This window comes from Symphalangus syndactylus, chromosome 3, assembly GCF_028878055.3.
Source record: "Symphalangus syndactylus isolate Jambi chromosome 3, NHGRI_mSymSyn1-v2.1_pri, whole genome shotgun sequence".
NCBI classification, from domain to species: domain Eukaryota; kingdom Metazoa; phylum Chordata; class Mammalia; order Primates; family Hylobatidae; genus Symphalangus; species Symphalangus syndactylus.
Genome location: NC_072425.2, coordinates 89,522,918 through 89,667,096, shown reverse-complemented (window position 1 = coordinate 89,667,096; position 144,179 = coordinate 89,522,918). Strand labels below are relative to the sequence as shown.

At 37.8% G+C, this 144,179-nt stretch overlaps 1 protein-coding gene across 1 annotated transcript; it reads right to left on the bottom strand.

Annotated features, from left to right (window-relative positions):
* Positions 1–45,973: 45,973 nt before the first annotated feature.
* MACC1 (MET transcriptional regulator MACC1) lies at positions 45,974–136,567 on the bottom strand. Its single transcript, XM_055272489.2, has 5 exons — positions 136,398–136,567; positions 72,417–72,539; positions 68,030–70,071; positions 64,013–64,201; positions 45,974–51,072 (listed from the first exon to the last, which is right to left on the bottom strand). The coding sequence occupies exons 2-5, from the start codon at positions 72,529–72,531 to the stop codon at positions 50,860–50,862; spliced, it is 2,559 nt and encodes an 852-aa protein (XP_055128464.1). The 5' UTR covers positions 72,532–72,539; positions 136,398–136,567; the 3' UTR covers positions 45,974–50,859.
* Between the last annotated feature and the right edge of the window lie 7,612 nt (positions 136,568–144,179).

Genomic DNA, 144,179 nt, shown 5'->3' with positions numbered 1-144,179 from the left:
TGTAAAGCTGATTCAACATATGCAAATTAATACATGTAATGTATTACATAAATGGAACTAAAGACAAAAGCCACATTATTATCTCAATAGAGAAAAGGCCTTTGATAAAATTCAGCAGCATCCCTTCATGTTAAAAACTCAATAAACTAGATAACAAAGGAACATGCCTCAATATAATAAGAGCCATTTATGAAAAACCCATAGCCAATATCATACTGACTGGGCAAAAGCTGGAAGCATTCCCTTTTAAAACTGGCACAAGACAAGCATGCCTTCTCTTGCCACTCTTATTCAACATAGTTATTATAAATCACGCTGCTATAAAGACACATGAACACTTATGTTTACTGTGGCACTATTCACAATAGCAAAGACTTGGAACCAACCCAAATGTCCATCAATGATAGACTGGATTAAGAAAATGTGGCACATATACACCATGGAATACTATGCAGCCATAAAAAAGGATGAGTTCATGTCCTTTCTAGGGACATGGATGAAGCTGGAAACCATTATTCTGAGAAACCATCACAAGGACAGAAAACCAAACACTGCATGCTCTCACTCGCAGGTGGGAATTGAACAGTGAGAACACTTGGACACAGGAAGGGGAACACTACACACCGGGCCTGTCATGGGGTGGGGGGAGGGGTGAGGGATAGCATTAGGAGATATACCTAAAGTAAATGACAAGTTAATGGGTGCAGCACACCAACATGGCACATATATACATATGTAACAAACCTGCACTTTGTGCACATGTACCCTAGAACTTAAAGTATAATGATAATTTTTAAAAAAAGAAAAAAGAAAGTTCTGGCCAGGACAATCAGGCAAGAGAAAGAAATAAAGAGTATGCGAATAGGAAGAGAGGAAGTCAAATTGTCTTTGTTTGCAGATGACGTGATCCTGTATCTAGACAACCCCACTGACTCAGCCGAAAAACTTTTTAAGCTGATAAGCAACTTCAGCAAAGTCTCAGGATACAAAATCAATGTGCAGAAATCACAAGCATTCCTATACACCAACAACAGACAAGCAGAGAGCCAAATCATGAATGAGCTCCCATTCACAATTGCCACAAAGAGAATAAAATACCTAGGAATACAGCTAACAAGAGAAGTGAAAGACGTCTTCAAAGAGATCTACAAACCACTGCTCAAAGAAATCAGAGAGGACACAAACAAATGGAAAAACATTCCATGCTGAAGATATGAAGAATCAATATTGTGAAAATGCCCATAATGCCCAAAGCAATTTATAGAGTCAATGATATTCTCATTAAACTATCACTGACATTCTTCACAGAATTATAAAAAACCTATTTTAAAATTCACATGGAACTAAAAATGAGCTCATATAGCCAACACAATCCTAAGCAAAAAGAACAAAGCTGGAGGCATCATTCTACCAGACTTCAAACTATACTACAAGGCTACAGCAACCAAAATAGCATGGTCTGGTACAAAAACAGGCTCATAACCAATGTAACAAAATAGGGAACTCAGAAATAAAACCACACATCTACAACCATCTGATCTTCAACAAACCTGACAAAAATAAGCAATGGGTAAATTATTCCCTATTTAACAAATGGTGCTGGGAGAACTGGCTAGCCATATGCAGGAAATTAAAACTGGTCCCCTTTCTTAAACCTTATACAAAAATTAACTCAAGATGAATTAAAGACTTAAATATAAAACCCAAACTATAAAAACCTTAGAAGAAAATCTAGGCAATACTATTCAGGACATAGGCATGGGCAAAGATTTTATGATGAAATCACAAAAAGCAAGTGCAACAAAAGCAAAAATTGACAAATGAGATCTAATTAAACTAAAGAGCTTCTGCACAGCAAAAGAAACTAGCATCAGAGCAAACAGACAACCTACAGAATGGGAGAAAATTTTTGCAATCTATCCATCTGACAAAGGTCTAATATCCAGAATCTACAAGGAACTTAAGCAAGTTTACAAGAATAAAACAACCCCATTAAAAAGTGGGCAAATTATATGAACAGATACTTCTCAGAAAAAGTCATACATGTGGCCCATTAAACATATGACAAAAAGCTCAACATCACTAATCATTAGAGAAATGCAAATTAAAACCACAATGAAATACCATCTCACTCCAGTCATAATGGTGATTATTAAAAAGTCAAGAAATAACAGATGCTGATGAGGTTGCAGAGAAACAGGAATGCTTTTATGCTGTTGGTGAAAATGTAAATTAGTTCAACCATTGTGGAAGACAGTGTGATGATTTCTCAAAGATTCAGAATGGGAAATACCATTTGACCCAGCAATTCCATCACTGGGTGTATTAGTCCGTTTCACACTACCAATAAAGACATACCTGAGACTGGGAAGAAAAAGAGGTTTAATTGGGCTTACATTTCCACATGGCTGGAAGGCCTCAGAATCGTGGCAGGAGGTGAAAGTCATTTCTTACATGGCAGCAGCAAGAGAAAATGAGGAAGATGCAAAAGCAGAAACCCCCCCAAAAAAACATTTTATCTCATGAAACTTATTCACTACCATGAGAACAGTATGGGGAAAACCACCTCCATGATTCAAATTATTGCCCTCAGGGTTCCTCTCTCAACATGTGGGAATTATGGGAGTACAATTCAAGAGGAGATTTGGGTGGGGACACAGAGCCAAACCATATCACTGGGTATATAAGGAATATAAATAATTCCATTATAAAGTTACATGCATGCCTATGTTCATTGCAGTACTATTCATGATAGCAAAGACATAGAATCAACCCAAATGCCCATCAATGATAGACTGTTTAAAAAAAATATGGTACATATATACCATGGAATAGTATGCAGCCAAAAAAAGGAAAGGTGGTGGTGGGGAGGATTAAGGAAAACAGCTAATGCATATGGGGCTTAATACCTAGTTGATGGGCTAATAGGCCAGCAAACCACCATGGCACACATTTACCTATGTAACAAACCTGCACATCCTGCACAAGGACCCTGGAACTTAAGATGAAAATAAAAATCAGACTTAGAAAAATAAATAAAAATTTTAAAAAATAAGATCACACATAGAAACCTTAACTTTGTCAGGAGTAAAATGAATAAACAAAAAGTCTCAAAAGGAAATGCTCCCATTACCTATGTTCTGAGTGAGTTTCTCCCTTTGGAAGCCTCCTCTGAGGAGAGATTTTTAAATATTTAAAAAATAGCTTCTACAGTGTTTTTCCTATTTCTAAGTTGAGACTTAATTTATGTTTCTGATTTTGCTCTTTGGGATGGGAGAAGGGGAAAGAGAAATGATGATTAATTGCAAAAAACCACTTCCACGAAGCCACAGCACTGGGAGGGAAAAGCAGATGCCTTCTGATTCACTTTGATGAGAAGATTTGCTCATCTTCCTTCTTTGGCTTGTGTTTTTGGCTTGTGTCATTTGGTCCCCACCCAAGATGTTTTTACATTCATTTTGTGTTTAGAAAAGACATATCAAACCAAAACGTTTAAGCTGCTCTTCTGCTCTTAACATTAATAAAGCTGATGAAGATAAAAAAGGAATAGAAAAAAAAAATCCACCAGAAGACATGCCTATCCACGACCCCAGAGACAAGCTTGATGATGTGTCTTGACTATAGACTTGAAACAACCAGGTGTCTCAGTTACAGCCCATCTCTACCACAGACTTGAGCAATACAACTATCCTAAAGACCCAAAGAGTGATCCAACAGCAGTCCTCCTAGAGACCTAGAGGAAGCCACACTCATCAGCACATGGTACATAAACGTAACCCGGTAACAGGCCTGCTGAGTGTGAACTCAGAGGCAGTCCTTCATCTCAGCACCAGCCCCACAGACTGAGTTCCTGGGCACAATCCAGTTTGCCTAGGAACCAGAAAGAACCCACAGCCACTAGAGCCACTGGAAATAGGCCCACCAACTGTGGTCTCCACTATGAACCTACTATCAGGCAAGTGACCCTGATCTACCTCCATTCAACTGTGATCTCAGAGGCAATCCCATCAGCCCAGAGACCTAACCGGAAAATATTTTAAATTGTCAAAACCAGTGTATAAGACTGAAAGAGGGGTTTTCACCTTCAAATGCACAGACACCAATGCAAGACTACACAGATAACAAAGAATGAGGCAAACATGACAACACCAAGGGAAACTCATAAAGTTCCAATAACCAACAATAAAGAAATGGAGATAGACAAATTGCCTGAAAAAGAATTCAAAATAATCATCTTAATGTAGCTTAATAAGATGTAAGAAATTACAGACAGAAACGAAATGGAATTAGAAAAACAATGCATAAACAAAATGAGGAGTTTCATGGAGAATTAAAAGCCTTAAATAATCAAATAAAAATCTTAAAGCTTAAGAATACAATGAGAGAACTGAAATTTTCAAGAGAGTTTTAACAGCACACTCAATTATGCAGAAGAAAGGATTAGTGAACTCAAAGACAGTTCATTCAAAATTAGCCAATGAGAGGAAGAAAAAAAAAACAATGGTTGAAAAAGAGCAAAGGAGGCATGAGGAATCTAGGGGACAGCATGAAATGTGCAAATACACAAATGATGTGAGTATCTAGAGGAGGAAAGAGAGAAAAAGAATACTATAAGAAAAAAGATTTATAGGCCAATATTACTGATGAACATAAATGCAAAAATGCTAATAAACTGAATTCAACAGCACATTAAAAACATCGTTTTCACTATGATTAAGTGGGACCTGAAACTATGAAACTACCAAAAGAAAACATAAGAGAAATTCTCCATGACATTGGTCTGGGCAAATACTTCTTAGATATTACCCCAAAATCAGAGTAATTAATAGCAAAAATAAACATATTGTATCATATCAAATTAAAAATCTCTGCATAGCAAAGGAAAACAATTAATATAGTAAAAAGACATCCCATGGATTAAGAGAAAATATTTGCAAACCATAATCTAATAAGAGGCTAATATCCAAAATATATGAAAAACTAAGACAACTCAGTAACAAGAAAACAAACAATACAATCAAAAATGGGCAAAAAATATAAATACGTAATTCTCAAAAAAAGATATATAAACGCCAACAGGTATATGAAAACATCCCCATCATCACTGATCATTAGGGAAATGCAAATTAAAACCACATAGAGATATCACTGGCAAGGGTACGGAGAAAAGAGAACCCTTGTGTACTGTTTGTGGGAATGTAAATTAATACAGCCACTTGGAAATAGTATGGAGATTCCTCAGAAAACTAAAATTAGAATTACCATATGATCCAGTAAAATGACTTCTGAATATGTATATCCAAAATAATTGAAATCAGTATAACAAAGAAATATCTACACTCCCATGTTCATTGCAGTATTATTCACAGTAGCTAAGATATGGAAGCAACCTAGGTGTCTATCATGAGATGAATGGATAAAGAAAATGTGATATATATACAAAAGAGAGTACTATTCAACCAGTTTAAAAGAGAAGGGGTGGGGGCCGGGTGCGGTGGCTCACGCCCGTAATCCCAGCACTTTGGGAGGCCAAGGCGGGCAGATCACAAGGTCAGGAGATCAAGACCATCCTGGCTAACACGGTGAAACCCCGTCTCTACTAATAATACAAAAAAATTAGCCGGGCACGGTAGCGGGTGCCTGTAGTCCCAGCTACTCGGGAGGCTGAGGCAGGAGAATGGTGTGAACCCGGGAGGCGGAGCTTGCAGTGAGCCAAGATAGTGTCACTGCAGTCTGGCCTGGGTGACAGAGCAAGACTCCCATCTCAAAAAAAAAAAAAAAAGCAGGGGTGGGAATCTTGTTATTTGCAACAGCATGGATGAACCTGGAGGACACTGTGCTAAGTAAAATAAGCCAGACGCAGAAAGACAAATGTAGCATGATCTCACTTATACGTGGAATCTAAAGAAGTTGAACATATAGAAGAGGAGAGTAGAATGATGATTACAACTGGCTGGGGAAGAAGGGTGGATGAAGAAAGAGGAGAGGTTGACCAGGAGTACAAGGTTTCATTTAGACAAGAGAAATTAAATTTAGTAATCTATTGTATAGAATAATGACTATAGTAAATAATAATGCGTTGTATATTTCATAATCGCAAAAAGATTTTAAATGTTTCACCACAAAAATGGCAAGTATATGAGGCAATGAATTTGTTAGCCTGATTTAATCATTCCACATTATAAACATATATCAAGAAATTACATTATATCACATAAATATATACAATTACTTGTCATTTAAAGATATAATTTTTAAAAGTTTTGAGAGAATAAAGTAATCTGAGAGAAATCTAATATTTTGCTTGAGAAAAAAGATGAATAAGAGAAAATGGCAGGGTGTATTGTCATTTTTCAAGATTGCATTTAATGTTGAAAATAAAAATCAGCTTCATCAAAAAATAAAATAAAATGCAAATCCTTAGACTTCACACAAACTTAATAAATCAGAATTCTTGAGGGAATTTATTTGAATAGTCATTTTTACCAAATTGTTGAGATAATTTTTTTTGTTTTTGAGACGGAGTCTCACTCTGTCACCAGGCTGGAGTGCAGTGGCACAATCTCAGCTCACTATAACCTCCACCTCCTGGGTTCAAACAATTCTCCTGCCTCAGCCTCCTGAGTAGCTGGGACTACAGGTGTGCGCCACCAAGCCTGGCTAATTTTTGTATTTTTAGTAGAATTAGGGTTTCACCATGTTGTCCAGGATGGTCTCGATCTCTTGACCTCATGATCTGCCCACCTCAGCCTCCCAAAGTGCTGGGATTAGAGGCGTGAACCACTGCACCCAGCTGAGATAATTTTATACATACCAAATTTTTTTGAGAAGCACAAAAGAAAATGTGGTTGAATATCCTGTAAGGAGACAGACCAGGAGCATACAATGTATTTTTTAATTATAAGTGAACAGCTTCTACTCTGATTTAACTTTTCCTCAAGGCCAGATGATCCAGATTTCCCTTTAGTACTTGACAATGAAATTGTATAGAAATGTGAGGAACTGCCACTCAGTAGTTAACCTGGAAAGTCTGACTTTTATAATAAAGAACTACAATGAAAGAAAAACAACGGCAAAAGAACTGAAATGTGAGTAGAGAGCTTAAAAATGCAAAGATGGCAGAGGCTAGCTAGATACATAGCGAGCACAGCTGAGAGTGGAGAGGTGCAGAGTCCATATGTGGATCATTGAACTAAAAGTTAGAAATAAAGAGAACCCACTGGGTATAAAATAGGTGGTAGAATTGGTTGGTTATCTCTAAATTCTCCTTCCCTTTGTTATTTGATAAATGTGGTTATCCTGCTTATAATTTTCATGCAAAAACCTGTTGCGATATATTATGAAAACCATTTGAAAACACCGTAGTTTTGTCTCAAGCTGAAAAGAAAAACACGACAGCAAGAACTGAAGGTGGGGAATGGGAAATGGGAAGTTGTCCTCCTATACTCTCTTTGCAATTCTCACCCCAGCTACCAATTCACAAGTACTAAATTCTCTGTCCAAACACACCATGAATATTTATGGCATGGGAAATTGTCCACAATGGGCCCTCTCTCCTGCATTTGGTGAAATTCTTCATCCTCTCAAAGATTACTTTGAATGTCACCCAATCTGTGAAGTCATTTTCCAATCCCCTTCCACAAATCATAACTAATGCTCCTTTCTGCCTTATCTCTTTCTTATATCCTACTCATTTTTCTACTATTCTTAGTTGAATATATGAGCACTTAGAGAGTAGAAAACAGGCATTCTTCATGATTGAATCTCAAATTCCTAACAGAGGGCCTGGCACATAAGATGCTCTGCTCAATAAATTATGGCATCAGTTTAATTCATAGTCACTTCAATTTAAGGCAGGTCAGTTGTTCCTGCAGTGCCACTTGACACCATGCTCTCTCTCTCTCATACCTCATTTACTAATTCTTATTTTAAGAAGGAAGAGAAAGAAAAGAAGAATCAACAGAAGAGAAGACAGCAAGTGTGCTCTGAAGGTTTTTATAGATAGTCTTGCCTGCCTAATGCTCACTCATGTATTAGGCAGCATAGGCTATGTCATACCTCAGTAACAATTTAACTTCAGCAAGATCAGAACCTTCACTAAATCAACTGGTCTTTCTGACTCATGCTGTATATCCAGCCTGGATAGGAGGAGCATTGCATTCTACACATTAGTCAAGAATCCAGAAATGACAGAAGCTCTGCCATCTTTCCATGCAATCATCTTAACATAAAGTTTCAGTATTTTCTAAAAAATTGAAAAATAATGTGGATAATTTACATCTAATCTTAACTGCCTTTACCCTGAAGTTATAGATGTTACTTCCTCTCACAACCCACTGTTAAAATTAATGGAAAGGCCCCAGCTTAATTGCATGAGGTACTGGATAGTTTTTCCATGTATGCAGGAAGAAAACAATTGGACATAATTAGCTCTAGTGATCTCTATCGCACAAATATTTATTATGCACTATGTATTAAATACTGGGTCAGTAAACAGGAAAATAACCATCAGACAAAACAGAGCTTTCATAAAGCTCATGAGACAATGAAGAAGAAATAGAGCTATTCCACCTCCATAACAACAAAAGCCTGAGTTTTCAGACTCAGATGAAATGCAAATATTACCCAGCATCAAGCTTTACAGGTCGTTAGCAAAGGTAACAAGAAAGGAACATCAGTGGTATATACCACAGCCCTATCTGGCATACCTGAACCCATCAAATGCAACCTCCTGTTTGCAGCACTGTGATGTGATTTGGTTCTGGAGTGGGTGGTGCTCACTCTGCATGGCTAGAGTGAGCATAGAGGATCCTCTGAGTGATGTGGTCTTTCTGTTTATGCATCACCATCACACAGTGTAGCTCTGGCCAGGTGATTGACTTGCATTCATCAGCACAGCTGTAGTTTATAAATCTATAAATTACAGATATACTTACAGCAATCAGGCCAGAAAGATCAAGTACATTCTGCTAAAAGCATTCCTGGATTAAAGACTTAAATGTTAGACCTAAAACCATAAAAACCCTAGAAGAAAACCTAGGCAATACCATTCACGACATAGGCATGGGCAAGGACTTTATGTCTAAAACACCAAAAGCAATGGCAACAAAAGCCAAAACTGACAAATGGGATCTAATTAAACTAAAGAGCTTCTGCACAGCAAAAGAAACTACCATCAGGGTGAACAGGCAACCTACAGAACGGGAGAAAACTTTTGCAATCTACTCATCTGACAAAGGGCTGATATCCAGAATCTACAATTAACTCAAACAAATCTACAAGAAAAAAACAAACAGCCCCATCAAAAAGTGGGCAAAGGATATGAACAGACACTTCTCAAAAGAAGACACTTATGCATCCAAAAGACATGAAAAAATGCTCATCATCACTGGCCATCAGAGAAATGCAAATCAAAACCACAATTAGATACCATCTCACACCAGTTAGAATGGCCATCATTAAAAAGTCAGGAAACAACAGGTGCTGGAGAGGATGTGGAGAAATAGGAACACTTTTACACTGTTGGTGGGACTGTAAACTAGTTCAACCATTGTGGAAGTCAGTGTGGCGATTCCTCAGGGATCTTGAACTAGAAATACCATTTGACCCAGCAATCCCATTACTAGGTATATACCCAAAGGATTATAAATCACGCTGCTATAAAGACACATGCACAGGTATGTTTATTGCAGCACTATTCACAATAGCAAAGACTTGGAACCAAGCCAAATGTCCAACAATGATAGACTGGATTAAGAAAATGTGGCACATATACACCATGGAATACTATGCAGCCATAAAAAAGGATGAGTTCATGTCCTTTGTAGGGACATGGATGAAGCTGGAAACCATCATTCACAGCAAACTATCGCAAAGACAAAAAAACCCAACACCACATGTTCTCACTCATAGGTGGGAATTGAACAATGAGAACACATGGACACAGGAAGGGGAACATCACACACAGGGGCCTGTTGTGGGGTGGGGGTAGGGTGGAGGAATAGCCTTAGGAGATATACCTAATGTTAAATGACGAGTTGATGGGTGCAGCACACCAACATGGCACATGTATACATATGTAACTAACCTGCACGTTGTGCACACGTACGCTAAAACTTAAAGTATAAAAAAAAAAAGCATTCCTAGGTCAGTCATTGGGAGCTAATACATTTCAATGCTCAATATTTACAAGGAGGTCTGTTTGGAGTTAAAAGAAAAACACTTCAGGTATTCTCAAATACGAAAGAATGAGTTACAGACCCACTGTCGACTGCCTCCTTTTAGCACCTGGCCCAACCGTTTGCCAAACAAAAGTACACCTGCCAGTGATGAGTGCCCAAAGTACATGGGGCACTCACTACTGTGGGAGGTTTACTTTTAAAAGTATCAGTCCGCACCCCCACCCACCAAAGTGCATGCTACTATGGGGAGTGGGGGCAGGGACTGACATCTCAGAGAAGTCAGAGAAGATTTATATGAAAAAGTGGTGTTTGAACTGAGATCAGAAGAAAAAGCCAGAGTTAGTTGGGAGGCAAAAGAAATAGCATATGGATAGGAAAGGAGCAGGCCTGTTTGAGTAACTCAAAGAAACCAGCGAGACTGGACTGTGAGGAGCAAAACAGAAGGTTGGGGAGGGGAAGTGATTTCACACAGGCCTGACTGGCCCAAACCATGGGTGGGACAAGATAAATTAGGGATCTTTATCTCAGAAGCAAAGAGAAATATTGAAATAGTTTTATTGAGGGAGCACAGAGAATGACGTGATCATTGGAGGCAGTGAGAGCGTGGAAATAATGAAATGGGTTAGATAACCACTGTGGACATCTTAGCAGAGAAGATGATAAGGGTGCTGTTGTGTTGATAAAGAAAGGTGGCCTGATTCAAGAGATATTTAGGAGGAAAAAGTGACTGGAATTGGTAATGGCTTGGATATGAAGAGAGAGTACAGAGAGTTATTAACCATATATCTGTGACTTGTGTAACTGGATGATACCATCCACCATAGAAAACAATAGAAGCAAAACAGGTTCAGGTCACTGTTGGAGAACAGTGAGAACCCAAAGAGCAAATCCTTGGCTTTTGCACTCAAGCAAGCATGGCCTTGTTATAGGCTGGCATTATCCAGAAGGCTCCTATGAGCAACAAATTATGAACTGCATGGTAAACAAAGAATATGTGAAAAGGAATTGAAGGGTAATTTTGAGAACAGCATCCAAGTGCTCATACATGAGTGACAGAAATTCAGTGGCAGAAGGGAAATGGAAGTGCCATTGTCACATTTTTTATACCATATCTTTTAAAGCAGTTGGGAGCTACTGGAGAGAAAAAATGGAAGTGGGATGCTAGAAGGAGAGGGGAAGGCAGAGATAGAGGGAAAGAACAGAATTGTTTGCTAAAGTTCATGTTATGTTACGAGATATTCATCATTATAGAGCACAGTTAAGGCCGGGCATAGTGGGTCACACCTGAAATCCCAGTACTTTGGAAGCCCAAGGAAGGAGAATCACTTGAGGTCAGGAGTTCAAGACCAGCCTGGACAACATAGCAAGACCCCATCTCCACAAAATAAAAAATAAAAAACCTAGCCGGATGCGGTGGTGTGCACTTGTAATGCCAGCTACTCAGGAGGGTGAGGCAGGAGGATCACTTCAGCCCAGGAGTTCCAGGTTACAGTGAACTATGATCATGCCACTGCATTACTGCCAGACACTATCTCTAAGAAAAATAAAGGGGGCAGTCACATACATTTCTATTTTCTTGTTTGTTGTTGCTGTTTTGAGATGGGGTTTCACTCTGTCACCCAGCCAGGAGTACAGTGGCACAATCTCAGCTCACTTTAACCTCTGCCTCTTGGGCTCAAGGGATTCTTCCACCTCAGCCTTCCAAGTAGCTGGGATGACAGGTGTGTGCTACCGTGACATTTGTCTTATATAATTATATGGTTCCTTTAAAAATCAAGTGTAAAGAAAGGAATAAAGCATTAAATTAAGGTCTAACATAGAGGATAAAAAAATGGTCTAGTGAAAATCAGTGTGTTATTTGTGGGATAAAAAAAGGAAAGGAATAGATAAAACCATAAGGAAGAGTAGGGAGATTTGCTCAAGCACTTGTCAAAGATTTTGTATACCTCAATTCTAGTTCCTCAGCTGGCATTCAGTAGCTGTGTGACCTTGGACAAGTGTTTATTCAATGCATGCCTCAATTTAATCACCTTTAAAATAAAATTAATAACAGCTGTCCTGCCCAAATTTTAAAAAAAGTATGAAGATTCTTTAAAAATTGTAAAGCTGTTCATATAATTACATATCTATTATATAATTATTGGTATGGTTTGACTGTGTCCTCCAAAATTTACATGTTGAAAATCTAATCCCTAATGCAACAGTGTTGAAAGTGGGGCCTTTGGCTAGATGTGTGTAGGTGGAGCTCTTATGAATGGATTAATGCTGCTACAAAAACAAAACAAAACAAACAAACAAACAAAAACCTTAGGGGGTAGGTTCACTCTCTTCTGCTCTTCTGCCATGTGAGGACACAAGAGTTTGTCCCTTTTTACCCCTCCGCCTTCTGTTATATGAGTATACAGCAAGGAGACTTCACCAAATGCCAGTATCGTCATCTTGAAGTTTCCAGCCCGTGAGAAGTAAATTTCTGTTCCTTATAAATTATCCAGTTTCATATATTCTGTTATAGCAACACAAAAGGCTAAGGCAATTAGATGATTATATTAGTAGTAGTAAATATAACTATTAATTCTCAGAATAAACACCTATGGCCCCGAATAAGCTAGGTGAATAAATAGACAAGCCTCCAGCATAAACAGAGAAGGATAAATTCACAGTGAGAACTCTGTATAAGGACAAGTAAGGTGAAGTCAACACTGACTGTTTATGTTTTGAGAGGTTTTACTGGAAGTGCATGTGCAGCAAAACACAATATTCAAGCAAATGAAAATAATCATGAAATTATCTTGCCAAGAATGAAATCTTAGAGGAGGGGACTTCCAAGCTTTTATTTCTTTCCAAATTTTAGTTGTTGTTGTTTTTTTTTTAAGGTGTAAGATCTGGGACTACATTCTATTTTCCGTAAATTGTGCAGAGCAAGTGTGTGGTGACCGTTTTTTCCCCTCGGATTTTAATCTACTGGATATGCCCATAGGGTTTGCAGGAATAACAGCTGATTCTGGAAGCTGTTGCAGATGTGAGATAAAGGTGAGTGTGTCATAAATGTTTTATGTAAATCTTGAAGAAAAGATGGGAGAAGTGGACTTGTGCATGTTTATTTCCTCATATGCATTATTTTTCCATTTTTAGTATTTTTGCACTTGGAATGCAGCTTATGGCTATGTATACGTGTAATGAAGTATTTCTTACATACACACACCCAAACACACTCATTAATAAATTGGTACATCTGTCATGGAAGGCATATTTAGGTGATGAAAGAAATACAATATATTAACTAAGAGTGATCACAATTTTTTAACAATCTGTCCAGTAAAAAACAAAAATAATTCGTTTGCAAAAATGTTATTTTGAAGGGGATAATCCATTCTTCATTCATTCAAAAAACTTTTATTGAATACCTACTATGTGCTGGTCCTGTCCTAGAGAAACAAATACATGGGCTCGTAGAGGAGGATGTGAGAAAGCCATCCTATGCAGAAAGGCCATTCTTGAAGATACCCCTGGATTTCCTCTGCCATATTCCAAAGAACTTGTGCAGAAGTCACCTCTTTATATTGTCCTTCCTGTTCTCCTGGCCTCTGATTCTTTGATGTAGCTCATTTTCAAACCAAAGATCATCAAGCCTCTTAAAGCATACTCTTTAATCCAGTTTTATGTAGAATGGGATGGAAGTGAATGATTCTGAGCCTCCACCCAGGAATCCTGACCTGTTAAAGTGTTTTCTTCCACAGGAGTCACAGTTTGCTTTCCAGAGGATCCCCAACCAGCTCCCATAGTCATCAGTTCACTCCAGTGAAGTTCAAGATTAAGTGCTAAGAGTAGAATCCCCTGGCTCACTCCCGTAATCCAAGGACTTTGAGATGCCAAGGCGGGTGGATCACTTGAGGTCAAGAGTTTGAGACTAGCCTGGCTTATGTGGCGAAACCCCATCTCTACTAAAAATGCAAAAATTAGCCAGGTATGGTGGTGCGTGCCTGTAATCTCAGCTACTTGGGAGGCTGAGACAGTAGAATCGCTTGAACCCTAGAGGCGGAGGCTGAGACTGTGCCACTGCACTCCAGCCTGGGCAAAAGAGTGAGACTGTCTCAGAAAAACGAACAAACAAAACAAAACAAAACAAAACAAAACAAAACAAAAACAGGGCCGGGCGCGGTGGCTCACGCCTGTAATCCCAGCACTTTGGGAGGCCGAGGCGGGCGGATCACGAGGTCAGGAGTTCAAGGCCAGTCTGGCCAACATAGTGAAACCCTGTCTCTACTAAAAACACACACAAAAAATTAGCTGGGCATGGTGGTGTGTGCCTGTAATCTCAGCTACTCGGGAGGCTGAGGCAGAAGAATTGCGTGAACCCAGGAGGCAGAGGTTGCAGTGAGCCGAGATTGTGCCACTGCACTCCGGTCTGGGTGACAGAACGAGACTCTGTCTCAAAAAAAAAAACAACAAAAAAAAACAGTAGAATCCACAACAGTTATCTTAGACCTAAGGAATAAAATTTCATTTCTTCATCATGACATTTATGGCTTTAAGAACTTAGGATAAAACAATGTTCTCAACTCTTTCTTCCTCTTACCTTCCATATAATTCCATCCATTATAATCAAATTTATCTAATGTCTGCTTATTTGCTTATTCCTGCCTAATGCCTGTAATCATGCTATTCTTCCATTTAAAAGTGAGAAACAAATACAATAAAGTACACAAATAAACTACTCAAATTTTCTTATTTATATATAAACCCATTTACCCAAACCAAGGTCCAGGACATTCTCAGCTCTGCATATAGCACCACCTTTTCTGACTTTCCTGTTATCACCTTCCCCAGAGATAATTACTTTTCTCATGGATATTAATATAGCTAGTTTTTTTATAGAATAGTTTGACTTAATTGTCTAAGAAGAATGAGACAATGAAAGGAAAGGACCATATTGAAAGGAAAGCATAAATTAGTTTTTTCTGACTGGAAACCTTTTTCAGTGGCCACTTCACTATATAACAAGACCCATGAGCTGAGCCTGGATTACCATTTAGCTATCATAATGTCCCAAATTAATAAAAACTGAATTTAAAATTTCACTGCTGCAGTCACCTCTTCATTATTTTCCCAGTAGTATCTGTGAAATAGGCTGACCAACATGTGACCCAAGAATGAGAAGTTCCACACTGACTTTTTAAGAAGCTATCTTATAAAATGATTACCTTTATTTCGTAAAAAGAAATGAAGATATAAAAGTCTGTTTGAAGAGATTATTTAAATTTTTAAATTTTATATTTTAACGGTATATTTTTGTGTGCTTTTTAATGATGATATAAGCCTATAGGATGCTGTTCTGACTTATGTAACTCAGATAGAGAAGTTCCAGAATGGCATTCCTGAATTCTCCCCACAAAAATAGCCCTCCTTTGAGCCACTGATCAAGAGACTAAGAGTCTAACTGTTCAACCAGCTATCAATCTACTTAACCATACTATCACTGAACTTAGGTTTCTCTGATTTTTATTTAAGGTTATCACATGACAGTTTATTAAAATCAAATTATTATGTCCAGGACATCTCTGACTGACCTATGTAGTGATTCACACAAAAAACAGAAAAGAAAAATGAGATCAGTTTGAGAAAACAATACTTTTACCAAATTTCTACCAAACTTACATCATGTCTCCTGACAATCAACATATTCATTGAGGAACAGCTATCTGTAGGGCACCACACTAAGAAATAGAAGACAACTCCATTCTAAAGCCAATTATGATCATTAATAGTGAAGATACAAGTATGAAAATGATTACCACCTGGAGTCATGTCAAGACGAAGACATATTTCTCTATGAAAGATTGTTAAGTAAAGAGAGTAAAATCTTAGGGCAATAGTGCTGATGGCCCTTGCCAAGTAAATATGATGCAAGGACAGAAGTTAGCAGTGTGAGAGGCAAGAGAGAGTCATTTTGGCAAAGATACCAGGAAGCTTCAGTTATCCATAACAACCAAATATTTAGAACTGAAATGTGTCTAGGCTCATAAAGCCTCTTCTACTTCTGCCACCAATTCTATTGTTCCTGAAGCTGAGAGACAGAGAGAGAGAGAGAGAGAAGGTGATAGCCAAACAAATGTTATCAAAGTCCTGTGACGAAATACAAGGAGTTCTAATCCCTAAGGTCACCAGACATGCCAGAAAATAATATTCCCAATGTTACAAGTGGTCTTTGCCCTTTGCCCCTTGACTGGGAAAGTATATTAGAAATTATAGTCATATTTTTCCTTTTGGTTGATAGAAAGAAACTTAGGAGTCATCCAGTTTCAGTTAATATCAAATCAATTCCTATTAGTAGAAAAATCCAACTCAGCATTGCATTTTCCTTGGCTTGAAAAATGATATTCAGAATTATCTGGCTGGAATTAAAGTTCACCTTCTCTGCTTGTCTCTGTGTTGAGCTGCAGTTAGTCTTGAGATGTCAAGCAAAATTGTAATTAAAGCCCTGAATAGGTTAATCCATACCTAGCCTTAATATTTTAAAAGGACATTTAAAATGTACCTTTATATTTATTTGACAAAGAAATCTGCATACACACCTAACTCTTTATATATCTCATTTCATCTAGTCCATAATAGAACACTTTGTATTGTTTAAGCCTTTTGGCTGTACAGATGGTTCTTAATTCGTAATGAAAAAAAAAAAAAGATTTGTCAGTTTTCTTTTCAACCTGTCTTATTTATATATCATGAGGACAAAGAACGTTCCCAAATGGTTCAGAGAGGGAGAATTAGTATTTGCTGCTCTTTTTCCTTCTTAGCTTCTCATTTTATTTTTAATGTTTGATCCAAAGTCATCTCACTCCTACTCGACAGTGCAGAACTTTCTTGCTTCTCTTGCCTCTTGCTTTGACTATTTGAGTCAATCCAAAATACTTCTAGAGGAAATTTATGTTTGACTATAACAACTCTGAGCTTAACTTGGAATGGTGGTGACCATCCTTCTTATGAAAACTAATAGTTCATTACTTCCCAAGTCATTCTATTTGAATTTTGAGTCACTCTTATTTTTAAAAGTTTGCCTTTATCGAGCCAAAACCCAGGCAACAAATCATTGGTCCTATTCTGCAATATGAAACCAAACAGAATCAGTCTAATGATCCTTCTATATACAAATTTATAATCCTTTAAAGAATCTATAGGATGCTAGCTTTTTTTGGTTTTTAGTTAATTTGCTTTGTTTTGAAACAAAAATTTCCAAGCAAAATAGTGAGATTTTTCTAGAGACAGAAAGAAACAGAAGTGCCAGTTTTCTTCTAATTTTTCATCTAATTAAATTTTTGATTCCAATTCTCCATTTGACAAATGAGAACGTCTACTTCCAACTCTAGTCTTCACAAATATATGCAAGACAGGATGGTTACATTTTATAAAGGCAATTTAGCTCATTTTCTCTACCAATAGACTTAGTTCACATGGTAGAATATTGAAGTATTTGATCAGTTAGGAAGAAAATATATGTGATTTTACAGGACTCTTGAGCAATTTTTAAGAAGAAAGGAAAGGGGCATTCTTCCTTAATTATCTAACTTAAATTTCACTTCCTCTGTGAAGTCCTCCTCTTTCCTCAGCTTCCTTTACCCTTCAGTCATCATCTGTTTCCCTTTAATGTTTTGTGCAATGGTCATATCCCAACTTTGGATTATAGTTCAATATGTACAAACTGATCTCTAGTCTAGCCAGTGGGCCACTGGAGGACAAGAAAGTTAACCACTTGTTGTATCTCAGGCACATTGTGAGGAATCAATAGATACTAATTCACTCAAATTAGAAGTTGAATTAACTCTATTTCCCAAAGACAAGCTGAATAGATACTATTGATTTGTTCCAAGGTCATAGACGTTGATGGGTTAGAATGAAGCTGATTCAGCTTTCCTGGTCTCATCTGGACAAGCTGATTCTATACACACCATTTGTTCATTTTGTGAAACTATGTTCCTAAGAAAATATATTAAGCTTTCATCCCCACAATATGTATAACACTTGTATTTTGCAACTTACAATATTGGCCATATTCAATAAGAGCACATTTTCTACAGGAATTGCTCTCAGATGGATATCATGGATGGCCACAAACTTTTCCTTTGTGTCATTTTCAGCAGAATCCTAGACACATCCTATAAATTTATATGATTTTTAGATCACAACTCATACTTTTTAATTACCTTGGTATTTTTGGAAGGCTTTTCCTAGTCAGGCAAAGAGACCATTCTAAACCAAAAGGAAAGCTCCATTTGGGGCGGAAAATGAGCAGACTAAAAAAAAACATCCAAAGGGCAAAAATAGATATCTCTGTGTCTGATTTTTTACACCAGTCTCACAAAATCTATGCCTAGAACATTTTCACAGGACACTGGTACCATGGAGAGATCAAATGATAAACTTATATGGCATTTGATTAGATTAAATTATAACTAGCCAGATTCTGATCAAGTAAAGAAACACACACAGACAGGTGGCACAGAGCTAAGTGCTAGGTGTTTTTACCTAGGACCTTTTCAGCCCTCTGGTGGCAGGGGAGAAATAAGAATTGATTGGTGAAGACTATCCTTGCCCTTCTGAAGAGAAGTGATTTCTTCCTACCTCAGGATGTTCATATATAGCTGCCAAGCAGAGCCAAGGAAGCCGTCAACCTGAGAACAAATTTTGGTGGTATTGAACCACTTCTGTCTTATTCCCCCTTACTGTCCCTATTGATTTGGGGACTGAGCCCCAAAGGCCAGATATTTTAAGGGACATTCAATATATGAGAATTATGTGTGAATTATGAAGTGTATAAAGCAAGATGCTTTGAAACTCTGTGTCCAATTAAGTGGTGTTTCACCTTGTCTGAGCTTGTTTCCTAATTAGTAAAGTTAAATGAAGAAATTGAATGATTTCACTTAACTCCTAAATAGCAGATTGGAATCAAACTTCCTATACTTAGCTCCTCCTACACTTTATTGCTTAGGATATGTCAATAGCAGAAAACACAATTACTAGTGAGGAAAACTAAAAGATCACCACCACTATCACCATCATTGTAATTGTTGTTATTATTGTCATGTTCATCACAGCATGGAAGAATATTTTTCAGAGTTTTTATTCTCTGTTTCTTAGAGAAGGCAATTTAATATACCCAGAGTTACAGTCTTTGACCAGTGTTAAGGGAACAGCTCAATGCTTGTGATCCAATCCTTACATAATCCTTGAGGGGAAGATTTATTTGTATATTTATCTTTGTTGAATACCTACTAAGTTTGCCATCTATCCTTTTTGACACCTCTTTTGTCACTTCAAAGTTGAGATAATGGTAACTGTGTATTGTAATAATAATAATATATTTTTTAAAAATCTGTAATTGTCATTTCCAATATTTACTGCTCAACTTTCTATATATATATATATATATATAACTTTTTGGATTCTTTCTAAATTAGTATGCTTTACATCATAGAGGGCACTCAGGACCTGTCTCCAGGCTTCACTGCTATATGACAGATGCCAAAAATACATATACTAGAGGACTTTGGAACTCTCAAGAGTCCATACAGAGTATTAGTGATTCTTTTCTCTGTGTCATTTGTAGGATATAGTCTATTATTATCACGTTTGAGTTGTAGCTCATTCGGTTTTTTTTTCCTTTTAGATATGAATATCAGAAGATATATTATAAAAAAGGGTTAAATCCAACCCCCTTCCACTATTCCAGCTTCAAATCAAATGCTGTCAGCTAATATAATACATAATATAAATATGATTTTCTTAGTCATTTACAATAACATTTTCACAGTGACATGAAAGTGATATCCCTAAAATAAAAGTCTGATGATAATCCTGCCTTTTCCAAAACATTTCAGTAGCATCCTACACCTCATTGTCGAAGCTAAAACTCCTTAGTATGAAATATAACAGTCTCTGTTATTTTGTTCTTGCTTATTGCTCTATTCCTTGTCCCTTAATGCCACATCCCACATTCATGGGTTTTTACCCTCGGGTGTAACAATTTATGATATTTGTTTTCAAAGACAGTGATAGATGCAGGTCTCCATATATGATAGCAGTTACAGTTTGTTTGAGGTATATTCTAAGGTCTTAGATGAAGCATAAAGCATAGATGCTTTATGATGTGAAAATATCTATAAGTCTATTGAGTCACAGAAACCAGGAAATAGGGACTTTCCAGGTGCTCTGTTAATCCATGTTGTTGTAAAGATGCATGATCATTAACTTCACTGAAAGAAATGGTAGCCCAGTAGAACATTTCATGCATAGTACAACATTCCCATGCAGGATCTGAGGAAAGGGACATTTGTTTTCATTCATTCACATTTCTGTAAATAAATAAATAAATAAATAAATAAATAAATAAATAAATAAAATACACAGGGTGTCTTGTACTGTGTCACAAGAAAAGGAGAAAATGTTCTCAGTGACGAAGGGTCACTTTCTTGTTACCATTAACTAGAGTTTTCCTCATGGAATGAATGATATCACTGCTTGTTCCCTTCTGAGCTCTCTCTAAAAAAGCCCTTTTCACTTCCTTCTGAGCTATACCTAGAAAAGCCCTTTCCTTTACTGAGTATTACCAAGGAAGGGTGAAAAATGAGTTTCCCCTAAGTATTTCTGATTCACACTCTCCTTTTTCATTTCTATATTGTGACTTGCTTACACATAGCGTATTTCTGTGATTTAAGGTTCTTCTAGTAATTCTTTTTTAGCACCAAAACAAAATGTGTTGTCTTTTTATATGCATGATGAAGTATGCACATTGAAAAAGTGAAAATATGTACTCTCTGTTGCACCTTGCTATTTATCTTCCAAAAAGAATGAATCCTTGAAAAAAAAAAACAGCTGGGCATTAAAATAACAAACATATCTAGTACATGCCAGATAAAATTTATAATAAATTTAGAAAATAATCTTTTTTATAATAGGTCCTCAGATAGTAGCCTAGTATCACATATGCCTTTTCTAATAATCCCTACAGCCATCTGAGATTGAGAGAGAGTTAGGAGCCTCACTGCGTGTGCTAAACACTAAAGTAATTGTAGCTGAGGCAAGGCTATTCTAAAGAAAGCCTGTATCTCAGTGGGGAGCTCCCTTTTCAAAACTATCTTGTTCACACAATCCAAATGACATTTGGAAGCAGCAGCAGCTTTGGAAAAATTGCAGCCTTTTGCAAGTACACTCTCCAAATCTGGTTCTGCTGGAGTTACAGTCCAAAGACTCAAGTTAGATTCCAGGGCCTACCATTTAAACTTACAAGCTGTATGACTATAAACTATTTACTTTACTTCTCCGTGTTTCAGTGACCTCATAGATAAAGTGCATATGATTATAGTACCTATACCTCACAGGTAGGTACTATGAATGTTAAGACAGTAGAAATGCCTAGCATACAGTTAGTGTTTAACAAACTTTTATTATTACTATGATTAAGGTAGCTAGATATACAAAAAAGAAAACATTGGTAAAATGAGAATCACTTATGGAATCTCTTCTCATTAGATTTACCTGGTATCAATACATTATCGAGCATACGATTACGTCCTTGCTCTCTTTAGCTGTCTATGGTTGCAACATGGTCATTTCCAGGAGGGGTCTGAATATTCCGTGGTGTTTTAATCCACATAAGGGTAACAGAAGAAAATACTTGAGTTCTAGAAATGCCTCAGCAATGGAAAAGTTGCCAGACATTCAGGGCCACTCTCACAGGAGCTGCTTTCTAATCATCTCTTCTGACAGCAGTGTCACACTAGGAATACACAGAGGACCATGATGTAAAAGCAGCAGCGGCTCCTTTCTGTCAAAACTAGTACTCTGTTCCTGCTTCCTTGTGAAAGACAGCATAAAAGAGGAAATGAAAGCGTTTCAAAGACTTGGTTAGTTTGTGACTGGAGAGTCAGCTCAGGTGAATAAAATGATTAGTATGGGACCAAAAAGGAAAAAAATACCTCAATTTGGGTTCTCAATCAGATTTCTGAGATCACTTAACTCATTAAGAACCATCTCCATTCAAAATCCTTTTACATCAAACAACATGAGAAATGTGCACAACTACAAAATGAAACACAACAAAACCTTAGATGTTAGGAGGTCACGTTCAAGGGTGTCAGCAAAGGCATGTTGGGATCCTCACAGAAACAAAACGTTAATGAACGTGGGTAACAATGTGGACTGGGGAAACAAACACCATTATCTACCTAAACAGCTGGCTTGATATAAAAGAAGACCGTGTGCCATTCTATTCTCTTCATAGTAGTCTTCTCTCTCTTGACCAAATAGACTTTTGAGTTTTATATCTACTGTTTGAGATTATACCGAATTTGAAGAGTCACTATATCTCAATATATTTGAGATTATATTGAATTTTCTTTATATTTTCTAGAGAATAAATATAAAACATTAACATTACTATTTTGAAACACTGTTGTTTACGTTTTGGAAAGAGAAGAAAGGGCAAAAGGATGGGAACTAAGATAGATATACCAAATTATGTGCAACACACACATAAGTAACTTTCATTTTATTGGTTAGTTTGCTAAATATTGTACATGAACATGTTAATCCTTGCAATAACCCAATAAGGTATGTTCATTTTTATTCCAATTTTACAAATAAGAAAATAGTCTCAGGGAAGGTAAGTAATTTGCCACAATAATCTCAGTAGCTTGAAGGAGGAAGAGCCAGCCTAGATCCACCTGCCTGGGAAACTTTGCTTATTGCAGTTCACCACATTGCCCAGTTAGCCAGAGACTCTGGATAAACTCTTCCAGAGCCTGATTTCTAGAAGGATCTAATTTAATGGTTAGCTCTGTAAGAGAAGCTGCCTCTCCTCTAGGGGGAAGGCATTGACAATTCTAGGCAGTGACGTAACCCTCTGCTCAAGGCTGACTTCCTCTTTGTCGGTGACAGCTGAATTCTCCTCCTGGTTCAATCTAAGAAGCACAAAACCAAGTGCATTGCCTCACTGGGCAAGAGAAAAGTGATGACCGTGCAGAGAGATTCCTGGCAAAGAAGATTACAAACAGCTTGTTTGGAAAGAGTATTTGAGTTTTAGAAAGAAATAGAGTTCATGCTTTTAAGTAGAGGCATGCAAATTTTGGCACATAAACTTCCTGCTCAAGAAATAAATTATCAATCCATGCCCCAGGTTGTAAAGAATTAAGTCAGATTCTTCCCATAACCTAGAACTCTCCTTGTTAGTGATAAAAATTACTTAGGAGTTTGTTGTTTCATTCCAATAATTAGCACTGAGAAGAGACTAAGGTAAGAATGGCCACTAAGACTAAGCTAGTTTTCCACGTTATTCATTAAATCCTTTTAGACTCAGTCCAAGCCCCACCACGAGCATGTCTCATCCCTGAGCTCCTCTTCTAGACTGAGGATGAACCTCACCACCTCACTCTTCTTAGAGACTATATGGATTAGTAATTATCTCATATACTATACTTATTATATCTCTTTCAATTCTGGGATGTAACAAAATAGTGGAAATATACAAGTGATAAACCAAAACAATGTATTTGGTATTATGATCTTTCACAAGCCTAGCATGGTTCGGAGTATACTGAATCACAACACTTTAAAGCAGTAATTAAAAAAGCTGAGCCCTTTTATATTTGCCAGGCAGTATTTTAAGGACGTGTTTCTATTATTTTATAAATTTTTCATAAACACCCTGTAAGACAGGGACTGTAAATGCTCTTACATGCCCCAGTCTGACTTCTGAACCTACTTCCTTTACATTCCGCTACTCTACCACCTACTGAGAGGACTCAGAGCTAGCAAGAATATCTTCATTTTACAAATAAAGTGAAGAACCAGAGAAGTTAACCACCTTGCCCATGCTTAAACTACTACTAGCAGAACTGAGCTAGAACCCAGGTTTCTGATCCTACTTTCAAAATCATTTGACTACAACATACCTTCCTGTAAGGGAAGTAATTCATTTATATAACTTTTGTGCAATTTTAATGTTTTAGAGGAAAACTGTACCACTTTCAAGGTTTCTCAGTCCCTTGCATACTATCTTCATGGCATATGTGTTATCTTTTATAAAATAGTAATACATAATAATGTATTGTCTTAAAAATAGCATCCTTACCTCAATGCCAGATGGAAAAATATTTCTCAACTACTAAATGAAAATATTAGCTGTGAGTGATTTGAGATTCTGCTTGATGAGGAAGCTTTTAGCAGAAAAAGTGGGTTTAGGCTTTAATTTTTTTTTTTTTTTTTTTTGAGACGGAGTCTCGCTGTCGCCCAGGCTGGAGTGCAGTGGCGCGAACTCGGCTCACTGCAAGCTCCGCCTCCCAGGTTCACGCCATTCTCCTGCCTCAGCCTCCCGAGTAGCTGGGACTACAGGCGCCCTCCACTGCGCCCAGCTAATTTTTTGTCTTTTTAGTAGAGACGGGGTTTCACCGTGGTCTCGATCTCCTGACCTCGTGATCCACCCTCCTCGGCCTCTCAAAGTGCTGGGATTACAGGCGTGAGCCACCGCGCCCGGCCTTAATTTTTAATTCACTTTTACTTAGATAAAACAAACATGTAGAAAAGTATGGGATATACTACTGTTAATGCAAGTACTCATGTACAAAAATACCTAAACACATATTAATACTTTGCTACATATGGTTTAAAGCCCCTTTAGAGAACAACAACAACAAAAAAAACAAATACATTATAAAAACAGCTAATGCCTCACTACCATCTGCTTCTTCTACTAAATGTGACCACTCTTCTGAAATGGCCATATATCATCCCTACGCATGTCTTACATACTTTTACTACTCACTTATGCATGCGGTCATAGGTAATATACAATAATTTTTTATGTTTAAAATGTATTTGAAGGGGCCAGGCGTGGTGGCTCATGCCTGTAATCCCAGCACTTTGGGAGGCCAAGGCGGGCAGATCACGAGGTCAGGAGATCGAGATCATCCTGGCTAACACGGTGAAACCCAGTCTCTACTAAAAATACAAAAAAATTAGCCAGGTGTGGTGGTGGGCTTCTGTATTCTCAGCTACTCGGGAGGCTGAGGCAGAAGAAAGGTGTGAACCCAGGAGGCAGAGCTTGCAGTGAGCTGAGATCTCTCCACTGTACTCCAGCCTGGGCGACAGAGCAAGACTCTGTTTTTAAAAAAAAAAAAAAATGTATTTGAAGGGTTATCTATTATACAAATCCACATTACTTTACTTTCTTCCCTGACATCATGTTTTGTTCTAGTTTTCAGTAAGATAGTGCTATCTTTAGGTATATAAATGATATCCCTAGACGTTAGGGCATATGACAAATGTGAGTATAAGATATGACTATGAAGGAAAACCACATATTTAAATAACAGATCCCTGTAAGGCAAAGACTATTATGTATCTTGTTATGTATTTTATCATCTTTAATGCAGATAGAATACTTCTTAAATGAAAATGAAAAATTGACATGATAAAAGTGGAGTGGAGATATAAACAAAACCAAGTATTCACACACAGAGAACCAACTGCTAAAACATCATGAAAATCTAGGACAAGGGACGCCCACCAGAGAAGGGAAAAGAATTCCGAATGCTCTTGGATTCTAGTCCTGCTGAGCCACTAGGGCTATTGCCCATCCACTGCTCTGGCCTTTCCAATACTCCTGTCCCCGCCTATCTTACTCTCCTGTGCTTACAAACCCTCTTTATCTTCTCTCAGCCCAGCTCTGAGTTTTAGCTTGAGAAAATGCCAGTGGAACATCCTGTTCCTTTCTCTTGAAATTCTGTCACCCAACAAAGCCCCCTGACAAGTCCCCCATCACTGGAGCTCTTTTGCAAACATCCTCCCATTAACTACAAATTATTTTGCCTTTCTGACTTGTTGCATTATTCGTGCTTTTAGCCTCATAAAATTACTCCCCAAGGCATGTTATTCCTTTTGACACAAATTTTTCATTTTCCGTGCCTATTTTGTGTGACTAAAACATAAGCAACCATAATAACTCAGTGGCTTCCGTAGTGATGTTTCTCCAGAACTCTATTGTCATCCCATATAAAACGTAGAGTATGGATTTTTCAAGTGAAAAGATTAATATCTTATTATTCCTATTAAGATTTGTAAGTCTGAAGTTAGAGATGACAATAAGAGTACTGGTTTATAACTCATTCTAATACTAGAGGAACTCCAGGAGCCCCACGACTGGAGCCAAAATAACTACAAAGTGATAATACACATGTATATGTCACTTAACAGTTTCGTAAATCACGTTTGCTTACATTACTTCATGTGATTTTCACAACAGTAAGAGGTTTAAAAATGAGTGACATGCAGACTACTAGCCTTTTAATTTGCTTCTATTTTCACAAATAGCATCCTTACAGAGTGCTGCAACCAAAAGCTAGAGAGAGTCTTGCCTTTCGCAATGCCATATCAAAAAGGTGAATGCATAGCCCACTCAGAGAAATAAACCTTATGAGACAGTCTTCGCTACAGGGGCCTGCTCATCATCCAATACCGTCCTCTTGGCTGTGGACCTTTTGATGAAACACTGAAATTAGAGTCAACCAACCTAAATATCTGTAACAATATCTGGAAAGGTGTATAATTCAGAATTGCATGAAGACAACAAAAGATTGGTGAACTTAGGCCAGGCACAGTGGCTCACGCTTGTAATCCCAGCACTTTGGGAGGCCGAGGCGGGTGGATCACGAGGTCAAGAGATCGAGACCACGGTGAAACCCCGTCTCTACTAAAAAAAAAAAACAAAAAATTAGCCGGGCGTGGTGGCGGGCGCCTGTAGTCCCAGCTACTCGGAGAGGCTGAGGCAGGAGAATGGCGTGAACCCGGGAGGTGGAGCTTGCAGTGAGCCGAGATTGCGCCACTGCACTCCAGCCTGGGCGACAGAGCGAGACTCCGTCTCAAAAAAAAAAAAAAAAAAAAAAAAGATTGGTGAACTTGCTATAGTTTACACTTAGGACTGGCAATTCTGTGTGTGCTCCTGCAACCGCAGCCACATGTAACTCCATGCCTGGAGAGTGTTCTGGAATCTGGGCATATCTTCTCTGGAGTATTCAACTTGTCTCTTGAATGCCATACATGGTAATTTTGTATGCTGAATTGTGTCCCCTCTCTCTAAATTCATAAGTTGACGTCCAAACCCTCATTACTTCAGAATATAACTACATTTTGGAGATAAGGTTTATAAAGAGATAATTAGGTTAAAATGAGGTCCTAATCCAATCTGACTAGCATCCTTCAGAGAAGAGAAAGAAATGCCAGGGGTGTGAGTGCACAAAGGGTCAACTACGTGAAGAGGCATCAAGAGGGCAGCCATCTGCAAGTCAGAGAGATAAACCTTAGGAGAAACCAGTTTGCCAGTGCCTTGATTTTGGACTCGCTTCTTCAGAAATGTGAGAAAATAAATTTTTTTGATTACGCCACCTAGTCTGTAGTACTTTGTTATGGCAACCCTAGCAAACTATTCCAACAGCAAAGAACATTAGTCCTGGATATTTCAAGTGCACCAAATGGCTAACTCTGCAATCAAGATAAAGCATCACAAGGAGTTCTGAGCTCTCACCTTCCTCATCCAAAAACCCTCAACCTTGGTGCCCAATCACCCTCCACCAACGCCCTCCTTCTTATTTTGTTTGGCTTTGCCTCATGGCTTGTCAGTCATCCTCTATACCATGGATTTTGGTGATGATAGGGGCCCAGTAGCTTTAGATTCTGAGCATTGAAAAGAAACAAGTTCTATATGGGCTGGTCTCCAGGCACACTGTCTAAAGGGTAATCAGACATTTTCCATGAAATGTAACCACCCTCTTGCCATCAGATCTTGTATGTATTGTTGTACAGAATATGTTTTATCATTTCTTCAGTGTGATTTGCCATAAAACAACCCCTTCTTATTATTTGAACTTTGATATACAACATACTCCAAGAGGAGGTTAAGTTTCTTGAACTGCTTGTGAGGAGGGTTAGGAAATTCATCCTACCCTACTCACAGTACTATAGAGGCAAATGTGGCATAAAATAATACCCTTGCAACTGCTTCTACCAGGTTTACGAAATTAGTTTCCAGTTTCTTCTTACTAAGGTGCTAGTGATAACCAGCAATGAAGGTAAGCCTCTGCTTAGTCCTGCCTAAATTCCTTCTCATCTGATTTCTGTTTTCCCATGTTGTTCTTTTCCCTTTGAGGAATGAAAATTTCTCGTGCCTGGATCCTTACTTCTTAATCTCTGTTTATACAGTTCCCCAAAATGTATGCAATAACGTTTAGCAACAAATGTCTATAAGCTCTTTTCATCTTGCAAAAACTTGGCTGCCTACAAATTTATCACCCTGGAAATGACATCTGCCTGTTCTATCAAGTTGGAAATGCTGCTCACCAACCTGAGCACTTGTGCCTTTTTCTCCAGCCTTCTGGGAAGTTGGAGGAGCATGGCTGTCTCCTGGGAAGAGCCATTCCCAAATGGTGCCTGAGCTAAAAGGAGATCTCATGCTGGCAGGGGTGATATCTAAAATATTTAATAACTAGTAAGGTACAAGCACAAAACGAATCAAAACTGATACATATTATGTGGCAATATGAAGCGTTTTCAAATTAATGAGATAAATTTAAAGAAATATTAAAATTTACCAAATAACTTACTGTGAGTCCCTGGCTTTGTTACAGGTATATCATCATGGTACTTATTAGCCACTGGAGAGGCCAGAATTACATCAGAGATACAACCAGCCTGCCACTCATTGGCCTGTACCCTCTGTGATGTTCCTGACACTGCCAGCAAAACCTATCAGAGACTTACAGCTTCCTCCAGCTGCAAGAAACCTTGGTCTTGTTCTTATCTACTAAGCAAATGAATATTATAATCTACAAATAAATGAGCTTGATTGGGTCATCATCCATTTATTCACTCATGTCACAAAAATTAACTGAATTCCAACTATGGACCAAGCACTAAATTCATTTTTTAAAATTTAATGAATAAATAAAATGATATGAGTAGATGCATAAGTGAACACATGACTAAAACTACGGTGATGACTAATTCTCTTTTGTAGAATAAGTATGGATTATTCTCAAAATAGAGGCTCAACAAGGTAAGGAGGAAACTTCTACCAGTTTTAAAGAGACCAAGAGGGCAGAGAAGGGACATTTAGTTCTGAGATATCAATGATAGGACTGTGTTACAGATTCAGAAGCTGTCATTACTTGAGAGCAGAGGGAAGAAGCATAACAAAACGTTATTAACAATGATGGCAACAGGTAAGTCTAGTTGGTTCTACCATATATGTTTGTACAGACTCTGCTATTTTCAAATACTGATTATAATTCTATCAGTTTAGCTTACCTCAACCCTGAAGAGGTTTATATTGCAATCATTCCACTCTACCTATTAAAAACTGATTATTTTGCAACTTGTATTATTTCTTTTAAGTTGCAGATTATTTGCTTATTTCAGTGAATTTTGTTGTGTTTGGGCCTATGCCTGGGGCCACAACTCCTTAAACTAACACAAAAGAAAAAGTTGAGGCATAAGCCCACCAAGATCCATTTCCTTATTGTCAGGCCTCTGAGCCCAAGCTAAGCCATCATATCCCCTGTGACCTGCACATATACATCCAGATGGCCTGAAGTAACTGAAGAATCACAAAAGAAGTAATATTTAAATGGCCTATTCCTGCCTTAACTGATGACATTGCACCACAAAAGAAGTGAAAATGGCCAGTCCTTGCCTTAACTGATGACATTACCTTATGAAGTTCCTTCTCCTGGCTCATCCGGGCTCAAAAAGCTCCCCCACTGAGCACCTTGTGACCCCCATTCCTGCCTGCCAGAGAACAACCCCCACTTTGTAATTTTCCTTTACCTACCCAAATCTTATAAAACGGCCCCACCCCTATCTCCCTTTGCTGACTCTTTTCAGACTCAGCCCGCCTGCACCCAGGTGAAATAAACAGCCTTGTTGCTCACACAAAGCCTGTTTGGTGGTCTCTTCACACGGACATGAGTGAAATTTTGGTGCCATGACTCAGATCCGGGGCCTCCCTTGGGAGATCAATGCCCTGTCCTCCTGCTCTTTGTTTCATGAGAAAGATTCACCTACGACCTCTGGTCCTCAGACCAACCAACCCAAGGAACATCTCACCAATTTTAAATCTGGTAAGTGGCCTCTTTTTACTCTCTTCTCCAACCTCTCTCACTATCCCTCAACCTCTTTCTCCTTTCAATCTTGGTGCCACACTTCAATCTCTCCCTTCTCTTAATTTCAGTTCCTTTCATTTTCTAGTAGAGATGAAGGAGACATATTTTATCCATGGACCCAAAACTCCGGTGCTGGTCATGGACTCAAGAAGACAGTCTTCTCTTGGTGTTTAATCACACAGGGATGGCTGCCTGATTATTCACCCACATTGCAGAGGTGTCTGACCACGCGGGGATGCCTGCCTTGGTCCTTCACCCTTAGTGGCAAGTACTGCTTTTCTGGGGGGCAAGAATCCCCCAACCCCTTCTCTCCATGTCTCTACCCCTTCTCTGCTTTTCTGGAGGGCAAGAACCCCCCGACCCCTTCTCTCCATGTCTCTACCCCTTCTCCGCTTTTCTGAGGGGCAAGAACCCCCCCACCCCTTCTCTCCATGTCTCTACTCTCTCTTTCTCTGGGCTTGCCTCCTTCACTATGGGCAGTCTTCCATCCTCCATTCCTCCTTCTTCTCCCTTAGCCTGTGTTCTCAAGAACTTAAAACCTATTCAACTCACAACTGACCTAAACCTAAATGCCTTATCTTCTTCTACAATGCCGCTTGACCCCAATACAAACTCGACAGTGCTTCCAAATAGCCAGAAAACAGCACTTTCAATTTTTCCATCTTACAAGATCTAGATATTTCTTATCGTAAAATAGGCAAATGGTCTGAGGTGCCTGACATCCAGGCATTCTTTTACACATTGTTCCCACCCTAGTCTCTGTTCCCAGTGTGACTCGTCCCAAATCCTCCTTCTTTCCCTCCCGCCTGTCCTCTCAGTCCCAACCCCAAGCATTGCTGAGTCTTTCTAATCTTCCTTTTCTACAGACGCATCTGACATCCCCCCTCCTCCCCAGGCCAAGCCAGGTCCCAATTCTTCCTCAGCCTCTGCTCCCCCAACCCTATAATCCTTTTATCGCCTCCCCTCCTCACACCCAGTCTGGCTTACAGTTTCATTCCGAGACTAGCCCTCCCCCAACTGCCCAGCAATTTCCTCTTAAAAAGGTGGCTGGAGCTAAAGGCATAGTCAAGGTTAATGCTCCTTTTTCTTTATCCCACCTCTCCCACAATCGGTTAGCGTTTCGGCTCTTTTTCATCAAATATGAAAAACCCAGCCCAGTTCATGACCCGTGTAGCAGCAACCCTGAGACGCTTTACAGCCCTAGACCCTGAAAGGTCAAAAGAACGTCTTATTCTCAACATACATTTTATTTTATTACCCAATCTGCTCCTGACATTAAATAAAGCTCCAAAAATTAAATTCCAGCCCTCAAACCCCACAACAGGACTTAATTAACCTCACCTTCAAGGTGTACAATAATAGAGTCGAGGCAGCCAAGTAGCAACATATTTCTGAGTTGCAATTCCCTGCCTCCACTGTGAGAGAAACCCCAGCCACATCTCCAGCACACAAGAACTTCCAAACACCTAAACTGCAGTGGCCAGGCATTCCTCCAGGCCCGCTTGCCCCAGGAGCTTGCTACAAGTGCCAGAAATCTGGCCACTGGGCCAAGGAATGCCCGCAGTCTGGGATTCCTCCTGAGCCATGTCCCATCTGTGCAGGACCCCCTAGAAATCAGACTGTCCAATTCACCCGGCAGCCACTCCCAGAGCCCCTGGAACTCTGGCCTAAGGCTCTCTGACTCCTTCCCAGATCTTCTCGGCTTAGCAGCTGAAGACCGACGCTGCCTAATCACCTCGGGAAGCTTCCTAGACCATCACAGATGCTTTAAGTAACTTTCACAGTGGAAGGTTAAGTCCGTTCCCTTCTTAATCAATATGGCGGCTACCCACTCCACATTACCTTCTTTTCAAAGTCCTGTTTCCTTTGCCTCCATAACTGTTGTGGGTATTGACAGCCAGGCTTCTAAACCTCTTCAAACTCCCCAACTCTGGTGCCAACTTAGACAATACTCTTTTAAGCACTCCTTTTAGTTATCCCCACCTGCCCAGTTCCCTTATTAGGCCCAGATATTTCAACTAAATTATCTGCTTCCCTGACCATTCCTGGGCTACAGCCACATCTCATTGCCACCTTTTCCCCCAGTTCAAAGCCTCCTTCACATCCTCCCCTTGTATCTCCCCACCTTAAACCACAAGTATAGGATGCCTCTACTCCCTCCTTGGCGATTGATCATCTACCCCTTACCATCTCATTAAAACCTAATCACCCTTACCCCGCTCAATGCCAATATCCCATCCCACAGCAAGTTTTAAAAGGATTAAAGCCTGTTATCACTCGCCTGCTACAGCATGGCCTTTTAAAGCCTATAAACTCTCCTTACAATTCCCCATTTTACCTGTCTTAAAACCAGACAAGCCTTACAAATTAGTTCAGGATCTGCGCCTTATCAACCAAGTTGTTTTGCCTATCCACCCCGTGGTGCCAAACCCATATACTCTCCTATCCTCAATACCTCCCTCTACAACCCATTATTCTGTTCTGGATCTCAAACATGCTTTCTTTACTATCCCTTTGCACCCTCATCGCAGCCTCTCTTCGCTTTCACTTGGACTGACCCTGACACCCATTAGGCTCAGCAAATTACCTGGGCTGTAATGCCACAAGGCTTCACAGACAGCCCCCATTACTTCAGTCAAGCCCAAATTTCATCCTCATCTGTTACCTATCTCGGCATAATTCTCATAAAAACACACATGCTCTCCCTGCCGATCGTGTCCTACTGATCTATCAAACCCCATCACCTTCTACAAAACAACAACTCCTTTCCTTCCTTGAAGGGGTGGGTTGCCCCTCCACACCTGTGGGTGTTTCTCGTTAGGTGGAATGAGAGACTTGGAAAAGAAAAAGACACAAAGCATAGAGAAAGAAATAAGGGGGCCCAGGGGACCAGCGTTCAGCATATGGAGGATCCCGCCAGCCTCTGAGTTCCCTTAGTATTTATTGATCATTCTTGGGTGTTTCTTGGAGAGGAGGATGCTTCAGGGTCATAGGATAATAGTGGAGAGAAGGTCAGCAGATAAACACATGAAGAAAGGTCTCTGTATCATAGACAAGGTAAAGAATTAAGTGCTGTGCTTTAGATATGCATACACGTAAACATCTCAATGCCTTACAGAGCAGTATTGCTGCCCGCGTGTCCCACCTCCAGCCCTAAGGCGGTTTTCCCCTATCTCAGTAGATGGAACATACAATCCGGTTTTATACTGAGACATTCCATTGCCCAGGGACGGGCAGGAGACAGATGGCTTCCTCTTGGTCTCAACTGCAAAGAGGCATTCCTTCCTCTTATACTAATCCTCCTCAGCACTGACCCTTTAAGGGTGTCGGGCTGGGGGACGGTCAGGTCTTTCCCTTCCCATAAGGCCATATTTCAGACTATCACATGGGAAGAAACCTTGGACAATACCTGGCTTTCCTAGGCAGAGGTCCCTGTGGCCTTCCGCAGTGTTTGTGTCCCTGAGTACTTGAGATTAGGGAGTGGTCATGACTCTTAATGAGCATGCTGCCTTCAAGCATCTGTTTAACAAAGCACATACTGCACAGCCCTTAATCCATTTAACCCTGAGTTGACACAGCACGTGTTTCAGAGAGCATGGGGTTGGGGGTAGGGTTACAGATTAACAGCATCCCAAGGCAGAAGAATTTCTCTTAGTGCAGAACAAAATGGAGTCTCCTATGTCTACTTCTTTCTACACAAGACACAGTAACAATCTGATCTCTCTTTCTTTTCCCCACATCCCTAGGCATGGTTGGATACTTTCGACTTTAGATACCTGGTTTTGCAATCCTAAAAAAACCATTATATAAACTCACAAAAGGAAAGCTAGCTGACCCCATAGATCCTAAATCCTTTCCCCACTCCTCTTTCCGTTCCTTAAAGACAGCTTTAGAGACTGCCCCCACCCTAGCTCTCCCTGACTCATCCCAGCCCTTTTCATTACCCACAGCTGAAGTGCAGGGTTGTGGAGTAAGAATTCTTACACAAGAACTGGGACCATGCCCTGTAGCCTTTTTATCCAAACAACTTGACCTTACTGTTTTCCCTAGCTCTGAAGTCTGTGTGTGGTGGCCGCTGCCACCCTAATACTTTTAGAGGCCCTTAAAATCACAAACTATGCTCAACTCTCTAAATTCTCATAACTTCCAAAATCTATGTTCTTCCTCACACCTGACACATATACTTTCTGCTCTCCGTCACTTTCAGCTGTACTCACTCTTTGTTGAGTCTCCCACAATTACCATTGTTCCTGGCCCAGACTTCAATCTGGCCTCCCACATTATTCCTGACACCACACCTGACCCCCATGACTGTATCTCTCTGATCCACCTGACATTCACCCCATTTCCCCATATTTCCTTCTTTCCTGTTTCTCACCCTGATAACACTTGGTTTATTGATGGCAGTTCCACCAGGCCTAATCGCCACTCACCAGCAAAGGCAGCCTATGCTATAGTACAAGCCACTAGCCTGCCTCTTAGAACTTCTCATTTCCTTTCCATCATAGAAATCTATCCTCAAGGAAATAACTTCTCAGTGTTCCATCTGCTATTCTACTACTCCTCAGGGATTATTCAGGCCCCCTCCCTTCCCTACACATCAAGCTTGGGGGTTTGCCCCCGCCCAGTACTGGCAAATTGGCTTTACTCAACATTCCCTGAGTCAGGAAACTAAAATACCTCTTGGTCTGGGTAGACACTTTCACTGGATAGGTAGAGGCCTTTCCCACAGGGTCTGAGAAGGCCACCATGGTCATTTCTTCCCTTCTGTCAGACATAATTCCTCGGTTTGGGCTTCCCACCTCTATACAGTCCTACAACAGATCGGCCTTTATTAGTCAAATAACCCAAGCAGTTTTTCAGGCTCTTAGTATTCAGTGAAAGAATGGTCTTTTAAAAACACAGCTCACCAAGCTCAGCCACCAACTTAAAAAGGCCTGGACAATACTTTTACCACTTGCCCTTCTCAGAATTCAGGCCTGTCCTTGGAATGCTACAGGGTACAGCCCATTTGAGCTCCTTTATAGACGCTCCTTTTTATTAGGCCCCAGTCTCATTCCAGACACCAGACCAACTTGGACTGTGTGCCCCCCCTCAAAAAAAAAAAAAAACTTGTCATCCCTACTATCTTCTGTCTAGTCATACTCCTATTCACCGTTCTCAACTACTCATACATGCCCTGCTCTTGTTTACACTGCCGGTTTGCACTGTTTCTCCAAGCCATCACAGCTGATACCTCCTGATGCTATCTCCAAACTGCCACTCTTAACTCCCTCTTAAAGTAAATAAATAATCTTTGCTGGCAGGGCTATGCTGAACCTCCTTAGGCACTCTCTGGTTAGATGTCCTGGCTCCTCCCAATTCTTAGTCCTTTAATACCTGCTTTTCTCCTTATCTTATTCCATTCTTTTTTCAATTCATACAAACCGTATCCAGGCCATCACCAATAATTCTACATGACAAATGTTTCTTCTAACAACCCCACAATATCACCCCTTACCACAAAATCTTCCTTCAGCTTCATCTCTCCCACTGTAGGTTCCCATGCTGCCCCTAATCCCACTCGAAGCAGCCCTGAGAAACATCACCCATTATCTCTCCATACCACCCCCAAAAATTTTCGCCGCCCCAACACCTGAACACTATTGTTTTATTTTTCTTATTAATATAAGAAGACAGGAATGTCAGGCCTCTGAGCGCAAGCTAAGCCATCATATCCCCTGTGACCTGCACGTATACATCCAGATGGCCTGAAGTAACTGAAGAATAACAAAAGTGATATTTAAATAGCCTGTTCCTGCCTTAACTGATGACATTCCACCACAAAAGAAGTGAAAATGGCCAGTCCTTGCCTTAACTCATGACATTACCTTGTGAAGTTCCTTCTCCTGGCTCATCCGGGTTCAAAAAGCGCCCCCACTGAGCACCTTGTGACCCCCATTCCTGCCCGCCAGAGAACAACCCCCGCTTTGACTGTAATTTTCCTTTACCTACCCAAATCTTATAAAACGGCCCCACCCCTATCTCCCTTTGCTGACTCTTTTCGGCCTCAGCCCGCCTGCACCCAGGTGAAATAAACAGCCTTGTTGCTCACACAAAGCCTGTTTGGTGGTCTCGTCACAGGGACGCAAGTGAAACTTATTTGCAAAGCACAGGCTGAATTAACGGGACTATGTTGCCCACAATTGGAGAAGCAATTGTCTTGTTCAATCATTTTGGGGCTTCCTTTAGAACATAAACTTCTCAATGACAGAAATTATGGGCATATTCGCATTCACCAGACCTGTAACAGATGCAAAAAAAATTTTCCAGATAAATGACTGAATGGGTAAATGTGCTCTGGACAGACCTCACCAAGGCACTGGGTTTAGCACCAGTGGGGCAACTATTGGAAGAGGAAGATAGGCAACCCACTATGAAAGTAACATGCAGGGAAGAATCTGAAAATTCTTTATTTGAAACGAGGGGACTTAGGGTGTGCAGCCTAGTGAAGAAATGTTTTAAAGTTTTGAGGGAATGATTGTTGTCTCCAAATGTCTGAAGGAAGTACATGTAGAAGGGCATTAGTGAAATAGTTTCCTCCCACTGACAGCAAAATCCATGAGAACAGGGAATGTGTTGTATCATTTTATCTTCAGCATTTGTGGTACAGATTGGGCACTCAGCATTTAATAAATGACGAATAAACGAATGAATAAGGTACAAAAGTCAGATTTGGGCTCAAGTACAGGCAGACCTTCATAAAAGGAGAATTGTTCAAAAATGGAATGCCCTTTCTGGGTGGCAAGTTTTACGAAATGTAGTCCATAAAAATAAAATGTGGATAACCATCAGCTGGGTTTAATTCTAAGATTTCCTGATTTATGCATGGGACTTCCAATGAGTTACTAAATATTTTCTGGGCCAATTGGTTCTGAAAGTTATACCTAAGTATGAATGTGATTGATAATCACACAAATTGCTTCACCAGTGAGATTATCCAGTCATCTAGAAAATCATAGTATTAATCCAGAGGCCTCCAGAAAAGAAGCATAAATAGATAAATTCAATCCTTCATTACTGCCAAAAGAAAAACATAGGAATGATAACAAGATTTCAAAGTAGGTATTCTATTAAGCTCTTTCAACAAAGCACTTCTAACAATGAAAAGTATGTTTTATGTGGAAAATACAATTGCTCATGAAAATAGACAAAAACAAAAATCTATCCTATTACAGATTTCTATTGAAAAATTGCTGCAATATGCAGACTGATTGGGCCATTTTATCTAATCCTATACAATATGTAACTTCAGACAATCCTTTCACAGATATGTTTTCATATTCTATAGTTTTATTGGTTAGGATGTTTAAGGGAGCTATATTGGCCCTCCATGCCCCAAGAATTCGTGACAATTACTTTATGTGATACCTAGAAAATACTCATTTTGTATATTCCCAATCAACAAAATGTTTATTTCAGTTTTTCTGAAAATAAGAGCAAGTCAAGTCTTCACAGTTAATCATAATTGGACCTCTCTCAAGGTCTTTTCTTGTGTGAAGTACTCAGTGATAGAATTATTTCTACATGAACACTGTTTAATCAGGGTTGTAGTTTTTCTAAGATTTTTTTAAACACTGGAATGTTTTGGAAATACAATCTCCTTTATTAATGTTAAGAGCCCTGCCCGTAAACTTCAGCTAATTCTGTTGAGTCAGGGCTTACTGATAGATTCCTGAATTTAGCCAGAGCTTTAAATGTTGTGTTCCAAGTGTCCTTTGCCCTCAAGGAATCAAGGAGTGCATTAATGTAGTTGTCACTGTAATATTTAATAAGAAACCTTGCTTAGGATTTTAGAAACTTTCCATTTGAAGGTGTTTTTGCTCCTAAATAATACAGAAACTATCAATATACAAATAAGGCTGAGAAGACAGGAAAGCTTGTTGATTGTGCTTACTCTGCAATCCCAGGACACAGGAAAATGGAACTTAAGAGGCAGGTAGTCCAGAAAGAATAAATTTTCAAGTCTTCTGTTTTTACTATGTGCAATATTTGAAATTAACTGTCAAATCAGGTTTTAATCTAGCTAAGGTAGATACAAAAAAAAAAGCGATTTGCAGTTAACATAAGCATGTCTGTTATTGTGCCACAAAACTACAAAGGAAGCAACAGGACTGAATTGTAACGATGACCACAGATCTCACTACATTTCATGTTTAATATGTTTTGGAAATCCTTTAATACAGAGAGCACTGATTCAAGGCCTCTCTACATGTAAATTCAATAACTGTTGACCAATGATATTTTATGCCATGTGTATAAATATTTGTCTAGCTCCTCCATGTGATTGAAAATGGCCTTAAAAATTGAAAGATTTTCTGCAGTCATGTCTTGTGCCGAGCATAGTGCTTTGCTAAGAATAGATATACAACTAACATTGTTTTCTCAGAAGTTGTAACTTCATCTATTGTTCTAAGAATAATAGGTCTATCCCTCTGATTTATTTTTTTTATTTTTTATTTTTTTTGCCAATGAGAAAGAGGAAAAAGAGAATGAGAAAGAGAAAGGTAAGGGGAAAGAGGAAGAGAAGGAAAATAAAAGCAGAGAAAGAAGAGCCTGCCATTGACTGGATTGCCGTAATTAAAACAATCAATTCTCATTTAATTTATTTGGATCATGCTCACACTTATGGTACCTGGGTTGAACACCAATTAGTGCTCCATAAATGCTAATTGATGGGTTGGTTGATAACTGCAAAATCTGTATCCGTGCGAAGTCACTGTCATGCTCTGGGGAATCTGGAGGAGGATTTCCAGAGACCCTTTGCAAAGATGGAAAAGTTAAACATTTAGCTTTCTCTCTTCCTCTCCCTCTTGCAAGTTAAAGCTATCTCTATGTTTTAAATTTATTGTGCAGATAAACAAGCCTAATACTAGTTTCCATAAATTAAAAGAAACACTTTGTCCTTCCCATAAACTAGCTGTTAGGTTTATGTAAAGTTACAAATTGTTTTCACTGCTGTATTTATTTTTTGATGGAATGAAGTACAATGTTTTGTAGTCAGAGAAACTGGTAATTGGGTAAGGAACTTAAAGATACCCTTGCAGGAATTATCCACATCAGAGTGGCGTGAGCTGCATTAGGTCTGGTCCTCAGCTGTTTGTCCTTAGTATCTCTCCCTGTCAATTTTGGCATCTGGTACTTTCTTTAAGTCTTGCCCATTCTGGGAACTTTCCACGATTCCCTTCATCTATAAAAATATCTTATGTCCCTTCCTTACCATAGGTTTAATATGGTGATTATTTAAGCTGCGGCACAAAGAGCCTGATAATGACAGGGTGTTATCTTTCCCGGTTGCCACTTTTACTTTTAACAGGGACTTCAGTGTTTTATACTTATGGTGGCCAATTGTCTTGGTTTGCCTGAACCTTCCCTGGTTTTAGCACTGAAAATCCCACATCCCAGGAAAGCCCCCAGTCTTGGACAAACCAGGAAAGGCTGTTTACCATAAGTGCACTGGAAGAATTCTGTAAAAAATGGCAATTGAGAAAAACTTTTTAGCTTTCTCTCTCAAATTGCAGTTCTCAGTTAGAGATTTTTTTAGGCTGTTCTCTCAAATCCCTGCTTAGGATAGTCTACCAGGTCTCCTCAGGAGTTCAGCACATTCTGTCTTTTTTCTTACCCACCACACCCTTCAAGACAAATTTCCCAGATGCTTGGCTCAGTGTGCTCTCTGGGTGATCCAAACCTCCCCTTGTTTGTGTTTGTTCTATAAGAGACATTTGCTTCCCAGCCATCCCAGTGTTCATCAACAAGAACAACAACAACAACAACAAAATCAAAGGAGTGACAATCTGTTCTTAGACTGTCTTCACAGTTCCCCACCAGGAAAAAGAGTATTCCTTTTCTGCAGCACTTAAATCCTATACTGGCAACAATGAAAACCCAAGGGAAATTATCTACAAGTGTGAACAGACAGTCCCCAATTTATTTACAAGTGCGACTTAATGATTTTTTTGACTTTACAGTGGTGTGAAAGCAATACTCATTCATTAGAAACCAAACTTTGAGTACCCATACAACCATTCTGTTTTTCACCTTCAGTATAGTATTCAATAAATTATCTGAGCTATTCAACACTTTATTATAAAATAGGCTTTGTGTTAGATGATTTTGCTCAACTGTAGGCTAATGTAAGTGTTTTGAGCACTTTTAAGGTAGGCTAGGCTAAGCTATGATGTTCTGTAGGTTAGGAGTATTAAATAAGTTTATTTTTTATTTATTTGTTTTGTTTGTTATCGTTTCTAGCGATGAAGTCTTGTTATGTTGCCCAGGCTGGATTGGAACTTGTATTACCTACACCAATGTTGTTTACCATTAGTTCCCATAAGCAGAGTTTGACTCTTTATCATGCCTGAGTTAAAAAGAACAATGGCAGTTCCAGCTGTGTAGGTCTATCATCCTTCTGTATTTCAGATCAATCCGTGGCTTTGGAATGCCCCCCATTTCTCAGGCATTGAGGATTTTCTGGTGATAGAGAAATAAGGGGGCAGAAATTTTAAAAGGCTTATTGCAGGATTGTTTAAGATGCATTTGAACAAAGTAGTTGATTTTAGTAACAAAAAAAAACCTGACCAAATAATTTTTGTTATGGGCTGAATTGTACCCTCCCTCAAATTTATGTTCAAGTGCTAACCCCTGGTACCTAAGAATGTAACCATATTTAGAGGTAGTGTCTTTCAAGAGGTAACTTAAATGAGGTCACTAGGTGGCCCTAATCCAGTATGACTGGTGTCCTAAAGAGAAGAGGACATGACACATTGTCACACTCATAAAAGGAAGAGCATGTAAAGATATAGGGAGAAGATGGCCATCTTTAAACTAAAGAGAGAGGCCAGAAATATATTCTTCCCTATGGCCCTCAGAAAAATCCAACCCTGCCAAAACCTTGATTTTATTTCTAGCCTCCAGGATTGTAAGAAAATACATTTCTGTTTTCTAAGCCACTCAGTATCCCCCTTATCTGCAGGGGATACATTCCAAGACCCAAGGTTGATGCCTGAAACCACTGATGGTGCCAAACCCTGTGTAAATTTTTCCTACACATATATTCCTATGACAAAGCTTAATTTATAAATTAGGTTCAGTAAGAAATTAACAATAATAAAATCAAACAAATATAACAATATACCGTAAAAAAAAGTTATGTGAACATGATCTTTCTCTCAAAAAATCTTATTGCATTGTACTCACCCTTCTTGTGACTATGTGAGATGACACAATGCCTACATGATGAGATGAAGTGAGGCGGATGAGGTAGGCATTGTGATGTAAATGGAAAATTCCAGAAATAAACAATTCATAAATTTTAAAATCGCATGGCATCCTGAGTAGTGTGATGAAATCTCACTCTTTCCTTTTCTGTCATCACTTAGTACCTATCTTGGTTATCAGATTGACTGTCATGGTTTCCTTGTGCTTGTGTTCAAGTAACATTTTTTTACTTAATATTGGCCCTAACGTACAAGAGTAGTGATGTAATATTTTCAGAACGGGGATGGTCACAGGTAACTGAACCCACGGAAAGTGAAACCACAGATAATGGGGGACTACAGTAACACAGTTTTTTACTAGATAAACACAGAATATACTAAGTGGTCAAAACAGAGCTCTCATTAAAGATGGATTTAAAACTTCGCTCGAGACAGGAACCCAGGGTGGGTGGATTAATTACATGCAGTGGGTTTGCACCTGTTTCACTGGAACCTGGACTCTTATCCCTAAGCATACAGTAACTTCTCAGCAATCAAAATAGAAAGAAAGATAGAGCTTTTCTAACAGTGTGAAAGGATATTCGATTTTCCTTTTTCTTCCAAACTATCAGTGAAATCTCTTGAAAATAGCTTTAGGAACGTAATTTCAAGTACTTACTTATCTTCCTCTTATAAATAATCTTGATCACTAATCTCTTGTTTCACCACAACCCACACCATTCCATTCAACCTTGAAAAACCTAACAATATCCGATTTCATCCCAAAGAGCATTTCTCCATGCACAGCAAATTATGAATATAGTTGAACAAACATTAAACAGGAACTATATATTGAGGAAAAAATGATTATGGGCTCCTAAAAATAAAAAGACAGGATTAATTCTATGACATGTTGATTATATCTTAATAAAGCTGTTAAGTATTTTAAAAAAGAACTAACACACCACCATTGTTGGTGGTATCCCTTCACATTTTGCCCTATTTTTTGATGATGTCTTGGAATCATGTAATTCACTTTGATTGTTGTTGCTGTTCTACTTCCCTTGGGCAACATTTTGGGGTTATTACTCAGTCAAAAGAAGAGATAAAGATCTCCAGTAAAAAGTCAGATGGCTGAGAAAGGTGAAATATCACTGAGCTCGGACCCTGCTTTCCCAGTTTCATTCGGAAAATGTTTGAAGGAATTTGCCATGGTTGTTTTTCACCAGCGGGTCATGACACTCGATTCTAACCTTACAATTTTCACAATCAAGCATTCTGGGAACTCCTTCTCTGTCCCTCTCTTCCCCTCAGCTTCTTTCTAGCAGTAGGTGAAGTGCATCTAGTACGTTGTAGGTCCTGCTTGAGAGTAATCGAAGTCACAGGAGGTCTGCCTCTGGTCCTCTTAGGTCAGGTGCCCCTGTGGCCTTGATGGGGTTGTAGGTGGTTTTGTCATGTCATCAGCAATTCGTAAAGTGGTAGGTAGAGAGCAGATATTGCCTGTGAAGTTCCATTTACTTATCATTTGATTCATTGCAGAAGTTTATAGAAAAGCAGGCCCATTGCCAGTCTCATACTAAGGACTCAGAAAACTAGCTTCTTGAATTGCACTTGAGGGAGAAAGATTTCCTGATGCAGCAAATAGTGCTGAGGCTTAGTGATCCTCTCGCCTCAGCTTCCTGACTAGCTAGGACCACGGATGTGCACCACCATGCTCAACTATTTTTTTTTAATTGTATTTTTTGTAGAGATGGGGTTTTGCTGTTGCCCAGGCTGGTCCCAAACTTCTGGCCTCAAGCGATCCTCCTACCTTGGCCTCCCAAATGCTAAGAATACAGGCATGAGCCACAGTGTTTGACCTGGTCTTTTTACAAATGGAAAACACAGTATCTTTCCTTCTTTCTCTACCTGATCTATAAAAAGATACAAATTAACTGTTGTTTGCTTATGTCCTGGATGGATTTAATGCTATCTAAGATTGTTTTGTAAAATATCAAAGAAACTTCAGCTAGAGCAAACACAGCAGCCCTACATCAAAATTGTCATTTATCAGTCTTTCGAGAGCTGGTGTCAGAAAACCTATTTTAACCTGGATTAGGCACAAAGAATTTGTCTCTCACAACTAAAAACTCCAGGAGGCAGTTTCAGGCATTCCAGTATCCAAGGCTTGAAGAGTGTGATCAAACTTGTGTTTTGTTCTTGTTTTGTTAGTTCCCCTATCGGCATTTGATTATATTAGTTTCATCCCTGGGCTCCACAAAGCTGCCCGGCAGCTCTGGGCTTTCCCTTTATGGTAACAAAATGGCTGCAGCAGCTCCAGCCTCACCTATTCTCATGTTCCAGTTTCAAGGTGACATGGCCTTGTGATTTCCCCAGGGCTAAACTAAAGAGTGTTTCCCAGGGCTTTCTTCACTGAGTGTCTCTGAGTGTTGCTGATTAGAGCTGACCACAGAGAAATCTATGTAAGATTTAGAAGGTCACAGTGGAGCAGGAGCATTGGTACTCTTGGAAGGTGGATGTAGGTCAGGCAATCGTTGCATCACTGCGCTCCAGCCTGGGTGAGACAAGGAGACCTTGCCTAAAAAAAAAAAAAAAATCCAACACAAAGAAAGGAAGACAAAGTTTCCATTGTCACGAATAGGCAGCCTTCTTTCATTAGACCATAATCGAACTCTTCCCTATCTCCCCTTCACCCCTTTCTTGATTTTTCATCCTGATGTAAAACATCTGAGTGAGCATTGAGGATGTATTTCCTGGGAGTAAACCCATAGAATGGGTTTTTCTACTCTACTAAGAAGGGGTGCAGTAGCTGGTTCTATTAGGTCATTTAACCTAATAAGTGTAAGGTCAACATTACATCAGACTTGCCAATTCCAGATTCTGCTTTAAAGAGTGAGTTTGGTAGAACCAGTTTAGGTAAAAACAGTAACTTAATCATAACTAAAGGTTTGATTTTTCAATGACTCACTATATTTTCATGAGCAAGTTAAATGCCCCAGTCCATTCCATATATTGAGTTTAAGTGAGCATGTAAACATTAGGAACATTTAAAATCTACTTCCAGTCACAAAAGGGCAGAGTCTTGATATCTCTAAGAACAGAAAAAATGAAGCCATAGAGTCTTCCAATCACCCAAAGAAAAACAATTAACAAGGAAATGATGGCAGAGGATAAAATGGGCTACATTAATCTCAAAGTGAGGTGGTTCAGCTTACCACCTCTTCTCAGTCGCCATCTCTTTAAATGTGGAATATGATCCTTGGAAAGACCATCTGATCACCTTATTCACACTTTCTAATTCTACAGTGAAAGCAGGGCATATAGATAGCTGTATTGATCATATTGATTAAAAACATTTTTTTCAATGGGAAAAAACACATTTAACAAGAAATTCAACAAATGACACACTAGGGAAAACAAGGCTTTTTCCAAAGATATTTTACAGAAACAAACGCAATATTACATATATTTTGTAAAATTATCTTAAAATTATACTGAATACATGTCCCAAATTATTGTTAACCTATTTTTATTCAAGTATGTTTATGCTTTAAATGAAACACAGAGATTTTAATTAGTTTTACAATCAAAATTATTTTTGTAGGCCTTTAATAACTCATGAAAAGTTCACTTGCTATAAATAGAGCCTTAATATAAAGTGATTTTTGGTTCTTTAGTACAATTTTTAAAACGATTTCTCCAATAGAATTATGTGAAATCTCATTTATCTTAAAGCAAATTAGAGGACTTATAAAAAATATTTCCGTTTCTATAGAGATGAAGGAAATTTTAATACAGTGGTTGTCAAACTGGGGTCCCTGGACTGGAAACATCTGCATCACCTAGGAACTAATTAGAAATGCAAGTGATAGGCCAGACCCTCTGAATGAGAAATTCTGGTGGTCGAGCCCAGCAGTCTGTTTCACCAAGCACCCCCGGATCGTTTTGCTGCTGCTGAAGTTGAAGAACCACTGCCGTAGTGATTGCCTGGTCTAAGGCCTTGACAATGAGACTGGAGCATGTTTGGCAGCGTGCTTGGAGAAGCTCCTAGTGAAACAAATGCTGACCTCCTAACTCAGTACTCAAGCACCATACTGTAGTTTAAGTAGCTGGAAGTCACCAATTATTCAAAAACAGTGTGTATTACATAATCAATTTCAAAAGATTATGTAAAGAATAAATGAGGATATTGTAAAGTGCTTAGTGTGCTTATGTATGTGTGCTAAATGTGCTGTGCCTTACACATAGAGGAATAATTTTTTTTTTTTTTTTTGAGACGGAGTCTCGCTCTGTCGCCCAGGCTGGAGTGCAGTGGCGCATCTCGGCTCACTGCAAGCTCCGCCTCCCGGGTTCACGCCATTCTCCTGCCTCAGCCTCTCCAAGTAGCTGGGACTACAGGCGCCCGCCACCACACCCGGCTAATTTTTTTGTATTTTTAGTAGAGACGGGGTTTCATCGTGGTCTCGATCTCCTGACCTCGTGATCCGCCCGCCTCGGCCTCCCAAAGTGCTGGGATTACAAGCGTGAGCCACCGCGCCCGGCCGAGGACATAATTTTAATGTGGATAATTGGTATTCAAATTATTACTCTTAAATCACATTCTCTTTTCTCAAAGCAAAATGAATAAAGAAAAACACAATACATTCTAGTCATTGAACATTTATAGACATTTAAACCCAAGGGGAACACTAGAGGTCATTTGGTTCAAGCTCCTTGTTTTACTGGTGAGAAAACTGAAGACCAGAGAGGCCAAGTGACAGGTCCACAGTCTCACAGGGAATAATGGACAAAGATTAGAAACCACAGCTCTCAACTCCTCGACTAGTGTCTTGTAGAGGAAGCCTTTCATGCTGTATTCATTATTACAACAACAGTTTCTATGAAATTTTCTCCTTTGGCCTTACTAATTATTATCCAGTGCTAACCTCTCTGTCTCTACTCCCTCACATATAAACTGACACTATTATTCAAAATTACAAAACTATTAGGCTTAAAACTTTCTAGATGTACATAAATAGAAAATCAATGTAAAATATACATGCAAAAGATACACATTTCTACAATGTTCAGTGAAATCTTGATGCTGAACATCAGATACATTTCAGATGCTGTATGTGTACAAATTCAACTTTCCTATGTATATGTGGTCACTTTATTTTGTGCTGTGGACCAGTAAATACATATGCAAGAAACAAACCTTCGACATGACATTTTATTCTGAAAAAATGTCTTTGGATTATCCCACCAATCATATTGATGTTCTTTAGAACTTCACTCTCACTAAACCATACAGCAGCATGTGGGAGAAAAGTTCATACAGAAGGAGGAGGGACTTACCTATCTATAAGAAGAAAAATGATCTATTTTAATGTAAAAAGCCTCCAGTGACATCATTGTTCATTATTCTCTTTTTCTTTTATATTACCTCAAATATTCCTTAGATATAAACAATTACAGAAAACATAACAGTAGCACAATATAAAAATTCAAGTCCTTCAACTTCCAGTTACAGCATTGTACAAATTTGAGTGTATGTATGTTCTCTTTTGTATGTTCACATTAAACATTCAAGGCTGATTAGTAGCAGCAATGTTTCTCAGCCCAATGCCATCCATTGATTTAGCATTCTATTCCTTCCAGAAACCTAGTCATCCCTAAACTGAAAACTTTATATAGTATGTTCTACATTACAGGCCATGAAAATGTGCTATATCCATTTATTAGTATGAACAGTTAATGACACACTATTGACTACTCCTAGTTAATTGTTTCATATAACGGCTTTAACACAAAGGAAGTAGAGGATCTGTGGCTTATACAGAAAAATTATTATGTTTCAAGCTGGGCACTGAATTAAAATCTTATCCTAAGTCATGCATCATTAGACAAAAAGCCTGAGGAACTGAAAGAACCATATAAGCATTTTCTGCTTTCAAAATACTTAAAGAAGTTTTAGATTAATGGGATTTGATGCTTTTAATGATGTCAAAGATGGGATATAAGTGCCTAATTATTTCATTGACTTACTGCCAAATATTAAAGGCAATTCATGATTATTAATTTAATCTTTTCTGATTATGAAAATCCATTATAGCAAGAAAAAATATAAAGTTCAGAAAAGTAGAAACTATTTATTTAAAAATTAGAATATATTTATACAAACAGAATATTTGGACATGGGCTTAAAATTCCTCTGGAAGGCTGGGAGCAGTGGCTCATGCCTATAATCCTAGCACTCTGGGAGGCCGAGGCAGGTGGATGACCTGAGGTCAGGAGTTCCAGACCAGTCTGGCCAAAATGGTGAAACCTTGTCTCCACTAAAAATACAAAAATTACCCGGACGTGGTGGTGCATGCCTGTAATCCCAGCTACTTGGGAGGCTGAGGCAGGAGGATTGTTTGAACCCAAGAGGTGCAGGTTGCAGTGAGTCAAAATTGAAACACTGCACTCCAGTCTGGGCAACAGAGCCAGACTCTGGCTCAAAAAAAAAAAAAAAAATTTTCCCATGGAAGGATTTGTTACAAGATTATAAAATATATTTGTGTGTATTAATATTTAAACCATTGTTTCATCCTTAAATTACAGAGATCTTGTTTTTCATTTTTTTAAACTCTTATTACTCTCAATTACAATCATAATACATGATGCAATGTGAACCTGAAATTATTTATTTAATCTTACTACACTAATCAGCTAACAAGATCTCTGTCTTCTCAGATCTTGGAGCCTGGAAAAACCCAGTTATTAATCCCCACTATCCCTTCCCAAAATTCTCTGGTTAGCTGACATGTTAATAAGATTCCAAGAATGTTCTAAAGAAAGCAAAATCACCACTAAAAATGACTGTGTTCTGAAAGTAAAAACTTGTTTTTTTTTCCTTCTCTCATAATTTATTTTTAATTAAAATAAATTCTGTCCTTGAATGTGTGTACATAATTCTTTGGTCAGGCTGTGTTCCCTTATCATTAAATATAAATATTGAAAGCCCTAAAGATTATTCCTTTTTTTTTTTTTTTTTTGAGACAGCCTGTCACCCAGGCTGGAGTGCAGTGGCGCGATCTCAGCTCACTGCAAGCTCCGCCTCCCAGGTTCACGCCATTCTCCTACCTCAGCCTCCCAAGTAGCTGGGACTACAGGCGCCCGCCACCACACCTGGCTAATTTTTTTGTATTTTTAATAGAGACGGGGTTTCACCGTGTTAGCCAGGATGGTCTCGATCTCCTGACCTCATGATCCGCCCGCCTCAGCCTCCCAAAGTGCTGGGATTTCAGGCGTGAGCCATCGCGCCCGGCCAAGATTGTTCTTAAACCCCAGTTTGAATTACCATTTCCAGCATACCAAATATCTCAGGGTGGGTATATTTAAAGCTCTAAAAAGATTCTGCTTTTACTTTTTAGCCAAATGGACATCTTTTATTCAGGTTCCCAAAACAAAATCCTTATTTGGCTTACCCACATTTCTTTGAGGCTGTATGTTTTCTTTCTAAATTCTAGCAGCCTTAATGGCCATCCTCATCTCATCCTTGAATCTTTTATCCTTTCACTCCTTCACCCCTGCTATCTGCACCTATTCAGCTCCCACCCATCTAAGAGCTTCAGTGCTTTGTGGGATCACTGCTTACACACCACCAAACCAGGACAATGCCTACTCTTCCTTCAGGTTCATTATTTCTTTCCAAGAACAAATTTCCCTGACCCACCCCCACTTCCAGTTTCATATGATGGCATCTCTATGTTTATATCTCGTAGCACCACAACCTCTCCATTGCAACTGTTATTATGCATGCCATTTTATATTTAACGGTGTCATTTTTTAAAAATTATCTATTACTTAGCACTACTAAAGTCAGAGTTCATGCTGGTTTTTTCCCCATTATTAGCCTCAAGCATCTATATGCCTGCCAAAAAATAGACACATATACTCTACCTATTGACTGAATGACAATAAATGAATGTCTGTCCAAATACACACATAAACACTGGCAGGCAACCAGAGGATTGAACAGATGAGTAAGCACAGAACATCTCTTTGTGAACTTTGCCAGCCATTAGCATTTATACTGACCCAGGGTCCTATATAATTTTTGTCCTATATAATCAGTTAGGCTGTGCTTTATAAAACACTGTGGTACACACACACACACACACACACACACACGTATTTGCGTGAGCATGCCAACATAAAGATATCAGTGTTTTTGGTGGTTAAGACCTCTCTACTCAACAGTGTAACCGAGTTAATCAAGTTTCTGGTGGTGGTGGTTTTTAATAACTCATATTATTAAAAATCTCCAAGAGCTAAAGAATTATTTTACATTATAATCCTGCAGAAAAAGTCCCAAGTCAGGCAGGATTAGAGAGGTCCCAAGATGCTGAAGGAAGCTAATGAAAACACTAGGTCCATGCATGCAGACAACAGATTTCTGATAAGTCATATTCTCCTTCTGTCAGTCTTTCAAGAGATGATGAAAAAGAGTAGCAAGGCTCACTTAAAATGAAACGGCAACTGTTTCCCTGTAAGTCTTAACATGCATTTTGTTTTTACTATTCTGTTATGCAGTATGATTTTTTAAAAAGAAATAGAAACAGGTTTTTCAAGCAGAAAACCTACTTTGTACTGGCTATGTAGCCTCAGACGTTCTCTCCATTCCTGAGTTTCTCTTCATGAAAAATGGGGGTGATGCTGGCAAACCCCACTGATGAACTGAAGAGGTCAGGTGTGGAAAGCAGGCAGCCGTGACTGGCCACAGGGTGTGTGCTTGCTTCCCCTCTTTCTAGCTGCCTCCTGGGAACACTGCCTTGTTCATGTTGATAGTCTCTAGTTTACCCAGATATCTGTGTGATGTAATTATTCAAACAGCTTTAACTTAGTAAATTTAAAATGACACTGAAAGAGAGAGAGGGCACTTTTCTTTTTTCTTTCCTTTCTAAGAACAAAGCAGCCTAATACTTGTATTTGAAACATACACAAAAATACATATTTAAGGATAAAACCCATCTTGGTTATCAGTTAGGCTGCGCCTTCATCAGAAAAAAAAAAATTGGTTTTGAGGATGAAGAAAATTAATATAATGCTTTTCTGAGATTCTTTCTTTCTTACACACACACACAGACACACACACACAGACACACACACACACAGACACACACACACACAGACACACACACAGATACACACACACAGAGACACACACACACATACACCATTACCTCATTTTCCCTCCCATCAAAAACACACCCTTTATTTCTACACTTCCTCAGAAGTGGAGAATGCAGTTACTCTCAAAACCTCCAAAGAATTTACTAGTATTAAAACTCCAGTTAATTCTCTCCAGTGTTTAGTCACAGGGTTTTTCATTCTGTCCAAGGCTGATTGAAGGTCTTGTAACACATCTCTGTAGTTATTTCCATAGTGAGCACTCCAGGTATACAGAAAATCATAGGCAGGTTTCCACATCATCTATAAAGAAAAAAAAATAGATTGGAGTAGTGTGGAAGTAGAAAGGGGAGGAAAATCGTTTAAAAAAAAAAAAGATGTAAAAAGCCTCTTAAGATTTAAAATAAAATGGAATACCAATTATACATTGACTTATTTGATGTCATAGAAAACATGGTTTAATAACTATCAGCCTCCTGTTACATCCCTGTGTTTTTGAAACTAGAGATTTTAAAAATAATAACTACAAATAGGGCCTTTTTTCCCTTGATCCATCATCTATACATTGCTGTTGCCTTAATGTGAATATAAAATTCCTTGCACAATTTTTTGATGGTAACAAATATTATTGAGATAGCCTTTTTACTATTTGAGAGACTTTTAAGGTTAATTATTATTATTATACCTATCTGTGGTGAGTTTTATGATGCCAAATAATGTATCAGGAGAGAAATAGTATATTTAACATTTTAAATCATTTTACTCGAGCAAGTCTATAAACAAGCAAAAATCTAGCTTCTTGATCAAGTCAAGATGAAAGCAAAAATATAGTTCTCTAATTTAAAATATTTATTTCATGATATATTTTATAATTGAAAGAAAAACCAATATTTAGTGCTGCTTCTTTTTGCTTTTCCTAAGCACCCACCCATACCAATGATGTCATTGTTTCCATAGAAATAAATGTACGTCAAAGAGAAACTTCACATACAAGCATGTATGTAATGGTAACCAAGGCAACCAGGCTAGAGAGAGAATAGAGACAAAGGCAGACCAAATAAGACAAATTGTAGAATACATACACAAACATGCGCACACACACACGTCACACACACAGTACCTTAAAATGAATTTTCTCTAGAGAAACAACAAAATGAACCCTGTACTTATAATTGGAATATTTGAAATATAAACTTCATTATTTGCTTATTTTGGGGGGTTCACTGAACTAATTTGGTTGTGATTCTATCACTTGCAAAATGTAGGAACATAGACTCTGAGCTAAATATCATGCAGAACTGCCCTTTTAAAGTAGAACCTCTATCACAGTTCAGTAATATCACATGAATTAAGCCTTGGCATATAATTTTCACCATCCTCCAATATCCTCATATAGTCTAATTTTAAAGTTAAAAGAATTAAAGACCTAAATAGGGAGTTCCATTATGTATTTGATTCAATCCACATAAAAGGCTCTAAGGACAACTTAATGTTATTTGTCCAAATTGGCATTCCTGGGAATCCATGAACAGCCATTTCCTCGTGTCTCTTGACAAAGCTTAATTTTGCAAGGTAGAGAATAAAAGACAATTATCAAAGTTATACCATATTGGTATATGATGCAGCAACAAAAATCATCTCAGATTTTTGTATATAAGTTTTACCCTCACCAACCGGATTAATAATTTTATCTTCTATGTCTGATAGAATGTGAATGAGGTATCTGCTCATCTATATTTCTGAAGATTTACATTGAAATCAAGCTTCTCAAAGTACAATTGCCACTAGTTTCTCAACAATGGAATATCAGTTGAGACATAGTAATGGAACCTTTTTTGTCAGACTCAATCTTGGTTGTCACTGCTCAGTTGCAAAGAATCACTAAACAAATAGATTATTCTGTAGTGGGTATATTCTGTCTGTAAAATCTCTGAGACATGGATACTACCTTGTATTCACTTAAAAGTCCCTAATGCTCAACGAACTGGTTCAAATTGTCATGTATTTTTTAAAATAATGGTGTTTATAGCTAAAGGCTTCTAAGACTGTTCTAAGTCTGCTAGTGATTGAGTCTGATAAATGATGTATTTGGAGATATTTTATGATAAACAGCAACTTAAAACATTTCTGTAAAAAAGGGGATGGCATAGTAGATTAGTGTAAAGCATCGCAGAAAACAGACGTCTCAAGAATTATAAATGGGTAATTTTGGGGTTGTCTACTACACTACAGATTCAAATACTTTCATAGTCAAAAGCAGCCAAAATGGCCCCACCTACTTTCATGGGTAGAAAAGCTCTGTACCTATGGCCTATCTTGCTGCAGGACTGTGAATTGCTATGCGTAGAGGAGCCCTTAGGCACACTCAATCAAGAAGCAGCTTCTCCATGCTGTTGAGGGCAGGAAATAACCACAGGTGATGCAAAAAATAGAAACTACAGATTCAGGAAAGGTCCGATGATACATCTACTCATGCACTTATGCAGAGCACCACATAACGTCCTCACATTTGGCAACTTGTTTGTTGTTGTTGTTGTTGTTGTTGTTTTGCTTTGTTTTGTTTTGGAGACGGAGTCTCGCTCTGTCGCCCAGGCTGGAGTGCAGTGGTGTGATTTCAGCTCACTGCAACCTCCCACTCCCTGGTTCAAGCAATTCTCCTGCCTCAGCCTCCTGAGTAGCTGGAATTACAGGCAGGCGCCACCACGCCCAGCTAATTTTTTTGTATTTTTAGTAGAGATGGGGTTTCACCACCTTGGCCAGGACGGTCTTGATCTCCTGACCTCGTGATCCGCCTGCCTCGGCCTCCCAAAGTGCTGAGATTACAGGCACGAGCCACCGCACCCGGCCCTACATTTGGCAATTTGTACTAACAACAGAGTAGTGTCGACAGCTCTTGCAAATCAGAGAAATTTGGGTACAATACTGAGTCCTAGGTTCCAATTAAGATTTTTGAAGGTGTAAAGACTTCCCAAGAGTCCCCTGAATTTGTCTGAAATGCAAGGGGGAATATTGCCCTAAACCAATTTGAGATTCCCTGGAGTGTAAACCGTAATCTGGCTAGAAATGGGTAAAAGAGCATTGGGCTGAAAACAAAAGGGTGTTGGTAAACTTTATGATTTACACTAAAATATGAGCATACTCTGTATTCCATTTTTCTTCCTCATTACAGCAAATTAAACCTGAACATTCCTTTGGTGCAAAAATTCATCTTCTATATACAAAATCATTGGTAGCTCTCAACAAAGATGATAGAGAAACACTTTTATGGCATAAGTACAATGAAAATATTCAACATTATCATTGTTCATTAACTATTTTGCTTACCAAATCAAAGTTTATTGAGTACCTTCTACTACAATAAATTGTGTTACAGTAAGAAATAAAATGATGAATATTGCATGACTCTTGCTTTTAGAAGCTTATAGCATAGGAAGGAGATAGACGCTTGCACAAACACTGGCAAAAGGGATTAAATAGGATCTGATAATAACAGAAAAACTCAAAAATTACTTGCACATTTTAAATCAGTGTGAGAAAAAATGATTGTTGTATTCACTGATGATATAATGGAAAGAAAGATAGGTTTGGGTGTCAGAGTCCTGTGTCTACATCTGAGTTCTGTTGCCTATTTGATAGGTCAATTTGATAAACTAATCAAGTGATTTCAGCCTGGAATTTTTTTAATCCATAAAATATGGATACTCATTCCCAAATTTTGTGTTCAAAATACCTCATGAAGTATCTGGCATATAGTTTGCATTTATACTTTTTAATAGGATAGAGAAGAAAGTACTTATTTTTTTGGCAAGGGCAAGCTAAGGAACCTATTTTCAGCCCTACTGAATATCAAGCAAAAGGGAGGGTATCTGATAAAAAATTACAATTTGAATGGGGAGATGACCTTGAGAGAACAGACAAGGGTTTAGCATCACTTGTGCTACAGGGATGGCAAAACACATGAGAGTAGAAGAAAACGCCAAGGAAGAGAATAAAGGGATACAAAATTTAATTCTCAACTAAGTCAATTATTAGTGGCTACAAGAGAGAAATAGAAGCAATAAAAGGATGGGGAGAAGCTAGAGTCAAAGGGAAAGAAAGTGAATCACATGCTTCATCTTGCAAAAGCCAAGAAGTATAATAACACCCCAAAAAGGACATGCATTGGCTAGCTGGAGCCAGCTCACACAAGCTCCCTGGATATCCTCCCAACTCCATGTTCAGTGACACCACAATGGTAGGTTAAAATGATGTACAATCGGAATATTTACACTAAGAACATTAATAAAAGCTGTAAGTTTAGGTTTTTTCCCTTTGCAGGGTTGGTTGTTAAACATATGCCAGTGTAACACTGAGGACTTCCCTTTTCTGTTACCTCCAACTGCTACCTGTAACATCAACAATGTGGGAATATAAAGAAAAACTTGGCAAATCCGGGATTTTGGAAATTAGCAGGACTTTGGTAACTTGGAGAAGGCAGTTTCAAGAGAAGAGTCGGGGGCATACAACAGGTGCAAACAGCTATCAAAGAAATGGAAGACACCAAACAAATGGGTCACATCCGAAATTTGAGTGTCAAAGGAAGAGAGACAGAACCAGAACAAGCAGCAGTAGAAAATAGAGGTATTTTAAAAAGAAAAAAATTTTTTTAAAGTAATATTCTATGATGGCAAGGGGATTTGGATTTGAATCTTATCTTTGCCATATGGAGAATTTAAGGTTAATGAGGCTTAAAGAGGTAGCATATATAAAGCATCCAAGAAGAAAGGTTAACTTCCTTTGGCAGAAACATAAATACAAAAGGATGTTAAAATCATTATGGAGTTAGGGCACAAAATTAGAGGGGCAAGTATCATGAGAAATCGAGAAGAAGGAATGAGAACAAAAGCATATGTCAAGAGTTGTGTACTTAATACACTGATAAAAAATATTAAATTGGGGGAACTATGTTTTCCCTTAATAAGTAAATCTCTAGGCTGGGGGTGGTGGCTCACACAAGTAATCCCAGCACTTTGGGAGGCTGAGGTGGGTGGATCATGAGGTCAGGAGTTCGAGACCAGCCTGGCCATTATGGTGAAGCCCTGTATCTATTAAAAATACAAAAATTAGTGAGGCGTGGTGGCATGCGCCTGTAGTCCCAGCTGCTCAGGAGGCTGAGGCAGGAGAATCGCTTGAACCCATGTGGCAGAGGTTGCAGTGAGGCAAGATCACGCCACTGCACTCCAGCCTGGATCCCAAAAAGAAAAAAAATAAAAATAAAAAGTAAATCTCTATTTGAGCTTTGCCTTAACAAAATCTGATTAATGGTCCAGGTCTCATCAGTACAGTAAATAGGCTAATCAGTTGTTTAATTGTCCTTTGTGGAATAGATATATGAACATTTAGACACAAGTTCTAAAGATACTTTTTTCTGCATTTTTTATCTCATTTCATTCTGGTTTTCTTAAACAGTAAATACATGTTATCCAAGGCAGAGACACAAGAGGTAATTTGTGTACATTAATTAACAATAAACTCTATGGAATTTGCCCTAAAATACCTACCCAGTAAGGTCACAAAAAATTCTAGATTTTGCAATAAATTACAAAGAAAATGAAGTCATCTTTTCTGGAAATGTTTGAAGGAATAAAATGGGTAGAATAAATAATTTTCTTTCCGGACTGACTAACATTTAATCCTCTGAAGGCTAGAAAGGAGTTGCAGACAGCCAAGATCTCTTCCAGATTTATGCTGTCTTGTATCTATTCTGTGTTTTAAAAATAGTTCTTCCTCTCTTGCTCAATGTTATGATTAAGAAAAGATATGCAGAAACTCTGCACTTGTGTATTGAAAAATCAAAAGGAAAGCATGCTCCGGAGGGTTTGTTTTTTAGTTGTTTAATTATTCTTAACCACAAAAATTATCTCAGCCTTCTCATTTCTATCACAAACATTTAATACATAGGCTGCATTCTTACACCTCTGTTCTTAGATTTTTAATGGTAACTTCATGACGTTGCAATTTCATTCTTGAATAGGAGGCATGAGGCTGATAAAAGCACATAGTTGTTAACTTTTCATCTATGTGCTTTTCTCTTTATAAAAAAGGGCAGCAGCATGAGTAAGTATTTAACATACGAAGTTGAGCAGTTTTCCAAAGTTCCAGCTTTTGTGTGGAACAAGTGTGTCTTAGGTTATCTTTTCAGTGTTAGAGGACAAAGTAAAAAGTAATGGAGCAATAAAAAGTAATAAGTGGGATGCCAAAAGAAATGAAATAGGAATAAAGGCAAAAAAAGTATAGTTTTCCAAATTTAGAGTGCTCATTCCCAGAAGCCAATAAGACTCATTGGATAATGCACTAGAAAATGAAATGCAACATGAGTAAAAGAAATTCAGATTTGAGCATAGCATTGTATGTCTTTTTTTAGCTTATAAAATATGAATAGCATGAAGTATGCAATTGGTTTTAACTACTTTTGGATAATTACATTTTGTCACATTAAAGGATTAGTAATCCACTTACTTTTCCCATAAACTTATAGGAACAACATTTCATTTTCAGTACCATTAGCTGAAGAAGTATTAAGGCAAGGTTGCCTTCTTAATTATTATTACATGTGTTCTATCCTCAGTACATCATTTACAATATTCAGGTAAGCTTTAACATTACCTATAATTAGTAAGTACACAAATATTGTTGAAGGTAAGATTGCTGTTGTCTTCAGAAGAGAAGGGAGGCTAACATATCTGGGGGCCCCTATGTCCTCAAGAGGGAGATGCTGCTTGGTTAAAACTTGACACAAGATTCCATTGAAAAAGTCTATGGGGACAACCAGCTAAATTTGGGTGAGAATAACCACTTGGAACTTCAGGGGTTAAGCATGAGCCAGAGGAAGACAGAGGACCTATTCCTTGCTAGTGCATCTGCTTAAATAGTCTAACATTTTAGGAAAACCTGCCGGTTAAGCCATCTTACCAATTCCTAGTTGGGAGGATTCCTCATTGCCTCCTCATCATCACTGCCACCCATGCCCCTGCCAAAAACATATTCATGGAGACAACTGACATCAATGCTTAAAGAAACTGGGCTTCTTCAATTTAATTTTTCGATGTAAACATTAAAACAAATGAAAAAATACAGTGTCAAGAGCTCTGGATTTAGAGGCACACATCTTGGTTTGAATATAGACTCTTGGTTTAGTGGCTCCAGGATCTTAGGTAAGCTATCAACTTTCTTTAGGCCCTTGCTTTCCCCTTCTGGCAAATGAGGAAAAAGGTGTACCCAATGCTATGAAAGAATTGCTAAGTATACAAAGGAATGGATGTAAATGTTTTCGGCATACACTAAGTGCTCAGTTAATGCCAATTACAGTTGAGTTTAAAGTTAAGTAACAAAATCACAGTCAACTATCCAGGAAAAGAACCCAGGTAACCTTGCTATACATCTAGGGCCATTTTACTAAAGTATTGCCACAACTTTATTTCATCATTAAGCACTTCTAACAAATGCTGATTTTGGTCTTACACATAGCTGAATTTTGGTTTTCTGAAATTCCTTATTGTTTATGTTCCCTAGTACTAAAGCTTGAAAAAGAAAACCTAAAATCAAAATTAGTGTCTTTAAATCCATTTTAAATTTTCTTAATAATGTTTAACTTAATATGCTTGTTGTTCCTATTTGATTTTCAGTGTATAATATAGAATTAAGTCAAAGATCATAGGAATACAGTGTGTTACCCCCAGAAATTTCACTGTGCTATCTTTGTTTTCTTTCTTACCTCATTCTTCCCAAAATGGAGTATCTTTTTGAAATTAAAGTTTGTAACAACAAATGTAGAATTGTACAAAGTAGACAATGGTAATCTAAATAACATCACTGTGCCAAATCTCTAGTTCAAACAATGAAGATTTGAGATATCATTCTATATGTTTTACAACTGGTATGTGAATTTCCATATAACACTTTTCCCCTCTCTAAGAAATTATAAATATATTTCTCATTTCAAAACAACAGCAAACAAAAGAATTAAGTACCAAGGCTAGAACTGAACCAGGCCCTGATACAGAACTTAATTCAACATCCCTGTAAGCAGAATCCAGAAGTTGCCATGTAAGCCAGAAAACCATATAGCCCAAGGACATTTCTTTTAACTTTTGCGAGAGATAATTTCCAAGGAAAATTAAATGTTGTTAAGCCCATAAGAAATAAGTTGATCAGCCAAGACTTTATCTCATTTTTTCCCATGCTATTCTGCCACTTTCTCAGATGAGAAACCTTGAAATAATTGCTAACTTTTTCCTTACATTCTTCCTATAGGCACTCTCAGTGACATTACTAAAAAAAACAATGTATTGTATTCTATTTTCCAAAAATTATTCAATGTCATATAGTTGTCAAATTCACCTTTTCCTCTTCCTCTTCATTAAAATAATAAATAATATGTATTTAGTGATTACAATATGCAAAACATTGTCCTAAATATTACACATTTATTATCTCATTTGATTTTCTAAACATCTAATGAGTAAGATAGTATTATCCTCCTTACTTCACAGACACACAAAATAGATTCCCAGAAAAGTAAAGTAATTTGCCCAAGGCTTGAGGGCTAATAGATGGTAGAGGTGGAACGGAAGTCCAGCCAAGAATCTTAACCTCTATGTTCTGGTAGTCATTGAAGACTCCCCTCCACTGATACCAACATATGTACGTGACCACATCACCCAGTAATTATTAAGGTGAACTCTCCTCTCCAGGCCACATCTTCTCAGTGGTCTCTAGAGCTCACTGATATTTAGAAGCACTGAAGTCTACTTCTATTCCTCTCCAATTACTCAAAGGCCACCCATCCTTCAAAGCTAGGATGTGTCTCCTAATTGCTCCTCACAACTTTGGTATTTTTTAAATAAGTTAAATTCGAAAGGGCTTATCATTAGTATAATACAGTGGTTAGGACTTTATATAAGACAACATGAATTCAGATCTAAGTACTTGCACTTAATAGCCATGTAACTGGATAAATTACACAAATACATTCACCTTCAGTTGTATATGTGTAAAGCGCAGATGGCTATAATGTTTTCCTTACAAAGTATATTGAAATAATAGAGATATTGTAAAGAAAATGCTCATAATGACTAGCCGACAATGAACATTTGGTAAGTTACAACTATTACCATTGCCATCTAATCATATACTTTCAAGAAATATTATAACAATTCAAATATTAACAGTTTATCCCAATTCCCAGGCCAAAATAAAACCTGGTTTTTAAGGAAAAAATATCATATTTTGTGTTTTTTATGGCTGCGAAACCAATGTTCAGAACAGATAGACCTAGAATAAGCGTTAAATATATGGATGAATTAAATACTGAAGGCTAGGACACAGATATAAGATACTAAACAAGTGGAAAGAATTCCATGTGGAATCTTTCATTCACTTACCAAAAATGAATAAAACTTCTTGAAAATCAACAACTCTCCCATCTTTAATCTAGACTTGGAATAAAGTACTTTGAACTCTCTAGCAGCCAGTCAGAAAATGAGGAACAGGTTGTGAATAGAAGATACAAAGGAATATTAGATTTGCATTGATTAAATGGTGACTACAAATGGACTTAAAATACATCTTCCCAATTATCAATCTCTACAGCTGAGTAGTTTCTGAGATGGAAAAAAAAATATTTACCATTAGGAACATTGACTTCACTGGCTTCCATTGGGAGAGTGGCCCCTTCTGGCAGGTCAGATAAGAAACCATTATCAACAGGACTATTGGTGCCTGTGGCTGAGGTAGAGCCAGTGGGCAAAGGTAATTGAAGAAAGGAAGTGAGGCCAGAGCGGTGGCTCACACCTGTAATGCCAGCATTTTGGGAGGCCGAGGTGAGTTGATCACCTGAGGTCAGGAGTTCGAGACCAGCCTGGCCAACATGGCGAAACCCCCATCTCTACTAAAAATACAAAAATCAGACAGGTATGGTGGCATGCGCATGTAATTCCAGCTACTCGGGAGGCTGAGGCAGGAGAATCTCTTGAACTTGGGAGGTGGAGGTAACAGAGAGCCGAGATCGTGCCACTGCACTCCAGCCTAGGTGGCAGAGCCAGACTCTGTCTCAAATAAGAAAAAAAAAAAAAAGAAAGGAAGTGAAACTTTAGTGTCCTTGGTGAATATGTGTCCTTATTAAACAAGTAAAAATGGCATAATCTATATTGTTAAGCAAGGGGGCCAATGAGGGAGTCAAAGAAAAATTATTGTCATTTGTGGTAACCATCCCTAGAAGGCTAAGTGAAGAGCACCCAATTTAGGCCAGTGAATTTCTTATCTCTGAATCCCCAGCATGTCTCCTTGTAAAATTCAACATTTAAAAAGTGAGCTATTTTTCTAATATTCTATTGATTCCTTTTTTAAAAAATTAAAGCTCTAAATATATTCAGAAAACTCCAATAAATTTTCACTAACTTTCACGGAAGAACCTTGGCAATAGTGACATCTTTGTATAGCGTAAGTGCGTTTTTTCTGAAAGAAATACTCTGAAAAATACACTTTGCTTATTATCAGATTCCAAGCTTTACAGCTTTGCTTTTATGTAGTAATTACCATGTCATTAGAAAAGTTGAGTAACATCTCTTAAAATTTAACTTGAGGAGACGGTTGATTTAAAAAGTGACATTCTCAAAAATTTCCAAAGACAGGCTTTTTCTTCACCTTAAAAAAAATTAAGAAATGGTTAAGGTGTTCAGAAAATCTGACAAATATATTATTAATATACTTCATTTTTTAACCAGCTTGAGGCTTGGTAAAGGTTTAATTTTGAGGCAAATTTTGATAGTATCATGGCTACTTTACATGGCCTGAAATGAGGACAAATAAAAAATGAAACGATTTGCTTAACCCTGGCCGCACCTTCTGACTCTGCAACATACTCACCATAGTAAACAGTGATGGACAGAGTGTAATGGTTAAAGTCATGGACTCTGAAGTCAAATGTCTGTGCTCTAAACATGGTTCCAGGACTTTCTAGCTGTGTATGTTTAAGCAAGTTACTTATCCTCTCTATATCTTAGATATTAGTGTCTGTCCCGTAAGTTTTTTTTTGAAAGGATTACATTAGTTAATTTTTGTAATATTTCCAGAACAGTGCCTGTTACAGAGTCAGTGCCAAATAACTCTCCCTAAGATACAATAAAAATAGAACAAAGGGAAGAGAAAGAAGTTAAAGGAGAGAAAGTAAGCGAAAGAGCCCAACTGCAGGCATTGGCACACATAGAAGGCAATTTTTGGAGTGTGTGCCCTCTGAGGAAATGACATACAGGAAAAAAAGCAGCCCAGCAACCGCCAGACCTGATTATCTGCCTGCCCCAGTGCACTTCCCTCCCTCTGCACCCCCTACCCAGAACTAATATCAGTGTGCTTTGAAATCAACTACTTGAATTGTAAATTGATCATATTTAAGAATCTCCTCCCAAACAGAAAAGTTAAACAGCTATTTTTTAGGAGGTTGGAAATTAGCATATATTTACCCATTAGTTAAGTGACCTTGTAGGTAAGATTTCCATATATTATTTGGAATGACCTCAGGCCAATATACTGTGGATTTTTCTAAGTATTTAATAACATGAATCTGAGTGATAACTATTACTATTAATCACAATAAGTTGAACTATCATAGAAAGACACCTAGGGGCTTTCCTTTCTGCTTCTGAGTGTTTATCAGCCTCAGGCAAAGACTTAGTCATTTATGATTTGGGCTGTGCAAAAGTAAACAATGGAAAAGTAGGTGGTTTGCTGGCCTCCATCAAGATTTAGGGGAAGACAAACTATAAACAACCACAATTAGAGAGAAGCCAGATGCTTAAGGAGGCTGACAGAACAAATAACTCTGATAAATAACTCTCAACAAAACTCTTTCAAAACAGAACCTTACTAAGAAAAAAAGGAAAGGTCCTGCTTTCAATTAGACAACTTTTTAATCAGTTAACTGAAATGTCTGAATCAGAAGAGCGTATCCCTCATAATATTTGTTTTTCCTTCTTAAAGGCTTCCTATCTTTCATCTCGTTCTGTAAACACTTGAGTCCATTTTATGTACTGCACCAAATGCTATATTATGCTTATTCATAGGCTATAATGCCCTTCTAAGTTTATGGAGATAAATGTAGTCTCTGAGGGGAAAGGCATCCTCAGTCCCTGGCTGCTCCTGGCTAGAGAGTCTTATTTTGGAGAAGTCCTGGCTGGAGAGCCAGGCTGCAGGAACTCAGTAACCAGCCTGCTGACACTTCCACTGCAGCTGCTGGAATTCAGCTGACTTGATTTGACTCTACTTTTCATGCAAAGGTGGCTTTGTCCTGTTCACGCAACTGGAATGGTTGCATCAAAGTAAGAAAATTTTCTCCAAAAATGAATACCCAGCTATATGCCAAAAGCAAAGTGAAGAATACAGCTTCTGCCCTCACCAAGTCATCTCTAATAAGAGAGAGAAGATTTCCTTAAACATGAATATCTTCAAAATGCTTGTTAATTTGAGAGAAAGATACAGAATATTTTACATGTGCCCTTCACTGGAATATTTTTATTTATTTAATTCAATAAAAATTGACTCACAGTTCTTTATGGTAATCTGGAGAAAAATATGTATCTAACTTGTGCCTAACAGCATACATTTGTTTTGATAAAAACAATATTTTCATGGTAAATATTTACTTTGTACTAAGTGCTATCATTCTGCAACTGATGCCTGTAGTTATTGTAGGCAACATTGTGAAGGAGATAACGAAGCTCTTAGTTATGTATCTCTCATCACCAGTGGCTCTACATCCGCTTTCTTAATACTTCTTGTCCCTGAGCATTAGTTATCGCAAGTGACTAAGTTTATGCCTGAGGCCGATAAATACATATTATTGTATCTTCCTCTGTTGTCCTGACTTAATCCTGTCTCCCGCCTTCAAAATTTACCTGTTTTATGACTCAAGTTCTTATAGCCATCCCCACTTACTGGCCCAATTTGATCAATTAATTCATTGATCAAAGGCCATGAGAATATGAAATCCAAAAGAAGAAACATCAATATTTAAAAGGCTCTCAATGTCTTTTAAGAGTGTGCATGTTTATTTCAGATAGTACTGATGAATTACTAGTGCAGTGATTCAGTTAATGGATCATCTTGGACACTCCCCCAGTGAATCTGTGAATGTGGTATAGGTTTTATTACATTAGTGTTACTTGGTCTACAACTTTTCACTATTGAATTACACAAACAAAAGTCTTACCTCAACAGCAACATCTCCAGTGTTTCCTCGATGAGGAATTTCATATGCCTCCATTTGTTGCTTTGTGAGTCGTACTAACTTTTCAGCTAGTTCCCTCCAGCCTTTTCCAAGCTTGACAGCTGAAGTCAGAATAGCAGCTTCTTGGATGAGACGTGCTACTAATGCTTGGCAATCCATTTTCAGAAGAGCCTGCAGCAACAATTACATGTCACAATTAAAAGCGACTAACTTGGGCTTTTTTCTCTATAAACTGGAATTTTTATTACATATTCTACAAATGGGAGTCCTTTTTTTCACTACACATATAATTGAGTTTTCTAAAGCTCAAGAAGTTGATTCACATTTAAGCAAATTCTATAAGCAAACTACAGTAGATGTAACTGAGCCAGAGTTAGGGGAGATTTAGAACTAATTCAGTGGCTAATTATAGGACCTTGGATAAACCACTTAACTAATATGTGTCTTTGTATCTTTAATTGTGAAAAAAGGAAGTTAAATTACACACTTCCAATGGTACTCTGAAGTTCCAGCAGTCTCTAATTTATCAATCTAGGATTAGTTATTTACTCATGAGAAATAAAGCCTTGTTCTAGGAAAGGATTGGCTACAAGAATTTCTCTAAAGTGTATGTGAACTGGTGATGGTAAATATTATTCTATTTTCACCAAAATATGACTTAAGACGTCCCAGAATCATGCCTGCTGTGTTAAAAAAAAAAAAAAAAAGAGACACTCCTTCAACTTTGAATAAAGCTATTGATGTTTATAGGTTTAAAATATATATATATAAATTTATTAAAAATACTCTCCCTCATCACCAATATAATGGTATTAAACATAAAGTACAAGGTATTAAATACAAAACACCTAGTCTTCTACAATGCAAAATAGAAAACCATCAGGCTCTTACCTAACCATGCATGTTTCAAACAAGTCTACAAGTTTGTGTTTTGCCTTGAGTACCATTTTTTAAATATGGGATTACATCTATCTATACTTCTTCTTTGTTCAAATGAGCAAATAGAGTAGTTCCCCCTTAGGAGGGAGAATCTAAGGAGATTCAAGAATCCAAAGGAGTCACATTTCAAGGCTGTCCAGTGGATGCCTGAAACTGCAGATAGTACCAAATTTTATACACGCTATGTTTTTTCCTATACATACATAATTATGGAAAAGTTTAATTTATAAATTAGGCACAGTAAGATATTAACAACAATAACTAGTAATAAAATATAACAATCATAACAATATACTCTAATAAAAGTTATGTGAATGTTGCCTCTCTCTGTCAAAATACCTTATTGTACTCTACTCATCTATTTGTCAGTCATGGTTGATGGTAGGTAACTCAACCCACAGAAAGTGAAACTGTGGATAAGGGGAACTACCGTAAACATGCTTGGTAACCCCTCATTATTTAATGGTACTTTGGAGGTTTATCTACCAATATGAAACAATAAGTTAAAATGAATGAGCAAGTAAGGCAACTATGAAAGTTGATAGCGTGTTCATTCCCCTGGAAGTATGCAATTAGAAGGACTACCCATAGTTTTGATACATAAATGGATCCATACCTTCATACTGAAGAGTTACAGCCTCAGTGAGAAACAATACTGAGCCAGCGGGCCTCTGATGGTGCTTTTAGTAAACTGTGGAGTGGGGTTACTACTTTATATTCCAGTTTCTTGTTTTAGGGAAAAGATCTGTACTTGGAGTCATAAAACATGAGTTTAAAATCCAGCTCCACATAGTATAAGACTTTAGATGCATCACACAATATCTCTATTTAATGATTTTTAAAATCAATATAGTGTTAATTCCACTTTGTCTAAACCTCCATAATTATCGTGAAAATCAAATTGGATGCTGAAGTGCTTTAGAGAGTGTCAAGCATATAAGGACAGCCAGTCTCAGCGTCGAGAGATGACTAAAGGGTTTGGATCCCACAATCTTTTTCAGCTTATTGGGTCTCTTCCTGCCACTCCAAATTAATATGCAAACCTATAAAAATGTATATTGTACTATGCAAATAAAGTTTCAAGAGACAACTCTATACCCCATGCTCCATCACCTGCCAGTCAGAGAACCAGGCCTGAGCCTCTTCATACAGAAATCCTGAAACCTCCACTAAGGCTTAGAAATTCCCCACTTGAATGGACTCTCTATAGATTTTCTAATTAGTCACTTGAGGCACTCTGATAATTACCATACCCCAAAAAATACAGGTATAATCAGGCTTGAACTTTCAGACCATCATTAAGGACCTTTGGCCATTACAACATTTTTAGGCCACTAAAAAAACAAACGAAGTTAATTTTCCAATTCAAACCTTTGCAGGTGAATATTAAATATGAGCTATGAGAGTTAATGAGCTATTACAAAATGCACATGCAGCTTCCACCAGGTAGAGCAGCTTCTAACATTCAGTCTCCAATAGTTCTGAATGTCCCAGGGTAGGTAAGAACGCAGCACACCATAAAAAATCTATCAACTTAGCAACTGGATAGGAGCTTTTGAATTTCAACTCCTGTAAGTATCACTGTAGAATCATCAAAAATATTGAAAGAGAGATAATGTTATATATATTTATTACATGAATCATTGTTAATGCCATAGATTAAATTTGTCCTCCAAATATTTTCTACTTCTTTTACATCTTGATTAAAACTTTGCTCCTTTGCATGAACCTGCCTATATAATTTTATTTACCTTCTACAGAGCACCAGCCTTTCACAATTATAATATTTAATGCATATACCTACACAAATATAGTACTGATACAAACAATTTTATACACACATTACTTTGTTTCATGAAGGCATAGCGGCTTTATGCATGATTTTGAAACCAAAAAATATTCAAATCCCATCTATAAGAATAGGCAACTGTAGGACTTGGGCAAATTGCCTAACTTTCTAAGACTTGGTTTCTTCGATCTATAAGATGAAGATACTAGCTATACTTACCCCATAGAGTTGTTAATGGTTAAATAAGCACGAGAGAAGTATTAACAATCATTATTATTTTTATACTCATGTCTTAACCATTTTTAGAAATATGATCTTGATTTTTTTTATTTTTATAAAATATTGAATTTCTACTTTAAAGGTAAAAAGTACTTTGTGATTCTCCACTGAGTCTTCCACTGGGTTGAATACTACACTAAAGAATTTGACCCTGAGAGTCCTACTAAAACATGAGGATTAAGATGAGAATTACTAATATCATTGGGCTGTAATGCATTGCATACATAAGAATATTAAATTGCTAAAGGATATTGGTAATACATTAAAAAAAAGAAACAGCCAGCTGTGGTGGCTCATGGCTATAATTTCAGCACTTTGGGAGGCCAAGGTGGGAAGATTGCTTGAGGCCAGGAGTTCAAGAGCATCTTGGGTGACATAGTGAGACACCCATACCTTAAAAAAAAAAAAAAAAAAAAACAAAAACAAAAACCCAGGCACGGCGGCACATGCCTGTAGTCTGAGTTACTTGGGCAGTTGAGCCCTGGAGGTTGAAGCTGCAGTGAGTTGTGATCGTGCCACTACACTCCAGCCTGGGCAACAGTGCCAGACTTTGTCTCAGAAAAAAAAAAAAAAAGGAAAGAAAGAAAAAAAAATCCCACACACACTGAAAAGTGGATCTCTAACAATGGCCAAGTTAGTTTTCTTTAGTTTGCTTTCATGTTATGGAGCCTCTCTGGTATCTTAAGAGTTGTCTAAATATTTGAGACAGGAAGAGAAGTCGTACCTGAACTGTTACGCCCAGCACAAACAGAACTTTTAATTTTCTTTTAAAAGATGATCCCATTTTTTGGGGAAATCACAATTGAATCTCAAGTTTAAGAAACCAGTTTTATGATCATGTAGGAAAAACTATATTTGCTATAAAGTATCCTTAATGTATTTAAGACTGTTGAATTTTTAAACATTTCTCCTCTCACATGTTTGGTTATAAATATTGTCAAGTTAATATAATTCTTGATGGCAATTCATTGCTATGATCAAGCAATACTCACCACAGTAAGTTCATACAGAAACTTCCTTGTATTTCTCTCTGTGTGGCAATCTTCCTTTAACCTCTTTATAACATAAGAAACTTTTTCTGATTCTTTGTCTGCTTGAATTTGATCAAAATCTTCCAGGGACAGATGTGAGTAACCCAGGACATCAGCTAAAACTTTCCAATCATAAACTTTTTCTGACACCAAGGTTAATACAACTGAGTAGATATAAGTCAATTTTTTTAAAGGCAGGACAATTTGTTCAAGAAGATTTCTGGTTGTAAAGACACTATCTGACATAAACATTACTTGTTGCTTTGAAATCACCTTGACATTTTTGCAGTGTACAAGTCCAATCTTACCTCTGAGGAGTCCTACATACCATTCTTTCACTTTGGACTGACCAATAGCTTTTACCTTACCTTCCCCGAGGAGAGCTATTGTGTCCCCTTTGAAATATTCAAGGAAGTAATCAATCTTGCTTTGTCTTAGCACTGCTTTCAGGGTTACCCCATAGTTGGTAAAGTTCAATGTTTTATCTTGAAATGTAGGATATTTAACAAGAATTTTTGGTGATAAAGGAGCAGACTTGATTTCCTCCTTCTTCTGCAAATAGCCTGGCAGATTCGAGAGTCTTTTTAGGTTTGGGTTTGGATCAGGAGTAGTGATAGAGAACTGTGCAACTAGTTCACCATTGAGAGGCTCCACCTGAACACAAAACTCAAACAAGTGCATCTCTCTGTGCTCAACTAAAGAAAATAAAAATTGTTGATGAACTACTTCACCTGCTTCCAACTGCTTTTGTTTAATTTCTTTCCTTTCTCCTTCTGTCTTTACTTCAAAATCAGGATCACAGGAAAAAACAGAAATACTTAAATCTTGTGGCTTGTCAAGTAAAAATGACTGCTTCCCCCAGAGCTGAAACACAACTGGAGATATGTTTTTTCCACCCTTCTTAATATCAGAAATTGTAAGCTGTCCTGGCATATAACTGTGTCCACAAACTGTTAAAATAACAGTAAAACTGGGATGGATATATTTGGGTCCATAAATTCCAACTGAGGTGGTTTTGTGGATATAATCCCAAATGGTGGCAGCTGGTGACTGAAGAGCTTTAGCTTGTGCAGCAACCACTAGATACATTACCTGACTCAAGTCAATTAGCTTGACTTGGATGGTGTCTTTATAAACGTAGCAGTTGCTTAAAACTTTAAAAGGGCCTTCTTTACCCAAGCTGTGTAAACACACCATTTCTGTCATGACTTGGCTGAAAGGATCCTTTCTCACTTCAGCCCCAATTTTCATCTCCAGCAAAAGGGCTTCCATTGTATTGAGGTTGCCTAACATGATTTCCAACAACGGGCTCACGGTGCATGAAAGATCATGGTTAAGCATGTGTGGCGGATCAAGGAAAGCCCTTAGAGACACCTCTTGGAATTCCCCCACAGCCACATGACCTTGGGGCACATGAACAGTGATGTCTGATTCAGGTAATTGTACTGACCCTCCTTGATGGTTTACTTTGCAAGTTATGGTGACCTCGGCAAGTTGTGTCTGGGCCCATCCAGGGCTCTGACTAATTGTATTCAAATCAAGGCAGGAGCGGGCCAGCTGGCGTTGACTTAACCAAGCCATTTTATAAGCCTCTCGATCATTTTTAAGCCATTCTAAGTCGTGCGGTAGGATCTGGTCAGAGTTATGTATACTCTGATGGGCATGTGCTGTGTCGTCTAAAATGTCCAGAAGTTCTGAGACACTTTTAGATCTTCCGGATTTTCTTGAGGAAGACTGCCTAAGTAACTGATGCACATCAAGTTCATCACCAGAGGAATCAAAAGAGTTTCCATTTTCTATTTCTCTAAAGAAAAGAAAAGGATCTTCCTTTAAGATGGAAATATTATTTATCTTCCTGTTATTTCTTAGCTGAGTTATGTCATCCAAAAATGGGTTAGAAGCAGACAGTTGACTCCAGAATGGATTTTTAACTTTGGAAGCATTATTACCATGAAGGGTGAAAGCATCCGGCCAATTGTGAAGCAAGTCTGGGTCCTGGCATTCTTGTTATTTAAGGAAAGACAAAGCAAAACAAAGATAAGGTGGCATTCTGAGTTATAATGAAGATTAATTTTTCCCATAGCTTAAAAATTCAGGACTTACTTTTCATTTTTCTTTCTGATCTCCAGTCTACTAGCTAACACAAACTCAATGTTAAATTTGCTCAAATTTGTATGTAATGAGAAAAGAATATTTTTTCTACCAGGTTACTTTTTGAACATATGTAATGTTACTTTAAGACATCATGATTTATAAACTAAACAAATAAATATTTAATATGCTATAATAATATATTTAACATATTTCTTGAAAATGACTCAGACTAGCATGTGCTTGTGCTTTATTATTATTTTATGTATCATGCTTACAAAAGCAAATTTCTGGTCAAATAGAATAAATCAGTTATTCAATTATCCATATTTTTCTAAACATTGAATTGTTGGTCTCATTACATTCAGAATATTAATTTAATATTCTCCTTTTCAGATAATATTGAATATGTAGAAAATACCAACTACATCTGTTAACATTTGAAATAATATTTAAAACAATATGCTAAATTAGAAAGTCATTAATTTATTAGATAATTCTATAACTTTGTATTGAAAAATGTTAATAACATTAACATTCTTCAGGAAAAGGAATTCATAAAATTAACATTGAAAATTTAGACCACCATGAGTCTGGGCAGTAAATCCACAGCCAACAAACATAGAAACGACAAATCACCATGTAACAACCAGAGATGACTGAAACCACTCTAAAATAATGAATGTGGATAGCTGCCTTTTTTAACACCGGAAAACATTCCAAAACTTTAGGGTGTTGGTGTTTTTGCCAGCTTTATTTGCTGTACTTTATTTGTATTTGCCACTCAGTCTAGCTTTTAAGTGTATTTTATTCTTTTTCTCATTTTCAATGCGCATTAGTTTTGCATCTATTTTGTGACCTGTTAGACGTGACACATTCTCTTTTTGTTTATTCCTTTATTCTAAATGAGTTCTAAAAACAGAATATTTTGGCAAAAATTGAAAAAAGCTGGAGAAATTTTGTGACACGCATACAGATAGCATGTGTTATTAAAAAGAGTTACCTATTGAAATGATAGTGTTTCTGGAGAAATTAAGCTTATAGACAGCATGTGTTATTAAAAAGAGTTACCTATTGGAAAAGAAAAAAAGAAAGAAAATTTAGACCACCATTGGTTTTATTGATCAAAGGAATTCATTGCACTCAAGCTTGCAATGGCAAATAATAATTTTACCACTAGAAAGTGAAGCATTATTACTTTGGAAAGTAAGTGTCTTAAGAATTTGTAACATTAAAATATTTACATTTCTATTATAAGAATTTCTAGATATCTCACAACGCTGAAGCCATTTTTTGTGTGTGTAGAGCAACTCATACTTGGTCATTTCTTAGTAAATAATTATAAAGACTCTGTGTAGACTTTGTGAAGCTAGTGCTGCTTTTAGCAACAGGCATAATAGCCGACCAAATTTTCAGAAGTTCTATTGAAAAAATAATTCAAGCACACTGTCAGAATTTCTTTTGTTTAATATACGTAGAAACATTATCTTGATTGAAATGTTTTTAAGTGTTATACGCTAAAATTTAGAAGATGGATTTTGAAAAATAAAGGTGGCATTTCTCTTACATTCACACTTTTCTTTAATACAGTTACCCCTAACTCTCTTAAAACTTACTTTTCCTCTGAGGATCAGGTTAATTTTTTGATGCTCCATGAAGATTTCCTAGGTCGACCAACCTTTAGAGAGCCTTTTTACCCCCAAATTCATTATAGTTATTGCATATAACACTCATTTATTAACAACATTTTTCCTTTTTATAATATTTATCATAATCTGTTGGCTGTGCTTTTTTTTTTTTTGAGAAGGAGTCTCGCTCTTTCACCCAGGCTGGAGTGCAGTGGCCCGATCTCAGCTCACTTCAGGCTCCGTCCCCCAGGGTTCACGCCATTCTCCTGCCTCAGCCTCCCGCGTAGCTGGGACTACAGGCGCCCGCCACCTCGCCCGGCTAATTTTTTTGTATTTTTTAGTAGAGACGGGGTTTCACTGTGTTAGCCAGGATGGTCTCGATCTCCTGACCTCGTGATCCGCCCGCCTCGGCCTCCCAAAGTACTGGGATTACAGGCGTGAGCCACCGCGCCCGGCCTGGCTGTGCTATTTTATTTTGCACATCTTTTTAACTATTTCTATGATAAAAACAAGATTTTATGATTCTTTTCATCTTCCAAAGCATTTTCAGAGGTAGACCTTCAACAGTCATTGGTGATGAATTTCATGTACTTACATGGACAAATCGCAACAGTTATAAATTCCCATACCTGTAATATTGCAACTCTTTGAGAGTTTTCCAGCTTCCATGTCAATCAAATTTGCTTCAGACCTACTTTGTGCAATTCTTCCTAATGAAAAATGTTTTCTTTCAGTGATTAGCATTTTTCCACCTACAAAGTAAATAGATAAGTATTTTTTGTAAGCATACATATACATGCTGGCAGAGAAAATAAACTCAAAGACATCATATGTATTTCTGTAAAGAACTACATGTGAAAATCCTCTATATAAATCTTCTACTCCTGGTAGGATACTCGACTAGATATACTAAAATGTGTATTAGCACTCCACTAAAAAATGATCAAATTCCAGATTAATACCGATAACCAAATCTGGAAATGTATTACTGATCCCATATAAAAGTGATTAATGGGAATCCCAAGGACAACAAAAATAACAACAAAATAGTAAGTCGAAAACTAAGTAAATAAACATTTCCTGTTTGGTGGTTGGAGGACTAAATATCACAAACTAAAAATTTTCCCTTAAATCCTTGTATACATTCGATGCAGTTCCATGAAAAATTGCACGTAAATGTACATGTGTATTTGTTACTTCTTTTTTAATAGTTAAAATTTTATTTATTTCTTAATGGATAAAATTGTATGTATTTATTGCATAGAGCATAATGTTTTGAAGCATGTTGTTTAACAACACATACAGCAGCAATAACTTCTTAAGCTATTTTAATATTTATGTAGAAAAGCAAAGAGCTAATACTCAAGATAATCCAGAACAAGAGCATGACAGAAGTAATATGCACTACCTATCAGATATCAGCATTTATTATAAATAGGCTCTAAGTAAGACAACATGGAAGTGGAACATAAATAGATGAAGGACATAGAATAGAGATCTCAGAACCAGACCCACCCTTATATGAAGGATTGATACATGGCACAGGTGGCCATACAGAGTGGTGTGGAAATGGTGGATTATTCATTAAACAGTGATGTTGCCATTTGTTGTACATGCTAAAAAAAAAAATTACGTTGATCACTGTCTCATCCCGTGCACAGAAAATAAATGCCAAGGGATTAAAAAACCTAAAAGTGAAAACAAAACCAATAAAATTTGAAAGATAGTCTAGAGATTGTCTTTATGTTTTCTGGGAAGGAGAGAATTTCTTAAACAGGGCACACGCACTTATGCAAAATGCAAATCCGAAAAAATAAAACCACACATTAGAATAAGACATCCTATATATCAAAGGACATCAGTAAAAACACAAGCCAAAACTAGGACAATTTATTTTCATTGCACATGACTGAAAAAGGAAAAATAATTGGATTCCAAAATATATCAAAGATTCCCACAAATCAATAAACAAAATAAAACAACACTATAGCAATTTTTGAAAAAATTCTCTGAACGAACATTTCTCAAAAAATGGAAACACAAATGGTCCCTAGATATATGGAAATATGATCAATCTCATTGATAATTAGGAAAACGCAAAATGAAACCCCAAGAAACATAATTTTTACCTACGAAATCTCAGACGTTTTAGTCTAGCAACACCAATTATTGACAAAGTATGTGCAACAAAGGGAAAGCCTATATACTCGTCGTGGAAGTGTCAATATGTGCAACCACTTGGAAGTTAATCTGACATTGTCTAGGAAATATGCTTACAGCCTAGTACCCAACAATTCCAATCCCAGTTATTTGTTTTAGTGAAAACTCTGCAGATGTGCCTCAAAGAGATATACATGAATATTCATTATATTATCAAGAAAACTGAAATCCCTAGGATATTCCCCAGAATATCCTTTGCCATATAAGTGGATAAATAAATTGTGGCATATTAACACAATGAAGTATCATACAACTATTGAAATAGATGAATCACAACTAAAAGTATGAACACATACTAGTAGTCAGTATCTCACGTCTGGGACTCAGCCTTCTTTACATATATAATTTCTCTTCATCCCATGATAACACTGAAAAATGGGTATTATAAATATGACTTTCAGAGTCTCAGCAATAGAATGTAACTAAACCACAAGATCAATTAGGTGGAGCCAAGATGGCCGAATAGGAACAGCTCCAGTCTCCAGCTCCCAGCCCCAGCGACACAGAAGACGGGTGATTTCTGCATTTCTGCTTGAGGTACCGGTTTCATCTCACTAGGGAGTCCCTAACAGTGGGTTCAGGACAGTCGGTGAAGCGCACTGTGCGCAAGCCGAAGCAGGGCGAGGCATTGCCTCACTCGGGAAGCGCAAGGGGTCAGGGAGTTCCCTTTCCTAGTCAAAGAAAGGGGTAACAGACGGCACCTGGAATATCGGGTCAGTCCCACCCTAATACTGCGCTTTTCCAATGGGCCTGGAAAACGGCACACTAGGAGATTGTGTCCCGCACCTGGCTCGGAGGGTCCTATGCCCACGGAGTCTCGCTGATTGCTAGCACAGCAGTCTGAGATCAAGCTACAAGGCAGCATCAAGGCTGGGGGAGGGGCGCCCGCCATTGCCCAGGCTTGCTTAGGTAAGCAAAGCAGCCAGGAAGCTCGAACTGGGTGGAGCCCACCACAGCTCAAGGAGGCCTGCCTGCCTCTGTAGGCTCCACCTCTGGGGGCAGGGCACAGACAAACAAAAACTCAGCGAGAACCTCCACAGCCTTAAATGTCCCTGTCTGACTGACAGCTTTGAAGAGAGTAGTGGTTCTCCCAGCACACAGCTGGAGATCTGAGAACGGACAGACTGCCTCCTAAAGTGGGTCCCTCACCCCTGAGCAGCCTAACTGGGAGGCACCCCCCCAGTAGGGACAGACTGACACCTCATTCAACCGGGTACTCCTCTGAGACAAAACTTTCAGAGGAACTATCAGACAGCTGAATTTGTGGTCTCGCGAAAATCCGCTGTTCTGCAGCCACCGGTGCTGACACCCAGCCAAACAGGGTCTGGAGTGGACCTCTAGTAAACTCCAACAGACCTGCAGCTGAGGGTCTTGTCTGGTAGAAGGAAAATTAACAAACAGAAAGGACATCCACACCAAAAACCCATCTGTACATCACCATCATCGAAGACAAAAAGTAGACAAAACCACAAAGATGGGGAAAAAACAGACCAAAAAACTGGAAACTCTAAAAAGCAGAGCACCTCTCCTCCTCCAAAGGAACGCAGTTCCTCACCAGCAACGGAACAAAGCTGGATGGAGGATGACTTTGATGAGTTGAGAGAAGAAGGCTTCAGACGATCAAACTACTCTGAGCTACGAGAGGAAATTCAAAACAATAGCAAAGAAGTTAAAAACTTTGAAAAAAAATTAGAAGAATGGATAACTAGAATAACCAATGGAGAGAAGGGCTTAAAGGAGATGATGGAGCTGAAAGCCAAGTTTCGAGAACTACGTGAAGATTGCAGAAGCCTCAGTAGCAGATGCGATCAACTGGAAGAAAGGGTATCGCTGATAGAAGATGAAATGAATGAAATGAAGAGAGAAGGCAAGTTTAGAGAAAAAAGAATAAAAAGAAATGAACAAAGCCTCCAAGAAATTTGGGACTATGTGAAAAGACCAAACCTACGTCTGATTGGTGTACCTGAAAATGATGGGGAGAATGGAACCAAGTTGGAAAACACTCTGCAAGATATTATCCAGGAGAACTTCCCCAATCTAGCAAGGCAGGCCAGCATTCAGATTCAGGAAATACAGAGAACGCCACAAAGATACTCCTCGAGAAGGGCAACTCCAAGACACATAATTGTCAGATTCACCAAAGTTGAAATGAAGGAAAAAATGTTAAGGGCAGCCAGAGAGAAAGGTCGGGTTACCCACAAAGGGAAGCCCATCAGACTAACAGCTGATCTCTCAGCAGAAACTCTACAAGCCAGAAGAGAGTGGGGGCCGATATTCAACATTCTTAAAGAAAAGAATTTTCAACCGAGAATTTCCTATCCCGCCAAACTAAGCTTCATAAGTGAAGGAGAAATAAAATACTTTACAGACAAGCAAACGCTGAGTGATTTTGTCACCACCTGGCCTGCCCTAAAAGAGCTCCTGAAGGAAGCACTAAACATGGAAAGGAACAACCGGTACCAGCCCCTGCAAAAACATGCCAAATTGTAAAGACCATCGAGGCTAGGAAGAAACTATAGCAACTAACGAGCAAAATAACCAACTAACATCATAATGACAGGATCAGATTCACACATAACAATATTCACGTTAAATGTAAATGGGCTAAATGCTCCAATCAAAAGACACAGACTGGCAAACTGGATAAGGAGTCAGGACCCATCAGTGTGCTGTATTCAGGAAACCCATCTCACGTGCAGAGACACACATAGACTCAAAATAAAGGGATGGAGGAAGATCTATCAAGCAACTGGAAAACAAAAAAAGGCAGGGGTTGCAATCCTAGTCTCTGATAAAATAGACTTTAAACCAACAAAGATCAAAAGAGACAAAGAAGGCCATTACATAATGGTAAAGGGATCAATTCAACAAGAAGAGCTAACTATCCTAAATATATATGCACCCAACACAGGAGCACCCAGATTCATAAAGCAAGTCCTCAGTGACCTACAAAGGGACTTAAACTCCCACACAATAATAATGGGAGATTTTAACACCCCACTGTCAGCATTAGACAGATCAACGAGACAGAAAGTTAACAAGGATATCCAGGAATTGAACTCAGCTCTACATAAAGTGGACCTAATAGACATCTACAGAACTCTCCACCCCAAATCAACAGAATATACATTTTTTTCAGCACCACACCACACCTATTCCAAAATTGACCACATAGTTGGAAGTAAAGCTCTTCTCAGCAAATGTAAAAGAACAGAGATTATAACAAACTGTCTCTCAGACCACAGTGCAATCAAACTAGAACTCAGGATTAAGAAACTTAGTCAAAACCACTCAACTACATGGAAACTGAACAACCTGCTCCTGCATGACTATTGGGTACATAATGAAATGAAGGCAGAAATAAAGATGTTCTTTGAAACCAACGAGAACAAAGACACAACATACCAGAATCTCTGGGACACATTCAAAGCAGTGTGTAGAGGGAAATTTATAGCACTAAATGCCCACAAGAGAAAGCAGGAAAGATCCAAAATTGACACCCTAACATCACAATTAAAAGAACTAGAAAAGCAAGAGCAAACACATTCAAAAGCTAGCAGAAGGCTAGAAATAACTAAAATCAGAGCAGAACTGAAGGAAATAGAGACACAAAAAACCCTTCAAAAAATTAATGAATCCAGGAGCTGGTTTTTTGAAAAGATCAACAAAATTGATGGACCGCTAGCAAGACTAATAAAGAAGAAAAGAGAGAAGAATCAAATAGATGCAATAAAAAACGAAAAAGGGGATATCACCACCGATCCCACAGAAATACAATCTACTATCAGAGAATACTACAAACACCTCTATGCAAATAAACTAGAAAATCTAGAAGAAATGGATAAATTCCTCGACAAATACACCCTCCCAAGACTAAACCAGGAAGAAGTTGAATCTCTGAATAGACCAATAACAGGTTCTGAAATTGTGGCAATAATCAATAGCTTACCAACCAAAAAGAGTCCAGGACCTGATGGATTCACAGCTGAATTCTACCAGAGGTACAAGGAGGAACTGGTACCATTCCTTCTGAAACTATTCCAATCGATAGAAAAAGAGGGAATCCTCCCTAACACATTTTACGAAGCCAGCATCGTCCTGATACCAAAACCTGGCAGAAACATAACCAAAAAAGAGAATTTCAGACCAATATCCTTGATGAACATTGATGCAAAAATCCTCAATAAAATACTGGCAAACCGAATCCAGCAGCACATCAAAAAGCTTATCCACCATGATCAAGTGGGCTTCATCCCTGGGATGCAAGGCTGGTTCAACATACGCAAATCAATAAATGTGATCCAGCATATAAACAGAACCAAAGACAAAAACCACATGATTATCTCAATAGATGCAGAAAAGGCCTTTGACAAAATTCAACAACCCTTCATGCTAAAAACTCTCAATAAATTAGGTATTGATGGGACGTATCTCAAAATAATAAGAGCTATCTATGAGAAACCCACAGCCAATATCGTACTGAATGGGCAAAAACTGGAAGCATTCCCTCTGAAAACTGGCACAAGACAGGGATGCCCTCTCTCACCGCTCCTATTCAACATAGTGCTGGAAGTTCTGGCCAGAGCAATCAGGCAGGAGAAGGAAATAAAGGGTATTCAATTAGGAAAAGAGGAAGTCAAATTGTCCCTGTTTGCAGATGACATGATTGTATATCTAGAAAACCCCATTGTCTCAGCCCAAAATCTCCTTAAGCTGATTAGCAACTTCAGCAAAGTCTCAGGATACAAAATTAATGTACAAAAATCACAAGCATTCTTGTACACCAATAACAGACAAACAGAGAGCCAAATCATGAGTGAACTCCCATTCACAATTGCTTCAAAGAGAATAAAATACCTAGGAATCCAACTTACCAGGGATGTGAAGGACCTCTTCAAGGAGAACTACAAACCACTGCTCAATGAAATAAAAGAGGATACAAACAAATGGAAGAACATTCCATGCTCATGGGTCGGAAGAATCAATATCGTGAAAATGGCCATACTGCCCAAGGTAATTTATAGATTCAATGCCATCCCCATCAAGCTACCAATGACTTTCTTCACAGAATTGGAAAAAACTACTTTAAAGTTCATATGGAACCAAAAAAGAGCCCGCATCGCCAAGTCAATCCTAAGCCAAAAGAACAAAGCTGGAGGCATCACGCTACCTGACTTTAAACTATACTACAAGGCTACAGTAACCAAAACAGCATGGTACTGGTACCACAACAGAGACATAGATCAATGGAACAGAACAGAGCCCTCAGAAATGATGCCGCATAGCTACAACTATCTGATCTTTGACAAACCTGACAAAAACAAGCAATGGGGAAAGGATTCCCTATTTAATAAATGGTGCTGGGAAAACTGGCTAGCCATATGTAGAAAGCTGCAACTGGATTCCTTCCTTACACCTTATACAAAAATTAATTCAAGATGGATTAAAGACTTATATGTTAGACCTAAAACCATTAAAATCCTACAAGAAAACCTAGGCAATACCATTCAGGACATAGGCGTGGGCAAGGACTTCATGTCTAAAACACCAAAAGCAATGGTAACAAAAGCCAAAATCGACAAATGGGATCTCATTAGACTAAAGAGCTTCTGCACAGCAAAAGAAACTATCATCAGAGTGAACAGGCAACCTACACAATGGGAGAAAATTTTTGCAACCTACTCATCTGACAAAGGGCTAATATCCAGAATCTACAATGAACTCAAACAAATTTACAAGAAAAAAACAAACAACCCCATCAAAAAGTGGGCAGAGGACATGAACAGACACTTCTCAAAAGAAGACATTTATGCAGCCAAAAAACACATGAAGAAATACTCCTCATCACTGGCCATCAGAGAAATGCAAATCAAAACCACAGTGAGATACCATCTCACACCAGTTAGAATGGTCATCATTAAAAAATCAGGAAACAACAGGTGCTGGAGAGGATGTGGAGGAATAGGAACACTTTTACACTGTTGGTGGGACTGTAAACTAGTTCAACCATTGTGGAAGTCAGTGTGGCGATTCCTCAGGGATCTAGAACTAGAAATACCATTTGACCCAGCCATCCCATTACTGGGTATATACCCAAAGGACTATAAATCATGCTGCTATAAAGACACATGCACACGTATGTTTATTGCGGCACTATTCACAATAGCAAAGAGTTGGAACCAACCCAAATGTCCAACAACGATAGACTGGATTAAGAAAATGCGGCACATATACATCATGGAATACTATGCAGCCATAAAAAATGATGAGTTCGTGTCCTTTGTAGGGACATGGATGAAACTGGAAACCATCATTCTCAGTAAACTATCGCAAGGACAAAAAACCAAACACCGCATGTTCTCACTCATAGGTGGGAATTGAACAATGAGAACTCATGGACACAGGAAGGGGAACATCACACTCCGGGGACTGTTGTGGGGTGGGGGGAGGGGGGAGGGACAGCATTAGGAGATACACCTAATGCTAAATGACGAGTTAATGGGTGCAGGAAATCAACATGGCACATGGATACATATGTAACAAACCTGCACATTGTGCACATGTACCCTAAAACCCTAAAGTATAATTAAAAAAAAAAAAAAAAAAGAATAATACAACGGACTTTGGGGACTCGAGAAAGGCTGGGAGTGGGGTGGGAGATAAAATTCTACAAATTGGATACAGTGTATACTGCTCAGGTGATCAGTGTACCAAAATTTCAGAAATCACCACTAAAGAGCTTATTCATGTATTTAAAATGAACATGTTGCTTTTAAGATGTACCCCCAATTTCCTGAAAATAAAACTAATTTTAAAAAAAAAAAAAAAAAAAAAAAAAGATCAATTAGCAAGTGAGCCACTGACCAGAAGTCACTTGTTCATGTTATAACTACTATATGCAGCCCATAACTTAGGACGCCACATACCCTATGTCAGACTCAAGATTCCCAAGGTACCCTCTGAGACTGTCCCATCTTGCAGTTCACACTTCCAGTTATTTTTCAAATTGTCATTATTTATTTATTTATTTAGAGATGAAGTCTCGCTATATTGCCCAGGCTGGAGTACAATGGTGTGATCTCAGCTCACTGTGAGCTCTACTTCCTAGGTTCAAGTGATTCTCATGCCTGAGCCTCCAGAGTAGCTGGGATTACAGGCACCCACCACCAGTCCTGTCTAACTTTTTTATTTTTAGTAGAGACAGTGTTTCGCCATGTTGGCCAGGCTGGTCTCGAGCTCCTGACCTCAGGTGATTTGCCCACCTTGGCCTCCCAAAGTGCTGGGATTACAGGCATGAGCCACCACGCCCAGTTACTTTAAACCTTACTTTTTGTTCTCCTTTGTGTGTGTTGACCACATCTCCTTCACCTGTGACCCCTCCTTCTTTTTTGTTATACTCTTCTTTCTAGTTCTTGACTTTTTTTCTTTTCAAGTAGTTTATTTTATTTTTTAAAGAAACCAAAAGCTTTTCTGATCTATAAAAATGAAAGAAAAAATTAAAACAAGATGGAAAAGAGGGAAAAGGAATAAAAGAAAAAGAAAAGGAAAAGGAGGGAAGCATGTGTTTTCAGGCATGATAATTAAATAAATCCAAAAATTGTCTCATAAGGTGGCATGCTTAAAAAATCCAATGTTGCAATAACAATTTCTTTCCCTGATTGGGGAAACTACATCGAAAAAATGGGTAAAACATTGAATTATGCAATATTCAAATTGCACTGAAACCTCAAATTTCCTGGCAGACCTTCCAAATGCTGTGGTTGATTTTACCAAATATAATGTCCAAAATTAAAAGTTTTTTGCACAGAATAAGTAGCCAAAACTTTGAGGTAGAAAAGCTGAGCTCAAGTTCCTCGCAAAATGTAACAAACTAAATTAAAATGAGGAGCAAATGTCTAAATGGAAAAATATTTTCCAAAAGATAAAATATATTCTTAAAAAATCAACTTAGTAAACTACCTAAACTCTTTTATTTTTTATGAGGAAAGAGCAAAATGAGCAACATGTACTGAGGATTCCTTTGAGGCAAATAACCGTTGATATGAAAAATAGTTATAACCAAATAGAATGTAGGTAGAAGTCCTCAACCACATAAAAACCAGGAATGATGCCTTATGCAGCTATGACCTTGAAGGATCATAACCTCTAAGAAACAAAGGCACCAAATGGTCATTAGCTGAGATTCTTTGTGGATTATCCTTATTCGCCAGGCACTCAAGCAGGTCTTCACTGTCCTTCAGGGTAGTTGTTCCAAATCTCAGTGGTACCAGGATCACTTGGAAGGCTTAATCAAACAACCCTTTGGAACCACCCCAGTGTTTCTAATCCAGAAGGTCTGGGATTGTGCACAAGAATTTTATTTCTAACAAAGCTGTCAAATGATGCTGATGCTGTGTTTCGGTTCCAAGGGGCACATGTTGAGAACCACATTCTGAAAGCCATTCTAAAAGCTCCTTCCCTAGCCAAATGGTTTCCCTAGCCACTCTCACTATCCCCCAACAAATCCTCTCTCTCATAATCCTTCTCTACACAAACACATCCCTCCATCCCTCACAGTACCATCCTAAATCTAAATTTTTTTCTATGAATCCAAGGAGAGGTGGTATAGGGTGAAAAAAAAAAAAAAATCCTTGACTGGAAGGACAAAGATCTGCCCGGATGATGGCATTGCTTGTTTACACAGGTGCAAATCACATTAGCCACATTTAGCATTTCCCTATGTTTTCTTCCAGTTAAACCCCATACTCAATGACAATTGCTGCCCAAAACAGGATTTTTTTTTTTTTACTTTGTCTAGAGAAACATAAGTCAGTCTTTGTTGGAATGAGTAAATGAGAATAGAGTACTCTAGTATTCATTTAATTTGGGACATGGCTTTTCAATGTGCCTTTTAAAAACACTTATGCTGATTTTGCATGATCCATTACTTTTTTCCTTAAGAAACCAACAAAGTTTTGCCCTTATTTATTTTACCATTTAAACTAGGCCCTAAGCAACTAGAAACATTTGCCAAATGTACAACTTAGCAAAAAAGTCAGAAGATATTTTTTTGTGAGGGTAAGGGGTGGGGAGCAATGCAGTGTTTGGCATAAGTAACCAAGAAAACAATACACTTAAAAGAATTATTTCTTTAAAATGTGTCCTTTGCATGCACACGTATGTTTATTGCGGCACTATTCACAATAGCAAAGAGTTGGAACCAACCCAAATGTCCAACAACGATAGACTGGATTAAGAAAATGTGGCACCTATACACCATGGAATACTATGCAGCCATAAAAAAGGATGAGTTCATATCCTTTGTAGGGACATGGATGAAACTGGAAAACATCATTCTCAGTAAACTATCGCAAGGACAAAAAACCAAACACCGCATGTTCTCACTCATAGGTGGGAATTGAACAATGAGAACTCATGGACACAGGAAGGGGAACATCACACTCCGGGGACTGTTGTGGGGTTGGGGGAGGGGGGAGGGACAGCATTAGGAGATATACCTAATGCTAAATGACGAATTAATGGGTGCAGGAAATCAACGTGGCACATGGATACATATGTAACAAACCTGCACATTGTGCACATGTACCCTAAAACCTAAAGTATAATAAAAAAAAAGAGAAAAAAAATAGGGTTAATAAAACCAAAAATAAAAAATAAAAAATAATAATAAAATAAAATAAAATAAAATGTGTCCTTTGAATCGTTTATGGTAGTAATTACATAGTGAAAATTGCTAGTGTTAGTCAGCTGGCAGGTTCAAACTATTTTCCAATTAGTCCTTGAATACCTGAAACCTCGGTGATTTCCATGAATTTGTACTGTATTTACCTCTCGATCTATGTGATAATAAAAACATGTCCATGTAGGCTATAACTCTTGCAGGTGACTGCAAATACTAAAATGTCAGGAGAGCAACTGTTGGACTAGTAGACTTTTCCTTCACCCACCAAATGTCAAACCTGCCCAAGTAACATTGTATTACTTGTAAATGCAACCAGTATTTTTTTAAAAAGGCCCACAAAGGAATCATAATCAGCTGATGATACACACCTGGTATGATTTTACTGGCCATTACCATGCTGTGAGTGGCCTTACTGGATCTTACCCTAGGGCAACTTCTGATGGACTAGGGGTACTCTCTGATTGGTAATTTTTAATAATATACACCATACACAAGCACACTTTCTCCCAGTTATTAAATACTTCGAGTGTTCCAGCTGATTATTCTGACCAAATATTTAAAAGACCTGACAGGGCAAATGTCAGCAGTTACTTTTCCCCAAGGCAAAGAGTTTCAGAAGATTCTCCAGGGAAGGGAGCAGGCCCCCCAGTGCATTAAGCGGTATTAGAAATCCATAATAATTTCTATGATACCTCCAATCCTGGGAACTCAAAACATTTCATCAATACGTCATCTTGTTAATATCACCAGGTCAAGATGTCTATCACTTCTTTCTATCTTATTATCCTTCCATCACTGGCAGAACTGAAGTTCAGGAAAATCATAACAATTGTGCAGCATAACATCATATTAGTGAGACTAAATCAGGGATATAAAAACAATAGGTCAGAAACTGTTTGATGTGCAGCTTAGTAATGTAGTCAAGGAACATTTCCAGAAACCTAGATCTGGAAGAAAAGGTATAAAGGACTCTCTGAACAGATACACAAAAGGAATATCTTGGGCCTGTAAAAAATAAAAAAGATAAAAGATAATCATAAGGGCTATTATTTATTATTTATTTGGAGCTTGCCACACTTCTGGTATCATGCATGGCTCTTCTTGTTTACTTGCAACAATTCTAGAAAGTTGGCTCTACCATCATCCTTATTTTTTTTTAATTTATTATTTTTTCAGTGGAGATGGAATCTTGCTCTGTCACCCAGGCTGGAGTGCAGTGGCGCAATCTCAGCTCACTGCAACCTCCACCTCCCGGGTTCAAGCAATTCTCCTACCTCAGCCTCCTGAGTAGCCAGGACTACAGGTGCACGCCACCAGGCCCAGCTAATTTTTTGTATTTTAGTAGAGATGGGGTTTCACCATGTTGCCCAGGCTGGTCTCGAACTCCTGAGCTCAGGCAATCTGCCTGCCTCAGCCTCCCAAAGTGCTAGGATTACAGGCATGAGCCACTATGCCCGGCCTCCATTATCCTCATTTTAAAGGTAGGGAAATAAAGTCTTAGGGATATTATATGCCCAAGATTAAAAAGCTACTAAGTAGCAAACCCATCTTTGAACTTAAGGATACTAGATACTAGCAAACACATTTTTTAACTCTACACAACACTTTCTACCTATAGCTTAAAACTTCTCTTCCAGAGGAAGTGAAATTTGAGACTATACCCTGGGCCCATTGCTGGAGAGTAGTATCAAGCCGCAATGCTGATTCCAGAAGATCTCCAAGTTCACAGCAGGACCTACATCATGGGCATGTGACCTGTGCAACAACACAGAGCCCCACTCTCGGATAGGCCCCATGCTTGGTGTAATGCTCTGCCACTGCCATTTTGAAATACCTAATATGTTTTGATCAAGAGGCCCCATATTTTCATTTTTCACTGGTGCTGCAAATTATGTAGCTGGTCCTGGTTCATAGAGTTGGCAACCTTTACTCTTCAGATCCAGAGAAATGACTAAAATTACAAGGGGCCATGAAGAAAGGAGAAAAGCATTATTTCGGATGAGGAATGCTCGTTTTACAGATGATGAAGCCAAGCTGCAGAGAGGTTGATAGATATTTGTCTTTTTTATTTGAATTCCCTACAGTATGTTCATTTTACACGTGCGTGTGCATGCACATACCCACAACACATATGCCCTTCCATGGCTTAAAAATATTTTGGGAAATTTACAAATAGTCAAATAACACAATGAGTTTAAACAACAAGTAAGTGTATATTATTCTTCAGTAAAAAAAAAATTAAAAACAAAGTAAATGAATAAATAAGGGTGACATTTGCAGGAAGTTGGTAGGACAACTTCAAATAAAAGCAACTTCACAAACATCATGCTGTAAATTCCAGTATATCCACTAGCAGTAGCCCACACATTTGCCTCTCCACTTTCTGAAAGTGACCAAAATAAGGCAAACATGATTAGTTACAAGCTTCACAGTGATCATAGGATACAAAGAAGCCACTTAACAGCAGCACCAGCAATACCCGGAATAAAGAGGGGTGAAGAGGAGCACGTAACTACTGGGGACAACATCCTTGGTCCTGCCTTTTACACTATGTTCAACAGTAAATCTCTTTAATGGAACTCTTTCTTAATGTGTGTTGATGTCATCTCACCCAAAGGCAATTCTGTCAAGTCAGGTGGAGAAGAGTGGGCCCAGCTAGACAGCTATCTGCCTCCCTATTCTAAGACAAGCACACATGTCAGGTTACAATCCCAAAAGGACAGGACCTAGTCCAGTAAAGCCCACTATACTTGGTTCCTCTCAACAGAGTTTCCCTTTCCACTTTTCAAGTCAGAGCTGACTGAGACATTCTAGGCCTAAGATCCAGAGCAGCTTTTTCTCTTGAAGACCCAAACAATTCACTAAGTTAAAGATGGGAGTCACATTCTCTTGTGAAAATAGATGAGTAAATTTGAGATGACAATTGAGATGAGTAGCTAAAATGTAGCCTGTGATAGAGATCATTCTACTTCTGCATGCTGTGCCATGATAGGGACTGCAGTTTTCCTCAGAAACAGTTCTGTTACTGCTCCCACACAAGAGCATACATTTCCAACTTTCAAGGCCACAGAGCAAAGCTGTAGTACTTTCATTGTGAAAACATTTAATGACTTCTTTTACCTAATCCCCACTGTTGCCATAAAATATTCCCAGTGATATGTCTCTCAGATTTAACTTTAAGCAACAGATGTTTCAAGCAAACTCTGAGAAATAAATTAGCTACAAATCTTGTCCCTGGGATAGGACAAGTTTAATTATTGCAAGAGTAGTTGGATATGACTTTGTGTAGTTATGGACCTGAAGTCATTTTTCTTTCCTGTACCCTTCAATGCAAAAGACATTTTCTGGGTTGTATTTTTCAAAAGGTATAAAGATCAACCCCCAATTCAGAAGGGGTGGACAAGAGGGGGGTTTATAGTGTGGCTAATAAAGCTGTAACTGTAGGGTCTTCACTTGCATGTCTTTTCTAGCAAACTGAACCAAATTCTGTATTTGTTTTCTCTGCAAAGCTCCACTGCTTCCTAGAACACTTGACAGTAAATCAGGAGACCTCACTGGTTGTCATCAATCAGCAATGTCTTTCCTTTCGTTTATGTAAATGCATCTTTGTAAAGTAGAAAGAATATAGGCTTTGGAGTTAGAATTCTCTGGTTACAGTCCTTCTAGTATAAACTTGGAAAATTTACTAAACATTTCTGGAACTCTACTTATCATCTGTAAAAAACTAAACTAAAATAGATAATAATTAGTATTACTATCAATATATAATAACCCCACATGCTGTTCATAATGATCAAATGAAATACTGTATAAAAAGTGGCACAAGAGGACCCCTTGCTTTTCCTCTGGTCTCTCCCTCATGATTATTCCAGTGCATATAGAAATAACTTTGCCAACTGGGCCCATTCCAGAATCTTCTCCTCTCGATCAGATGGCTTGAGACTCCAATCTCTGATAGCTTACAAGTTGTGTCTTGGGACCCTGTATCCTATTCTTCACCCTTCATAGAAAATTTTACCAGTGCCATGATTCCTGCCAAAAGAGTGACTGGACTCGTCACAGGAGAGGCACTGGAGTTCAATAGAAAGAACGCAGTCTTTGAAAATAGACAGACATAACTTCAGACCAATGCTTAGAAATGAATTCACTGGTCTTAGCACCATTTTCTAATCTACAAAATGAGGGTAAAATATTGTCTTCAAAAAGTGGTTACAATGATACGTGAAATATATCTCAATAAAGCTTTTTAAAAAAATTATTGTAAATATTAAATTAAATAACATAAATCCCCAATGAACAGTTGCTGTTTAAAATGATAATTCTTCTCTGTTTTTCACCTCTGTGCCAATTCTGTTGATCTTAGCCAATGTAATGAGTGGTTACTGACAAAGATATGTAAAGAGTATTGGAAAAGCGGAAACAGAATAAACACTGAAAGTTTGTCATTTTAGCTCAATAGATTATTAAACTTGACAATACTTTTCACCTCTCTGAAGGGGTAATGTAAAAATTATTGTATCATTTAAAATTAGATTTGTATTAGTACTTTTGCAGTAAAATCAAGTATTTTTAGCCAACAGTTTCTCAATTCTTACTGTATGGAATTAATTGTAAGATTCCCAGCATTCTTTGCCAAGAGAAAAACACTCTTGACATTTTGTGTATACCCACAGTTTTCCTTGGTTTGAACTTCAAACACTGATGTGAATCATTTGCATATCATCTGACAAGGCTACCTACTTGAAAGAGAATAAACATGAATCTTTGTTCACTGTTAAGTGAAAACAGAATGTTCATGCACTAACGTTTGCTATGAGAAAGAGCCTATGAATAAAATTTGGTAGAATGGGCAAGATTAAAGAGAGATTCATTACACCACACCATCCAATTCATAAAGCAGGAAGTTCCCTTAAATTCTCCACAATTGATTACATCTAGTTTTTAATGTTTCAGGGAATCACAGTGTTTCTATTTGTTATTTTTGTAAACAGAATGGTGTGCAACAGTATGAACTCTTTGTCAAAGCACTGACTTGAAAAATACTAATGTGCATACATGTGTGCATATATCTATTCAGAAATATAGACAGCTAATAGAGAAAGATGGATATTGATATAGACACATATATGATTCAGCTGACCAAAAATATTTTTGTTATTATTAATGCTCCACTGCTTTCTGATTACTAGAAACTGGAAGATTATTTTATTTTCTTTTTTTTTTGAGGCAGAGTCTTGCTCTGTCACCCAGGCTGGAGTGCAGTGGCGCTATCTTGGCTCACTGCAAGCTCCGCCTCCCGGGTTCACACCATTTTCCTGCCTCAGCCTCTCGAGTAGCTGGGACTATGGGTGCCCGCCACCACGCCCGGTTAATTTTTTTTGTATTTTTAGTAGAGACGGGGTTTCACCATGTTAGCCAGGATGGTCTCGATCTCCTGACCTCGTGATCCACCTGCCTTGGCCTCCCAAAGTGCTGGGATTACAGGCATGAGCCACCACACCTGGCTGATTATTTTCTTTCTTAGAGACAATTATAGCTTTTTTTTTTTTTTTTTTTTTTTTTGAGATGGAGTCTCGCTCTGTCGCCCAGGTTGGAGTGCAGTGGTGTGATCTCAGCTCGCTGCAACCTCCACCTCCCAGGTTCAAGCAATTCTTCTGCCTCAGCCTCCCATGTAGCTGGGATTACAGGTGCCCCCCACCATGCCCAGCTAATTTTTGTATTTTTAGTAGAGACGGGGTTTCACCATATTGGCCAAGCTGGTCTCGAACTCCCGATCTCAGGTGATCTGCCCACCTCGGCCTCACAGAGACAATTACATCTTCAAAATTTCATTTATTTCAACACAGTATCAAGTAGTGATGTGAGATACAAGAAGTCTGGAGGAAAAAGCTGAGAGAGAGGAAAACTGCCCTGGGCAAGAAAGGAAACCAACTGAGGAGACTGAGGATTGGGACAAGTGATTGCAGCCTAAAAGGGAAATACGAAATAAAAAGGCATAACTAATGAGAATATTCTGAGTGAAATACTGAGAGGTATGCATTGTCAACCCTAATATCTAGTTCTCCCACACATCTTCAGAAAAATCTATGCTACTCACTGATTCAGGAAACATTTATAGTGTAAAATAAGAGATGTTGAGTCCAACTTAATGGCAGGAATAAAAGGAAAACACAGCTGCCCAAATGAACATATGGGTTACAAGTAGGGTGAGCTGCCATTGATCTGGGTTTGCCCAGGACTGCCCTGTTTTAAAATCAAAACCTCTCAGTCCAGAGCAAACCAGGATGGCTGGTTACCACAGTTACAGGAACATGTTAGTATATAAGTACATAGTCCAACATGAAGAATGTAAAATATTCCATGTAAATCTCTTTTCTATCTGTATGGATTTTTAAAGTATTTTAAACCATCATGAGAAAGAAAATAAAATATATAAATATATATACACACATATATATACACACATATATATTTGAGCTATATAGGAACGACTTTAATTTCATGTTTAAATTAATTATGTTTTGTTATTCTACTTTCAGGTGTTAAATTCTAGTGGAAAGAGAATAAAATACAAAATAAAATACAAAAGAAACCATCCAGAATAGAATAGGCAGAATTGTCCATCAGTGTCATTTTTAACTCTTTCAATCGACCTAAAAGTTGAACCCCGTCACTTAACCGCCCGAAGTGACAGTGAACCTCTCCAAGAAGGAGCTCTTCCTCTCCTTTCTCCTCCATCCCCCCTTTATTTAATGCAGGTGGAATACTCAAGGTCAGGAGCCTATCTCCTTGCTGAGAGCCTGTGCTGCTCTGGGGAAGCTAGTGGGCTCCTTGTGATCAGCTGGGGAGACGGGAAAAAGCCTCAGAGTTGTCCCCACAGCACCACCTGGTGCCAGGTTGGGGTCTTCCTGGACTGCTGTTTAGGAGTTTTGTCCTGTTCTTGCTTTCTACCTCGTTATCATTTTCCCTAAACAGTTTAGTATAAAATTGGGGTTCTCAACCATTCCTCTGCATCAAAATCAATTTCAGAGCTATTTTTAAAAATACAGATGCCCAGAAATCATCCCAAAAAACTGAGATGGATCCCAGGCTTCATTTATTTTTATAAAAAGCTTCTGGGAGATAAATTGAGAGCCACAAAATCATAATTATGAGGTGATAATATACATGTTTTGCTTTGTTTTATAAAAACATATTATTAAACATAATAAAATTATATGGCAGCTGAAGATGCCCATCCTTACCCTGGCACAAACATGTCTCGGGCCACTGCTAGACATAGGATTTCACTACGATAAAGGAAAAATTTACAGCTCTCTTTCTTGGGGCATGGCCCTTTCTAGTACAGCCTTGTGATTATAGGAAAGATCAGTTTCATTCCAGGTTTTAGGGACAAATTCTTCCTCCCTTAGTGTGATTGTCAGGGTCAATATCTTTGTCTTCTCTTTCCCTTTGAATTGTAAGATCTAGATAGTGACACTTCTGGATAGTAAGGTGATGTAAAGGTTGCCTTTGGCAAAAGTCCTTGTTCTGCCTCTAGCTTATGCAAAAAGTGCATTGCAAATAGAGTGTGAGCTCAGCCACTCATAAAATTGTGTGTTTGCCTAGAATTATCTGCTTCAAACCTATTGTGCTAATGGACAATCTGATCTTGGATCCTAGCCACATACCTTCTTGGTCCAACTAACCAGTAGTCTCTAAAATGTAAGAAATTCATTTAAATGATGGTGCCATTAACCTGTTTTAGTACTGGCTGGGATCACTGAGGTTGATGCTCTTGGGTATGATGGGGAAACTAGCTCTGGAAGTGAGGCTAAAGGAACTCTCCTGTCTTTTGAGGAGCAGTTGCGTCACATGAGTATGTTCATAACATGGATAACTGCCTGCCTTTGCATATATAGATTCAGATTTGATTCATAAAAATTGGTTTGGGTATATGGTTTCAAAGAAGTAGGTAAGTTCATGGATGGTTAGTTGGATGAACAGACAAGAACATTTAGCACTTAAGTGTGACTTCCTGATGATCTGAGGTTGCCTAAATCACAGGGATTTTCTCAATCCTCTTTGGACCCCAACACTTAGCATAATTCTAGAATAAGTTATGAATAAATATTGGCATAATTATTAAAATTAAATGATAATGCAATATGTGTATAAAGACAAAAGAGACAGAATTTGTCAGTGAATAAGATGACAGCTCATCTGTAAGAATCGTGTTGGGAACTTTTTCCCCAATCAGCATCTGGGTAAACTTAAATGTTTCAGGGGAAGGAATGTGAGAAGTTCATTTTAAAATTTCTAGGATCAAATACAATGAATCTACTGTTTGAATTCAGATATGAGAAAGAAATTTTAAAATGGTCAACTAAATTTCATGGCCCCAGCAAAATCAATGTTATAAAAATATAACTATAAGGGAAATTGCAGCTATTATAATGTCACGTGCAAAAGCCAGGTATAAAATATTTTATATGGTATAATGCCTTGTGTGGGTATACAAACATATACAGCTTGCGGAGTTTTTTAATAAAGAAAAGTATGAGAAGAATAAAATAAAATTCTCACACCCAAAATCTACTATTGATGTTTTGTTTCGTGTGTATTACTTCAAATGGCATTTCCCTATTCACATAAAATATTATTATAAAGGAAAATATAAAGCATATGGTAAAAGTATGTATTGTGTGGGTATCTCTGAATGCGAAATAATGTTCACATTTGTGTATGACCATTCATGGTATCAACATTCATTTAAATACTCTTTTCCCTTTGCCTTTCAAGAATAATTTACATCCTTAAATAAAAAAATATGTATTTGTTATTTTGTATTTCTTTTGCAAAATCCTTTACTACCATTTTCCCAGTTTTCTGTTGATGAACTAGAAAAATATTCTAATACTAAATATATCAACCCTTTATATGTTGTATATCACATATCCCAAATATCATCTCCCAGTATCTTCTCAGTTCTTCTATTTTATTTATGATATTTTATGTCATATTCTAATTTTATGTTGACAAATCTATAAATCTTTTCTGATTTGGCCTCTGTTTTTATATTTATGGTTAGAAAGATATCATCTACCCTGAGATAAAATGAACATTAACTTATATTAGCTTCTGATTCCTTCTGGCTTTAACTTTTTTTGATGAACTCTTTAACCCAGCAATATTTTATTTTGGTATATGATGCAAAATTTATAGCATTATTTTCCAAACTATCCATTATTCCAACAACCATTAAAAGAAATCTGTTACCACCAATATCATAAAATAAACGTGTGTGAAAATGTACAAAATATATACATATATTTAATCAATGTTTTGGTTTTTCTCTTCTTTTTCATGGATTATCAACTTTAAAATATGACAGGCAAAGGCAGATTTAAAAAATTGATCAAGCAATAGAACATAAAAAACACTTATAGGTTATTTTCAAAGATGTCTGCATCTAATATACATAACTCTTGATATATTTTCAAATGTATTGCAAAATCAGCATTTTCATATAATTGCATATATGCATATATGTTCATGAAACTATATATGTATAGCTATATATTCATATATTAGGGAGTTTTGTGGCTCTAGCACTGGTAAATAACCAAGAAAAATTTTAGGTAACATTTCATCCTCTCACCAGAAGACTGTCACTGTGTATAACCTTAAAAGCAGGCTTTTATTCGATTTCTCCTTCTTATCCTTTACTTGGATGAAGAAATAGCATTTTAACACGACTCTTGGCCCCCATGATAAAACCTAATGCTACTCAAACAAATTTACAAGAAAAAAACAAACAACCCCATCAAAAAGTGGGCAAAGGACATGAACAGACACTTCTCAAAAGAAGACATTTATGCATCCAAAAAACCCATGAAAAAATGCTCATCATCACTGGCTATCAGAGAAATGCAAATCAAAACCACAACGAGATACCATCTCACACCAGTTAGAATGGCCATCATTAAAAAGTCAGGAAACAACAGGTGCTGGAGAGGATGTGGAGAAATAGGAACACTTTTACACTGTTGGTGGGACTGTAAACTAGTTCAACCATTGTGGAAGTCAGTGTGGCCATTCCTCAGGGATCTAGAACTAGAAATACCATTTGACCCAGCCATCCCATTACTGGGTATATACCCAAAGGACTATAAATCATGCTGCTATAAAGACACATGCACACGTATGTTTATTGTGGCACTATTCACAATAGTAAAGACTTGGAACCAACCCAAATGTCCAACAACAATAGACTGGATTAAGAAAATGTGGCACATATACACCATGGAATACTATGCAGCCATATAAAATGATGAGTTCATGTCCTTTGTAGGGACATGGATGAAACTGGAAACCATCATTCTCAGTAAACTATCACAAGGACAAAAAACCAAACACCACATGTTCTCACTCATAGGTGGGAATTGAACAATGAGAACACATGGACACAGGAAGGGGAACATCGCACACTGGGGACTGTTGTGGGGTGGGGGGAGGGGGAAGGGACAGCATTAGGAGACATACCTAATGCTAAATGACAAGTTAATGGGTGAAGCACACCAACATGGCACATGGATGCATATGTAACAAACCTGCACATTGTGCACATGTACCCTAAAACTTAAAGTATAATAATAATAATTTAAAAAAAGAAAAAAAAACCTAATGCTAATATGTGTGCTGACAGTGAAGCTGGAGCAGCCTTAAATCAATTCCTTAGAACTATTTGGAATATAGCAAATATAAAGCTGGAACAATAATAAAAATCTTTCCATTGTAGGCTACAAAGAAAAGACAACACTAAAAATCAGAGATCAGTGTTAGAAGTGGGTTCTACAAGTGACCTCTTCAACATCCTTTGGTATTATTCCACCTCTTGAGCCTCTGTTTATGCTGTGGTGCCCATCTCATAGGGCAGGTGTGGAAATCAAGTCAGATATTAAAGATGATAGTGATTTGTAAACTGTAAAAAAATTACTAAGTACAACAAATGTTCTCTCAAAACTTATTAATAGAGTATATTTTTAGGTTTCTGAATAGACTATTGTTTTATGGTCAGATTATAATTTAATTTCATTTTACAACGTATACATAAAACATCATGTTGCACATCTTAAATATATACAATTTTCATCAATTATACCTCAATAAAACTCATAAAAAGAAAAGATAGAGAAGTCTATACATGAGATAAAATGGCATAGAACTGTGGCAGGATTAATTAATCTGTCAAGTCTCACTGTTGATGATGGCAGTGCCAGATTCAGCCCCTATTGAATTGATAAATTCTGTTGTTTTCAAAGCCTGGATTACTAATCATCATGTTTCTCAGTTCTTTGAAAATAGGGATAAAATAATAGTCAATTTAAAAGATTAGCCTTATGCAATGTCTTTTTAAAATTCAACATAAACTTGCCATGTGCCCAGCCATCACCCTGGATGTTTATCCCAGAGAAATGAAAACTTATTTTCATAGAAATGTATTTGCACAATTGTTTATAGCAGCTTTGTATTTAATAGCCCCAAACTGGAAACAACCAAAATGTCCTTCAGTGAGTAAATGATTTAAAGAACTCTGTTACATCCATACCATGAAATACTACTCAACTATAAAATGAAAGAAACTATTAACACATGCAACAACTTAGATACATCTCAGGCATTATGCTGTGTGAAACAAGCCAGTCGCATAAGGTATGATTTCATTTACGTGACATACTCTAAATGATAAAATTATAGTGATGGCGAGCAGATTAGTGGTGCCAGAGAATAGGGATGGTGAAGGGAAGAGGAGTAGATGTAACTACAAAGGGGTACCACAAGGGAGATCTTTGTAGTGACGAACTGGTTTTGTATCTTAATAGCACCGGCAGTTATACAAATCTACACATGTGATAAAATGTCAAAGAACTATACATACACACCTTGTACCAGTGTCAACTTCCTGGTTTTGATATTGTGCTACAGTTATGTAAGATGGTCCCTTTAGGGGAACAGATGAAAGGTATATAGGATTTTGTACTATCTTTCCAAATTCCTGGGACTCTATGATTAGTTTAAAATAAAAAGTCAAAAAACTGGAAATACACAAGCACAGAATGTCTGAAATTAAATAACAAATGATAACATTAGGCCTGAAGTTTGTCTCTTTGTATCTAATTATATCAACTTTTTAAATTATGCTGTTCAAATACACTCTATTCTTATAATTATTTTATACCTGTTTAATTTTTAAGTTTCTGTTGATGTGATAACATTTCCCACCATGATTTTGAAATTGTCTCAGTTTGTCGTAATTCAGTCAGTTTGTGCTTCCTATATTATATAGTTTAGGGCTTTGCTGTTAATCCATATAACTATGTAAAGGTTATATTTTCTTAGGAATTTTTCTTTATTTTTCTCTTGTGTTTCTCTTTATCCCTATAAGTGCTTTTTTGTTCCAATTTATATTTTATGTGGTATTAATATTGCTATACCAACTTTATTTTGATTATTGTGCTTTATCATTTTAACACACATTTTTTTCACAGTTTAGTATCTCTGAAGTCATGATGCATACGCAATGAACTTTGGAATTTAACTGGCTTTGTTTTTTTTGATATTATATAAAATAATAATGCATCTTATGGGGGAAGTCTTAAATCTGATGAAATAAGTATTTACCTGACATATTTTTTCCCATCTTCTTATTTCAACCATTTAACTGGTTGTCCAGCCCCAAATTGCTGGACTTTTTTAAACAATTCACACTGACCAGCAGTCTTCACCTTTAAATAGTTGAGTTCCATCCCTTTAAAATCATTTAAAAACGTGATTTTTAAATTTATCTCCATTACCTTATTTTGTGTTTACTTTTTTACTTTTATTTATCTCCTCCTTCTTTTAGATGAATAAAATGTTCAATAGCTCCTCTTGTTCCCAATTCCAGGTTTTTAAACTCTATACATTTTATCCTAAGTTTTAAGATCTCAGTTTATCTACTTACTTACAAATATTCATAAGAATATATAAATTTATTTTATATTTCTTGCTAATACTCTAAAACAAAAAAGATCATAAAAATATCTGCTTATTGAAAAATTTCACACTATTATTTTTGCCCAGAATGTTAATCTTATTTCACACACACACACACACACATACACCCCAGAGAATAATTGATTCAATTTATGCCTACATTTTATACAATTCTGTGGTCATCTTTATTCTTATGTTCTATGCTTTTGTATGAATTCACAAGATTTACAGTTGTATACCTTCAACGTTTGGAAGACATTATTTCATTATCTTTTGGCATGTATTAGTGTTGATGAGACAGCTTCAACAGTCTGGTTGGTGTTCTTTTGTAGGCAGTTTTTTTTATCTTTCTGTTAAATTTTAAAGAACTTCTCTATATTCTTGATAGTCTTTAGTTTCACTATGGAGTACACCTATGCAGTTTACCTTTTCTTTTTTTTTTTTTTTTTTTTGAGATGGAGTTTCACTCTTGTTGCCCTGGCAGGAGGGCAAAGGCGTGATCTCAGCTCACCGCAACCTCTGCCTCCCAGGTTCAAGCGATTCTCCTGCCTCAGCCTTCCTGAGTAGCTGGGATTACAGGCATGCACCACCATGCCTGGCTAATTTTGTATTTTTAGTAGACACGGGGTTTCTCCATGTTGGTCAGGCTGGTCTTGAACTCCTGACCTCAGATGATCCGCCCACCTCGGCCTCCCAAAGTGTTGGGATTACAGACGTGAGCCACCACGCCCAGCCCAGATTTACCTTTTTTATCATGCTGAGAACGCATACCTTTCTTCAATACTGAAAAACATTTACCTATTTTTTCTATCCTAGTTTCCCTGGATTTTTTTTTCTGGAACTCTGATGAAATGAATACTCTTTTCTTCACATTTATTGACTTTTATGACCTTTTATCTTCTTTTGCTTCGTGCTGTGTTCTCAACAAATAAATCAGTGCTAATGTCCAACTTGTTGAGGTTTTCTTTTTCCATATATTAGGTTTCCATTACTATGACTATATTTGTCAATTCTAAATTTTCTGATTAGTGCTTTTTCTTTTCCATTTGTCCTTTGCATAAGGTCTTGCTATCTTACAGAAAAAAAATTCCATCATTTAAAATCTGACTTTTTTCAGATTATTTTATATAATTAATTCATTTTGATTAAGTCCACTTAATAATTACGGCTGTGTTAGATATATTACTCAGCATTCTATTTCTTCAAATGTTTCAGAATTTTGGTTTCCAAGGTCATGTTAATTAGAAGGTATTTTGTCTGTTTGGTTTCTCTCCTCAATTCTGTGCTCTCTTTTCCCTGTCTAGTGGATTTCGATTGCCTCCACTTGGCTTCTCAGGTCACTAAATGGTATTGCTTCTGTCCCATGTTGGTATTAGATATATTGCAGATCCATGCAAAAAGCCTGGTGAACAGTTAGTTCAGTTCCTGATTGGAGGCTATTTCTGAGTATTTTCCATTTCCTAGGCTGCTTCTTGTTAATATATGAAGCCCCACAGGGAAGCCAGCAGGAGTTGTTTTTTGTTTTGTTTTGTTTTGTTTGTTTTTTTTCCCAAAAAGCTTCCATGATTTGGGGGTTAAGGGTAGCTGACATCAACCAGTGGTTTCAACCAACAAATAAGATTCTGGTCTTCTGTCTCAAACTAAGATCTTTTAAGACTCAATCTACTTACTAAAGCCAAAATTCAGCTCCCACTCTTGCTTTCACACACAAAGTGTGGTAGGTCTGTGGATTCAATCACCTTATCACACTGTATTTCTGCTCCAATTCTGCTCTATGAATTGTCAACTTTGCTTTGGGGCCCAGATATTTTTTTCTCTTTTACTATGAGCTGTTTATTGATATTTTTAGGAGAGATAAAAGAGTGTCAAAACCTGAATTTGATCATCTTGATCAAAATTCTGCTAAATTTTTTAATTAAAAAGTAAAGTTCTTGCCTTGTTCAGGAGAGAATATACTTATTCAATTCAGATAATGATAGAAAGTATGTTCAAAAATTTGTAGGCCATGGCCAGGTGTGGTGGCTCACGCCTGTAATCCCAGCACTTTGGGAGGCCGAGGTGGGCAGATCATGAGGTCAAGAGATTGAGATCATCTTGGCCAACATGGTGAAACCCCGTCTCTACTAAAAATACAAAAATTAGCCGGGCGTGGTGGCACGTGCCTGTAGTCCCAGCTACTCGGGAGGCTGAGGCAGGAGAATCGCTTGAACCCGGGAGGAGGAGGTTGCAGTGAGCCGAGATCACACCACTGCATTTCATCCTGGCAACAAAGTGAGACTCCGTCTAAAAAAAATAAAAAAAGCAAAAAGGAAAAAAATGTATAGGCTTAAATTAGCAAAGCATATAAACAGCAAAATAGAAATACTGTACATAAAACTAGCAGTTTAATTGATTAATAATTCCAAAGTGTGCCTGGGTGCAGTGGCCATACCTATAATCCCAGCACTTTGGGAGAACAAGGTGGGCAGATCACTTGAGGTCAGGAGTTTGAGACCAGCCAGGTCAACATGGTGAAACCCCGTCTCTACTAAAAATTTAAAAAATTAGCCGGGTGTGGTGGTGCATGTCTGTAATCCCAGTTACTCAGGAGGCTGAGACAGAAAAATCACTTGAATCTGGGAAGCAGAGGTTTCAGTGAGGTGAGATTTCACCACGGCACTCCAGCCTGGGTGACAGGATGAGACTGCATCTCAAGTAACAATAATAATAATCACAATTCCAAAGTATGATTCATTAAGAAGGCAAATATAAATTGGCAAATGTTTATGACATATGTATAGAAAAAAAGGAAACTAAAACAAAATCAAAGAAGGAATGTAACTACAGATTCTAAGAACAATAAATGATTTTGAAAAAGCATAAATGTGACTTTAAGCTAATAAATTTGAATGGCTATACTAAAAACTGTTCTAAGTATGTATGTGTGTGGTGTGTGTGTGTGTGTGTATAATTAACATTTACTTATCAAGTAAAAATTCTCAATGTACAAATAAACATGAGAGAAAAAGGAATGCCAGCTAAAACTATGTTCTAAAAATGACCTGGACTATTTGATTCCATATCAGGTTCTAGCAAAACTTTTAGTGATAAAAATCTTACATTATATAAATAATACATATTACAAAGAAAAATGGAATCTTTATAACAAGCATTATATTGATAGGACAGTTACAGTATAAAATATTATAATGAAATTCCACTGAATATTAGATTAAATATTGTACATAAAATATTAAAAAATAAAACTTATAAGTGTATTAAATGAATAATACATATTAACAAAGTTAGGTTTCCCAGGAACAAATGACTGCTTAAGCATTTGATAATATATTCATGCAATCATTGTATTAATTTAATATGTAAAAACTATGATTATCTTAACGCATTCTAAAAAATCATTTGCTAAAATTCCATATTGAATATCATAAAAATATACCAACAACCTAGAAATAGAAGAAAATTTTTATCTGGTAAAGAGTATTTGCCATAAACCTTTCTCTTATACCATAATTAATGATAAAATATTAAAAACATTTGCATTTTAAGAGGTACAATATAATGAGATTCCATATTACTGTTAATTTCCTTCACAGTAACCAAAGGGCTCATAACCAATGCAATGAAACAATAAAAATAAATTAAAACATAGAACTTTCAAAAGAGAGAGAAAAATTATTATTTATAGACTGTATGATGATACTCCTAACCAATTCAAGAGAATAACTGACAGATTATTAGAACTAATGAGAAGTCTAGGAGGTCAAATAAAAGATAAATAATAAAAATTAGTGATAGACTGGATTAAGAAAATGTGGCACATATACACCATGGAATACTATGCAGCCATAAAAAATGATGAGTTCATGTCCTTTGTAGGGACATAGATGAAGCTGGAAACCATCATTCTCAGCAAACTATCGCAAGGACAAAAAACCACACACCGCATGTTCTCACTCGTAGGTGGGAATTGAACAATGAGAACTCATGGACACAGGAAGGGGAACATCACACTCCGGGGACTGTTGTGGGGTGGGGGGAGGGGGGAGGGATAGCATTAGGAGATATACCTAATGCTAAATGACGAGTTAATGGGTGCAGCACACCAACATGACACATGTATACATATGTAACAAACCTGCACATTGTGCACATGTACCCTAAAACTTAAACTAAAATAATAATAATAATAATAATAAATTAGTGGTAAATCAATTTGATAATGTGGAGACAAAAGTGACTCCATTATGGCTGCTAACCCACCATGTTGACTTCTGATTAACCCCAGTCCCATGAATACCTCCCGATTCCTATTTGCTGTTCTTAGTTTAAGAACATGTCAACCTTAATATTATTGCACGAATTACAGGATATGATGCACATCGCATTCTTGCCTATTCTGAAGGGTTGCCTTTAATTGTCTTGCTGGACCATATATACCCTTTCCGACTGTATATAAGCCCTGGGCCTGGGAATAAACAGTGCGAAGAGTTGCCTGTCTTGCTACCGCCCAAGACCATGCTTCTGTTTGTAAGTTCCCCCCGTAAAACACCCAATACCAACAACCTCGATTTGTCTTCCTCATTCTTTGGTTTCTGGGCTCCTTTGACACATGGGAGTCACTTTTCATACATGGCCCTTTCACAGAATAGACAATGTAATGAAAAAAAATCCCATTAACAATAGCAGCAATATCTACAATACACAATATTTACAAAAACTAATGGGAAATCTTATGTAAAAACAAATTAAACTGTAGAAAATTCTTATTCTATAAAGATATCAATCTTTCAAATTAAACATTTAAATAGAACTTAATTGAATTTGACTAGTGGGGTAGCCTGAGTTCTAAGATCACCCCCAGTGACTCTCAACCATGTCAATCCCCTCCTGTGAATGTGGGTTGAATCTGCTATTATAAGATGCCTCATCCATGATGACGTTACATTGTATGGCAAAAGGGAATTTTTGGTGGATGTACCCGACTTAACCAAGTAGGCCCTTTAAAAACAGAATCTTCTCTAGCTCGTTGCAGAAGAGGAATTCAGAGATTAAAAGCATGAGAAGAATTTGACAAACCATTGCAGGACTGAAGACTGAGGGATATGAGCAGCCTCTAAGAGCTGAGAGTGGCCCCTGGCTGTAGTTGGCAAGAAAACAGGGACTTCAGTCCTACAGCTGCAAGAAACTAATTCTTTCCACTAACAAAAACAATCTTAGAAGCAGATTTTTCCCCAGAGCCTCCATAGGAGAATTCAGTTCAAATGACACCTTGATTTTGGCCTTGTGATACCTTCAGCAAAGGGCCAAGCTTCATTGTACCAGACTTCTGACTTGCAAAACTATGAACTAATGGATGGTTATTGCCTTAAATCTCTAAGTTTAAATGGTAATTTGTTTTGTAGAAATGGAATCTAATGCAACGAGATGCTTTAACATTCATCAGAAGGAGAAATTCTCCACACTGTATTTTTCTTGCTTTTGCTTCTTTCCCTGTAATATCTTAATTCCAACAGTTATTCAAGTCAAGGTTCTTCAATACCTGATTCTAACTTTTTTTTTTTTTTGAGGGAGAGTCTCACTCTGTTGCCCAGGCTGGAGTGCAGTGGCATGATCTCACCTCACTGCAGCCTCCGTTCCCAGGTTGAAGCGATTCTCCTGCCTCAGCTTCCCAAGTAACTGGGATTACAGGCCACCACCTCGCCCAGCTAATTTTTGTATTTTTAGTAGAGACGGGGTTTCACCATGTTGGCCAGGCTGGTATCAAACTCTTGAATGCAGGTGATTCATCCACCTCAGCCTCCCAAAGCGCTGGGATTACAGGCATGAGCCACCACACCTGGCCCCTGATTCTAACTTTTAGGGATTATTCCTTACTTCATTAGGTCCTTCTTGGCTTCCTTCATCTATTTAGATTTTAAGTTCCAACACTGTAGTCATTTGCTCTCAACTCTCAAACACACTTAAAAAAAATTATTTCGATAGCTTTTGAAGTACAAGTGGTTTTTTTACATGGATGAATTATACAGTGGTGAATTCTGAGATTTTAGTGCACCCATCACCTGAGCAGTGTCCCGAGACCACTTTTATTCAGTCATACTCATCTGAGAAACCCCAAGATTAACACCTAACTCACTACCTTTTGCTGAAATTTGTTGGATTTAAACATGAGCAGCAATCTCAATTGTGCCCAACAAAGAATACACCAAATCTTATATCCTTCTACCTAACTCACCCTCCCAGTCTCTGAAACAATTTTCTCATATCTTCTACTCTTATTTCAAACTTTCAAAACTCCTTTTTTCTTCTCATTATCAAATAAACTCTTGGCTAACTATTTCACTAAAAAATAGAAGCAAGAAGTAAAGAATTCTTATAAACTTTCAACCTACCTAATACATTTCTTGCATTTATATCTGTATAATTATACTTATGCTATTTCTTGGGTATCTGTTCAGGAGAATGATACACAGAGGGAGAAAAATATAATTCAGCTCCTTGTATGTTAGAAATGTTTTTAAACAACACTCTTTACTCTTAACTAGAAAAATTTTTCTTTGTGTAGGAGCACCGTTTTCCAGCAATATTGATGAAACAGTTAAAAGAAAAGACATAACTTTTCCCAAGGAAAGGTTATTCAAAAGGAAACTGGAAGAAACATCTTTTATAATATTTCATATTATTTCTTATTTACTTTAAAGGTATATTATAATTGATTTTATAATAAAGGTATGCAATTTAAACATTATTATACTAAGGCTTAGAGACAAGAATATTGTCAACTTGAACTTACTTCAGGTCAAAGATTCTTTGATTATGATTCACAGAGAAATTTTCCTCTATAATCGTGAGGGTAGAACACACACCATTACTTTTCAATCTCCTGGTAAGATTGTGAAGAATAAATAGTATCAGTTCTCTCTAAGAGGTAGAAAAACTAAGCCTGAATTCCTCCCAAAATTGTTATTTGTTATTTGAACAGAGGGTTACACTTCGCTATCATAAGAACTCATAAGAAAGATTGCTCTTTCAAATTCTATCAATATCCCAGCCATTTCTCCTTTGGAAGCTTTTAAAAGAATATTTGAGATATTTATTCTTGCAAAATCTATCTTCTGTTATTCAAACAGTATCAAAAACTGGCATTACAATTACCTAAACCAAGGAGGCATCAACTGAATGAAATTGACATGTAATCATGGAAAAGAGACAAGAAATAAGGAAAACTCTTGGGATTGGGTTGGATGCCCAAGCTAAAAATGAGATGGCACTTACAAAGTTTATTAAAAAAAAGATTTTCTTTAAACAGATTTTAATTTATAAAGAAATATGAAAAAGAAAATTTTCTACTTTTTTATAAAGGGAGGAGGATAAAAATAGAGAACAAAGTGAAATCAATTACTTTTAATATTTTAAAATCATTACCAATAAGATAAGATATGAGAAAATAAAGAAATTGAAAACATAAGAAATCTGGCAAAAGTAAGGAAGAGACTGTCCAATGTGCGTTAACTTAAATCTTCAGAAACTTACAATAGCTAGCAATTACTGGTCATGCTTTGTGCAGGCAGGCTTCTAAATGCATGGCATCTGTTATCTCCTCCAACCCTCACAGTAATGCTGTGCAATAGGTAACATTATTGTCTACATTTTGCGGTTGGGGAGACTGAGATACATAGAGATTAATTAACCTACCCAACATCATCCCGGTAGGAAGTAAAGAAGACAAGAGAAAAATCCCAAGATTCTTGCCCCAGGGTCCGCATTCTCAATGACTACACTTTGGACTACATACAAAGTCGCATATGGCGAATGTCCTTGGACCGTAATGTAGAAAGCCTTGAGTAGCTCTTCTGAAGTAATAACTACAGAATTACCGCCAAATGGACAGAGCTACTATTACATTTACAATAGAGTTCTAGTTCAGTAAAGCCTAGCTTCTTGGCTGCACAAGTTGTTTTTCTTCCTTACTTCCTCCTGTTACCTTTCCATAACCTCTTATAATCTAAAATCATCTTTGATTGTTATGAGGTGAAAGGGACCTGCTAACTGGGACACTTTCCAGGTTTTCTAATATAAGTAATATGAGGTATTTACGACCAACAACATTCTAAATAGGATTGGATACTTTCAACAGAAAAATTGGTCCAATAATACGTTTACTAACTCATACTAAGTAATTTAAAATTACAGTATTGTTATAATCACCAAAACAATAATAAGGCTGTGTGAATTTATGGCTTTGGTCATAACAGGGCACCATAAAAATGTAGCATAATATTGAAAAGGTAAAATAATAAAATAAATAAACGAGAGCCAAACATATTAAAAATGAAAAATTAGTCTATTATAGCTAAATCCACTGGAATAATTATTAAAATACTATGTGGAAACTGTGACAATTTATATAAATAACAACAATGTCTAAGGAATTCATTTGAGGAAACTGAATTAGTATGTTTGAAAAAAAAGGAGAGAATGAACTTATAAAACATTCCTTAGGGAATATAAATAACACTTTTTGAAAACCTAAATATAAAGATGTTAATCTCGACACAATTTTAATACCCAAACAAATTAGTGTAAATAACCTGTAATGTAGACAAAATTAATTATAAAACATGCTTCATTGGAACATTACACAGTCATTAAAAATAATCTTGATGAAAGTATTTAATAGCATAACATATGCTTAGGAGAGTATAGTAAGAAGAAATAAGACATGGTACAAAACAAAATACATAGAATAATTACTATGATGTTTTATAAAATCAGATGAAAAGAAACAAGACTGAAATGACATAAAGGAAGTCCCTAACTTAAAATGGTTCAACTCACAATTTTTTGAATTTACAGCGGACTTATTGGGATGTAACCCACTCATAAGTGAAGAAGCACCTGCATTCAAAATTATTGCCAGTACCTGTAAACACATGTAAATGGTAAGACCATACTAATTTGGTTTTACTTTTCTATATTTTCTAATTTTTAATGAGCATACATTATTTTATATTAAGATATTATTTTACATAGAGAGGACAATAGTAATAAAATCGTAACTAGTTTTTAATTAAAGAGGGATAGGAATACATTTAATGAAAAACAGAGTGAAGAGGAAACCACAACAGGAACAAAAACAATTCTTAAAATTGTGGTAAACTCTAATATGAATTAATATTTCATGACAATCCTTTGATTCTAACAATCCTTTCACTATACAGGAGCAGCAACCTATCAATCTGACAACCTTCTTGTCCTTTGCCTGCCTTTCCCACAAGCCTTCTCCCTCTTCCCACAGCTTAAACTCCAAGGACAGTCAGAGTGACCTTGGTGCATGCCTCTTTACTCTCTGCACACTCTGTTAGTTTCTTTGACTAGCTAATGGAACTACAGTAAGACCTTGGTGAAACTGAACACTCTGCCCAATTATTGTAACCCGGAAGCTTCTTGGAACTAAAGGAAAGCACACAATCCTACTGATCAGACTTGCTTTCAATTTGGGGTTGTTAACCCCAGCTGGGCTCTTCTTGCTGCCAGGCAATGCGATTTTATGTTTCTGGTACATACATCTCCCTCTCCCTTCTTGTGGAATCTCCAACACCCTTCTCTGTTGTCATTTGCCCCTGGTGACCTTGTTTCATATTTTAGTAAGAAGAAAAATCTATCAGACAGAATGAATTAGTCCATTCTCACCCTGCTATAAAGAACTGCCTGAGACTGGGTAATTTATAAAGGAAAGAGGTTTAATTGACTCACAGTTCTGCATGGCTGGGGAGGCCTCGGGAAACTTACAATCATGGTAGAAGGGGAAGCAAACACATCCTTCACAGGATGGCAGTAAGGAGAAGTGCCGAGCAAAAAGGGGAAAAGCCCCTTATAAAACCACAAGATCTCCTGACAACTCACTCACTATCGCAAGAAGAGCATAGGAAAAACCATCCCCATGATTCAATTATCTCCACCTGGTTCCACCCTTGACACGTGAGGATTATTCCGATTCAAGGTGAGATTTGGGTGGAGACACAGAGCCAAACTATATCAGAGAACTTCAACCTGGTTCTAACAAAACATTCTTTTCACTTCCTGTATTTGAACCCCTTTGCTTGGATTTCTTTCTCATTACTGTGGGTGAGCTGCCCATGCTATCAGCCAAGCCTCACCTCTCAACAGGACTAGCATGTCCATTCCTGCTCATCGACTGAAAGAAGTTGTAAAAACTGTCTTCCATCTCTCTAGCATTACAAGTGTATTTTCCTCTATTGCACCTTTTCTATAAGCATAAAACATCATGATGCTTTTTACATCTTTAAAGAAAAATCAAACAAACCTGTCTTTGCCTTTCCTCCTTTCTTCCTTCTCCAGTTCCCACCCCTTCCCTTTACAGCAAAAACAGGCACACACACAAAGTACTTTCTCTCTGTATCCACAAATATTTTTCTTCTGTCTCTCTAACACCTTCTATTAATTTTCACCCATTCTCCACTCTACCAAAAGTGCTTTTATCAAGGTCACCTCTGACATTCTGTTGCCAAAGTCACAGGTAAACTCTCATTCCTCAACATTCTTGACCTATCATCATGCGAAGCAGTTTATCACTGTCTCCTCCTTAAAATAGTCAGATTATATTACTTGGGTCATATCACTTGTTTGTTCAAAATCTTGTAATAGCTTCCTTTCTCAATCAAGCAAAAGCTAAAGTTACATAGCCTATATGGCTTTATTCTTTAACATCTGGCCTTGTTTCTTGTGTGAATTCATCTCAGATCATCTCACATAGACTCCAGCCACACCGGCCTTACCTTTCACTCCTTGAACATAGCAGGCATGTTCTTGCCTTAGGGCCTTTATACTTGCTGTCTTCTCCGCCAAAAACACTCTTTCCCCTGATATGTATGATGACTTCCTCATCATCTTTAGGTATTTGCTAAAATATTGCCTTACTTATGAGGACTTTCCTGGCCTCCTTATTTTTTTAAAAAATAATATACACTTCTCATTGCACTTCTCTGCCTTATTTTTCTTCATGTTACTCACAAAATATAATATGCTATATGTTTGACTTATTTATTTTATGTCCTATCTCACCATACTAGAATGCAAGCACCAAAAGAGTGACAATTTGTTTATCTGTTTTATTCACTCCTGTATCCCCAGAGCTTAGAACAGTTTCTAGCACATAGTAGGTGCTCAATAAATAATTGTGGAGTGACTGTTGCATAAATTTCATTTCCCCTTGAAAACGGAGAAAGAAACAAATTACATTAATAGAATAAAAGTCATTGCAGCAAATCAATGGAGGTTTGTAAAGATTTCCTAGGTGATTTGCAAATCTAGTTCAAATGTGATATATACATAGTTCGCCTGAATGGCTTTCTTCAAAGAAATGCCAGCAACAGTGTGAAAGCTCTGGAAAACATAACCAAGAAGTAACATATTTAAATTCCACCATCTCTTAGTTCTAGGCCAGAGTAGGAGTGGGAGAAAAAATGGGGAAAAGACACAGAAACAGACAGACAGACATACACAAACACACACACACACACACACACACACAGAGAGAGAGAGAGAGTAAAAGAAAGACTTAGCTCAGGCTTCTGTAACAAAACACCTTAAACTGAAAGGCTTAAACATTTTTTTCTCACCATTTTGGAAATGTAAAGTCCAAGATCAGGGTGTCAGGTGGGTGAGGTTCTTGGTGAGGGCCCTCTTCCTTGTTTACAGATTGTTGTCTTCTTGCTATGTTTTCATATAGTGGAAAACTCTGTGTCCTCTTCTTATGAGGGCACTAATCCTATTCATGAGGGCCCCACCTTCAAAACCTCATCACTTCTCAAAGGCTCCACCTCCTAATTCTGTCACAATGGAATTAAGGATTCAACATTTTGGAGAGACGTAACCATTCAGTCCACAACGGAAAGCTATCCAGTGAAATACATGGGACTCTGATTTCTATTTTTCTTTACTCCAATCCCTGTGACCTAACACCATACCTATTACCTTTGTGATAGTCACTAACGCCATTTCTATCTGCTGAATATCAAAGAAAATTGCAATCATGGCAAAATAAATGTTTAATTTTGAACAGTTTTCCTCTTAGCTTTCTTTTTTCAAGACATTTGATCCTAATCATTTAGTTTTTAGCATTTGTATGATATCTAATAACCACAAATTAATTAATAAATTGTTATTGAATCTTGATATTAAATGAAAAACTTTCTCAATATAAATTTAGTGGAACTGGCAAATGAATATATGAGCCAAGGCATAGCAAATAAGCATTTCTCTTTGAGGATTCTTGTTCAAAACAGAATTAGCATTGGCTTTTTCAGTTCCCACAGCCTGCAGACATAATCCTAAAGCATAAAATTTCTGGAGCAGTTCATGGCTTTAAAATGGCAACAAAGCCAAAATTGTTTAGTTTTTGTCAAACCAAAAAAAAAATGGAAAGGTTTTCATCACAAGCTCTTTTCCTAATAACAGCCTACTTTTTCATTTTCAAAAGCCTGCCTGTGAACTGTTAATGACAGAATAATCAGTGGACATATTCCTGTGACTTCAGCTGTTATAAAATGCAACTTGACATTGAAAAGAAACATAAGTATCACTCCCAAGAATGTTTGCTTTCTGTCTTGTAAAAATACAATCTTTCTTTGTGAAACACAATTGTTACTATGTACACAGAGCATATAAACAAGAGAAGATATTAAAAATACAGAAACAAAGCACCAGTATTTTATAAATGGCTTGCTGATATAATCACCGTTCTGTCACACTATTTGCACCAATCTAGGCATTTTTTCTTAGTGGACATTTTACTCATATCTGCAAAAGACTAGCAGTAACATAGCACCTACTCTATCACTCCAAGTCCAGTAAGGAAAGTAAAATCTACACGAGGCATTTCAAGCAGAGGGGACTATTTACAAAATGTTTAGAGGCTGAAAGAGCAAACAGCAGAATGTGAAATAACCCAGCTATTAACACCTGCAGGAAGCAGTTACTATTCCCAGGGCCAGAGAAACAAAAGGGAAGAGGAGGTTGTAGAACCCATGGGTCTACTTGCACTTCTGAGGTGTCTCAGGAGGTCCTGGAAACACAGGAGAGCATACCCATGTTAGTTTGGGGAGCATGGACGGGTGCCAAGCAATAGGTGCTTCGACAGCTGGGATGAAGTGTGTTTTGCAGCAGTCTGAAAATGCAACCTGGCCCTATGTAGCTGGCGTTGGAAGTGATGAGGAGGTGCTGCTCTGTAGGAGTTGGTTCTATCAATAGGTCTCTGCTTACAGGTGCTGGTATACCCAAGGGGAGTGCCACTGGACAGGGGCTGGAACCAGGGAACAGTCCCACTACGAGCACTGAAATTGCCGGAGGATGCAGGCATCCATAGCTTCATGTTGTTGTGGAAGGAGACCCAGAAGCTGGAAAGGAGAAGTGAGTCACGCTTTTTCTCTTCTTCATTTTTTCATTCCCTTTCCAGGACCTCTCACTGGCAAGATCTAACTAAAATACGGCTGGCAATAAAAACTTGGAAAGGTAATCTGTGAGGTATCAGAAACCTACAACACATAAAAGAAGAACACAGGACAGAAATCGACGCTGAAGGCAAGGAGGTAAGTGGCTTGCACATCTACTGTCTTCAATGCCAGTTTTTCTGTAGTATTCATTTAGGATGACTATGCCTAAAGTTGCTAATGGAAATTTGATATCTGTTTTTTATCATCTTACTAAAGGAACAGAATAATAAATGAATAAATAAGTAAGATAATATGATGAAGGATGAGGATATAAAACTATATGTAATATATTTAATATAACTCTAAGTTAGTGACTTTAAGTCTGCTATTAAAGAAATTCTGATTTTTCAATGTTAAGTACATTTAGTAGATTTATGCAAGTTATAAATTAATATCTTTTCTTATTTTCATGAGACCATGTTAATGTTCTACTTATATCTTTGTTATTCTTTCAAATTCCAATATAGGATATTATTGAGCAGGTAAACAATTAGGGAAAAATAAGAAAACAATTAGGGAAAAAATATCACCCTGTGGTTAATGATAGCCTCTAATTCTTTGCTATTCTCATTGAAATTGCCCTTGAATCGGCCGGGCGCGGTGGCTCACGCTTGTAATCCCAGCACTTTGGGAGGCCGAGGCGGGCGGATCACGAGGTCAGGAGATCGAGACCACGGTGAAACCCCGTCTCTACTAAAAAAAAAGTACAAAAAAATTAGCCAGGCGTGGTGGCGGGCGCCTGTAGTCCCAGCTACTTGGAGAGGCTGAGGCAGGAGAATGGCATGAACCCAGGAGGCGGAGCTTGCAGTGAGCCGAGATTGTGCCACTGCACTCCAGCCTGGGCAACAGAGCGAGACTCCGTCTCAAAAAAAAAAAAAAAAAAAAGAAATTGCCCTTGAATCTAGACCAGCCATAGTGATTTGCTTAACTAATAAGATATAGGAAAACTACTGTTCACAGATTTCAAGATATAGGAAAACCACTGTTCACAGATTTCAAAATCTAGAACAATTGCCCTAAGATCATCATGCTGGAGAGACCATATAAAGGAGCTCTGCTTGTCAGTCCCACCTAAGCCCTGACTTCTAGTCATCCCCTCCCAAGTGCCGGAAATGAATGGGTAGCCATCTTGAACTTTCCAACCACTCCATCTGCAGGCTAAGAACTACAGTCTATATTAAGCCAAGTAGAAGAATCACCCAGACAATCCCTAACAAGATCTCTCAGCCACCAAATTGTGAAATATAATACAACCATTGTTTTGAGCCACTAAGTTTTGGAGTAGTTTGCTATGTAGCAATAGATATTGAAACACGGCTTTTTTAACAAAGAAATGCACACTAAAGCAAATTATTCATGTTAAATTTAACCAGATTAAGTTGTGCTACACTTGCTGAACATAATTAAATCAGAAAACACGGTACTCATGAAGATTCAGGGATGAAGTACTCATCCCGTACTGATGAAATTGAAAAGTACTACAGGATTTGAGGGAATGTCTTTGACAATGTGAATCTGACACCAGCTGACCTTACGGCTCCTCACTGTGATGAGTCCCTTCAAGGTGGAAAGTTCCCTAACAATTTATGTTTATAATTTCATATTATTTTTCTTAAGATGCCCCTCTTGCCAAGTGATATAAACTTTAGGCCTCACAAAATAGAATCTGTCCCCAGAAGGTATACAATAATATCATAAAATTCTTCTGGCCCTTTCCAGTAATCAGTATTTTCTCCAAGAAAATAAGAGGAAGGGGGACAGCTATGTTTATAAAACTCTTTATGAGAGCATCATATATAATAGAAAAATAAACTGAAAATAACCTAAATGTTTGGTAATGGATGAATAGTTAAATAAATTATAAGCTATAAACTTAGGGCATGATGTCATCTTTATAAAAAGTGGTTACAAAGTTTCTAACAACATGAGAAATTGTTTATAATATGACTAAGTGCAAAAGCTAATCTTGAAAGTTTATATAAACAGTGATTACAAGTATAAAAATGTATATATTACAGATAAAACTTGGAAGGAAATTTGAAGAAGTGAAAACAATTATGTTGAGGTGATGGTCATGAGATACAACTTTGCTCTTAAGTGTTTGTTTTTCAATTCTCATTTCTCATCTAAGTTGCATCCTGTTATAGACAATGGTAAGTGATGCAAGCTTTTTCAGAATTCAGCTTCTACGATCTTATAAGAGATACCCTGTCAAAACTGTAGCTAAACTAAGGGAATGACTGCAATGCCCAAAGCTCAGGAAGGCAGGCCTGGTTGTGGAGGGCCATGTCCCACTTTGTAAAATGTGGAAAAATAAACATGTCATTAGGAAGGTAAACTCAGACTCTTGGGGAAGTTTGGCCTCTTTCTATTCCTTCTTTTTTTTTTTTTTTTTTGTCTCATGAATGGCAAAGTAAAACCCTTAGGAGCCAGAAAGCAAACAGCTGACATCACTGTTCTCCAACCCCGTCTCTGCCATCTTTATGCCCCCGCCCCCACACACACCTTTAAGAAGACATGTTTAAAGAAAACATTTGCAATTTTAATAATTTTGTGGATATGCTAGAAAGGTAGAGCAGAAACAGCAAGATCTGGAATTTAGGTAAGTTTTGTGGCCAGCGGTTCTCTGATCTGCGGTGACTCCTCATTTGCTGGGAGCCTCCGTGTCTCCATCTGTAAAATGAGGGGTTTTTCACCACAGAACTAGCCAGTTCCTATCTTGTCACCGTTATCTGACTCAGTTGTCAAATACGATGGAGTCCATTTGAAAAGCAGAGAATTTGGGGAGCCATGCTGCTCTGAGGGGTTTTTGCCTCTTTTTTAATATCCTAATTTTAGATTATAGAATCTTGGATAGTAAAATTTTAAGCAATAAAAAGAAAAGAATTAAAAGGAAAGCCAGGTTCTGACACACAGATCAGTGATGCCAGAAGGCAGGGAGCCCAGCTTGTCTTCTCCACTCCAAACATAGAAAACATGACCACAAAGGAGTACTCCCCTGATGCGTTTGTTCTTTCTAGTTTTCATTAGAAAGAAACACACAAAGAGGCATTTTAATCTGCCCCCATGGCAGATGTGTGAAGAGCCTCACTTAAGGAGGCTTCGCTCCTTTCATGGTACCCTTAAAAGCTTACACGTGACGCATTCAGCTGCTGGTTCAACCTCAACCTCTTGGCCCATCCATTAGAGATCCAGTGAAAAGCTATTAAGCAAATCCATCTCAGGAATTTTACATTCATGCAAAACATCATTTTGCTGTCTTCTTGCAACAATAAGGAAAGGCTGTCTTTCAACTATGTCTTGGTAATAAGAATTTAAAATTGCCTTCCATGTAGTTTCCATTAAAAGCCATCTCAATACTAAAAGAGGATATGATAGCCATTCACAACTCACAGTTCTCCTAGTTTTATGCCTAAGTCAATTGCAATCAAAAGGCACTTTTAAAAATAGAGCATGTTACTTCAGCCTCCTAACAAAATTGCCTTTACAGAGTGATGGCTTAATACTACTTCCTTGAATTTTTACTCTTCATAAAGATGAGATGTGGAATTTGCCTATATTTTTAGTAAACCTCTAATCAGAAAAAAACTTGCCCATTATGTCACACATTTTCCTTCATATAAAGCCACGTATAAGAACTTATTCTCAAAATTTGGGGATAGGAAATTTTTTTTCCTCCTAATCTTAACATTTTCTCTTATTTAAAAAAACAAGTATCCCCTATGCTTTAAGTTTTACCTTGATTATCAGGGAAACTTGGTCTGGGTTTTGTATGCAGTAACTTCTCATATCTCTGATTTTTCTCGTTTGTTTGTTTAATACAATTATGCTCCTCTTCCAACCTGCCGTACCTTGCTATTATTGCATGAGGTTGTTAACTTTAAAAACTACAGGATTTATGAGTTTAGAAAGGAGACTTTATTTCTCATAAAAGATTATAGCCTTCAAGGTGGCCATTCCACAAGCTGAAAAGCATAGCATCCGACAAAGACCAGAGACAGCTACTTCAAAGGAGGAGGGTTTAGGCAGGAATTTAAGTTGAACAAATTAAAGTAACACATGTATTCAACAGTCTATAGGAGGAGCTGTTAATATTCATTAACGGGGTCCTGACACATGCACACTGAGCAAATATTCGTATATATGACCCATGTTTACCTTGGGGCAAAGATAACATTTAAATGTACTACAATTAGGCCCTATACATCAAAAGGTCTTTTTAGGACACAAAGGCACACAAGTTTGCAATCTATGGTTGGTTTTTTCATCAGGAGGATGTTATTGAAATCAAAGCTGTAGTTATGGCCTGTGGAACAGGGGATCGGTTAGCTTCTGTGAGCTGGATGTGTTGTCATTATTTTAATATTGCTCATCTTGAGGCCAATGCTTCTTTAGCTGCTAGAAAAAAAGAAAAATCTTGTTGCAGCTAGAACATAGTTTATTCCTGAAGTGTAGGGGTGTGTGACTTAACTTTGCCTGGCATGGCCTTAGGTACTGTTTATAATTAGGTGTCTTATTGCCATGAAGAGTCCATTCTGTCAGTCTTGTGATCTCTATTTTAACATTAATACTGGTCAGTTGTTGTGTCTAAACTGCAAAGGGATGGGGTGTAACAAAGCGTGTCTGACCTCCTGTCTCATCATGGTTGGGAACTCAGTTTTCAAGACTTCTCTGGGGTCCCTTTGGCCAAATGAGGGTTTGTTCAATCTGTGGGAGGTTTAGGATTTTATCTTTAGTTTCCAAGGCTTAGCTTTTATTGGTAATAATTTTCAGGGTTTTTTTAAAATTCATTTTATTTTATTTTATTTTATTGAGATGGATTCTCACTCTGTCGCCCAGACTGGAGTGCACTGGTGCTATCTCGGCTCACTGAAAGCTCTGCCTCCCAGGTTCATGCCATTCTCCTGTCTCAGCATCCCGAGTAGCTGGGACTACAGGTGCCCACCACCACGCCCGGCTAATTTCTTGTATTTTTAGTAGAGACCGGGTTTCACCGTGTTAGCCAGGATGGTCTCAATCTCCTGACCTGGTGATCCGCCCACCTCGGCCTCCCAAAGTGCTGGGATTACAGGCGTGAGCCACCGCACCTGGCCAATTTTCAGTTTTATTGACTATGTACTTTTGTACTTAGGTACATCAAGTCACACTGGAGAAAGACAGTGTATAAATTTATAACAATGGGCCGGGTGCGGTGGCTCATGCCTGTAATCCCAGCAGTTTGGGAGGCTGAGGCAGGCAGATCACGAGGTCAGGAAATGGAGACCATCCTGGCTAACACGGTGAAATCCCGTCTCTACTGAAAATACAAAAAATTAGCTGGGCGTGGTGGCGGGCACCTGTAGTCCCAGCTACTCGGGAGGCTAAGGCAGGAGAATGGCATGAACCCGGGAGGCGGAGCTTGCAGTGAGCCGAGATCGCGCCACTGCACTCCAGCCTGGGTGACAGAGCGAGACTCCATCTCAAAAAAAAAAAATTATATATATATATAACAATGTATATATGTGTATGCATGCATGTGTGTATGTGCTCTATGTAATATATATTATCATTGTCACAGAAAAACATCTTTAGAATTAAGAAGAGCTTAGCGATCATTTAATTAAATGGTTCCAAACATATATCTATCATGCATGGAGAACCGGTTTTCGCAAATGAAACATGGCCCAAAACTTAAAAAAATAAGATTGAAAAATAAATAAAGCAAAGTTCCTTTGGCTGAAAGGTAGGAGGATCAAAGCCCACAAACTTCACCTCGTAGCCACTCACTTTTCACTGCAAGAGAGCATTCTCAAGTCACTCCACAAAACCCCTAATTTTCTATGGTACACATTTGACTACTACCAGTCAATTTTCGTCATTGTCTTTTGTAAGTTTGAAAAATGACATACAATGAAGTTGCAAATTATCTATAAACATTTACCTAGTGAGTGACCAGGTCACCTCACCAGAACTCAAATTCCCTGATTGCTAGAAGTTTATTTTTGTCCAAATAGAAAGGTCCATCTCAATATTGGCTGAAAATTAAAATTCTGGTCTTTGAAAAGAGTTGGGCTATTTGGAATTTCTGACAAAAACTAAAGAGAGTCTAAGATTTTCCTAAACTCAGCAAGTCAGTTAATATGTTCTCTCAGGCCCAGCACTGCTATTTTCCCTCCTCCCAGGCCTATGTGCAGCAAAGGCCAACACTCCCTTCTTTTCAGATTTGCTTTCAACTGCTGCTGTGTTTGCCTGTTCCCTTGGAATCTCTATTGGATACCAACTTCTTGACCCCTCCTGGGTAAAGAATCACATGGCTTTGTGTTTTTTGTATGTTAAATAAACTTAGCCAAGATAAAAATTTTGTGGAATCTTAGTGACTATTTGTTTTTCTTTCTTGAGCATTTTTACATGTTGTCCTGACTTTAGTTTTTAACATTATGGATATCAAGATCTCTTGTCCATTTAGTAAAGCCTGAACATGTTCTCGTACACCTACTCTCAATAAACTTGGACTGAATTAACCTGAGAGTGTGGCTTATTTTGCAAACACCTCCAGACAAAAACTAACTAAAATGTACTTGCATGGTGAACAAAGATTTCAGACAAACTCTGGACAGATCACGGAAAGTTTAAGAAGCCCTATTTGAGCTTCAAATTTCAAAGTCATGATTTATAAACTCAATTTCAGGTGAAACAGAAAAGTTTCAATCACATATTTATCATGACTTAGTATCATGGCTTTTAGGAGAAATGTTTCTAAATCAAATCTACCATGTATTGTTTTTATTTTTATTTTTATTTTTTATATTATACAGGCTTATACTGTTCACTAGAAAATAGGCTATTTCATTTATAGAAATATTTTATGTAATAAAAACCATATCAACATCAACAATTTCAATGATCGTAAGAGGAAAATACCACCCTCTGGTGGCGAAACCCTTAAACAGCAAAGGCCGGGGGGCGGAATGCCTCCAGTTAGCACAGTGGCTAATCCAGGTGTAAAGGGAATGACAGGAGGGTCTGATGTCTGTGTATTGGCAGGAAATCTCAAGAGGACCATATCATCTGGAGATCCCTGAGGGCATGTGATATGTGGGTATGGAGGAGAGTGGTGGAAAGAGAAGCAAACCATTACCAAAGAGATATTGATCAAAGCAATGTTTTATCCCCTTTCATGGGAGCTGGGAGAACCAGGCACTAATTAAACTAGTTCCTAAGTAAAGTCCCAGGGGCTTTTCTGAACCAGAATTAGGCATCAGATCCAAAGACAGCATGGGAGATCATAGAGGGATAAAGAGCCAAGCATATCATGCTAGTTCAGGATATAAACAATGAGCAGAACAGGACTGCCAAAAACTAGAGTTTAATGGATGTTGGTCTCCTAGAGGACAAGAGAAGATGAAAGGGGATCAATTGGCCAATGTAAACATTTAAGGCTTACCAGACAAGTAAACATTTTGTCCAGGCTCCACCCTTTGATTATTCAATTTTATCTTGATAAGCTCCTGGTCTGCCCCTGGTCCAAGCCTCTATTCTGGAGCTCTCCTTTTAGATCTCAGCCTTGCCTATAATTTCTTCTGTCGCTTTCTAACAAGGCAAGATTTTTACAGGGTTATCAATTTATAAGCCAAAATTACTTGTATATTATCTAATTAATTCAATCTAAAGAATAAATCCCATGCACCACAAGGAGACTTGATGTAGCACAATTCCTTCAAATCAGAGACAGAATAGAACTAAAAATAATAATAGTAACTTGAATTGGCAAAACAATGAAGACTCAATGAAAAAGAGAGATCCACCAAGGATGCCTAACAAATATTTTATCCATAGAAGAGTGGTGCTGAAGCTGTGCGGAGAGAAAGGCTTGTCTAAATTAATGTTACAAAATACTTCTCAAAATGTAAAGGTCTATGTAAATACAGTATTTTATGCGAGTGTATTATTCAGCTGCCAGTATGTAGGGAGAATGGCAATAATAGTAATTGGAATTTATGGAGGGCCTATCATCTTAGACACTTGTGCTTTTGAAAGCCAGCTTATTAATCCTCAGGACTATCTCAGGAGAAAAGTAGCCAATGTTATTAGCTCCATTTGCAGATACGAAATTGAGACAGACGCAGATTATGTGGTTCATACAAGGCTTGCACATGAAATCTGTGAGGAGAAGGAAAAATTATTAGCTACTGAGGTAGAAATGTGATCCACAGATAAACAGTTGGCAAGGTTTGATCTTCCCCTGTTCATACTCATAGAAAACGTAAGCATTGTCCCAGCCAAAGCTATCTAAAGCAATATTATGTATATTACACGGAGAAGGGACCTGGTGTGTGTGATAGTACTGGAGGCTTCAGTTCAACCCAGAAGACAGCAACGAAGTGCTCAGCTTGCCTTGATTGGCAGAATGGACGCCTTGGCAACCACTTGGCCTGAAACCAACCTGCCCTCTCCAACACCACTATCCTCCACCCACACCCTTGTCACATAATCATCAGGAAGCCATGCTCTGAAATAAGGATGAAATGACAGAATAAGTAAGTCTTCAAATGAAACAGGAAGCACACAGAGACAGCAGAACACTTATTAACATGAAATTAGAAACCAAAGTGAATGAAGAGGAACTCACAGAGGTGAGTCAAAGAGTACAGAGTCATTCAAAAATGTTGATGAAGAATTCACTTTAAATCTTTACCTTTTTCTCGTTCTTAAAGTTAAGAAAAACTTATTTTTAAAGTAAAAATAGATATCTTAAAAATAAATTTAAACAATAAAATTAAATGTTCTATAAAATGAATCAATCAGAAAGCAGTGAGTTATACATGCTTTTATAAAGGAAAACGACCTTGCAAACCAAGTTTTAAGGCTCAAATGAATTAGCCAAATCCTATACAATTATTAACAAGATAGAGAATAAAGATAAACAAGTGGCTATACCATTATGTGTGTGTGTATATATATATGTATATATACATACATACATATGTATTTCATTTTACAAATGAAGATAAAATTCATAATAAAATATTTATTCATACTAAACACCTAGGAGAGTGTGGGAATAACATTTTTTTTTTTTTTTTTTTTTTTTTTTTGAGACAGAGTCTCGCTCTGTCCCCGGGAATAACATTTTTATTGGGGAAAGGAAATACAGGGGCCAATTGAAAAAACATGAAGAATCTTTTAAAAGATTACTAGATTACTAGATTTAAAAGATTACTAGATTACTGGATTACTAGAAATGGACAGTTATAGATAAAGAGATAACAGTTATATCCCTCATTAACAAACACTATTAAGTTGTATTTCAAAATACTGATAAATACCAAAGAAAACACATGATGACTTCCAAGGAAAAAAGAGGTTACTGAGAGACCTTCGATATCAGTATTTCCAACCAATTTACTGGTCATAACGACAAATCCTGGAAGAGAAAGTAAATTGTCAAAATGTAACAGGCAAGAGTGCGTACGTTAATCACAGGAAATTTTTAGTTTAGGAAACTGCCAAACTCATCACAAGACATGAGAGACGGAGTGATGTAATTACCTAAGAAGGGGGATGAAGTAATGCGCTCAACCATCAGCACCTGACTTCTTTTTCGCTTGAGCCAGAAGAAATCTTTTCACTGATGCACAGTCAGATACCTGAGATATCCCCCACAACCCCAGCTAGAAACATGGGTGCTATCTAATCCTGGAAGTTTTAAGAGCCATTCAATATTTTCATGCCTATTCTCTGCTTCCAGGCAGGGTGGATATCCAGTAAGAATACCTGAGTACCATATACTGGCCAGCATCCATTCTGACAGGTCAAGTGCCCATGCCATACTCATTGCTGAATATTTTTAATATCATTCTGCATTCAGAAAAGTATCAACCTAAGCCCACCAAGGAAGTGTTCCTCTCCCTATTAAAAACATCCAAGATGACTAGGTGTTATTTGGTGGGATGGATTTCTATTATTATGTTTTTTAATTTTAAAAAATATTCTAAAGGGAGAGAAGTGGTACTATGTCATCTGAATTGGTGAATCAAATTTAAATGAATCTCATTGGTGAATGAGAGCTGGTCACACTCAGAAGAAGGATGTGACACAGTCTGAGGTTTTAACTAAAGAGAGGGAAGAAAGAAGCAGCAGGATCATGCAATACAAGAGGCCAAGAGGGGCTCTCAGCCTGTCCCCCCATGTACTAATTATGCAGAATTTATGAAATGGGTTCTGAAGGTTGAGCTATCTGGGTTCAAATGCAAGCTCCACAGTGAAATTTGTAGGGAGAAGCAGGATGATGTGCTTCAGGTAAAAGGAAAATGATCCACAATGGTGTAAAAACAAGAGTGAGCAGAGCTCATTCAGAAAGCAGCAAGCACTTCAGTAAGGCTGAGGCATAGCAGTGGGGTAGGGGCAGAGGCAAGGATGGGGGAGGGGCAAGAGGGAAGGATGCAGAGAAAGGCAGAAGCTGGTCATGACATACTTATAACAGACTGAGGAACTTGAACTTTAGCCTAAAGAAGACACAGAGGAGTTTAAGTTCAGTCAATGACATGATCTCATCTGTGATTTACATTTTAGGAAGGTGGAAAGCAAAAGTTGAGGCAGAACTAGAGACAAAGAGCGAGGGCAGTGGCCTGAACTAGGAAAGTGGTTGTAAGAATGGAGAGAAGCGGACAGAGTCCACCTTGTCCCTTGTTTTCGACTCCTAAACTCCAAGGATTATAAATTACCCGCTTGAGGTTTTGCACTTAAGACCACCTTAGATTCCATTTTTGAGATTCTGTCTCCAAGGATGCAAAACGTGAACCTTAACCTCTGTACCAGTTGGACCCATGTCTTCCTGTAGAGGAAGTGAGTTTCAAACCTCCCTTACTGGTAATTATTCTTCATGTTTTTTCAATTGGCCCCTGTATTTCCTTTCCCCAATAAAACTGTTATTCCCACACACTCCTAAGTGTTTAGTGTGAATAAATATTTTATTATGAGTTTTATTTATCTTCATTTGTAAAAGCTATCTGGGTTCAAATGCCAGCAGAAAATGAGTCTGGTCTCAAAACCATGTCCGCACATCCAAGCCAGCGAATAGTTTCTTCGACAATCATACCAAAGTGAAAGGATAATGTAGACAAGTGCAGTTATTTAGCAATTCATTAATGCTATCTAAAACTTCTTCCATTTGTTCACAGTCTTTTGGTTAAATCAACTTCTGTAAGTACATTTTATGGATTGTAAAATGGGAAGTATTAGAAACAGATACAAGATAATGTTTTCCATCAAAGCTATGACATAGAGATGGGCTTAGTTTCCTTCTTTTAGAAATTTCTAGATTCCAGAATATGCCTGTTTATATTTCGGACACAGAGCAAAGTGGTTGATACATTTCATACTTGCCTTGATAGTCAATCAGTGTGTTTTAGAGGAAAGAAAATGGGACCCGGAACCAAAGAACCTGATCGAGCTTCTAAAACTCTCTAATCTTCAATTTTACATCTGTTAAGTAGTAATAATAATAATTATTATTCCCTTTCCACTATGTTTTATGAGAATTAAATGATTTACTATCTGTGATGAGAACCAAAAACTTTTTGATTTTGGAAATGTGCTATATCTGTCCGATCCAATCAGGAAGATAATAGCTACATTCATGCAGCTGTTGAACGTACTTTATGTGGCTGTTGAACACTTGAAATGGAACTAGTTTTGCTGAGAAACTGAATTGTTAATTTTCATCAATTTAAAGGGCACATGTGGCTAATGCTTACCTTATTGGAAAGTGTAGCTCTAGAGTACTGATTCAGTTTTAGTTATTCCTAGTCTAAATTCATTAATTCTAACTTTGCTCTGGAAATCCATAGATAGTATGTTGTCTTTGTTTAAAAATGAATGTTCTCTTTATATGTGAGCAAAGGTAAGTACGTAACCTTCTTAAAAGCAATTGGTAAGATGAAACAAAGTGCAACTGTATTTTTGTCCACCACTGTGCTTTTAAAAAATTTATTCATTGGGGGAAATTTTTTCTAATACCACTGATGAAATTTCCCCAGTTGGTCCCATATATCTCCTGGTCACTCTTAGATTAAAAATAAAAAAAGTCCTGGGTTATTTTAAGTTTCAAAATGCAGCATTATTTGTAAATTTTCATCAGCACCAATCTCCTAGGGCAAGACTGATCCTCCCCTCCCCACACCATATGGGTCTACAGCCTTTGGGGAGGAGGGATACAAGTGCGTATCTCCTCTTTTTCTACCTCTTCCATCGCCCAACTAACTAGCTAGCTACTGCTACTGATGGCTCCGAAGTTGGAAGCTTTGACCCTCCTTTCGAGAACCAGCAAATATTTATTGCTGCTGCTGCTGCTGATGATGATGGTGTGTGCGTGCATACATGCACTTTGGAAGATGCTGAGAAACTTCAACGGCTATACCTATGAAGTGAATGATGCATCCAATTTTTAAGTCAGCTAAAGCCTCCCTGAGCTCTGGTTTCCAGGCAGGCAAACCCACCAAGCTTTCCTGGAATGTGCAATGAGGTGAAACAATAGCATCCTTCATCTCCTCACCTACCTCTCTGGATTGCGATAGTCCTTCAAAAATCATTCTCACAAAATCCTCTGTGTTCATCCCCCCTTTATTTTTTATTGCAATTTGGAAGTCAGCGAGGAGCTCAAGATTTGTGAAAATATTGCCAATTGGGATTTTTGCCAGATACCTCTTTCTGGTATCTGAAATCAATCATCTTGGAATCCTAATTATTTTTTTCAATTTAACAACCTGTTTCTATGCAAAAATTTGATCATTGTGGCTCTGGTAATAATAGCTAACGGCTGGAAAATTACATAATCATAATGAAAAGAGCAGTACCTTCATAAGCAATGTGGGCTCATCACTAAAATATATTAAGTAAAAAAAAGGAAACCAGACATGTTTCCATTTGCATTTTAAAATAGAAGTTATATGTATGTACATGCTTTTATATTATTTGGATTTTTAATTATACAGAAGAATTGCTTCAGGTTTCTCCTTATTATCTTTATAAATACTATATTTGGATACATATTGAAGCCTGAATTTATTGCTCAATTTATTGCTCAATTCTTGTTGTTTGTTTGTTTGTTTGAGATGGAGTCTTGCTCTGTTGCACAGGCTGAAGTGTAGTGGCGTGATCTCAGCTCACTGCAAACTCCACCTCCCGGGTTCATGCCGTTCTCCTGCCTCAGCCTCCGGAGCAGCTGGGACCACAGGCACCCACCACCACGCCTGGCTAATTTTTTGTATTTTTAGTAGAGATGGGGTTTCACCGTGTTAGCCAGGATGGTCTCGATCTCCTGACCTCGTGATCCGCCCGCCTTGGCCTCCCAAACTGCTGGGATTACAGGCATGAGCCACTGCGCACGGCCTGCTCAATTCTTTAGGATGTGATCTTCGAGTCTTTCTATTTGGCATAATATCTCAAACATCTTTTTTCAGCCTGAACATCCTGAAACATTGTGTCTCAGTCCAAGTCCAAGTGAAAAGCACTTCCCACATAATTGATCAACTTGTTTATGAGATCAACCTGGAAAACTGACTGAAACACCAATGATAGAAAAAGTGAGTTTATATTTTTTGGTTAGGTGAGCTGTAACAAACATACTTTTCACAGGCGACTACAGAAAAATAGGTTGAATTACAGGCATAACATAAAAATTGCATTCACACTGTAAGTTTGTAAGCTACATGAAAATAAGGAGGAATTAACCAACGCATCTTACAGATGATACTCTATACTTGATATTCTAAAACAAGTAATACTTGTACTGCTTTTTCAGTTTATTAAAATTATCCAAAATGAGGATGATCCAGTGAGCAGAGATTGTACATTTTTCAATTAGGAAAGGATAAAGAGTCTCTCCTAGCACCCTAGTTTAAGGATCTACAATTAAATTTACACCATGGTTATCAATGAGCAAGTTTCAGTAAATTTTAAAAAGTTTGATATATGAATTCATACTGTATTGGGTATTAATACAATTTTTTTTTTTAGAATGGAAAAAAACATGAAGAGAAAGTCTCATAAAGTTTTACCTCTGATGGATTTTCATGATGTCAAAACAGATTAGTTTTTAGCAATGTGCCTTGATCATAAACTTTTGGCTGTAACTTCAGTTGGGAGGAAACTAAGTCAAAAGCTGTTGCATAGAATTAAATTTAGGTGCTTAATTTCATACCAAAAGAACATAGAAGTTGGAAAAAATAACTCAAAGACAACATATTAATAAATCACAGTATTACAGTAGATATTCTTAAAATATATTTTCCAGGACAAAGCAGGAGTTGGGAAAAGCCCAGATACTAAGGGTCTTCCTTGATCCTGCTTGATCCGTGGTGTGGTCTGATTTGGTCATCTTCTCAATTTCCTAAAACCACTTCATCACCTCACCTGTAATTCAATCTATTTTTTTTTTGTAGTCACCTGTGAAAAGAAAGTTTGTTTCTTACAGCTCACCTAGTTACCAAAAAATACAAACTCATTTGAAATAATATTCTCCTTATTTTCCTGCTATTGCTTTGATCATTTCTTCCCTGTTTTCTGTGGTGGCTTCTCCTGTGATATCTGTTTATTTAAACATTTCTCAAGGGTTTTTTGTTTGTTTCTTCTCACTTTCAGTAATCTCCCTGAGTCATTCCATTCTTTTCCATGATATGAAATCCCTATTTTTATGGGAAAGCTCAATGATGTTTATCCCCAACCAAGACCCCTCCCCAGAGCTGCAGAACTGTAGCATTCACTTTCCTGATGTCTCCATGTGAACACTGTTTCCATGTGAACACTGACCCTACCCTCAGGCACCTCCATATATACCTCACATCAATATGTCTCTTCTTCCGTATCTCCATCAACAAAAAAATCTATTTCTTTCCCTTAGTTCTGCCTTTGGGGATAGTTTCACAATCTTCTCTGTTGTTTTAGATGAAAATCTTAGAGCCCTCTTGAACTCCATCATCTTTCTCACACATTATCGTCATCTACTTCGTAAATCCACTACCCAGGCCCCTTCTTTCTGATACCATGGTGCCTGCCTTGGGTTAGCCTTTATTATCTCCTTTCTGGGGTCCTGATCCCATCTTCACCACACTTTTCTCCCACATTGTTGTCTCTTCCTTCCGTAAGTCATTCTGCCCATGGTGAGGACAGTCAACTTCCTGAATCACAGGTACGATCATGACATTCTAGTGCCTATCCCTGCCACTCTACTGAAACTGCTCTAGGCAAGACTTCCAGTGACATTCAAAGGACACCTTTCTATTTTATTTGGCATTGCTGTGACATGTGACACTGTTAGCTTTTCCCTTCTTGAGAAGTTCTCCTTCTTTGTCCTTATTCACTCTACCTTCCATTGGGATTTTCTCCTGTTTCTCTGATCTCTCCTTTTTAGTCTCCTCTATGGCTGTTTCTTTCTCTGATTAAACTTTAATGTTATTACATCAGAAAGCAGCACCCTGAGCACCCTAATCTTCTCATACTGCAGTTCTTAACACCCCTCGGAGAGCCATCCACACCCATGATTATAGCTACACTGAAGGATTGCTGACTTCCACATCTATTCATCTCTAAACCATTTGCCCTCCTGACTCCAAGACCCGTTCCATTGCTTAAGGAATTTCTCCACATGGATGGCCACAGGTATGTCAAAGTTGGCCAACCTCAACTTATCTGTTCTTCCTTCCAAACCTGTTTCTCTTGTCTTTCCTGTTGAAAGGAATGAGGACATCCCCATCCACCCAGTTAGATACCTATGTCAGAAACTGAGGTAATCCACAAACAGTTTTACTTCCTCCGGCCTCCCAGTCAGTGTTGCCAGTCCATGAACTTCTACAAAATTAGTATCTCTAAAATCTTCTGCCACGTTCCATTAGTAATTTGACCCCTTTTGTGCAGGCTTTATTATTTTCTCACCTAGATTTTTGTGATAAATAAATCTGACCTGGTAAACTGCCTCCAATCTTTTCTATTTGCCCTTTAAATTATTTTTAGGATAATCTTTCTAAAATGCAAGTTTCATCAGTTCAATCCGTTGTTAACTTTTTCTTTTCTTTTCTTTTCTTTTTTTTGAGACAGAGTCTTACTGTGTCACCCAGGTTGGAGTGCAGTGGCGCAGTCTCGGCTCACTGCAACCTCCGCCTCCTAGGTTCAAGGAATTCTCCTATCTCAGCCTCCCAAGTAGCTGGGATTACAGGCATGTGTCACCCCATGTCTGGTTAATTTTTGTATTTTTTTTTTAGTAGAGACGGGGTTTCACCATATTGGCCAGCCTGGTCTCAAACTCCTGACCTCAGGTGATCCTCCCACTTCTGTCTCCCAAAGTGCTGGGATTACAGGCATGAGCCACTGTGCTCAGCCTATTTTTAAATAATTTAAAAGGACTTTCCTTCTCCTCTATAATATGGTCAAATGCTTTTATATGTTAGGACCTATAATTCAAATTCTAGACATTTATCTTTAAAATAAATCAGATATGTCCTAGGATTTTTGAACAATGTGCAACGTAATGCTATTCACCATGTTGAATTTCTAATAACAAATATTAGGAAAAAAAAACAGGTATTTTCATCAATAAAGGATTGTTTAAATTATGACATACAAACGAGCAAAATTTAAACTTGTATTATAGAAGAATACACAAAGATATCAAAATTGTGTAATACATAGGTAAGTGAACTAAAAATATTACATAACTTTTATAAATTTTCTATTCATAATATCTATTATTGGCATTAAAAGGTCAGCAGGATATATACACTGATATGGTTTGGCTGTGTCCTCAACCAAATCTCATCTTGAATTGTAATCCCCATAATCCCCATGTGTCATGGGAGGGACCCTGCGGGAGGTAATTGAATCATGCAGGAAGTTTCCCCCAAGTTGTTCTAATGACAGTGAGTGACTTCTCATGAGATATGATACTTTTATAAGTGTCTGGCATTTCTCCTGCTGGGACTCATTCTCTCTCCTGTCACCCTGTAAAGAGGTGTCTTCCGCCATGATTTTAAGTTTCCTGAGGCCTCCCCAGCATGCAGAACTGTGAGTCAATTAAACCTCTTTCTTTTATAAATTATGCAGTCTCAGGTATTTCTTCATAGCAGTGTAAACATGGACTAATGCAGTAAATTGGTACAAGAAGTGAGGTGCTGCTATATGGATACCTGAAATGTGAAAGCAACTTTGAAACTGGGTAACAGGCAGAGGTTGGAACAGTTTGGAGGGCTCAGAAGAAGACAGGAAAATGTGGGAAAGTTTGGAACATCTTAGAGATTTGCTGAATGGCTTTGACCAAAATGCTGATAGTAATATGGACAACGAAGTTGAAGCTGAGGTGGTCTCAGATGGAAATGAGGAACTCGTAGGGAACTAGAGTAAAGGTCACTCTTGGTATGTTTTAGCAAAAAGACTGGCAGCATTTTGCCACTGACCTAGAGATCTGTGGAACTTTAAACTTGAGAGAGATAATTTAGGGTATCTAGCAGAAGAAATTTCTAAGTGGCAAAGCATTCAAGAGAAAGCAATGCATAAAAGTTTGGAAAATGTGCAGCCTGATGATGTGATAAAAAAGAAAAACTCATTTTCTGGGGAGAAATTCAAGCCTGCTGCAGAAATTTGCATAAGTAATGAGGAGCCAAATGTTAATCACCAAGACATGGGGAAAATGTCTCCAGGGCATGTCAGAGACTTCATGGCAGCCCCTCCCATCACAGGCCCAGAGGCCTAGGAGGGAAAAATGGTTTCATGGGCAGGGCCCAGGGCCCCTCTGCTCTATGCGGCTTTGGGACATGGTTCCCTGTGTCCCAGCTGCTTCACCTCCAGTCATGGCTAAAAGGGGTCAAGGTACAGCTCAGGTCATTGCTCCAGAGACTGTAAGCCCCAGGCCTTGGTGGCTTACACATGGTGTTGAGCCGGCAGGTGGGCAGAGGTCAAGAATTGAGGTTGGGGTACCTCTGCCTAGATTTTAGAGGATGTATGGAAATGCCTGGATATCCAGGCAGAAGCTTGCTACAGGGGTGGGGCCCTCATGGAGAACCTCTACTAGGGCAGGGCAGAAGGGAAATGTGGGATTGGAGCCCCCACACATAGTCCACTCTGAAGCACTGCCCAGTGGAGCTGTGAGAAGAGGGCTACTGTCCTCCAGGCCCAAGAATGGTAAATCTACTGACATCTTGTACCATATGCCTGGAAAAGCCACAGACAATGCCAGCCTGTGAAAGCAGCTTAGAAGTGGGCTGTACCCTGCAAAACCACAGGGCTAGAGCTGCCCAAGGCCATAGGAGCCCACTTCTTGCATCAGCGTGACTTGGATGTGAGACATGGAGTCAAATGAGATCATTCTGAAACTTTATGGGTTAATGACTGCCCTACTGGATTTCAGACTTGCATGGGGCCTAGAGCCCCTTTGTTCTGGCCAATTTCTCCCACTTGGAATGGGTGTATTTAACTAATGCCTGTACCCCCATTGTATCTAGGGAGTAACTAACTTGTTTTTGGTTTTACAGACTATAGGGAGAAGGGACCTGCCTTGTCTTAGATGAGACTTTGAACTTGGACTTTTGGGTTAATGCTGGAACGAGTTAAGGCTTTGGGGGGACTATTGGAAAGGCATGATTGTGTTTTGAAATGTGAGAACATGAGATTTGGGGCAGGGGTGAAATGATATGGTTGTGGCTGTGTCCCCACCCAAATCTCATCTTGAATTGTAATCTTCATAATCCCCATGCGTTGTGGGAGGAACCTGATGAGAGGTAATTGAATCATGGGGGCAGTTCCCCCATGCTACTCTTTTAACAGTGAGTGACTTCTCATGAGATCTGATGCTTTTATAAGTGTCTGGCATTTTCCCTGCTGGCACTCATTCTCTCTCCTGCTGCCCTGTGAAGAGGTGCCTTCTGCCATAATTGTAAGTTTCCTCAGGCCTCCCCAGCCATGCGAAACAGTGAGTCAATTCAGCCTCTTTTCTTTATAAATTACCCAGTCTTGGGTATTTCTTCATAGCAACATGAGAACTAATGCACACACAAACCTTAAAGGTATGCATCCTTGGTAAGCATAATTGTGATTTACAGATTTTCTATAGTGAACATGCAACACTTTTGAAATCAGCAAAAAAAGTTATTTTATAAAAGTCTAAATCAAGTTGGCAGATTTTTTCAAGCAAATTTCTTTACCCAAAAAAGCATCTTAGAATATCTTCCACTGTCTCCCTCTCTCTCCTCACTGCACATCCGCAGCCTAGGTTAGGCATCACTGTCGTGTACAAACCTCTGGCATAGTTGTCACATTGTATTATAAATTTTATTTATGTATTTGTCACTTTCATCACACTATGACCTCTTTCATCCCTATGTACCCAGTGCTAAGCAAAATACAGGTAAAATACATGCTAACTGAATAAATGAATGAATGATGCTACTTATGTCACAGTGACCTATATTGATTCCCCACTGCCTTCAGGAAATAATGTGCACGCTTCTTAGGCTGCTATTTGAAAATCCTTCAAAATTAGATGTTACCTATCCTTTCAATCTTTTTCTTTTCATAGTTTTGCCCCCATTTTCCCAAGTATATCTCTTAGCACTGCCATCAATGAGGAGGGATGGCATCTTTCTTGTTCACTGCTATATCCTAGAATGTAGCCCCAGAACCTCTTAATGGATGGTGAGGAATTATTTGTTTAATTAATGATTAAATACATTAATTAACTTCCCCCAAAATATTCTGTAGTTGCCACTTTCCCATATTTTCTAAAGAGCTACTGCCTCCAATTTTTGCCTCATTAATTTCCTCTGTCAAGACTCCAGGGCTTAGTAAAGTTTAGTCACCTATAAGAATCATTTTCCAATCTTCCTATGCAAAACTAAATTCTTCTCGGTACAAATATAGCACTTATTTGATATCTCCCTCCTATTATGTGTGTATGTATGCTCTTTTGATATTATTTACATAGTGTCTAGAGTCTAAACTTTTAAAAGTTAAGCATTGTAATAATTTGATGTCTCTCTTCTCGGTTTGCTCCCATCTATCATTTCTCAACTGTCCTAGATGGAATAGACTAACAATCTCTATTTACTAACTATTAACATAAGGATTCCTGGGAATCAGTTTCTTCATCTCTAAAAGAGGTATAATAGCATTATCTGCTCCTCCCAAAAATTAATTAAATAATATAATATAATTAATGTGTTTGGCATATAGTAAGTACTCAGTTGGTACTAATAGTTACTATCAATATTATCATTATCATTATTGTGATTAATATGATTAATACTAAAGTAAGTGTCTGTTAAATGGAAAAGTCGTATGACTAATAATAAAGTTAATACCTGTGGAAAAGTCAGTCAATCTCTAACACCATAGGTTGAGAAACAGAGAGGTTGATTTCAGATCAAATTTTGCACTATATTTTAGAAATGGGAGTGTTCCAAACATATCTGAGTCTTCCAGATGCCACAAGCTTCTGGCTTTCAGTTACATCTGGAAAGATTATTTGATTAGAACATTTGAGATAAACAAGTGTGTTTAGAATAGAAACCGGAACTCCTATTTTGGCTGGGAATATAATGTGTTATAAATGTTTTGGAAAGCAATTTCTGAGTATCTCATAAAGCTGAAGATACACATGCCCATGGTTCAGCAAATCAGTTTCTGGAAATATTCACTAGAGTAATTCTTTCATGTGGACACAAATAGGAAAGTACTATAATATTTTATAGTACTACTTATGATAGCAAAATGCCATACAGCCATGAAAATAAGTTGTGCTATAAGAATAGATATGGATTAATCTTAAAAGTATAATGTAGAGAGAAAAGAGCAAGTTGCAGATGAATAATGTATACTTTGTTGTTTCCATAAAATTTTCAAACATTCAAAACAATATTATAGACTGTTGTTTAAGGATATCTTCACATACACAGCAGTGGAAAGAACAAAAGCATTTAAAAAACAAATAAAAGAATAAAAACATACACTGCAGTGATATCGACAAAGATAGGATAGTGGTAACCTCTGAGGGTGAAAAGAGAATAGGATTAAGGAGGGTACTTTTTTATCTTTAATATTTTATTTCTTAAACTGGGAGGTGAGTATGTAAGCCTTTGCAATATCTATCTTTAAATGTCTACTACGTATTACATGTATTGGGGAAATGTCTAAATTAGGTGTTTTCCCAGTGGAAATAGAAAACATACAAAACTCTTCTACCATTCCTGGAAATTAAACCTGATGTCTGTTCTGGCTGGAGATGAAGATGTTTCTGTTTATTCCAAGGAAGGCCCCTATAAAGAAGCCTCTTATCTCTGGGCAAGGTAGTGGCCATAGTAACCAAGAGAAAACACCCAAGAGAAAATAAAACCTGGGAGGAAAGAGTCAGCATGCCCTTCCTCTGCCTTCCCATCCCTGAGTACCTGAAGATTCTTTCTTCAGCTCTTTTCTCCTGGAAACTTGAGTGGGGCAGGAGGAAAAGCAGAGCTAGGTGTCATTTTAATAAGGAACATACTTGTCTCCTCCATTTATCTGGCCCTCCCTGATGGCACTCCAGAATTCCAATCCCACATGATTAACAATGGAGTTTCCCTTTTCTGCTTGAAGTTCCATTCTCCTTTCAATTTCAAATCACCTGAGATACAAAGCTGCATTTCCCCACAAGAACCAGTTCCCTCTCTTTTCCTTCAGTGCTACTGTCCTTCTCTCAGACCACCAAGTTTAAAAACTCCGGATGCCCAAACAACAAAGATGGCAGCCCACTCCTCCCTCTGGGAGTTCTGGCCCAGGGAGTTTTCAAATTTCTGTAGGCCGGAGAATATTAGCGGGAGTGGCTGGAGACCCCAGTTGGTAGGTTCCACCTAGTAAAAAGAAATGAGATCAGGGACCGGCTTAAAGAAGCTTTATGGTCATGTTTTCGTAGAGCAGCTGTTCTGTGCTGGGATACCACTTCCACCTTGGTCAACTTGGCATCTCCAAAGCCCACAGGCTGGAATAATTAAGATGTGGAAAATGCAAAGATGGTGGCCCACTCTTCCCTTTGGGAGCTCTCTTTTCAAAAGAAGACATACATGTGGCTACCAATCATATGAAAAAAAGCTCAACATCACTGATCATTAAAGAAATACAAATCAAAACCACAATGAGATATCATCTAACACCAGTCCGAATGACTATTATTAAAAAGTCAAAAAATAACAGATGCTGGCGAGGTCGTAGAGAAAAAGGAACGCTTATATGCCGTTGATGAGAGTGTAAATTAGTTCAGCCATTGTGGAAGACAGTCTGGCAATTCCTGAAAGACCCAAAGACACAAATACCATTTGATCCAGCAATCCCATTACTGAGTATATAACCAAAGGAATATGAATCATCCTATTATAAAGACATATGCACACGTATGATCATTGCAGCACTATTCACAATGGCAAAGACATGGAATCTCTCTAAATGCCCATCAATGATGGACTGGATAAAGAAAATGTGGTACATATACACCATGGAATACTACATAGCCATAAAAAAGAACAAGATCATGTATTTTGCGGGGACATGGATGGAGCTGGAGGCTATTATAAACAGAAAACCAAATACTGCATGTTCTTACTTATGAGTGAGAGTTAAATGATGAGAACACATGGACACATAGAGGGGAACAACACACACTGAGGCCAATTGAAGGGTGGAGGGTGGGAGGAGGCAGAGGATCAAGATAAATAACTATTTGGGACTAGGCTTAATACCTGGGTGATGAAATAATCTGTACAACGAAGCCCCATGACATAAGTTTACCTATGTAACAAACCTGCATATGTACCCCTGTACATAAAAGTTAAAAAATAAAATAAATAAAAACTCAAGAGCAGCTTGGCTGTCACTATAATTATTATTATTCAGTTTTCTTTTTTATTGAATGACTCCTTCATTCCCTGCTTCTTTTCCATTTTAATTCCTACCACTCTTCATTTATTCATGTTCAGCTTATTGAAACCTATTTCCAAAGAGCTCTCCTGGTGTCATATTCCCTATGCTCCAATCCTCCTGCACACTATGCCCAGGAGGAACCCCCTAAAGTATGGATTTCCACAGTCGGCTCCTGGTCAGAACTGTTTTGAGCCCCCTGCTGTCTACCTGCTGAAGAATAAATCCCTTTAAAGCTTCCACAACCAACCTTATTCCAGCATTATCATCCAAAATCCCCTAGAATACCCTCCATGGAATACCCAGTATCCCTCCTTTCTTTCCAGCTACACATAAAAACAGCCCATTCAATTTCACTTCCTAATTCTTGTGCTTGATATTCCCCCTACTTCAGTGTTTCCCAAACTTCACTCATTCTGGTACCTCATCATGATTTTTCCACTACCAATTGCCACTTGAACTACTTTTTATTTAATATTTCCTGTAAATTCACTCTTATTTTAAGTAAGACAAAGATTTGAAAAGTTAATGTCTATTAGTACCATAAATGAAAAAAACTGATATCTATTGTAATAAATAGGCAATAACTATATATAAATGTTACTTTAAAGCAGTAATTAAATTAAACCAAGTACTTTTTGCCTGCTAACATTTATTGCTTATTCTGTGAGTGTTATAAAGGAAGCTTAAACAAGTGTTTGGAGAACTTTAAGTCATATCAAAAACAACAAAACTTATTTCTGAAGAATTGAAAGTAAGTCAAAAAATATAACTTTCTCAATCTGTCATCTTAATGTTATTGTTATTGATTGATCAGTCCATATGTTTCCGAAACTCATTTAATGTGCAAAAGTTTGGAAAACACTGCTGTACATGAGATATTTTCATTACCTTTTCCTGCCTATCTCAACTCTGCACATTTTTCCAGGCCTGCTTAAAGTTCCACCACCTCCCACAATGTCCTCTTGAAATTCAGGGCACTGTGACTGCCCCTTCCTCTGGCAGCCTGGGTACGCGTCTCTTCTGTGTTTTAGGAAGTCACTCCACTCTGCTTTTGAATGACTCGTATACATCTCAAGTTTATTTATTTATTTATTTGGTCTCCAGTAATTATAGTTGAAAGAAAGGTTTTTGAAGGTGTCTTTTTAATCCCCTGATACTGAGCATCACACTTTCTGTGGAGTGACTCTATGAACAGCATGAATGACTAATGAATTGGCACTTACTCTCTTTAACTATTTATGAGGTCATATCTCTGCTAGTAGATAAGGATCCCCTCAAGGGCTGTGCATGAGTTTCTTCTAGCCTCTAAACCCAGCCCAGGGGGAGTATATTGCAGGATTGCTAGAAATCTTTGCCAATTGAAGGAATGACACTTCCTAGAGACACTACACCATAGACAGCACTTGACAACAACAACAAAAGCCGCCCTTTTAGAAGTATACAGTGTTCAGTGCCTCTGCAGCCTTCCTCCACCTTTGGAGAATTACAAGTTTCATTCTAATGCTATCCTGGACTTGCTGACATAGGGTTCACATTTATTAATATATGGCATATCACATATAAAACTCTGCACACTCATCTGAAATGCTGGTTGTTATCACCTTCAGTTATCACCAAATACCATAAGGGATGTTTAGTCTTAACAGACACTTAGGCATATGTGTGGTCTTTCAAGAAAGAATTCTCTAAAAATTCAACAGACATGTCTTCAAGTTCAAAATCAGTATAATTCCAAAATGTCTTTTGTCTTCCAAATCAGCCAATACATTTTAAGATAAGATGGTGTTTAACAAACTTTGCCTTAATAGTTTTTATTATCTCTAAAACACAAACCGATAAAAATATTCTATTTGTAAATTAGCTACGAGGAAGTTGAGAAAACTGGAATAAATGATATTTTTGCTGTAAGTTTTAAAAATGAGTCATAACTAAAGCTTTTAAGCAAATTGTAACTAATAATTATGACTTCATAATTTCTAGATTCTGTACACTACCCATGAAATCACAGTAAAAATCACTATTATGAATAAAAGATAATCATGTAATTAAGTTAAGGGGGGCATAAAAGAATCACCACCGAGGTTAAGACAACTTTAAGAATATACCTGAAATTCATCATTATCACCTAGTAATTGCTATGTAAAAACCAGACATTAACATAGATAAGTCAATATCAATCCTAAATGAGACCCACTGAATATAGACTTAAGACATTTTTAGGGAATTAGGAAGACCTTTAATAAATGGAAGGCATTGGAATTTTCACTACATGCTTTTTTATCTTAAAAATAAAATTTTTTAAATCTATCTTTATTAATTGTGGTAAAAAACTTAACATACAATTTACCATCCTAACGATTTCTAAGTGTTTACACTTACAAATTTTAAGTTCAATAGTATTAAATATATTTACATTGTTGTACAGTCTCCAAGTGTTTTCATCTTGTAAACTGAAACTCTGTATCCATTAAACAACTCTCATTTCTCCTTCCCCCAAGCCCCTGGCAACTACCATTCTAAGTATCATTTATGTGAGTTTGACCACTCTAGATACCTCATGTAAGTTGAATCATCCAGTATTTGTCTTTTTGTTTCTTTGGTGTGTTTTCCAAGCTTAACTGAAACTTAATTAGGATGAAGCCAAGTTACCCTTCATCATGTATCATCTATCTATTCAGTACAATGCACTGTGCTAATTTAATCCCCCCTAACTTAATTACATGATTATCTTTTATTCATAATTTAATGCTATTAACCTAATGAGGTAGGTTATGCACACACACCTTACAGATGAGGAAACTGAGACTTTGCGAGGTGAAACACCATGTGAATGGTCACAAATCTAATAAGCAGTGGGGCTGCTGATTGCAACTTTATCTATCTTCAAAGCACAGTCTTTTTAATATACCTGTATGCTTTTTGAAATATTTAAGCTTTTTAGGGGATTTTAGCCATCTACATATTTTAAGCAACTCAGAGTGTTTTGTTTTGTTTTTGCCTCTGATGGTTAATGTCACCTGGGTTCCTCCTTTTTTTAAAATAAACTGCTTTATTCTAAACCATGTCTCAGGTATTATTCTATTCTATGTCATGAGGTTTATTCTAACACATGTCCCAGAAGCCCACAGAATACCACTTACCTTCCTTTTATTTAAGCAGGACTTGATTTGTTAAGCAGTTGGTTTGTTAAATTTTTCTGGAAATTATACAACTTCCTAGTGTGTAGCACATATCAATAGTGAAAGGAATATTATTTTTAAAAAAGCAGCACTTACATTCGTGGAAGTGAGCCCCAGCTTCTTCAGTTCAGACACATGGTTTTAGTGAACAGAAGTCACTCTACCAAAACTGGGTACTCTTCAAACATGCCTTGCTCCGTATGCAGGCAGGCAACTGCACCCCTGCTTCCTGAGCCACCTGGGACTTGAAGTTCTACCAGTGTGGCTCCAAAGCTGCCCAACCAGAAACCCCAAAAGGCAAGAGAACTACGATACCCACAATTCAGGCTCCTCACCCGAAACCAGAAGAGGGCGTATGGCTAGAGTTTCACCCTAAGAAGAAAGGGGAAGCAGGTGGAAAAGCAACTAAAAAAAAATCAGGTGAGCATATCTAAGAACCATCTGTAAATATAATCTTATTTCTATGAAAGGAAATAAAAGTAGTTTAATGTTTGCCAGGGAGTAAGAAGGCACCCTCAGTGCTGGCAATAACTAAAAAATATTTATGCAAACAAATCTTCATGCAGCGGGAACTTGCCCCACCAGATTCTCTTTCGGTGATTCAGAGCTGAAGGTGCCTCACTGCCCTGTGGAACAGGAGAATAAAGCCTTCCCAGGTGAGTGACAGTGTCTAACTAGTTCCCCCTTTCCCCCTACATCAGCACTGTGATTGTCACTCAAAGACATAGACATACAGACATAATGGAGACCTTTTGGCATTTCATCTTCTAAAATGCTCTGGATTTTTAAGTAACACTTTAAAATATGTCTTTTAAAAAATAAGCAAGAATAAAGTTTTCTTGATATTTTCTTCCATTTTACTTTCTGTTTCTGTGTTTTGTGTTTCCCTTCTGTATATTTTGCTCAAAATTCAAGAAAGAGAAAATTAGGGGAAAGGGGAAAAAAAAGTAAAACTTAGAAAAATGAAATGTGCAATAATTGTTTCACATTTTTTTCCAACATCAGCAACAGAGAATGTTAAAAAAAAAAATGTGTTTCTCTATTTGTTCATACAGCATCTCTCTCTAGCCTACTATTTCCTGTTAGACACAGGCCAGAAAATAAATAGACAAAAGTCCTGGCTGGGTCTGGGTTCAGAAACATAATAGGATTCATCTAAAGTAAGTAGATGGCAGAATGGTGACAAAGAAAATGTTTCCTTTCCCTTTTCTGCACTTTCTCTCCTACTGTTCTAACCGCCCCTTCCTCCCTGATGCATCCCAGGCTGTCATGCTGCCAAATCACCTAATCCACCCAGATTCCCTTTGAAGTTTCCCCTTGACTCATCCCACAATCCAAACTGAGCTGTTCTGTTTCTCTTTGTCACAGGTTCCTCAACTCTCTACTAGAACCTAGCTTTCCTTTATGTCATTATATTTTTGCCAAAACAAATGGTTCTTAATTTCCCCAAACCCTACAGAGGGCGTTCTGCATGGCATTTTTCCTCCCTGAAACCATTTTTGCTCATCTTTAAATGTTCAGAGATTTCATTTTTTCCAAAGCTCAACGAAAAACACTCTTCATCAAGATGTCCTCCTCAGTTTGTCTTAATCTGAGTTATTCTCTTCCTCCTAATCAATTTCATAATATTGTATCTGCTCCTCTCATAACACATTGTATATCTTGTTTCATTGGTTTACATGGGTGTGTGTGTACACATGCAGTCTTACATTCCTATTTGAAGGCAAGGCCTTATTGTATCCCTAACTCATTAACTCATTAATGTACAAATAGATGTTTGTGATAAACAATCAATGCATAAAACAACTGAGATGTTAACTCTAAGGTGTGTGTGTTAATGCCTAATGCCATCTTTATCTCTCCCAGAAAATATTTACATTTAAAAAACTACCTACATGCCATGCATCAGTACTGTTATCAGAATCCCCCTCCAGTCTAGTCTGGTGTGGCTCCCACAGCCTTTATTTGCAGAAAGGCAAAGTATTAAATCTAGCAATTGAACCCTTGACAGTACCCGAAATGAAAGCCCTAGTGGGTCAGCACTCACCGTTTACCAGCCCCAATCCCTGCTGTGCACTTCCCTTTCTAACAGCTCCCCAAGGACTGGGTTCCCTAGAGTCCTCAGTCCCGTGGTCTTGGAGACCTGCCCCTACCTCTATCTATGATTTTTTATTATCAGCTCCAGTATTTATGGGTCCTTTCTCCTATTATCTAATCTACCGGCTCTAAAGATTAAACTCTGTACTTTGGACTATTTAAATAGTTATTAACCACTGATCTCCTCCCTCAGGGAAGGGCATTCTTTCGACAGTTGCTAGTTCCTCACACCTCTGCCTCTTTGGGATTCTCCTGGTCCCCACTTGCTCTGCTGTGTCTTCTAGCTGTCAGCCACTGTGGAGGAAGTGAACCTTCTAGATCCTGCTGACTTATACAATGAGTTTTGTGTGGACCATCAGACAAAAGGGCCGGCTGGTGAATGTGGCTGTTGTCTGGAAAGTCCTCCCAGCTCTCCTCTAATTATGTCATAAGGACTGGAGGCCCCTTAGCCTGCTCGTGTGAGTATCACCAGCTATGTAAAGTTGGGGCCTTAGCTCATCCTCAGCACATGGCTCAGGATCACTTCCTTAAGAAAGTCTCTTCTGACCTCCTTACCCCTACCATGTTTCTTGTACTGACTTATGCAATGGTCACAACCAACATAGAAGCTGAAATCCCAATGACTCACTGTCCCAGCTGCCCTTGTAGATAAGGGAGAGGCAAAGCACTTAGAATGGCAATCAGACATGGCTATCTGGGGCCAGGAATTAGGAACTGCTGACACAAAGAAGCAGGGACAGAAGAGAATTCACTCTTGTGGTGAGCAGAGGCAGCTGTGCAAACAACATGCTGTTCCGAATGTAACTGTGGTGGCCGTGGGGTGCAGAGTCCAGGGCTCATGGCGTTGGTCATGCAAATTGTGGTTCCTGGGCCTTAGCAGAAACAAGGAACCTATTCAGTGGCATTGCTTTGGCTGCTGCTCTGGCTTCATAAGCCGTGTGCCTGATTCTTAAGCCCCTCCCAGCAATTCTGGGACTGAAGTTTGGTGTGTTGCTCTTCAGTTTAGATCTGCCACAGTCATTTGCTGTTGCTTGAAGCTAAGAACTCTGAGTGATACATACCTCTCACACAACTCTTACCACATTGTCACTACCTACCCCGCTATATTTAGACTCCATCAGATCAACTACTGGATTTTATTTATCTCTAAATATCTTAAATCTCCACAGTGCCTGGCTATAGTACATGTATATCTATTTGACCTACATTAAACTGGTCAATAAAATGAGGAAGTCTTGCTTAAACTTCCTTCTAACTTAAAATTTGCCTGACCACACGGAAGCTGTCAGGTTGCTCATTAACGCAGAGGTAATTTTTTTCTCTTAACTACGGTTAGAATTTCGACTCTACCCCTTCTCTGTATCTCAGAGGGAGCAGAACTAGTGATTTCCTACACTGGAGAGGGAACTCAAACACACAAGCTATTGCTTATTGTTATTTAATAATCAAAAGGATTTTTGTTTCTTTTTTTCTATTTTTTTTTTTGTATCTTTCAGTGACCTATGTCGTATGTTAAAGTCACTCATGTTTGGCCCTGTAGTACAAATATACCAGAAAGAGTGATAGGAAACAGCATATTCCCCCCTTGTTCAGATTTTTCTTAGTATGACATTATCTTGGAAAGAGAAAGGCCACATTTGCAAGCTTGGAAGAAAGTTCCCCGTGGAGTTTTTTTCTCTGTCCTGTTTCAGTATGTATTGACTCTCAGAACCTGGGCTGCTATGACATCCGTTTTCTGGGTCACTTTGTCCCTGAGTCATTATCATCCTGTAACTTTCTGAAAACATTTGACTATGCCACTTACCAGTTAATTTCAGTGAATAGCTGAAATCATAGGAAAATGTTAGGGCCAGAGTAAATTTAGGTCAGATTGATTTTATTTCCCCAGATTAAGAAAGTGAGCCAAGTTGTTGTAACAATTTCATAGTTTCCTTCATTACATCTTTTTGGAGCCTTACTCAACCATAAGATGAATCATCCATAAAATGACCCCCACAAAGCTGTGGTTTAGATGTTCATCACTCTTTTCTGTCATTCGTTGCTTTCAGGAAAACACGCAAGGAAATATGGGCCAACTCTTCACATGAGCACAAGATATTTCCATGCTAGCCTTTTGCAAGTAACAACAGAGAGAGCTCTGTGCAGTTTTCGCTGGAATGCCTATGGATTACTTGTGTCATAACTGTAATCTAAAAAGTTGTCCATTTGTTGATTCCTTTGTATTTGTATTGGTAGAATTGCCACTATCAAACCAAGATCTTTAGCTGTCTTTGTATCAACTTCTCTGGAGCTTATGTGATTTTCCAGAAAATTTCCAAGGCATAGTTTTGCCCCTAAGTCCCATGAATATGTAATATTTTGTGTCTCTCTATTAAAATAGCACTTTTTGTGCATTCCATTAACAAATATATGTGGATGTGTCTGTGTGTGGACAAACATATCAATTCACCCACTTTAGTGGGAAAAATAATTTACTCTGAGTTTCTGGAATACCAGATAGTGAGTAAGTTCTTTGAGAACAGAATATCAATGTTTAATTATATTCTATAAACCCAAGACAAGGGGGTGGCAAATATTCCTAATTCATTTTCCAATATGTTTAGATAATAGGCTTCATTATATATATATATGTAAATATCTTGCACATTTTTTAATTTTGCACAAGAAAATGCAAAACTTTTTAAAAATATTAACATCTATTCACATACTGTTATGTTCTGTGGACACCATCAGTGGGATTTTATGAGTAGATAAATTTTTCTGACAGTTGGAAACTCTGTAAGAAAGAAGCAGTACATTTTATATCCTGGGAATATTGTCTCTTATTTTTCATGTACCTAATAAGTATTATGCCACAGTGAGCTCTATTCTCTAACTTGAGATTAAAAGGTTGAACACAGAGACACAGATAGGTCCACTGACAAGGGGCCAAATCCCAGTGTTCTCTGACATAGAAGAGGAATGCTTTAAGTTATCCATCCAATACCCCATTAGAATTTCCACCTCAGATGTTGGAGTCTACATGAGGCTGGCTTCTTATATTTTCACACATTCTTTTGGTGCTAACATGTTCATTCTAATTGTATTCGCTTTCAATTGCTGGTGCAACAAATTACCACACATTTGGTAGTTTAAACCACAGGAACTTAATGTCTTACAGTTTTGGCAGTCAGGAGGCTGCTACAAGTCTCACTGGGCTAAATTCTAGGTGTCAGCAGGACCACATTTCTTTCTTTCTGGAGGTTTTAGGAGAACAATCCATCCCCTTGCCTTTTCCAACTTCTAGAGGCCACCCACATTTCTGGGGGCAGATCTCTTTTTCCCTCTTCAAGGCCAGCAGCTTCAGGCTGAGTGCTCTCTTGTCGCATCTCTGATCCTTCCGTCATCACATCTCTCTCACTGACTACAGCCAGCAAATCTTCTCTACTTTGAAGGACTCATTATTACATTGCGGCCACCTGGATAATCTGGATCAGCCCCTTCCCACCCACCATCTCAAGGTACAGACCCTTAATCACAACAGCAAAGTTCCTTTTGCCATGTCAGGTAACATATTTACATATACCAGGGATTGGGGCGAGGACATTTTGGAGGGGCCATTGTTCGTCTACCATACAGGGTTACTTCCTCAGGAAATTCTCCATGTAACATTCTAGGTTGGAGTTGAGTCCTGTATAGGCTACCCATTGGGGAAAAGAGACAGTCTCTTGATTTGCCACAGGACCTGTGTTAGAAGTTGTACGATTGAAGAAGCATAAAGAAAGGCATGGTGTCCCCAAAACATCACCTGCCTCTGGGCTGTCACCTATTATTTTATTATGATAAACAGATGATTCAGTTTCAAACATGGTTTGCTCTCAAGAACGATTAAATTAAATTAGTTAAACAAGATGGCATTAAAACAGAAATACAACTTAGAGGGATTGCCATGGCAAGGATTTATCAATTGACATTTTGGCAAGGGTAAGTTTATGAACAGGGCTGAGTGGGGAAGGATAAGGGGAGAACTAAACAGAGGGATATTTATTTGCAGAAATAAATTCAGGAATCGGCTTGCATCAGAAAGAATTACCTCTCACATGCGTGGTTCCTTTCTCCTGAAAGACCCGAGCCATGGATCCAATTTTCCTTGCCTGGTACTGTATGACTCCATTGCCCTGACTCACCACAGATGATTGACCACAGATCACTGGGTGGAAAATTGATGGTCAAACCAAAACTGACCATCTGCAACTAGATCAGGATTTTTTAAATTGTATTGAAAGTAACGGCAAAAACCGCAATTGCTTTTGCACCAACCTAATATATTTGGCTAGTTTGTGGGACATTAATCAATTTACCAACATTTTTAAGTGAAATAGAATGAATTGAAATAGAATGGAACTGAATAGATGAAATGAATAGAGCACAATAGAATAAATCAGAATACATTGAACTAAAAAGGGTCAGTGTTGTTTCATGAACTATTCATTCTAATGTGTATGTGAGTGTGTGTGTGTGTGTGTGTGTGGTGTGTGTGTCTTTGACTGTTGAGTTCAGTATAAAGTGGGTTCCTTTCTGTAGGCAAATTTGAAAACTATACAGTTAGATAATGGGCTTGTAAAATAATCTAGCATGAAAGCTATGTCTTATTAGAATATTTTTATATGGGATGGTAACCAACTAACTAACCAAATTTTCTTTCTTTGGCATGCAAGCAGAAAACTTCAAGTAGAGGTACAAACTCTGGAGTATTGCAAAACCAGGATAAGCACCACAACAAGACAGAAAGCAGAAACTACAAACTAGTCAAAAGTTTGCTGTAGGAGCAGAGAGCAGCAGGGTGGAGGGCTGGTGATTGGCTGTGGCAGTAGAAACAGAAAGAGATGGAAGCAGAATAAGAGAACAGCTAGTCACAGGAATGGTAGGATCCCAGAATGAGGCAATATTAGACACCCATTTATAAAGGTAAGGCAAGGTGAGCTGTTAGTTATTCTTGCATTCAACAAATTACTTATTGACTGCTTACTGTGTGCCAGGGACTGTTGTAAGAGCTGGCTATATTGCACTGAAGAAAATAAACACAAATCTATGGTTTCATGAAGTCTGCATGGTAGAGGATTGTACTAAGAGTTATGTTCTAACCTATACTTAACTTCTTCCTGATTGTACACATGTGTTAGTGACTTACTGTGCTTCCTAAATGTGTTCTCCATCCTTTCAACACATCTTCATTATTTTTATTGCTTGAAACATGAAATAACCTAACCAATGTGTCCCAAATAAAAGTTAATATTTGAGAGTTTTGCTTAGGGTCAGTTCGAAATGTAGAAAAGTCTTATTCTAGTGAATGTAAAGCAAGAGCTTATCTCTTCTTGTGGATGGTGCTAGGGCCAGAAAAGAAGAATGAATTAAATTAAATATACCAAAAGTATCATCATTGTTTCTTCTTTAATCATTGCAGAATTAATTTATTTATGCAATAATGTTCCAATAATTGATTCTTTATAAGGAGCCAAGAATTACTTGTTAGTCAAAATTTGCCTAACACTTTAAGCAATTCTCGAGGCATATCCCTCCAGTCTTTTTAAGAAATATTTAACATCAAGTATCTCTTGTGTTTTTAGTGTATTTTACCTCTTTCTCTCATTTGAATCCTTCCTATCCATACATCTCTCCAATGTCCCCCATTTTATAAAAGTGACAAACATTTACATCTCTCTTAAGCAACTATGATCATCTTTGCTCCCTATCACTGATCAATGTTTTGACAGAATCTCTCCATATACACTTGCTGTTCAT

What these genes read in the sequence shown, in the direction of transcription:
- MACC1 (XM_055272489.2), bottom strand. Translation starts at nt 72,531, where the DNA reads ATGCTAATCACTGAAAGAAAACATTTTTCATTAGGAAGAATTGCACAA. An exon ending in AAAGAGTTGCAATATTACAG is followed by an intron (nt 70,072 to 72,416) that starts GTATGGGAATTT and finishes TTAAATAACAAG; the next exon opens with AATGCCAGGACCCAGACTTG. An exon ending in CTGGAGATGTTGCTGTTGAG is followed by an intron (nt 51,073 to 64,012) that starts GTAAGACTTTTG and finishes TTTTCTTTATAG; the next exon opens with ATGATGTGGAAACCTGCCTA.